At 45.4% G+C, this 144,179-nt stretch overlaps 1 protein-coding gene and 1 pseudogene across 1 annotated transcript; both read left to right on the forward strand.

The window, feature by feature from the left end:
* Positions 1 to 11,334: 11,334 nt before the first annotated feature.
* On the forward strand, positions 11,335 to 16,766 carry LOC139235477 (zinc finger protein 234-like). Its single transcript, XM_070866572.1, has 2 exons — positions 11,335 to 11,589; positions 16,401 to 16,766. Exons 1-2 carry the CDS (start codon positions 11,335 to 11,337, stop codon positions 16,764 to 16,766), a joined length of 621 nt encoding a protein of 206 aa, XP_070722673.1.
* A 7,341-nt stretch (positions 16,767 to 24,107) lies between these two features.
* LOC139235478 (zinc finger protein 229-like) lies at positions 24,108 to 100,084 on the forward strand (annotated as a pseudogene).
* Positions 100,085 to 144,179: the final 44,095 nt, after the last annotated feature.

Here is a 144,179-nt window from a genome sequence, read left to right on the forward strand (position 1 = left end):
AACGTTGGTGTTCAGAGGGACCTTGGGTGTCCTTGTACACGAATCACTGAAAGTTAATATGCAGGTACAGCAAGCAACGAAGAAAGCAAATGGTATTTTGGCCTTTATTACAAGAGGATTTGAGTACAGGAGTAAAGACGTCTTACTGCAATTATATAGGGCCCTGGTGAGACTGCAGCTGGAGTATTGTGTACAGTTTTGGCTGCTTACCAAAGGAAGGATGTACTTGCCATTGAGGATGGCAACGAAGGTTCACCAAACTGAATTCCTGTGGTGGGAGGATTGTCCTATGAGGAGAGATTGAGTAGACCTAGGCATGTATTCTCTAGAGTTTAGAAGAATGAGAGATGATCTCATTGAAACATACAAAATTCTTACAAGGCGTGACAGGATAGATGCAAGGAGGATGTTTCTGGCTGAGGAGTCTAGAACCAGGGGTCACAGTCTCAAAATAAGGGGTTGGCCATTTAGGACTGAGAAGAGCAGAAACTTATTTACTCATTAATCTTTGTAATTCTCTACCCCAGAGGGCTGTGGAGGCTCTGCCTTTGAGCATATTTAAGACAGAGATCGATAGATTTTTGTAAATTAAGGGAATCAAGGGATATGGAATAGTGCAGGAAAGTGGAGTTGAGGTAGAAGATCAGCCATGAGCTCATTGAATGGCAGAGCAGGCTCGAGGGGCCGAATGGCATACTCCTGCTCTGAAATCTTATGTTCTTATGTTGAAGTTAAATCAGTCTCAGAGCAGTGGGAGGCATTCAATGAGGAGATAATGAGGGTTCAGAGGAAGTATGTTACCTTCAAGTAAAAGGGTGGGACTAATAAATCTAGAGCCCCCTGGATATCAACATAAGAAATAGGGGCAGGAGGAGGCCATAAAGCCCCTCGAGCCTGCACCGCCATTCAATGAGATCATGGCTGATCATCGCCCTCAACTCCACTTTCCCGCCTGATCTCCTTATCCCTTGATTCGCTTAATATACAAAAATCTATCTATCTCAACCTTGAATAGACTGAGCATCCACAGCCCTCTGGGGGAGAGAATGCCAAAGATTCACAACCCTCTGAATGAAGAAAATCCTCCTCAATTCTGTCTTAAATGGCCTACCACTTATCCTGAGACTGTGCCCCCTCATTTGAGACAGTCCAGCCAGGGGAATCAACCACTCAGCATCTAACCTGTCAGTCACCTTCAGAACCTTGTATGTTTCAATGAGATCACCTCTCATTATTCTAAACTTGAGAGTGTATAGGCCCATTCTACACACTATCTCATCATAAGACAGCCCAGGAATCAATCTTGTGAACCTTTGTTGCACAGTGTCCAAGGCAAGTGGTTCCGTCCTTCGATAAGGAGACCAAAACTGTGCCCAGTACTCCAGGTGTGGTCTCACCAAGACCCTGTACAATTGTAGCAAGACCTCCTTACTCTTCTATTCTAACCCCTTGCAATAAAGGACAAACCATTTGCCTTCCTTATTGCTTGCATACCTGCATGCTCACTTTCTGTGTGTCTTGCACAAGGGCACCCCAAATCTCTCTAAACACCAAAGTTTAAAAGTTTCTCATAATTTAAAAGATATTCTGTTCTTCTGTTTTTCCTACCAAAGTGAATAACCTCACATTTCCCTACATTATACTTCATCTGCCACCTTACTGCCCACTCACATAATCTATCTATGTATATCTTGCAGACTCTTGTGTTCTCACAGCTTACTGTCCCACCTAGTTTTGTATCATCAGCAAATTTGGATACATTACACTCGGTCCCTTCATCTAGGTCATAAATCATAAAATCATCGAAATTTACAGCATGGCAGGAGACCATTTCAGCCCACTGTGTACGTGCCGGCCAAAAAACAGCTATCCAGCCTAATCCCACTCTCCAGCTCTCGGTCCGTAGCCCTGTCGGTGATGACAGTTGAAGTGCACATCCAAGTATTTTTCAAATGTGCTGAGTATTTCTGCCTCTACCACCCTTTCAGGCAGTGAGTTCCAGACCCCCACAAACCTCTGGGTGAAGAAATTTCCCTTCATATCTCCTCTGAACCAATTACTTTAAATCTGTGCCTCATTGTTATTGACCACTCTGCCACAGGAGACAGGTCCTTCCTATCCACTCTATCCAAGCCCCTTATAATTTAATACTTTCATCAGGTCTCCCCTCAGTGTCCTCTGATCCAAAGAAAATTGACTCTGCATCTCCAATCTTTCCTCATCGCCAAAATTCTCCAGTCCAGGCAACATTATTGTAAATCTCCTCTGTACCCTTTCCAGTACAATCACATCTTTCCTGTAATGTGATGACCAGAACTGCACACAGTATTCCAACTGCGGCCTAACCATTTCAAGCACAACCTCCTAGCTCTTGTATTCCATGCCTCGACTAATAAAGGCAAGTATTCCATATGCCTTCTTAACCACCTTATCGACCTAGCCTGCCACTTTCAGGGATCTGTGGACCTGCACTTCAAGGTCCCTTTGTTCCTCTACAATTTTCAGTGTTGTAGCATTTAATGTGTAATCCCTTGCCTTGTTAGACCTCCCCAAATGCATTACGTCACACTTATCTGGATTAAATTCCATTTGCCACTTTACTGCCCGCCTGACCAGTACATTTATAGTTTCCTGCAGTGTGCAGTTTTGTTCTTAATTCTCAACCACACAGCCTATTTTAGTTTCACCTGCAAACTTCTTAATCATACCAACAACATTGAAGTCCAAGTCATTGATATATACCACAAAAAAACAAGGGACCCAGCACTGAGCCCTGCAGAACCACACTGGAAACAGCCTTCCAGTCACAAAAACACCGAATGGCCCACTCCTGCAACTATTTTCTATGTTTGTATGACCCAACTTCCACAGCTCTCTGAGGCAGCTAATTCCACAGATTTACAACCCTTTGAGAGAAGACATTCCTCCTCATCTCAATTTTAAATGGGTGGCCCCTTATTCTAAGATTATGCCCTCCAGTTCGAGTCTCCCCCATCAGTGGAAACATTCTCTCTGCATCCACCTTGTCCCGCCCCCTCATAATCTTATACATTTCGAAAAGATCACCTCTCATTCTTCTGAATTCCAATGGGTAGAGGCCCAAACTACTCAACCTTTCCTCATAAGTCATCCCCCTCATCCTCGAAACCTTCTCTGAACTGCCTCTAAAGCAAGTATATCTTTTCAGAAACATGGATCAGGAAGGCCAAGATTCTATTCGCTTTCCTGATCACTTGCTGTACCTGCATACTATCCATTTGTGTTTCATGCACAAGTGTCTCCAGGTCCCGCTGTACTGCAGCACTTTGTAATCTTTCTCCATTTAAATAATAACTTGCTCTTTGATTTTTTTTCTGCCAAAGTGCATGACCTCACACTTTCTAATATAATACTCCATCTGCCAATTTTTTTCCCATTCTCTTAGCCTGTCTATGTCCTTTTGCAGATTTTATGTGTACTCACATATTGCTTTTCCTCCCATCCTTTGTATCGTCAGCAAACTCGGCAACATTACATTTAGTCCCTTCTTCCAAGTTCTTGAATATAGAATGTAAATAGTTGGGGTCCCAGCACTGATCCCTGCAGCAACCCACTAGTTACTGGTTGCCAACCAGAGAATGAACCATTTATCCAACTCTCTGTTTTCTGTTAGTTAGCCAATCCTCTATCCTTGCTGATATATTACCCCCAACCCTGTGAACTTTTACGTGGCACCTTGTCAAATGTCTTCTGGAAGTCCAAATACACAACACTCACTGGTTCCCATTTATCCACCCTGTTTGTTACATCCTCAAAGAATTCCAGCAAATTTGTCAAACATGCCTTCCCCTTCATAAATCCATGCTGACTCTGCCTGACCAAATTTTTTCTTTTCCAAATATCCTGCTACTACTTCTTTAATGATGGACTCCAACATTTTCCCAACCACAGATGTTAGGCTAACTGGTCTATAGTTTCCTGCTTTTTTTCTGCCTCCTTTTTTAAATAAGGACATTACATTTGCAGTTTTCCAATCGCTGGGATGTCCCCAGAATCCAGGGAATTTTGGTAAATTACAACCAATGCATCCACTGTCCCTGCTGCGACTTCTCTTAAGACCCTAGGATGCAAGCCATCAGCTCCAGGGGATTTATCCGCCTTTAGTCCCGTTAGCTTACTGTGTACCACCTTCTTAGTGATTGTGTTAAGTTCCTCCCCCCTGTAGCCCCTTGACTCTCCACTGTTGGGATATTGTTAGTGTCCTCGGCAGTAAAGACTGATAGAATATATTTGTTCAGTGTTTCTGCCATCTCCATGTTCCCCATTACTTATTCCCCGATCTCGTCCTCTCAGGGACCAACATTTACTTTAGCCACTCTTTTCCTTTTTATATACCTATAGAAACTCCAGCTATCTGTTTTTATATTTTGTGCTAGTTTACTTTCATAGTCTATCTTCCCTTTCTTAATCATTTTTTTAGTCATTCTTTGCTGGCTTTTAAAAGCTTCCCAGTCTTCTGTCCTCCCACGAGTTCTGGCCACTTTGTATGCCCTTGTTTTTAATTGGATACCTTATTTCTTGAGTTAGCCACGGATGGCTATCTTTTCTTTTACACCCTTTCCTCCTCACTGGAATATATTTTCCTTGAGAGTTGTGCAATCAATATCTCCTTAAATGTACACGACTGTTCATCAACCGTCCTACACTTAAATCTATTTTCCCAGTCCACTTAACCCAACTCTGCCCTCATACCTGCATAGTCTCCTTTATTTAAGATTAGTACGCTGGTTAGAGATCCAACTTTCTCAACCACCATCTGAATTTCAAATTCAGATCATGATATGATCACTCATTCAAAGAGATCCTTTACTAGGATATTGTTTATTAATCTTGTCTCATTACACAGGACCAGATCTAAGATAGCCTGCCCCCTGGTTGGTTCCGTTACATACTGCTGAAGGAACCCGTCCCTTATGCACTCTATGAACTCCTCCTCAAGGCTACCCTGACCAATTTGATTTGTCCATTCAATATGCAGGTTAAAATCATCCATGATTATTGCTGTTCCCTTTTTACAAGCCCCCACTATTTCCTGGTTTATGCGCTGACCAACAGAGTAGCTATTGTTACGGTGCCTATAGTCGACATCCACCAGTGACTTTTTCCACTTATTTTTCCTTATCTCCACCCAAACCGTTTCAACATCCTGATCATTTGAGCCAATATCGTTTCTTACTATTGCAGTGATTCCATCCTTTATCAATAGAGCTACTCCACCTCCTTTTCCTTTCTGTCTGTCCTTCCGGACTGTCCAGTAGCGCCAAATATTTAATTCCCAGACGTGGTCACCTTGCAACCACGCCTCTGTAATGGCTATCAGATCATACCCATTTGTATCTATTTGTGCCGTCAACTCATCTATTTTGTTTCAAATGCTATGTGCATTGAGACAAAGTGTTTTTTTACACTTTTTTCCTGCTTGTTTCCTCTCTCCTTCAAACTCACTTTCTTTATTTTTGCTTTCTAATTCCAGCTTTACTCCCCTCCCTACTGAATCTATTTTCAGGTTCCCATCCCCCTGCCAAGCTAGTTTAACCCCTCCCCAAAAGCACGAGCACACCCCACCGTGAGGATATTGGTCCCGGCTCTGTTGAGGTGCAACCCATCTGGTTTGTCCATGTCCCACCTCCCCCAGAAGCGGTCCCAGTGCCTCAGGAAAGTAAAGCCCTCCCGCCTGCACTATCTCTCCAGCCAGGCATTCATCTGCTCTATCCTCCTGTTTCTGTAGTCACTAGCTCGTGACATCGGGAGGAATTCGGAGATTACTACCCTTTGAGGTCCTGCTTTTTAAACTCTCTCCTAGCTCCCTAAACACTGCCTGCTGGAGAGAGGAGGGAGGGGAAACAGTGAGTGTGGAATTGAAAACAGCTGTAGTTGGTGCCTTCAGGGATGGGGCAGATGGGAGGGAGGGGAACCAGTGAGTATACAACTGGACCCAGGCAGAATCAGCACCTTCAGGGGAGGGGAACCAGTGAGTGTACAACTGAACCCAGCCAGAGTCAGTACCTTCAGGGGAGGGGAACCAGTGAGTGTGGAACTGAACCCACCCAGAGTCAGTACCTTCAGGGGAGGGAACCAGTGAGTGTAGAACTGAACCCAGCCAGAGTCAGCACCATCAGGGGAAGGGAACCAGTGTGTGCAGAACTGAAACCAGATAGATTCAGCATCTTCAGGGGAGGAAAGGAGAGGCAGTGGAGAGGACGTTGATTCCGGAGATGAGAGGGTTGACTTATAAGGAAATATTGAGTCGGGATAAATGGTTCATTCTCAGTTTGGCAATCAGTAACTAGCGGGTTGCCGCAGGGATCATTGCTGGGACCCCAACTATTTACAATCTATATTAACGACTTGGACGAAGGGAACGATTGTAGTGTAGCCACATTTGCTGATGATACAAAGATGGGAGGAAATGCAATGTGTGAGGAGGACACACAAAATATGCAAAACCACATTGACAGGCTAAGTGAGTTGGCAAAAACTTGGCAGATGGAGTATAATGTTGGAAAGTGTGAGGCCATGCACTTTAGCAGACAAAAAAATCACAGATCAAATTATTATTTAAAATGGAGAAAGATTGCCAAGTGCTACTGTACAGCAGGACCTGGGGGTACTTGTGCATGAAACACAAAAGATTAGTATGCAGGTACAGCAAGTGATCAGGAAGGCCAATGGAATCTTGGCCATTATTACAAAGGGGATGGAGTATAAAAGCTGGGAAGTCTTGCTACAGTTGTACAGGGTATTGTTGAGGCCACACTTGGAATATTGCGTGCAGTTTTGGTTTCCATATTTACGAAAGGATATACTTGCTTTGGAGGCAGTTCAGAGAAGGTTCACAAAGTTGATTCTGGAGATGAGGGGGTTGACTTCTGAGGAAAGGTTGAATATGTTCGGCCTACACTCATTGGAATTCAGAAGATAGAAAAGTGATCTTATCGAAACATATAAGATTATGAGGGGGCGTGACAAGGTGGATGCAGAGAGGATGTTTCACTGATGGGGGAGATTAGAAATAGAGGGCATAATCTTAGAATAAGGGGCCTCCATTTAAAACTGAGATGAGGAGAAATTTCTTCTGAGGGTTGTGGATGTGTGGAATTCACTGCCTCTGAGAGGTGTGGAAGCTGGGACATTGTATAAATTTCAGACAGAAATAGACACTTTCTTAAACAATAAGGGGTTATGGGGAGTGGGCAGGGAAGGGGACCTGAGTCCATGATCGGATCAGCCATGATGGTATTAAATGGCGGAGCAGGTTCGAGGGGCCGCATGGCTTACTGCTGCTCCTATATCGTATGTTACCCAGTGAGTGCAGAACTGAAACCAGACAGAGTCAGCATCTTCAGGGGAGGAGAGGGGAACCAGTGAGTGTAGAACTGAACCCAGCCAGAGTCAGCACCTTCAGGGGAAGGGAACCAGTGAGTGCAGAACTGAACCCAGCCAGAGTCAGTACCTTCAGGAGAGGGGAACCAGTGAGTGTAGAACTGAACCCAGTCAGAGTCAGTACCTTCAGGGGAGGGGAACCAGTGAGTGTAGAACTGAACCCAGCCAGAGTCAGTACCTTCAGGGGAGAGGAACCAGTGAGTGTGGAATTGAACCCAGCCAGAGTCAGTACCTTCAGGGGAGGGGAACCAGTGAGTGTAGAACTGAACACAGCCAGAGTCAGTACCTTCAGGAGAGAGGAACCAGTTAGTGTATAACTGAACCCAGCCAATGTCAGTACCTTCAGGGGAGAGGAACCAGTGAGTGTGGAATTGAACCCAGCCAGAGTCAGTACCTTCAGGGGAGGAGAGAGATGGGTGGGAGGGAAATGAGTGATTGTCGAACTGATCGCAGCCAGAGTCTACACCTTCAGGGAATGAGAGGGGAACCAGAGAATCTGTATCTGAACCCAGCAAGAGTCAGCACCCTAAGGGGAGTGGCAGATGGGAGGGAGGGGTACCAGTGAGTGCAAAATGGATCCCAGCCAGAGTTAGCACCTTCAGGGCAGGGGAACCAGTGAGTGCATAACTGACACCATATAGATTCAGCATCTTCAGTGGTGGAGAGGGGAGGCAGTTCAGAGATGGTTTACGAGGTTGATTCTGGAGATGAGGGGGTGGACTAATGAGGAAATGTTGAGGATGTTGGGGGCAATATTTTAGCATGGATTGAGGATTGGCTAACTGACAGAAAACAGAGAGTCTGGATAAATGGTTCATTCTCGGGTTGGCAACTAGTAACTCGTGGGGTGCCGCAGGGATCAGTGCTGGGACCCCAACTATTTACAATCTATATTAACGACGTGGAAGACGGGACTGAGTGTAACGTAGCCAGGTTTGCTGACGATACAAAGATGGGAGGAAAAGCAATGTGTGAGCACACAAAAAATCTGCAAAAGGACCTAAACAGGCTAAGTGAGTGGGGAAAAATTTGTCAGATGGAGTATAATGTTGGAAAGTGTGAGGTCATGTACTTTGGCAGAAAAAAAAAATCAAAGAACAAGTTATTATTTAAATGGAGAAAGATTGCGAAGTGCTGCAGTACAGCGGGACCTGGAGGTACTTCTGCATGAAACACAAAAGAATAGTATGCAGGTACAGCAAGTGATCAGGAACGCCAATGGTATCTTGGCTTTTATTGCAAAGGGGATGGAGTATAAAAGCAGGGAAGTCTTGCTACAGCTATATAAGGTATTGGTGAGGCCACAGCTGGACTACTGCGTGCAGTTTTGGTTTCCATATTTACGAAAGGATATACTTGCTTTGGAGGCAGTTCAGAGAAGGTTCACTAGGTTGATTCCGGGGATGAGGGGGTTGACTTATGAGGTTAAGTAGGTTGGGCCTCTACTCATTGGAATTCAGAAGAATGAGAGGTAATCTTATCGAAATGTATAAGATTATGAGGGGTTTTGACAAGGTGGATGCATAGAGGATGTTTCTACTGATAGGTGAGACTAGAACTAGAGGGCACAATCTTAGAATATGGGACCGCCCATTTAAAACAGAGATGAGGAGAAATTTCTTCTCTCAGACGGTTGTAAATCTGTGGAATTTGCTACCTCAGAGAGCTGTGGAAGCTGGGACATTGAATAAAATTAAGACAGAAATCGACAGTTTCTTAAACGATAAGAGATTATGGGGAGCAGGCCGGTAAGTGGAACTGAGTCCATGATCGGATCAGTCATGATCTTATTGAATGGCGGAGCAGGCTCGAGGGGCCCTATAGCCTACTCCTGCTCCTATTTCTTATGTTCTTCTGTTCCCTGCCCCCTCCCCATAACCACTTATCACCTTATTGTTTAGAAACTGAGCCATTGTGAGGAGGGTCCAGTGATCCAGCTGGAAAATGCATGTGTGAGGCCTCAGGTGAGAACAGTGGAATAGCCTGTCGACACTCACGGTCGAGGTTCACTCATGGAGATCGGGCACATGGGGCACATATTGGAGCGAAACTGGTAAGTGTAGAACTGAACCCAGCCAGAGTCAGCACCTTCAGGGGAGGAGAGGGAGGGGAACCAGTGAGTATGGAACTGAACCCAGCCAGAGTCAGCACCTTCAGGAGAGGGGAACCAGTGAGTGTAGAACTGAACCCAGCCAGAGTCAGTACCTTCAGGGGAAGAGAGGAAGGGGAACCAGTGAGTGTACAAGTGAACCCAGACAGAGTCCACTCCTATAGGAGAAGGAAGTGTACCAGTGAGTGTATTTCTGAACCCAGTCAGAATTGGTGGTGAAAAGTGGGAATGGAGGAGAAACAGTTTAGAATTGTGTGTTGATTTGGATTTCAGCACAGCAGGAGAGACAATGTGTGGGACAGGGATTTACAGCTTTGGAAGAACAAGAGAGGAAATAATGTTCCATGGAAACGAGGAGGCCAAGTTTCGACTGACCCATAGAACGGTGCACCTCCGAGAGGTCTGCCAACTTTCTAGAAGGAAAAGTGGGCCTTATACTTACCTCGGGATTCTCCAGGGTGATCTGGCCTGCTTTGGACTGAGCACAAGAGAAGCAGGGGGCGGAGCTACAGCTATGCGCCAAAAAGAGTGTCGGCAGATGCCTGTGTGTGCAGTGGGGTCTGCGTGTGTACACAGTAGCTCCTGGCCCTCCCAGCTTTTCGTGGCTCCGGGCGACCCTATCCCTGGCCGAAGGAACGACGCGATGTTCGCTGCCCCTAGCCCGGGCCGAGTGGCCTGCCTGCCTCGCCTCGTCGCCCCTCGCCTTGCCTCACCATCACTCACCTCGCCGCTGCCTGTTCTTGGGCGTCGCATCACTGCCACTGCTCTTACCTCGAGTCAACCCTGTCGGCCCGCCCAAACACCAGTTCCGTGACCATCTCTCCGGCGTGCCCCGCCCGACCACCTCCCCGGTGGCGCACCCCGCCCGAACTCTTCAACCTTGAAAGTGTAAGGAGGCAGGCAGGGCTGTGTGTGCTGCTGGAGGGCTCGCAGTGCTCCGGAACGGATAGGTGCTGCAGTAGGTGAGGTAGGAACTTTTAGTTATTTATTTATTGATTGATTTTTAATTTCTTTTTAAATTTTATTTATTGATTGAGTTATTGATCATTTATTATTGATGATGGTTCTTTATTTTTAAAAGTGAAGTGTTTAATGCCTTGGAAAATCCTCGAACTTCCCTTCCCTCCACAACCCCTCCCCCGCCCGCCATCTCTTGCTACCAGCGCCTGATTTCTGAAGTGTCCACAAGGTTTTTCTGAGCGTACAAAAGTGGGCACTGACTCAGGCCTAAGTTAGTTTGGAGTAACATTTCGCTGTCTGAACTTGCTTAACTGGCCAAAACGGGCGTAAGTGGCTGGAAAAAGAAACTGAACTAACTGACTGAAAGTGGAACAAACCAAATGTGGAGAATTGTGATTTATTGGATACTCCAAAACAATAGGAGCAACTCCTGTCGAAACTTGGCCCCTAGATCCTGAATTTGTGTCTTGTACTGACAGTGATGAGTTTTGTTATCTCCTTTTACAGCGTATTAGAAGGGGAGATTTTCAGACAGGAAACAGAATCCAAACATCGCGTCAATATCTGACGGAGTCAATCGATACATCCGGACCTGAATATCATCAGTCTTTGAAAGCGGAAGGAGAAATATTTGTCTGTCCTGCCTGTGGGAAAAGATTTCAAATATCAGTGTGACTGGAAATGCACCAAGACCCACACACCCGAGTGAGTGTTCCAGTGCACTGCCTGTGGAAAGAGTTTTAATCAGTTACACAGCCTGAAGAAACATCGCACCATTCACAGCGTGGAGAATCTGTAAACGTGTTGTGTGTGTGGGCGAGGCTTCAACTGATCATCCAACCATGGAGAGTCACAAGGATACCCGCACCATGGAGAAACCGCGGAAATGTGTGGACTGTGGGAAGGGATTCAGCTCTCCATCAGAACTGGAAATTCATCGACGCATTCACACTGGGGAGAGGCCATTCACCTGCTCCGTGTGTGGGAAGAGATTCACTCAGTCATCCCACCTGCTGACACACCTGCGAGTTCATACGAGGGAGAGGCCGTTCACCTGCTCTACGTATGGGAAGGGATTCACTCAGTCATCCCACCTTGTAGTTCACCAGCGAGTTCACACTTGGGAGAGGCCGTTCACCTGCTCCGTGTGTGGGAAGAGATTCACTCAGTCATCCCACCTGCTGACACACCTGCGAGTTCATACGAGGGAGAGGCCGTTCACCTGCTCTACGTATGGGAAGGGATTCACTCAGTCATCCCACCTTGTAGTTCACCAGCGAGTTCACACTTGGGAGAGGCCGTTCACCTGCTCCGTGTGTGGGAAGGGATTCACTCGGTCATCCACCCTGCTGGCACACCAGCGAGTTCACAACTGACTGCAGGGGTTGGAATCTGTTGTTAATCACATCCTGACTGAACCATGTTCATTTTGACAATTGGGGTTTGTTTCTCCTGATGATAACTCCTGTAACTGGACTGGAGTTTAATATTTGGGATATAGACAAATAAATACATAAATGGAGGGATGAAATCCCGCCTCTGGGGGGAGGCAGGAGAGGGGAGGCTGATGTCCAGGTCACCTGGTCGGAGGCACACCTGCTTGCCAGGCATCGTCGTGTGTAACCTGGTTTCAAATGACTGAAAATGATGCTAATAAAACACACCAAACTATTTTCTGGTTAGATTGGGGTACAGTATTCAATTCCTCAATAAAAAAAAATTTTAAAGAAAAGAATTCTTGAAAGTTCTTCCACGTTGGTTAAAAGTTTTTTCAGAAGTTTTAAATGTTTCTTCTGGAGTTTTAAAAAAGTTTTCCCAAGTTATTTATAAATTTCCCAAGTTGATTTAAAGTTTAAAATGAAAGTCACGACTAAGCTACCTCCCTTGATACTATTCCATGGGCACTGCCAGCCTTCTGCAGCTGCACAAAGCCCTAGCTAGACCACACCTGGAGCACTGCGGGGAAGTAGAGGCCTGGTCGTCTCCAAAGGGGGCCCGAACGCCTGGACACTATATACAGTTCCATGGTTAGAATCCCCGTGTACAGTACCAGGTTTAGAATCCCCATGTACAGTGCCAGGTTTAGAATCCCCATGTACAGTGCCAGGTTTAGAATCCCAATTTACTCTCCCAGGTTTAGAATACCCATGTACAGTCCCAGGGTTAGAATTCCCATGTACAGTCACAGGGTTAGAATCCCCATGTACAGTCCCAGGGTTAGAATCCCCATGTACAGTGCCAGGGTTAGAATCCCCATGTACTCTCCCCCAGGGTTAGAATGCCCACATACACTCCCAGGGTTAGCATCCCAATGTACAGTCCCAGGGTTGGAATTGCAATGTACAGTCGCAAATTTGGAATCCTGTACACAGTCGAAGCGAAAAATTGAGGCCTTGAACCTGAGTTGGGGCAAAAAAAACATAAAAACATAATTCAATTTCTATACTAAACTATTTGAAATCAAATCAAATGAATTGTTGCAAATAACACGTTCCTTTCATGCCAAATGGGAAACAAGTGATGTGGGGGGAGTGCAGGACTGTTTGCGCCCAGTTACACAGCATGTCCCTGGCACTCCACTCCAAATGTGCTTATTTCAGATCGCAGTCTCATTGACACATCCAACTGACTTGGATGGACGTCGCCCCATCAGAGAAATATCAGTATTTGATGTTTAGTTTTCCAAACCTTTATAAAAAACTGGTTCGGCCTCAGCAGGAGAATTGTATTCAAGTTTGGAATCCAAACTTTGGGAATGATGACAAGCTTTTCGAGAAGGTGCAGAAGGAGCGGTGCCAGGGATGTGGGACTTCCGTGATGTGGAGAGCCTGGTGAAGTTTTCTTCAGAGAGCAAAAAAGGGTAAAAGGAGATTTGACAGAGATGTACAAAATTATGAATGATAGAAACATAGAAACATAGAAACATAGAAAATAGGTGCAGGAGCAGGCCATTCAGCCCTTCTAGCCTGCACCGCCATTCAATGAGTTCATGGCTGAACATGAAACTTCAGTACCCCCTTCCTGCTTTCTCGCCATAACCCTTGATCCCCCGAGTAGTAAGGACTTCATCTAACTCCCTTTTGAATATATTTAGTGAATTGGCCTCAACTACTTTCTGTGGTAGAGAATTCCACAGGTTCACCACTCTCTGGGTGAAGAAGTTTCTCCTCATCTCGGTCCTAAATGGCTTACCCCTTATCCTCAGACTGTGACCCCTGGTTCTGGACTTCCCCAACATTGGGAACATTCTTTCTGCATCTAACCTGTCTAAACCCGTCAGAATTTTAAACGTTTCTATGAGGTCCCCTCTCATTCTTCTGAACTCCAGTGAATACAAGCCCAATTGATCCAATCTTTCTTGATAGGTCAGTCCCGCCATCCCGGGAATCAGTCTGGTGAACCTTCGCTGCACTCCCTCAATAGCAAGAATGTCCTTCCTCAAGTTAGGAGACCAAAACTGTACACAATACTCCAGGTGTGGCCTCACCAAGGCCCTGTACAACTGTAGCAACACCTCCCTGCCCCTGTATTCAAATCCCCTCGCTATGAAGGCCAACATGCCATTTGCTTTCTTAACCGCCTGCTGTACCTGCATGCCAACCTTCAATGACTGATGTACCATGACACCCAGGTCTCGTTGCACCTTCCCTTTTCCTAATCTGTCACCATTCAGATAATAGTCTGTCTCTCTGTTTTTACCACCAAAGTGGATGATTTAGAAGAAAGAGTAAATATGGAAATTCTTTCCAGCGGCATTAGGGAAGGTAACCAGAGGAGTCAGACTTTCGATGATTGGCAAAATAACGAGAGGTGAAATGTGGGATCATTTATTACCCAGTGAATTGTTATGATCCAGAATGCACTATCTGAAAGGGTGGTGGAAGCAGATTCAATAGTAACTTTTAAAAGGTAATTGGATAAATACTTGCCGGGAAAAATATACCGAGCTATCGGTAAAGAGCAGAGCAGTGAGACTCATTGAACAGCTCCACCAAAGAACTGGCACAGACACGATGGGTCGCATGGCCTTCTGTGCTGTACCACTCCCTGACAATGGCGAATGATTGTACCCAAAGTGCTCCACCCGGGGGAATACACCCTATCTCCATCAGCAGGGAGGCAACGCGTGAGAAGGGCTGGTTCCAGAGAGCACCACCCTGTGCGGAGAGGCTCCCAGGGACAGAGCGGAGCAAGCACAGCGCAGGGCAACACCGAGTGTGGCTCTCACGCCCCGGACAACACCGAGTGTGGCTCTTAGTCCCCGGACAACACCGAGTGTGGCTCTCAGGCCCCGGACAACACCGAGTGTGGCTCTCAGGCCCCAGGGAACACCGAGTGCGGCTCTCAGGCCCCAGGGAACACCGAGTGTGGCTCTCAAGCCCCGGACAACACCGAGTGTGGCTCTCAGGCTCCAGGGAACACCGAGTGCGGCTCTCAGGCCCCAGGGAACACCGAGTGTGGCTCTCAGGCCCCAGGGAACACCGAGTGTGGCTCTCAGGCCCCAGGGAACACCGAGTGTGGCTCTCAGGCCCCAGGGGACACCGAGTGCGGCTCTCAGGCCCCGGACAACACCGAGTGCGGCTCTCTGGCCCCGAACAACACCGAGTGTGGCTCTCAGGCCCCGGACAACAACGAGTGTGGCTCTCAGGCCCCAGGCAACACCGAGTGTGGCTCTCAGGCCCCAGGCAACACCGAGTGCGGCTCTCAGGCCCCGGACAACACCGAGTGTGGCTCTCAGGCCCCGGGCAACACCGAGTGTGGCCCCCTCCCCCGCCCCGAGTCAGAGAGCTGGGCTCAGCACCAGCAAACACCGGGGGCAACGCCTCCCCCAAACCATGAAAACAACTGGTTGCATTTATGCAGCAGGCCCAGCAAATCCCAGCCATTCTGTATCAGGGTGGGTGTTGGATGCGGAAGTCACTCCCTGGCCTCCTGTGCAGTATAGTATTAGACAGTCCCTTGAATCGAGGATGACCCACTTCCACACCAAAAAGGGATGAGTTCACAGATGTTTCAATATGAGATCTGATATTCCAGGTCCCAAACTACATATTGAAGGGTGGGAGATGCCTGTGCGTGGATTCTTTTAATGTGTGTGTCTGTTGTACACCACCATCACACGGGCTGGACAGAGTGAGGTCTTGGTCCAGTGGCAAGTTTTAAACAAGATGACTGGAGACCAAGCTCTGCTGCACAGACCTGGTGCACATACTTCTACTGCCCATAGATCACAGAGTGGTCTGGTCCATGCTGTCCCTGGGCCCTTGCCTCTTCTGGGCCCCGAATTCGTGCCTCTCGTAGGCCACAATCTCTCCACCCCAAACTCTCACCTCTTGTGGGCCCCAATCTCTCAGTCCTGATCCCTCGCCGCTACTCCACCCCGACCTCACCACTCCTCTGCTGCTTGCCGCATCGCCTGCTGTACCTGGGCCGTAACAATGGTCCTACCCATGCTCCAATCACTGACCTGGATTCCGGTACAAAGCAAAATCTAGACTCTCAAATCTCCAAATCTGCGGCAATTTAGAGTAGATCGCCTCTCAACTATGCTGCAAATGTTAGAAAGATGCTTTGGATACCTGGCCTCCTGTGTGGATCTGTTTGTTGTGTCAGTTTGAGCTGGAGTGGAGATGGAGGAAAAGCTGCTGGGTTTCGCCCCAGTATTTCTGGGCCCAGTGGGACCAACAATTCCCCATGTGGGGCTGTCAATGGAGGTGGGTTCCCTTCCCTGAAGGACATTAATGAACCAGTTGGGTTTTATCACAAACTGGCAGCTTTCATGGTTACTATTTCTAGTGCTGGCCCCACAAATTAACAAGTTCACTCAGCTCAATTTCTCAACATGCCTTTGTGTTTTTGATGATTCTCTCTCACCCACCCTTTTTCCTGTCTGAAATTAACTTTGCAGGGTAGTAAAAGAGGAGGATTTGTCGACTGGAGGCTCAAACCAACCATCACATTCAGATCTGATGGAGTCACTCGATTCATGGGAACAGAATATCATCGGTCTTTGACCATGGAAGCAAAAAGCACTGTTCACAGCGGGGAGAAACTGTACACGTGCTCTGTGTGTGGGCAATGCTTCAGCCTATTATCCAACCTGGAGATACACAAGTGCAGTCACACTGGGGAGAAATTGTGTAAATGTGGGTACTGTGGGAAACGTTTCAACTACCCATCGCAGCTGGAAACATTGCGGCGAGTTCACACCGGGGAGAGGTCGTTCAGCTGCTCTGAGTGTGGAAGGGATTCACTCGGTCATCCTATCTGTTGATGCACCAGCGAATACACACTGGGGAGAGGCCATTCACCTGTTCTGAATGTGGGAAGGGATTCACTCGATTATCCCATCTGTTGAGGCACCAGCGAATTCACATTGGGGAAAGGCCATTCACCTGCTCTGAGTGTGGGAAGGGATTCATTCAGTCATTGCACCTACTGAGACACCAGCAAGTTCACAAGTGACTGCAGGGGTTGGTATCTGCTGTTATTGCTGCTGTTAATCACATCCCGATTGAACCATGTTCATTCTGACAGTTGGGGTTTGTTTCCGCTGATTTTAATAACTCCTGTAACTGGACTGGAGTTTATATTTGGGATATAGACAAATAAATTCGTGTTGCTTTCAACACATTGCTGTAGATTTTTGTCTTTCCCACCCGTGTGTTTAGCATCACCTGACTGGAGCTCAGAGAGGACAATCTGTGGGAAGATCGTATGGGGGGAGAACTTCAGCCTGGACACAGTCCTTCAGGGTCACACTGAGAGGGTCAAACGGCACTTTGGTCTTTCTCATCTCTCTTCACTGTCAGCAAAGTCTCCGTGCGGGTTAATCTTGACGGTGTAAGGTGCGGATGACATCCACCCAAGGTTGTTTAAAGAGATGGGACGGGTGCTCTGTCAGTCATTTTCCCATATCTCCATCAGCTCAGTAGAGTCATGGGTTGTTCCCTGAGATTGGAAGGTAGCACATGTAGTTCCCATTTTCCAAATTGGCCACAAGTCAGAGCTCAGGAACTGAAGGCCCATCAACGTGACCTTGATCACCAGGAAGGTGCTTGAAGGGATCCTGAGCGCTGTTGTTCTCCATCATGGGGAAGGGAAGGGGCCATTACAGATATTGAACATGGAATCTGGTAAACATGGTCACATCTTACAAACTAGCTTGAGTGTAAAGAAGTTGTTCGGTTGGTAGATGGGGGAATCCGGTTGACATTGTCTACCTCAAGGTTTCAAACTCATTTTCTATGGTGGGCCTGATCCAATATACCGGCACGAGGCATGGGCCACATTCAGCAAAAGCTATTATAATAGGAATAAATAAATATAAACTACATCGGAATTTACATTTAGATTTTATTTACTGCCGCTGCTCCTGATCCCTGGCACCTTTTAGCTTGAGAATTCATGAACTGACCCTGCTCAAACCATAACCACAAGGATATCGGTGCATGGTTCTGCCTGTGACCACAAGGCTGTGTCACTGCCACACACAGATACCATTTCCTTGTTTCACACCTCCATACAAACACCATCACTTCACACATCCCCTTTCTACACAATTGCAGCAGACATGAGCAAGGACATGAGGCTTATTAAAAGACACATTTCATTACAGCAAAGGTTACACTGGGAGAAATGTTCAGTTATTTTCCATGACAGGCAAAATGATGGGCAAACCAGCAGCACACTGGCACCTGAACAGTGTCTCATCGGCCTGCAGGCTTTTCTCAAATAAATTTGTCCATGGATACTGTTGTAGAGAGTAGAAATATATATATAGACTTAGGCATTAGGCACCTGCTGGATATTTAAAACTCACATAAGCTTAAATGGACACACACATAAAATGGCTGCCCAGGCATGATGGGAAATCAGGTAGTCAAGCTGTGAACTGTTGAACGTTCACTGACCGAGCAATAACCCTGTGAGGCCCACTGTAGGAATGCCTGGGATGAGGGAAGACAGAGATAAGAAGGAAACCATCTCCTGTGAACAAGGCCATAAACCAATTAATTCCCCAGGAAGAAAGATAAGAGGGAAACCATTTGCTGTAAACAAGGCTACAAACCAATTATTTCTCCCAGATGAAAGAACTAGGGTGAGAACATATAAAGTCATCGATCAGCCCAAGTTGACAATGATTCCCTGGATACTATAGAATTCTATTGGGTTAAAAGAACCTATATGTAATCTATAATCGTTGTGATTGGCTTGTGTCCAGCCGTGATGGGCTGTGTAACTGTAGTAAACTGTTTTGTAACTGTTGTGAAACATATAAAGGTACATGTAACTCTTTGTTCTGTGGAGAGAAACCTGGATACGGTCCTGAGTTTTTCCTCCCCGCTGAGCATTATAAAGGCCGCCAGGCGTTGGAACCGACTCTGAGTGTTGAGTGATTCTTCAGAGAAAACACTAACGCTAACAATGGCGTAGTCGGCAGGATTCCCCGAAGTCGCTGAACACACTTGGAGTAAACCCGAGTGAGTATAAACACAAACGATTTTTAAATTATAAAAGTTCGGAAGGTGGATGCTGGTTGATCGACACGAGGGAACGGTCCAATATCTCAAACACCTAGCCTGAGCCTGAATTAAGAGGACAGTAGTCCCACGTAACGGCCAGGAATTAAGTATTGCCGGGAACACACTTGGACCATGGGATCGTGATACCGAAAGACACCTTCCGGACCCAGTAGTGTAATTGGAGATAAACCCCGGGGTAGAACCAAGCAGTGTGCAGCGGCTAACGGAATCCAAACCTGTGAACAGGGTCGGACCAACGGGCCGAGCGGTGGTAGGTAGTAGTTAAGGATATGTAGAGCACTGCGGGAATTGCTTAAACGCGTTTTTAAGAATTGTATAAGTGTGTGTAACAGCAGAACTTGTGACCTGACAGTAGCCAAGAGACAGTTTACTACAAGTCGCGCTAGAAAGAAAGCGGACCTCTGAGAGTAGATTCCTAACGGTACTAGTCCTACCCAGGAATGGCCATGGAAACGAATAAACTCGAGTGGGGACCAGAAGGGTCACTTACCCGCCACCTGGCGGAAAAACAAAAGAAGCTAATCGAAAAAATGATCAAAGCAGGGTGGAATCCTCAGGAACTACCAGCAAAGCAAAGGGAATGGTGGGAGAAGGAAAAGAAAGATAAAGAGGAAAAGGCAGTAATTTTGATATTGCGAGCACATGTAAAGTTAACAGAAAAGGTTAACCGGTATGTGCAAATAAAAAGGAAGCAAGTAGAGGTTGATAACGGACAGACAGTTTTGCCAGTTCTGGCAATAAATAGCCCAAGTGCACCACGTAGTGAGGAAGACTGGGAAAGACTAGAGAATGAAACGGATAGTTGCAACTCCATTAAAGGGGACGTCTTACCTCCCCCATATAATACTATTAACTCGGCTCCGGTTGCCCCGTTAAAGGTAGAATATATACCCAGGATCCCAGCCGGAACAAGACGTCATAACAGTCCCGCTATACCCGCGCAGACACGAGTAACATACTTATCGCTGACCCTAGGGGACACGATGCAGTTGTTAGAGAAACTGCCACCACTAGTGCCCCGCCATAACAACGCAACCTTCTGGCAGAAGCTCAAAGAAATGACAATTTGCCACCAGCTCCATAACCGAGATATCGCCGGTATAGTTAGGATTAAAAAGCCAGAGAGTTATTGGGACAGACTAGATAATGATCACCAAGACGGTACCTGGTGTGCCGACCTGTCCGCTACAAAAGAGGAGCAGGAGGATTCCATGATAGAATTTAAAGCGAACGTGATACGCGTTTTAGGCCAGGTCACCGTAAACTGGAACGCTATAGTGGGAGTAGTACAGAAGAAGGATGAACGGGCACCAGAATACGGGGCAAGGAAATTTGAGGCGTTCTTAGCACATGGCGGAATACCCGGAGCCGACCGGCAGAACCCGGCTTTCATACAATTATATAAGAATGGACTAAGCCCTGCACACCAAGCCATCTTAAAAACAGGCTTGGTGATGTACAATAATTTTGATGACCTGGAAAGATGGGCGACCTCGGTAGATAATCAACAAAGGTCCAAAGTAGCCGCAAGTACAGAGGAGGTCTGTGCAGCCACTGACAAAAAGGCAGCTGAGACATGCTATAATTGTAACAAGACGGGGCATCGCCGCGCTGAGTGTAGAGCCCCAAAACGCAACGGACGAAAAAAGTGTAGTAATTGTGACCGACTAGGCCATGAGGCAAAGGACTGTTGGGCCAAGGGAGGTGGCAAAGAAGGGAAGGGACCTAGATCGGGAAAAACGATCAATGAAAGAGCCCCGGACGTTAGTGCCCTCGGGAACCAGCAGCTGCTGGACATCATACAGCAGCTGACCCAGAAGCAGGCGAGTCCCCAATGAATCGCATCGGCCCCCGGCCAAGAACCCGATCCCCGTATGTGGATCAACGCATCGTTAGGGGGCCGGGCGATGCGATATGTTGATAGACATCGGGGCGTCGGTATCAATAACGAACCTCGACATACCCACTACCCGAAGATCCATCATGATCCAAGGGGTAGGGGGGGACAGGACCACGGCATATCAAAGTGAAACCCAAGTGCTGGAGGTGGACGGTATAATGATGCCGGTCCAGTTCTGAGTATGTAAAAACTCAGAGGGCACTATACTAGGGATGGACCTACTCCGCGAATTAGGAACGATAGTGGATGCGCAGCGAAGACGGGTAGCCTGGAAAGGTACGAAAGGGTATAAGGATAAAGTGGCCAGGAAATGGGCACTAGTAAAGAACATAGCCACATTGGGTAAAACGGATACTCTGACGAGAGACTGGTCTAAGGACGGGATGTTGGGATTACTGTGTCAGGCTATTCCGGGAGTTTGGGCAAAAAGCAAACAGGACTGCGGACTTGTTGACATGACACCGGAGAAGGTCACGGGACCGGTACACCCTCCCCACAAGCAGTACCCTATCAAACCAGAGGCCATGCGAGCCACTGAGGGAATAATAGAAGCCCTGGTAGAACAGGGCATACTACGACAGATCGTGTCAGTCACAAACTCCCCGATGTGGCCAGTTAAAAAGCCGGATGAAAGCTACCGACTAACGATAGATTACACAGCCCTGAATAAAGTTACACCCAGGGAACACCCGATTGTGGCCAGCCCAGCGACTATCTTCAACGGTCTGAATCCGGAACATAGGATTTTCACCGTCTTAGATATCGCTAACGGATTTTGGTCAATCCCGCTGGACCCGGAGTCTCAGGAGAGATTCGCATTTACATCCAGAGATAGACAATACACATGGACCCGACTCCCTCAGGGATTCCATAACAGCCCGAACATTTTCCACCGAGTCATGAGTAACGCTTTGGAATCATGCAACCTAACCCCGTATAATAGTACAATCCTTCAGTACGTGGACGACATCCTCATAGCCTCATCAAGTGACCGAGAGCATTTAGGGGCCGTAGCCATGGTTCTAAGGACTCTAGATAAGGCAGGGTTTAAAATAAATCCAAAAAAGGCGCAGATCGGACAAGCCACGGTTCGATATCTGGGACACGATATCAGTCAGGGAAAAAAGACTCTTCCGACAGACATAAAGACAGCCATCGCTGATATGCTCCGACCAACTACAGTCCGGGCAGTGCGGCGGGTGATGGGTTTGTTCAACTATTGCAGGAATTTCATTCCTCAATTTGCGAACATAGCCGAACCCATTCAACGACTAGTGAAGGGAGGAAAACCAGGAACAGAGCATGTAGACTGGGGATCGGAGCAAGAGGAAGCCTATGGGAAATTAAAAGCCGAATTGGTAGCAGCCCCAGCGCTGAAGCTACCGGATATGACAAAGCCGTTCCATGTATATTATGATCTCGATGGAGGTTTTTATAGCGCCGTCGTAACCCAGGAGAAAGGGGGGGTAATGAGACCAGTAGCGTATTACTCAACACAAGAGTCCCCGGTAGTGAAGGGACTCCATCGGTGTGTGGCTGCCCTCGATTGTGCCGCTTGGGCTGCCAGAATATGCGAACCAGTCACGATGTCGGGGCAGATAATCTTACACACAAAGCACACCATAGTGGAATTGCTAAATACCGGGAGGTTAAAAACAGTGTCAGATGCGCGACGAGCTACCTGGGAGGCAGTACTATTACCCAAAGACCAGTCCATACAAATAATCAGGGATATAGGCTTTAATCCCGCGGAGGGAATAGTGACCGAAGGTGAACCGCATAGCTGCAAGACTGAGATAGACGAAGGAACAGAAGGGGGAATAGCCGATGAACCTCTGAGGGACCCCGATTTAACCCTTTACGTTGATGGGTCCCGACGATATATCGACGGAAGATTCCGCACCGGGTGGGGCGTGGTAAATCAGGATGGTGTCACCCTCCTGCGAGGGGCACTGGAAGGAAGAGTGTCCGCCCAAGTGGCGGAGTTGGTAGCGCTGACCAAAGCCCTCAGATGGGCACAGGGGAAGCGTGTAAATGTTTATACTGACAGCCGGTATGCATTCGGCGTAGTACACGATTATATTATAGCGTGGAGTAGACGTGGATATATAACCTCGGGGGGGGGGGGACACATTAAACACGAGAATATAGTTCGGGAGCTGGGCGAAGCCGTTAAAAGGCCTACGACGGCAGAACTAATAAAGATCAAGGCACATCAAAGGGTAGAGACCAAGGAACAACGGGGAAACATGCTGGCAGATCAAGCAGCTAGGAGCGCGGCAGAAGAGGATGAGCCCCAGGTAAATAAAGTGGCCATGATAGGACCAGGAGAGCTAAGTATCCGTAAGATGCAGGAAGAAAGTAGCTCGGAGGAACGGTCACAATGGGAAAGTCAAGGGGCTAGCATTGGGGAGGACGGGGTATGGAGGAAGGGATTACAAGTAGTCGCCCCGTCCTCAATCCAGACCGAACTACTCCGGCTACACCATGAGGCGGACCACACTGGGCGAGACGGAATGCGCTGAGCCGTCTGCTCAAAGACTGGTGGTGGGCCGGGGTAGGACGAGACGTAGCCAAGCATTGCCAGCGCTGTATAGTATGTGCACAGCATAATCCAGGCAGACCCATAAAGGTCAGAATGGCACATCAGACACGTCCCAGGGGCCCGTGGGAGAATCTACAAATTGATTTCACAGGGCCCCTACCCACCAGTCGGGGAAAGAAATACTGCCTGGTTATTATAGATCAGTTTACCAGGTGGGTTGAGGTTTTTCCCACCCAGGATTGCGGAGCATCCACGGTAGCGCAGATTCTCGCATTCGACATAATCCCACGGTGGGGAGTGCCCCTTCAAATTGACTCGGACCAGGGGACGCACTTCACAGGACAGGTCATGAAGCGGGCATGCGGTCTGCTTGGAATCCGACAACGGTTCCACATCCCGTACCACCCCCAGAGCTCAGGAATGGTGGAGCGAATGAACCGTACCCTTAAGACAGCAATTGCCAAAGCTATAACGGAGACCGGGAAGGGATGGGTAGACGTTTTGCCCTGCATATTAATGAAACTTAGGGCTACCCCTAACTGAACCACAGGACTGACCCCCTTTGAATTAATGACAGGAAGGGCCATGAGACTTCCTGAAGGCATCATAACAGGGGGGGAGGAAATGGGGCCTCTACGAGATCGGATTAAACAATATGTAAAACAATTAGATTCACTGCTAAAGGAACTAAGGGAAGAGGTTGTAGAGCAACAGGCCCTACGGGACTTGGAGACCCAAAACAACGGGAAGGCCGACGCATCCCTTCCACAGGTAGGCGACAAAGTATTAGTACAGGTCACTCCAGGCAGGGCGGGGTTTGACCCGAGGTGGACCGGACCGTATGACATCATTTTGACAAGCGACACGTGTGCATGTGTCGATATGAAAGGAAAAGGCCGGTGGAAGCACTGGTCACAACTAAAAAGGTATAACCCAAAAGAATAATGGCCGAACCAAGGGTGATACGCCTAGACGAGACGGAATGGTATGCTGTAAATTACCAGGAGTGGTTAGACACTCTTTCGGAAGGGGTGTTCGGAGGAATAGCTTTAGCTTTAATGTTAATAGGAGTTTGGGTAATATTTAAGTGGGTAAAGACACGGGCGAACGCCCCACAGATTCAATTCGAAATGGTTCAATTGTAACCCTGTGCTTCTGATTTTACAGGGTGACCGGGACACTCGTAGAGCAAAAACTTTAACCCCTGGTGATGACCAGGCCATCTGTTTAAAATTACAGATAATACTCACCGAAATGGGAATACGGACGACGCTACTCGTAATATGGATAGCCCTGCGACATACACGAACCTGGGCAACACCGACGGACAGCAGAGCACGCTGGAAATAAACAAGTACATGAACTATGGAGTGTTGTTCAATTTGACGGACGGAATATGTGTTCCAGCGACTAAGGATTGGAGCAAGGACAGAACTTATTTTAATGCATGGTTACAAGTGAATCCTAATAAGGACCGGATATGTGTACAGTGCTCCACGGGTAAAAGGAGCAGCTGCATTAAACGGAGGGATGTCAAAGGGCCCGATGAATGCACTTTCGGCATAATTTGCGCGCCTCCGGGACAATCCCAGCAATCAGTCATCCGCAAAAAGGGCATTGGGCTGTGTGGGTACTATGAGGAGGTGGGGGCGGCTGCTATATCATTGTATGTATGTTTCTCACCCCCTCCAACACCGCGCCCCATAAGAAACACTACATTGCCCGAAGAACTGCCTTGTCCCACAACTACTAAGGGACCAGAAAATGGGATTGCAATGTACAACGAAGGGGAATTATTGTATAATAATGTTAAACATGAAATTGTGCCTTTTCTGATCAATATTTCAGGAATCCAGATGTCGGAATATTGTACCGAACAGTCAAGGAAGATGTACAATGTATTAAGCAAAGTCGTAATGCAGCAGGCTGCCGATGCCATGGGTGCCAGTAAGTTCCGGGGACAGGGGTTAGCACCCAGGGTGAAGAGGGAAATAGTAAATGATGTTGCTACCGTTTTCAATACAGGAACCTCCGTAGTGAACTCGATAGACATACAAGGGTTAAATGAGAGGGTAGAACAGCTTAAAGGGGTGATGAAGGGGTTATTGGAGAGGGTGGAGCAAAACCAGGAAGACCAAGCCAACCTAGGAAAGGAGGGTGCCGAAATCCAGTTGGATGGCATCTCAGTCCTGGAAGCTCACGCCAAAACCATCAATCACCTCATTGATAGAGAACAAGAAGATACAATAAAGCAAAGACAGGGGCAACTCTGTCATGCTTATGGTCTGTGGATGGTGGGACAGATCCGCCACAACCTCGACCAGATCCAACGCGGGGAAGTACCCGATTGGATAGACAGTTCACATTTAGCTCAGTTGGCGAACCAAAGGGGGACACTGGATAATTGTACTCTGAAGGGACTGACCCGAGTATACCCCGCAATTCCAGATTGCCAGATGGGTAGGACTACCGGGATAGGGATAGTATGTTGATCCCTATAGCAACGCCGGACTCAGGGCCGTTCCCCTTATACCAACGAGAGAATATTGGAGTAATACGGGAAAATGTCTCCATACGCTACTACCTAACCACCACCTCTGCCGTTCGTCGAAACAACATACTTACTGGGATTTCCCTAGCAGATTGCAAGCAAAGGGGGGAAATCACAGTATGCCCTCACCCGGTGGGCCGAGGTGAATTAGACGAGTGCGGGTTTAACCGAACCGACGGGTGTGTACTAGAAATAGTGCCCGCACACATGCACTTCGCGAGGGCAGGCTACGGAGCGAGGGGAAGATACTGTTTCTCTACCACAGAGCGTTCATACCAGTATAATGACCTGCAGTGCCCTATACCGCAGCCAAACATTTGCTTTACACCACTACGACCTGTCGCGATCGGGCAAGCACATATCACTCAGGTTAGGCGCCGGAAGTCCGAAATTATTGAAGTAACTGATCAGCTCCATGATCATTTGCAGGATTATGACGAGCCAGAGCAGGTCCCTATCCCACATCTAACCGAAGTATTACGGGAGTTAAGGCTCAGAGTGGGGCAATCCGTAAAACTCTATCACCAGCTACAAACTAAAATCAAAGAACTCGAAGAAGATACCGAGGTAGACTTACAAAGTCAGAGTTGGTGGAGAAAGGTCTGGGACTGGGGAATAAATGTGAACATCCACCCATGGATCCGAATTATTTCACACACACTGGTCGGAATACAATTAATCTTAGCAATAACATGGGGCGTGATGGCCTGCCAGGTATGCAGGCGCCACAAACGGCGGAAACGGACCCATCACCGTTCCCTGGAGATTAAACAAGCCTGTTTGATAAGGGGACGGGAGGAGCTAGCCTTTGTTAATTTGATCTAAGCAACCGGGACTCGTGAAACCGCGTGACTGACCAGCACGTTGAGGCAAGGAATACCGGGCCATGCACAAATATCTGATCAAGGCAGTACGGTCGGTTAAAAGGGGACTAGGACTAGTCCCTTTACCGAAAGGGGGAATTGTTGTAGAGAGTAGAAATATATATATACCTAGGCATTAGGCACCTGCTGGATATTTAAAACTCACATAAGCTTAAATGGACACACACATAAAATGGCTGCCCAGGCATGATAGGAAATCAGGTAGTCAAGCTGTGAACTGTTGAACGTTCACTGACCGAGCAATAACCCTGTGAGGCCCACTGTAGGAATGCCTGGGATGAGGGAAGACAGAGATAAGAAGGAAACCATCTCCTGTGAACAAGGTCATAAACCAATTAATTCCCCAGGAAGAAAGATAAGAGGGAAACCATCTGCTGCAAACAAGGCTATAAACCAATTATTTCTCCCAGATGAAAGAACTAGGGAGAGAACCTATAAAGTCATCGATCAGCCCAAGCTGACAATAACCGAACATATGGTTCCCTGGATACTAGGGGAATTCTATTGGGTTAAAAAAACATATATGTAATCTATAATCGTTGTGATTGGTTTGTGTCCAGCCGTGATGGGCTGTGTAACTGTAGTAAACTGTTTTGTAACTGTTGTGAAACATATAAAGGTGCATGTAAACCTTTGTTCTGCGGAGAGAAACCTGGATACGGTCCTGAGTGTTTCCTCCAAGCTGAGCGTTATTAAAGGCCGCCAGGCGTTGGAACCGACTCTGAGTGTTGAGTGATTCTTCAGAGAAAACACTAACGCTAACACTGTCTCTTCTTCCAAGTCATTAATATGGATTGTAAATAGTTGGAGTCTCAGCACTGATCCCTGCAACACCCCAGTAGTTACTGATTGTCAACCCGAGAAGCAACCATTTATTCTGACTCTCTGTTTTCTGTCAGTCAGCCAATCCTCCATCCATGCTAATATATTACGCCCAACCCCGTGAACTGTTATCCCCTCGCTTTCCCCCCCCCACCCCCTGAAGGTACTGACTCTGGCTGGGTTCAGTTCTACACTCACTGGTTCCCCTCCCCTGAAGGTACTGACTCTGGCTGGGTTCAGTTCTACACTCACTGGTTCCCCTCCCCTGAAGGTGCTGACTCTGGCTGGGTTCGGTTTGACACTCACTGGTTCCCCTCCCCTGAAGGTACTGACTCTGGCTGGGTTCAGTTCTACACTCACTGGTTCCCCTCCCCTGAAGGTGCTGACTCTGGCTGGGTTCGGTTTGACACTCACTGGTTCCCCTCCCCTGAAAGTACTGACTCTGGCTGGGTTCAGTTCTACACTCACTGGTTCCCCTCCACTGAAGGTACTGACTCTGGCTGGGTTCAGATCTACACTCACTGGTTCCCCTCCCCTGAAGGTGCTGACTCTGGCTGGGTTCGGTTTGACACTCACTGGTTCCCCTCCCCTGAAGGTACTGACTCTGGCTGGGTTCAGGTCTACACTCACTGGTTCCCCCCCCCACCCCCTGCCCCTGAAGGTGCTGACTCTGGCTGGGTTCAGGTCTACACTCACTGGTTTCCCCCCCCCCCCCACCCCCTGCCCCTGAAGGTGCTGACTCTGGCTGGGTTCAGTTCTACACTCACTGGTTCCCCTCCCCTGAAGGTACTGACTCTGGCTGGGTTCAGTTCTACACTCACTGCTTCCCCTCCCCTGAAGGTACTGACTCTGGCTGGGTTCAGTTCCTGACATTGACATCACTCACTTTGTTCCTGCACCAAGATGGCCACGCATGCGCTCTGCTACTCACTGAATCAAAATAGCGGAGCGCTGAACCTGCCTTCCTGCACGAAGATGGCCGCCGTTAGCCTGGGCCTGTGAGCGGGAGAAAGCCTCGAAGCTGCAACCACCGATATTCCGGTTATTATTCCGGGCTTGCAGCGGCACCGATGTTTATGAAGCCTCCCTGGCTCCCCGCTGGTCCATTACTCCGCTCTGTCCCGCTGAAAAGGAGACTTCTGAGGAGCATATCCAAAACGTGTCGATGCCGCCATTACACGCACCACGCATGCTCCAAACACAGCCTGGGCCCGTGCCTGCGCACTGAGCTCCTGTAGTCTGGGTGCGGCACATTCTCCCCCGCGGGGCATGCTGGGTACATACGACCATGAGAAATAGGAGCAGGAGTGGGCCACCCAGACCCCCGAGCCTGCTCCCCATTCAATAAGGTGATGGCTGGTCTGATCATCGACTCAGCTCCATTCCCTGCCCGCTCCCCAGAACCCTTCATTTCCTTACCACACCTGGAGTCCTGTGTACTGCTTTGGTCTCCTTCTCTCAGGAATGATAGGCTTGCCTTACTTAGATACAGAGTAAAGCTTCCTCAACACTATCCCACGAGACATTCTAAGGTAAGATATGGAGTATATCTCCCTCAACCTGTCCCATGCATTCCAGAGTGGATACTGCATTGGTTAGATAATGAATAAAGCTCACTCTACACTATCCTATCAAACACTCCCAGGATAGGTACAGCACGAATTAAATATACAGTAAATCTGTGCCAAAGGAACTGGAACCCAGTGAGAGTCAGTGCCAGAGGAAACTACAGCATGGGATAGATACAGAATAAATCCCAGGGCAGGTAAAGCACGGGTTAGATGATCATAGCCGGTCCCTCGAACGAGGATGATTTGCTTCCACATGAGTTCACAGATGTTTCAATGAAGGACCCAATGTTCCAGTCCTGACCTCCAATGGAGGAGGTGGAAAATGCCTATGGGTGGATTGTTTTTAACGTGTGGTGACCGTTGCACACCAGCCACCACACGGGCATGACAGAGCTAGGATTGGTCCAGTGGCAAGGGTTAATCAGGATTACTGGAGACCTGTTTTGCTGTACGGAGCTTGTGTGCACAAATATTGCAGTGTTAGCTGGTCCGTGCTGCCCCTGGGCTCTCGCCTCTTTTGCACCTGGTACCCTCATTCGCTGCACCTCCGCCACGATCTCTCGCCACTCCTCCACCACAAACATTCGCTTCACCTCCGCCACGATCCCTCTCCGCTCCCCCTTCAAGAAAACACTCGCCGCACCTCCGCCACAATCTCCTGCCCCATCTCTGCAACAAACATTCACTGAACCTCCATCACGATCACCCACCAAATCTCAGGCATGCTCCCTCATCACTCCTCTGCCCCGATCACTCGTCACAAGTCCAGCACAACCTTCCATGTTCCTCTGCTGTACCAGGGCCCTGCCGATGCTCCTGCTCACGCTCCAAATGGCAATCTGGGCCCTGATGATGTCACCCAGTCGTCTACCTCGAAGCCGTCACACATTTGTGTCAGCTCACACTGAAGCTGCAGTGGCTCGCTCCTGCTCTTTTTACAGCCCCAACCTGTGGAGATGTTCTCTCGCAGGTTGGGGTGGCCCATGATGTGATACATGGGTTAGATACAGTGTAGAGCTCCCGTTACTCTACTCTGCCACAATAACTACTCTCAGGTGAAGTACAGCACGGTTTAAACAGAGAGTAAATCTCTCCCTACATGGTCCCATTAAACAGTCCCAGGGCAGGTACAGCATGGGTTATATCCAGAATAAAGCTCCCTCAACATTGTCGCAACAAACAGCCGAGGGCCGGTAAAGCACATATGGAGTACATGTCCCACAAACACTCCAAGGCAGGAACAGCACGGGATAATTACAGAGTAATTTCTCCCTCTACACTGTTCCAATAAAAAAATCCCAAGGGAGATATAGCACAACTATTTTGTTGTTGATCTGTAAATCAAGTGCCCCCTGATTAAAGCTGGGGTGGGGGGCACTATAACCAACAAAATAAACCAATTAAACTTTGGACAGTAAACTTAAATCAAATTAAAATTTGGTTGCTGGGGGTGATGATGCACTTCAGTCACTCCGGCTGAGGAGCTCCTCCCGGAGTCACAGTGCGCATTTCGTCCTCCAAGGGGTATAACGGATATGAGTAGGTACACAGTAAGGATCCCAATGCACTGTCCCATCACACTCTCCCAGGGCAGGTACAACATGGATTAAATACAGACCAAAGCTTCCGCTATACAGTTCCCAGGGCAAGTACAGTACAGGTTAGACACAGAGTACATCTCCCTCTAACGCCCCAGGCATTCCAGGGCAGATACAGCATTTATTAGATATTGAGGAGATCTCCCTCTATAATGTTCAACCAGACATTCCCAGGGCAGGTACAACACGGGTTAGATATAGAGGAAAGTACCCTCTACACTGATCTATCAAACACTCCTATCACAGGTACAGCACGGGTTAGATACAGAGTAAAACTCCCTCTACACTGTCCATCAAACACTCCTAGGGCACGTACAGCACTGGGTACAAACAGACTAATGTTCCCTCTACACTGTCCCAGCAAACATTCCCAGGGCAAGTACACAAATGATAGATACAGAGTAAATTCCCTCTGCACTGTCCAATCAGCCACTCCACGGCAGGTACAGAAAGGGTTATAATGCAAAGTAAATATCCCTGTACATTGTCCCATTAACCATTACCAGGATAGGTAAAGCACGGGTTTAATACAGGGTAAATCTCCCTCTACACTGTCTCTTCAAACACACCCAGGGCAGGAACAACACGGGTTACATATTGAGTAAAAATCACTCTACACTGTCCCATCAAACACTCTGAGCGAAGATACAGCACAGAGTAGATACAGAGAAAAACGTGCTCTACACGATCCCATCAAAAACTGCCAGGGCGGGTACAGCAGGGGTTAGACAGAAATGTTTAGGCTGGATGTTCCAGAATTGAGGCCTGGGCAACAGAAGGCACAGCCACAAAAGCCACCAATGGTTGAACAATTATAATCAGGGATACTCAGAAAGACTGATATCTCATGGGCGGGAGCGGCGGGCGTGGGGGTGTTGTGGGGGCAGTGTGAGCGGAAATTTTGAAATCAAGGCATTGCTTCACTGTAGGTCAGCGAGCACAGGGGTGATGGGTGAGCTAGACTTGGTGCGAGTTAGGACATGGGCAGCCGAGTTTTGGATCAACACTAGTTTATGTAGGTCAGAATGTGGGAGGAGTGCATTGGAATAGTCAAATCCAGAAGTAAAAAAAGGCATGGATGAGGGCTTCAGCAGTGGATGAGCTGAGGCATGAGCGGAGATGGGCGATGTTACAGAGGTGGAAATAGGCATTCTTAGTAATTTTGTGGATATGTGGTCAAAATCTTATTTCAGGGTTAAGTATGTCACCAAGGTTGTGAACAGTCTGGTTCAGGCTCAGACAGAAGTTGGGGAGAGGGATGGAGTCGGTCACTAGGGAACGGAGCTTGTGGAATATTTCACAGGCTATCACGTGCAAAATATGTGGATGAGTTTTTAATATTAAATTGGTTTCAGAAACAGGTTAACTGATCGAGAAAGTAACGATTTCAAATCTTATGCAAGACAGTTCAATAAAGGGGTGGTTTAAAAGATTTCAGCTGAGTTTAAAGTGAGACACTGCAGTTAAGTCTACTACAAACACAACTCATGTATGCAAATGGAACAAGTTTGGAGTTTGATATGCTAGAAAGCGAACTAGGTGAGAAGTGATATAAGTTAGATTAAGAAAAAGCCCGAAAAGGGAACAGTCCGTAACAGAACATCAATTAATCTCCTCTGATCATGAAGGAATCAAATATTCAACAAATTTTGTTTGAAACGAAGATAATTTATTCAACATTTATAGAGGGTATTAATCTCCAGCTTTACAATCTATATTAACGACTTGGAAAAAGGGACTGAGTGTAACATAGCCAAGTTTGCTGATGATACAAAGATCGAAGGAAAAGCAATGTGTGAGGAGTACACAACAAATCTGCAAAAGGACATAGACAGGCTAAGTGAGTGAGCAAAAATTTGGCAGATGGACTATAATGTTGGAAAGTGTGAGGTCATGCACTTTGGCAGAAAAAATCAAAGAGCAACATATTGTTTAAATGGCGAAAGATTGCAAAGTACCGCAGTACAGCAGGACCTGGGGATACTTGTGCATGAAATGCAACAGGATAGTATGTAGGTACAGCAAGTGATCAGGAAGGCCAATGGTATCTTGGCCTTTATTGCAAAAGAGATAGGGTACAAAAGCAGGAAAATCTTGCTACAGCTATATGTGAGGCCACACCTGGAATACTGCGTGCAGTTTTGGTTTCCATATTTATGAAAGGATATACTTGCTTTGGAGGCAGCTCAGAGAAGGTTCACGAGGTTGATTCTGGGCATGAGTCGTTTGACTTATGAGGAACAATTAAGTAGGTTGGGCCTCTACTCACTGGAATTCAGAAAAATGAAAGGTGATCTTATCAAAACGTATAAGATTATGAGGGGGCTTGATAAGGTGGATGCAGAGAGGATGTTTCCACTGATAATGGGGAGTCTAGAATTAGAGTGCATGATCTTAGTATAAGGGGCCGCCCATTTAAAAGATTGATAAGGAGCAATTTCTTCTCTCCGAGGGTTGTAAATCTATGGAATTCACTGTCCTCAGAGAGCTGTGGAAGTTGGGCCATTGAATAAATTTAAGACAGAAATAGACAGTTTCTTAAAATATATGGAAAGATGGGGGCATGGGGAGCAGGCGGGGAAGTGGAACTGAGTCCATGATCAGATCAGCCATGATCTTATTGAATGGCGGAGCATGCTCGAGGGGCCATATGGCCTACTCCTGTTGCTATTTCTTATGTTTTATGTTCAGGTATAGAGGTTATTAAGATAACCAGAAACAAACAAGAGCTGCCAGAATGAACATGGTTCTGTGCCCAATGCAATCACAGTAAATCGTGTTCTAGTCACAAATGCAATCTTTCTCCTCAACCTATTTAAAACTGAGATGAAGAGGAATTTCTTCTCTGAGGGTTGTAAATCTGTGGAATTCTCTGCACCAGAGAGCAGTGGAGGCTCGGTCATTGTATTTATTTAAGGCGGAGATAGCCAGATTTTTGAGCGATAAGGGAGTAAAGGGTTCTGGGGAGTGGGCAGGGAAGTGGAACTGAGTCTGTGATAAGACCAGCCATGAACTTATTGAATGGGGAGCAGGCCCGGCGGTCTGGGTGGCCCACTCCTGCTCCTATTTCTCATGGTCATATGTACCCAGCATGCCCCGCAGGGGAGAATGAGCTGCACCCAGACGACAGGAGCTCAGTGCGCAGGCGCGGGTCCTGGCTGTGTTTGGAGCATGCACGGTGCATGTAATGGCGGAGGAGACACGTTTTGCACAGGCTCCTAAGAAGTGTCCTTTTCAGTGGGACGGAGCAGAGTAATAGAAACATAGAAACATAGAAAATAGGTGCAGGAGTAGGACATTCAGCCCTTCCAGCCTGCACCGCCATTCAATGAGTTCATGGCTGAACATGCACTTCAGTACCCCCTTCCTGCTTTCTCGCCATACCCCTTGATCCCCCGAGTAGCAAGGACTTCATCCAACTCCCTTTTGAATATATTTAGTAAATTGGCCTCAACTGCTTTCTGTGGTAGAGAATTCCACAAGTTCACCACTCTCTGGGTGAAGAAGTTTCTCCTCATCTCGGTCCTAAATGGCTTACCCCTTATCCTTAAACTGTGTCCCCTGGTTCTGGACTTCCCCAACACTGGGAACATTTTTCCTGCATCTAACCTGTCTAAACCCGTCAGAATTTTAAACGTTTCTATGAGGTCCCCTCTCATTCTTCTGAACTCCAGTGAATACAAGCCCAGTTGATCCAGTCTTTCTTGATAGGTCAGTCCCACCATCCCGGGAATCAGTCTGGTGAATCTTCGCTGCACTCCCTCAATAGTAAAAATGTCCTTCCTCAGGTTAGGAGACCAAAACTGTACACAATACTCCAGGTGTGGCCTCACCAAGGCCCTGTACAACTGTAGCAACACCTCCCTGCCCCTGTACTCGAATCCCCTCGCTATGAAGGCCAACATGCCATTTGCTTTCTTAACCGCCTGCTATACCTGCATGCCAACCTTCAATGACTGATGTACCATGACACCCAGGTCTCGTTGCACCTCCCCTTTTCCTAATCTGTCACCATTCAGCTAATAGTCTGTCTCTCTGTTTTTACCACCAAAGTGGATAACCTCACATTTATCCACATTATACTTCATCTGCCATGCATTTGCCCACTCACCTAACCTATCCAAGTCATTCTGCAGCCTCATAGCATCCTCCTCGCAGCTCACACTGCCACCCAACTTAGTGCCATCTGCAAATTTGGAGATACTACATTTAATCCCCTCGTCTAAATCATTAATGTACAATGTAAACAGCTGGGGCCCCAGCACAGAACCTTGCGGTACCCCACTAGTCACTGCCTGCCATTCTGAAAAGTACCCATTTACTCCTACTCTTTGCTTCCTGTCTGACAACCAGTTCTCAATCCACGTCAGCACACTACCCCCAATCCCATGTGCTTTAACTTTGCACATTAATCTCCTGTGTGGGACCTTGTCCAAAGCCTTCTGAAAGTCCAAATATACCACATCAACTGGTTCTCCTTTGTTCACTTTACTGGAAACACCAAAATTCCAGAAGATTTGTCAAGCATGATTTCCCTTTCACAAATCCATGCTGACTTGGACCAAATGCACTGCTATGACATCCTTAATAATTGATTCCATCATTTTACCCACTACTGAGGTCAGGCTGACCGGTCTATAATTCCCTGTTTTCTCTCTCCCTTTTTTAAAAAGTGGGGTTACATTGGCTACCCTCCACTCCATAGGAACTGATCCAGAGTCAATGGAATGTTGGAAAATGACTGTCAATGCATCCGCTATTTCCAAGGCCACCTCCTTAAGTATTCTGGGATGCAGTCCATCAGGCCCTGGGGATTTATCGGCCTTCAATCCCATCAATTTCCCCAACACAGTTTCCCGACCAATAAGGATTTTCCTCAGTTCCTCCTCCTTACTAGACCCTCTGACCCATTTTGTATCCGGAAGGTTGTTTGTGTCCTCCTCAGTGAATATGGAACCAAAGTACTCGTTCAATTGGTCTGCCATTTCTTTGTTCCCCGTTATGACTTCCCCTGATTCTGACTGCAGCGGACCTACGTTTGTCTTTACTAACCTTTTTCTCTTTACATACCTATAGAAACTAATGGACCAGCGGGGTGCTGGGGAGGCTTCATAAACAATCGGTGCTCACTGCAAGCGCGGAATAATAACCGGAATATCGGCGGTTGCAGCTTTGGGCTTTCTCCCGGTCACAGGCCCAGGCCAACACCGGCCATCTTGGTGCAGGAAGGCATGTTCACGTCGCCAATTTGATTCACTGAGCAGCACAGCGCAGGCATGGCCATCTTGGTGCAGGAACAAAGTGAATGATGTCAGTGTCTGGAACTGAACCCAGCCAGAGTCAGTACCTTCAGGGGAGGGGAACCAGTGAGTGCAGAACTGAACTCAGCCAGAGTCAGTACCTTGAGGGGAGGGGAACCAGTGAGTGTAGAACTGAACCCAGCCACAGTCAGTACCTTCAGGGGAGGGGAACCAGTGAGTGTAGAACTAAACCCATCCATAGTCAGTACCTTCAAGGGAGAGGAACCAGTGACAGTAGAAGTAAACCCAGCCAGAGTCAGCATCTTCAGTTGTGGGGAAATAGGGGAGGAACGGAGGGGACCCAGTGATTGCAGAAATGAACCCAGCCAGAGACCGCCCCATCAGGGGAGCAGAGGTAGGGAACCAGTGAGTCCGGAACTGAACACAACCAGACTCAGCAACTTCAGGGGAGGTGGGGAACCAGTGAGTGTCGACCTGAACCCAGCCACAGTCAGAACATTCAGGGGAGGAGAGGGACGGGAACCAGTGAGTGTAGAACTGAACCCAACCAGAATTTCCAGGACAGATGGTGATCTGAATCCCTTCCCACAGTCCCCACATTCATCAACACAGTCATACTGGGGAGAGGCCGTTCACCTGCTCTGAGTGTGGTGAAAACTGGGCGTAGAGGAGAAACAGGCTAGAAATGTGTGTTGATTTGGATTTCAGCGCTGCAGGAGGGACAATGTGTGAGATAGGGATTTACAGCTTTGGAAGAACAAGAGAGAAAAGAATGTTCCATGGAAACTAGATGTGTCTATCCTGAATTTGTGTCTTGTACTGACAGTGATGAGTTTTGTTATTTCCTTTTACAGCGTATTAGAAGGGGAGATTTTCAGACAGGAAACACAAACCAAACATCGTGTCAAGATCTGATGGAGTCAATCGATTCATCAGGACCTGAATATCATGGGCCTTTGAAAGTGGAAGGAGAAATGTTTGTCTGTTCTGTCTGTGCGAAAAGATTTCAAATATCTGTGGAAAGAGCTTTAACCAGTGACACAGCCTGAAGAAACATCGGACCATTGACAGCGGGGAGAAACTGAAAACGTGTTGTGTGTGTGGGTGAGGCTTCAACTGATCGTCCAACCTGGAGAGTCACAAGGATACCCGCACCATGGAGAAACCGTGGAAATGTGGGGACTGTGGGAAGGGATTCAGATCACCATCTGTCCTGGAAATTCATCAACACAGTCATACTGGTGAGAGGCCGTTCACCTGCTCTGAGTGTGGGATGCGATTCACTCAGTCATCCGACCTGCTGAAACACCAGCGAGTTCACACTGGGGAGAGGCCGTTCACCTGCTCGGAGTGTGGGAAGGGATTCACTGCATCATCCGACCTGCTGAAACACCAGCGAGTTCACACTGGGGAGAGGTCGTTCACCTGCTGTGAGTGTGGGAAGGGATTCACTTGTTCATCCAACCTGCTGAAACACCAGCGAGTTCACACTGGGGAGAGGCCGTTCACATGCTGTGAGTGTGGGAAGGGATTCACTTGTTCATCCAACCTGCTGACACACCAGCGAGTTCACACTGGGGTGAGGCCGTTCATCTGCTCTGAGTGTGGGAAAGGATTCACTCAGCCATCCATCCTGCTGACACACCAGCGGGTTCACACTGGGGAGAGGTCGTTCACTTGCTCTGAGTGTGGGAAGGGATTCACTCAGTCATCCCACCTGCAGTCACACCAGCGAGTACACACTGGGGAGAGGCCGTTCACCTGCTCGAAGTGTAGGAAGGGATTCACTTGTTCATCCAACCTGCTGGCACACCAGCGAGTTCACACTGGGGAGAGGCCATTCACTTGCTCTGAATGTGGGAAGGGATTTACTCAGTCATCCAACCTGCTGACACACCAGCGAGTACACACTGGGGAGAGGCCGTTCACCTGCTCGGAGTGTGGGAAGGCATTCACTCAGACATCCCACCTGCTGACACACCAGCGAGTTCACACTGGGGAGAGGCCATTCACCTGCTCGGAGTGCGGGAAGGGATTCACTCAGTCATCCACCCTGCTGAAACACCAGCGAGTTCACAAGTGACTACAGGAGTTGGATTCTGCTGTTATTGAGGCTGTTAATCACATCCCAACTGAACCATGTTCATTCTGACAGACGAGGTTTGTCTCTGTTGATGTTAATAAACTGATAACAGGGCTGGACTTTAATATTCTGGATATATTGCTGATTGTGTTCTCGGAGCTGCAGTGTCCATTTAAGAAACACTGGGTTATCTTTCCCCTTAATTCAGCAATTCTCAACAGAAATTTCGTTTGCAATAAAATTATGAACTTTTACTTTAATCCTTAATTGATCTTTGGTACAAAATCTACAATAGTGTGTGAAAGTTTCCACTGAATAAAATCTCCAATTGGAAAGAGCTTGCTGACAATTCTTAATGACTTGCTCATTACACACAGTGGCCCCTCCATATCCACCAGAAAGAAGGGGAATGGGAATTGCTGGGGAATCAGTGTACCCAAATGTTGTCCTTCCCATCTGGGTGTGTCAATCCTCTCGGCACGAGAATGGAGACAAGTCCAGACCAAAACTGTGCGCAGTAGCCCAGGTGTGGTCTTACAGTTGTCGCAGGACTTCCTTACTTTTAGACTCCATCCCCTTTGCAATAAAGGCCAGCTGTACCTGCATGCAAACATTTTGAGTTTCATGTACAAGAATCCCCAGATCTCTCTGTATAACAGCATTTTATAATCGTCCACATCTAAATAATAATTTGCTTTTTTTTTCCTACTAAAGGAAATCACCTGATATTTTACCACATTATAGTCCATCTGCCAGATTTTTGCCCACTCATTGAGCCTATCCATATCCCTTTGTAGATTCTTTGCGTCCTCCTCACAACTTGCTTTCTCACCTATCTTTGTACCATCGGCAAATTTGGCTATGTTACACTCGGTCCCTTCATCCAAGTCATTCATATAAATTGTAATTAGTTGAGCCCACAGTACTTATCACTGCGGCACCCCACTAGTTACTGTTTGCCAACCTGAAAATGATCCATTTATCCGGACTCTCTATTTTCTGTTAGTTTGACAATCCTCTATCCATGTTGATATATTATCCCCAACCCCATGAGCTCTTAGCATGTGCAGTAATATTTTGTGTGGCACCTTTTCGAATGCTTTCTGGAAATTAAAATATACAACATCAAGTGGTTCTCCCTTATCCACTCTGCTCGTTACATCCTCAAACAACTACAGCAAATTTGTCAAACATGATTTCCCTTTCATAAAACTATGCTAACTCTGCCTAACTGCAGTATGATTTTCTAAATGTCCTGCTAGTACTTCCTTAATGATGAATTCGATTATTTTCCCACTGACAGATGGTAAGCTAACTGATGTATAGTTTCCTGCTCCCTGTCTCCCTCCTTACTTGAATAGGCGTGTTACATTTGCAGTTTTCCAGTCTACTGGGACCTCTCCAGAATTCAGGGAATTTTGGTGGAGTACAACCAATGCATGCATTATTTCTGCAACTAATTATTTTAAGACCCGAGGATGCATGCCGTCAGGTCCAGAGGACTTGTCCACCTTTAGTCACATTAGTTTGATTAGCACTTTATCTGTAGTGATAGTGATTGTTTTAAGTCATCCCCCCCCACTCCCCCTCCGCAATAGCTCCTTGGTTATTAACAGTTGGTATGTTTTTAGTGTCCTCTACCGTGAAGCCTAATACAAAATATTCGTTCAAAATCTCTGCTATTTCCGTGTTTCCCATTAGTAATTCTCCAATGTCATCCTCTAAGCGAGCAATGTTTACTTTAGATACTCGTTTCCTTTTTATATCCAGCAGAAGCTCTTACTGTTTGTTTTTATATTTCTTGCTAGTTTGCTCTCATCTGCTATCTTCTCTATCTTTTTCATTTTTTAGTCATCCTTTGCAGGTTTCTGAAAATTCCCAATCCTCTGGCCTTCCACTGTCCTTCACAACATTATCTGCCATTTTTTCCAATTTGATACCATCCTTTACTTCCATGATGACACTTGCTGCACACGTGATTGACCAGGACACGAGAGGTGTGGTTGCTCCACAACGACAGGGTTTCATCTGTTTCAACAGAAACAACTACACTGTGTTATTTCCAGAAATAATCCCCGCTGTCTGGCCTGAATGAATCCATGTCACTACCAAATGCTGCAATGTTTCCTCCACCCCACAGAGTTCCATCTGTTTAAAGCCACGACAGAAATGTCCCCTTTCCTCCTGGAGTTTGAGGGACATCAGCTTTAACAATGGGGCAGAGTTTCAGCCAATGAGCGAGATCCAGACCCAGCCCCGCCCACTGCGGGGCTGCAAGCGTCACCTCTCACACACTGTGATTGGTTGGAGGATCAACCGCATGCCTGGTCCTCCAGCCCCACCCCCACTCTCCCTATTGGTCGGGAGCTGCCGTCAATCAGCCGGGTAGTGTGAGCTGAGCATGCACAGTGGGTGAGTCAGCAGGTGAGAGATGGGCGGAGGGAGGGAGCGGGTTAATAAAGAACTCGATTATTTGTACTGCCAAAATGGCCGCCACGCTGCACTATTTGTCTATGATTGGTCCCTTGGAGGATAAGCCACACCCTGAGATTTCACTGGAATGTGTAACTGGAACCGCCCATCGCAAGGTCTCACTGACTTTGCAAATTGTAACTTGATCCACTTTGAATTCCTGAAGTGACAGAGGACAGAGCTCCCCATAAGATAGCAAGGGCCAGCCAAAGTACCTTGCCCCCATCCCAGTGCATGCCTCCCCCAGCCGAAGTGCATTACCCCAGTCCCAATACATGCCTCCCCCAGCCGAAGTGCTTTATCCCAGTCCCAATACATGCCTCCCCCAGCCAAAGTGCTTTACCCCAGTCCCAATACATGCCTCCCCCAGCCAAAGGGCTTTACCCCAGTCCCAATACATGCCTCCCCCAGCCGAAGTGCTTTACCCCAGTCCCAATACATGCCTCCCCCAGCCGAAGGGCTTTACCCCAGTCCCAAGATATGCCTCCCCCAGACGAAGTGCCTTACCCCAGTCCCAGTGCATGCCTCACGCAGCAGAAGTGCCCGACACTAGTCCCATTGCATTTCTCCTCCCGCCGAAGTGTCTTACCACCGTCCAAGTATATGCCTCCCACAGCCAAAGTGCCTTATCCCAGTCCCAGTATATGCCTCCCCAGCCGAAGTGCCTTACCAAAGTTCAAGTGCATGCCTCTCCCAGCCGAAGTGCCTTACTCCAGTCAAAGTGCATGCCTCCCCCAGCCGAAGTGCCTTACCCCAGTCAGAGTGCATGCCTCCCCCAGCCGAAGTGCCTTACCCCAGTCCCAGTGCAACCCTCCCCCAGCTGAAGTGCCTTACCCCAGTCCCAGTACATGCCTCCCCCAGCTGAAGTGCCTTGTCACAGTGTGAGTGCATGCCTCCAACAGCCAAAGTATTTTACCCCAGTCGCAGTGCATGCCTTGCCCAGCCGAAGTGCCTTACCCTAGTCGCAGTGCATGCCAACCCCAGCCGAAGTGCCTTATCCCAGTCCCAGTACATGCCTCCACCAGTTGAAGTGCCTTAGCCCAGTCCCAGTGCATACCTCCACCAGTTGAAGTGCCTTAGCCCAGTCCCCGTGTTAGCGTCCCCCAGTTGAAGTGCCTTACCACAGTCCCAGTGTATCCCTCCACCCGTTGAAGTGCATTACCCTAGTCCCAGTGCATGCCTCCCCCAGCCGAAGTGCCTTAAATCAGTCCCAGTGAATGCCTCGCCAAGCCAAAGTGCCTTACCCCAGTCCCAGTGTATCCCTCCACCAGTTGAAGTGCCTTACTGCAGTCCAAGTGCATGCTTCCCCCAGTTGAAGTACCTTACACAAGTCCCAGGTATCCCTCCCCCTGTTGAAGTGCGTTACCCTAATCCCAGTGTATTCCTCCCCCAGCCGAAGTACGTTACCCCAGTCCCACTGTATCCCTCCCCAGATGAAGTGCCTTACCCCAGTCCCAGTGCATGCCTTTCCCAGTTGAAATGCCTAACCGCAGTACCAGTGTATGCCTCTACCAGTTGAAGTGCCTTACTCCAGTCCGAGTGCACACCTCTGCCAGCCGAAATCCATTGCATGCCTCTCCCAGCCAAAATGCGTTGTCCCAGTCCCAGTATATGCCTCCACCAACCAAAGTGCCGAAAACCAGTCGCAGTTTATGCCTATCCCAGCCAAAGGGCCTTACCCTAGTCCCAGTGCATGCCTCCACCAACCAAAGTGCCTTACCCCAATCCCAGTGTATCACTCCCCCAGTTGAAGTGCCTTAGCCCAGTCCCAATTTATGCCTCCCCCATTTGAAGTGTCTTATTCTAGTCCCAGTGTTCGCATCACCCAGTTGAAGTGCCTTACCCCAGTGCCAGTGTATCCCTCCCTCAGTTCAAGTGCCTTACCCCGGTCCAGTCTATCCCTGCCCCAGTTGAAGTGCCTCACCCCAGTCCCAGTATATGCATCCCCCAGCCGTAGTGCCTTACCCCAGTCCCAGGGTATCCCTCCCCAGCTGAAGTGCCTTAGACCGGTCCCGGTGTAAGCCTCCCGCAATTGAAGTGCCTTATTCCAGACCCAGTGTATCCCTCCCACAGTTGAAGTGCCTTTCCTCCAGTCACAGTGTATCGCTCCCCAGCCGAAGTTTCTTACTCCAGTCCCAGTGTACGCCTCCCCCAGTTGAAGTGCCTTACCCCAGTGCCAGTTTATCCCTCCCCCAGTTGAAGTGCCTCCCCCAGCCATTGTGCCTTACCCCAGTCCCAGTGCATGCCTCCTCAGCCAAAGTGCTCTAACCCAATCACAGTATATGCCTCCCCCAGCTGTAGTGCTTTACCTCAGTCCCAGTGTAACCCTCCCTCTGTTGAAGTGCCTTACCCCAGTCCCAGTGCATGCCTCCCGCAGTTGAAGTACGTTGTTCCTGTCCCAATGTATCCCTCCCACATTTGAAGTGCCTTACCCAGTCCCAGTGTATCCCTCCCCAGCCGAAGTGCCTTACCCCAGTCCAAGTATATACCTCCCCCAGTTGAAGAGCCTACCCCGAGTCCCAGTGCATGCCTCCCCGAGTTGAAGTGCATTGTTACAGTCCCAGTGTATCCCTCCCCAGCCGAAGTACCTTACCCCAGTCCCACTGTATCCCTACCCAGATGCAGTGCCTTACCCCAGTCCCAGTGCATGCCTCTCCCAGTTGAAGTGCCTGACTCCAGTCCGAGTGCACAGCTCTGCCAGCCGAAGTCGCTTACACCCGTGCCAGTGCATGCCTCTCCCAGCCAAAATGCCTTGTCCCAGTCCCAGTATATGCCTCCACCAACTAAAGTGCCTTAAACCAGTCGCAGTTTATGCCTATCTCAGCCAAAGTGCCTTACCCCAGACCCAGTGCACACCTCCCCCACAACTGAAGTCCCTTACCCCATCCCAGTGCATGCCTCCCCAAGTCGAAGTGCCTTGCCACAGTATGAGCGCATGCCACCCCCAGCCAAAGTATTTTACTCCAGTCGCAGTGCATGCCTTGCCCAGCCGAAATGCCTTACCCCAATGGCAGTGCATGCCTCCCCCAGCCGAAGTACCCTACCCCAGTCCCAGTATATTCTCCACCAGCCGAAGTGCCTTATCCTAGTCCCAGTGCATGCCTCCCCCAACCGTCGTGCCTTACCCCAATCACAGTGTATCCCTCCCCCAGTTCAAGTGCCCTTAACCCAGTCTCAGTTTATGCCTCCCCCATTTGAAGTGTCTTATTCCAGACCCAGTGTAGCCCTCCCACAGTTGAAGTGCCTTTCCTCCAGTCCCAGTGTATCCCTCCTCTAATTGAAGTGCCTTACTCCAGTCCCAGTGTTAGCATCCCCCAGTTGAAGTGCCTTACCCCAGTCCCAGGGTAACACTCCCAGCTGAAGTGCCTTTGCCCAGTCCTGCTGTGAGCCTCCCGCAGTTGAAGTGTCTTATCCAGACCCAGTGTATCCCTCCCACAGTTGAAGTGCCTTTCCTCCAGTCACATTGTATCGCTCCCCAGCCGAAGTGTCTTACTCCAGTCCCAGTGTATGCCTCCCCCAGTTGAAGTTTCTTACTCCAGTCCCAGTGTATGCCTCCCCCAGTTGAAGTGCCTTACCCCAGTCCCAGTATATGCCTCCCCTAGCCATAGTGCCTTACCCCAGTCCAAGCGCATGCCTCCTCAGCCAAAGTGCCCTCCCCCAATCCCAGTATATGTCTCACCCAGCTGTAGTGCCTTACCTCAGTCCCAGTGTAACCCTTCCTCTGTTGAAGTGCCTTACCCCAGTCCCAGTGTATGCCTCCCCCAGTTGAAGTACCTTGTTCCTGTCCCAATGTATCCCTCCCACATTTGAAGTGCCTTACCCCAGTCCCAGTGTATCCCTCCCCAGCCGAAGTACCTTACCCCAGTCCCAGTACATGCCTGCCCTAGTTGAAGTGCCTTAACCCAGTCCCAGTGCATGCCTGCTCTAGTTGAAGTGCCTTAACCCAGTCCCAGTGCATGCCTACCCTAGTTGAAGTGCCTTAACCCAGTCCCAGTGCAAGCCTGCCCTAGTTGAAGTGCCTTAACCCAGTCCCAGTGCATGCCTACCCTAGTTGAAGTGCCTTACCCCAGTCCCAATGTATCCCTCCCCCAGCCGATGTGTCTTACACCAGTCCCAATGTATCCCTCCCCCACCGATGTGCCTTACCCCCGTCCCAATGTATCCCTCCCCAGCTGAAGTGCCTTACCCCAGTCCCAATGTATCCCTCCCCCAGTTGAAGTGCCTTACCCCAGTCCCAGTGCATGTCTCCCCCAGCCGATGTGCCTTACCCCAGTCCAATGTATCCCTCCCCCAGCCGAAGTGCCTTCCCCAAGTCCTATTTCCCTGCACCACCTGCATGGAATGATTCGGGCCAGGAGGGGGCGGGGCTTGCCGCTTGTCAATCACAAAGTGCAGAACCAATAGTTTCCTGGGTTAATAAACCCGGGGAGTGAGAGGGGTCACACAGCCCGTGTGTGGGCCCAGGCCCGAGAGACAACACTCCGCACCATCCGCTTCACCCACACCCGGGCTCGTCCCCAGGCCCCGAATCACAGCCTGCAGACCCCGTGTTTACCCACCGGTTACAGTCACGGTCAATGAGCGTCCGGGGGAGTGGGCTCAGCGGCCATCATCTTGGTCAGGTTGGAGGGAGCGGGCTTAGTGGCTGCCATCTTGGTCTGGGCGGGTCTCGCGGCGCATGCGTGGCTTTTTCAGCAGGGACAATGGGTGGGCGGGGCTTCAGGTTGTCTGTCAGTTTGATTGGACCACATGTTTGTGACCAGGACAGTGGCCCCTGAAAGGGAGTCTTGTGCTGATTGTTGCCTGGTGACTCTGGGCCAGCCCGACTCACCTTATTGGGTCAGCCTGGGCTCAACCGATTGGGCCTGCCTGGGCTCAACCTATTGGGCCAGCCTGGGCTCACCATATTGGTTCAGCCCAGGATCTTACTATTGGGCCAGCATGGGCTCATCCAATTGGGCAAGCACGGGCTGACCCTATTGGGCCAGGACGGCCTCACCCTATTGGGCCACTCAATTGCATTCTTTTGGGCCAGCACAGGCTCAGCCGACTGGCCAGCCCGGGCTCACCTTATTGGGGCAGCATGCGTTCACCCAATTGGACCAGCACAAAAGACGCAGTGTCCAGCAGAGAGAATCAGCAGCTCATTGATTTTATTCTCACTCTGCGCACAGCGGGCGCAGAACTGAACCCAACCTTGTAAACTGGAAATGCATCATCACAGTCACATTGGGGAGAGGACGTTCACCTGCTCTGAGTGTGGGAAGTGATTCATTCAGTCATCCAACCTACTGACACACCACCGAGTTCACAAGTGACTGCAGGGGTTAGATTCTGCTGTTATTGCTGGTGTTAATGGCTTCCTGACTGAATCTTGTTTCTTGTGTTTGTTGGAATTTGTTTCTGCTGATGTAAATAACCCCTATAACTGGGCTGGAGTTTAATAATTTGATATTTTAAATAACAGAGTGTGTCGATATTTGATGTCTCCAAGATAAGAGGGGACTAAGTTATTTCCTGTTACCGACTGCACCATTTTGTGCATTTTCTACTTTCTAATTCTACATTATTTCAGTCTCATATCTTTGGTTAATCTCAGGGACAAGTCTCAGTTCCTCATACCTTCCAGAGTACCTCTCCTTGCCTTGGTATTGAGCAAAGGTGTCAGAAACACGCCCGGGATCACTAAACACAAAACCCAGTCTCTTAATCACTTTCAGATACTGGACTGAGTGTGTGCCCCTATTGGAGCGGATTTTTGGACATATACTTGACTAGTATACGGGACCAAACATTTGTTTTTATATTCCCCTTGAATAAATTTTGTAAGGGACAATACTGATGCATTATGCTTTATATAAAAAAAGCGCAGTTAGACTTCAAGGTATGCTGGCCTTGAGTTATGGAGATAGGAAAGTGAGATAATGAACGACTGGAGAGATAAGTGGGGGTATGTTTGTCTATACTGGTGCCAAAAAGCCTGCCACTTGTCTTTTTGTTGATAAAAGGGGAACTAGTCCTCTTGGATGTATATAATTCCTGTCACAATGCGAGGCTGGTTTATATCAAGAGCTCAGCCTTGGACAGTAATTGTATGAAAAGCTTTGTAAACCTTGTAATGCGATGATTGGACTTAAGGACTAGTGCTAAAGCACGTGATGTAAAGTGACATAATTTGTAAGATAAAAAACTTCACTGGAGATATCAAATTGAGAAGCTGGTTCAGAGACAGGGGTCTCTAACACTTCTCCCAAAGCTTTGTCTCCGATTTAATAAACCTCTCTCTATATATTATACAGTCTCGGAAATATTTTTCCACAACAAAATGGCGTCACAAACAGGATACTGTCCGATCAGACGTGATCACTTAAGACAGTATTTGGAATCTGGTGTTAGAGACTGAGAGAGAGGTGTATGAGCACGACGGGATAGTGTATAAGATACGAGTAAGTAGATAGCAGGAGGAGGCTGACTAACCAGTTTGAGTTGTCCCTTTAGTAACTAAGGTCGGTGCAGAAGGGAGATGATCACTCCAACCTAGAGCCGAAACTCCGGTGATAAGGAAACATGCTAGCTTTATTGTGAAGAAAAAGGTTCTCCACAGAGTAGTCATGGCCATGAGTATTACAGAAACAAAGGGAAACGTCCAAGACTGGCGAACATGGAAGGTAAGGAAGGGAATGTAAAACGTGGGCTGCCCGGGTCATTAATTAATTCCTATCATTAATTGTAACTTGCGTAATTACATAATGCCATAAGAAAGCTGATAGTGACTATCTTAAGTGACATATGGATCCAAAAATAGAACTGGCCAGACTTAAGCTTTGTTGAATGAAGAGAGACTTTTGTGAATATCTATTTTGAATGAGAATACTTGAGTGATCTTGACTGCGGAATGAATGAAAAGCCTGTTTGGGAAGGTATGGAGTGGCTGACTGTTTTAGCTCCACCCACCTTTTCCAAATAGGGTGAAAGTTTTTTTTAACCCTTCGCAGTGTTGTCCTGTATATGGGAAGTTTAAGAAAGTGTGAACCTTATGGTATTACATTTTAAGTTAGAAACGCAGGTGTGGATATATTCGGATGATAAGTTACAGAGCTAGGAAATGCACAAAGGATAGGTTTGTTGAATAAAAGATAAAAAATACATGGTCCTGGTAGTAAAAAAAAAAGAATTTATTTGACACGCTCACTTACTTGTTGAAAGTAAACATGCAATTGGGTTGAAAGACCTAAATTTAGTCGAGGAATGAGATAAAGAATGCATTTTAAAACGCTCCCATTTTCCTTTGTGTAAAACCTTGACACAAAAGCTTCTAGCTTAGTAAAAAAAAAGATTTAAATTGAGAAATACCTTCAGGGATCAGGTCAAACTCCTGGGCGAGTGGTGAGCTATCTGTGAATGTGTAAAAGAGACTTTTGAAAAAGGCTAAAACAGTAAGCTTTAGCAGTTTAGAAAAGAAAAAGATAAAGACGCAACTTTGAAAATAAACAAATTAAACGATTGGAAAGAAAAACTGTCTTCGATTGTCTGATGATTTTCAATACAAAACCTAATTTGAAGAAAGGTGATCTAAAAAAAAAAGACGTAATGCACTAATTAGGTGCTGGAAAAAATAAAGGGGTGTTTGCGATGGATAAAGACATAACTTACTAAATACCAGTTGATATCAGCTGTGAAAAAGATATTGGTTTAATTGGAAAAAAAAAATTTGAAGAGGTAAAAAACACTCTCCATTGATAATGACTTTAAATTATTAAAATTAAGTCAGTGCTGCTGGGCCCGAGACGAACAGATAAGTATTGAGAAACTACACCAGGACACTTCTGAGGAGGAAATAGGTATGTGGACAAAGCAGGGCGCAACGCAAGGGAAGGATAACGTTTGGAGACGAAACGACAAGGTAATGGCGCCTGAATGCATACAGAATACCTTATTGGAGTTGCATCATGGCCTGTCTCAATCAGGATGAGAGGCCATGACCGGGAGTCTTGGGAGAGATTGGTGGTGGAAAGGGATGGGGAGAGATATCACCAAACATTGCCATCGATGCATTACGTGCGCACAATATGATCCAGGCCGGCCCATTAAAATTAAAATGGGACACCAGCCCCGTCAACGGGGGCCATGGGAACATGTACAAATTGATTTCACAGGTACTTTGTCCCCATCCCATGGAAAAAAGATATTGCCTAGTGATTATAGATCAACTTACTCGGTGGGTGGAAGCTGTCCCCACACGTGATTGCACTGCCTCAACAGTGGTAAGGATATTCTGACCAAGGCACCCACTTCACCAGGAAGATTGTAAAAACAATATGCCAGCTGATGGGCATAAAACAAAAATTCCACATCCTCTACCACCCGCAGAGTTCTGCGATGGTAGAGTGCATGAACCATACACTTAAGAACGCCCTGGCAAAGGCCATGCAAACGTCAGGAAAAACGTGGACGGAAGTAGTACCCATAATATTGATGAAGTTAAGAGCCACGACAAACTGGACAACCGGATTAACCCCTTATGAACTAATGACAGGAAGGGCGATGCAATTACCAGAGAACATCATAACAGGGGGGGCCGATGTAGGCCCATTAAAAGACAAAATAAAACGGTATGTCTTGGAACTAAGTACTCAATTAAAAGGGATGTGTAAATTAGTTAGGGACAATCAGCAAGAAAGAGACGCGGAAGCAGAGCTTACAAAGCTCCCTGAAGTCCCGTTGGCGGGAAGTCACATTATGGTAAGGGTCCTCCCGGGAAAACTGGGGTTTGCCCCGGAAAACTGGTGTTTGCCCCAAAATGGATAGGACCATATGAGGTTATAATCAGCGGGGATACTTGTGCCTGCATCGATGTTAAAGGGAATGGACAATGGAAGCATTGGACCCAGCTAAAGGTTTTTGAACCAGCCGTTTAGCACACGTATTAGTTGTTGTTGTTTGTCTATTTACAGATTGACAGCGAGAGATTCTTCAAGCAAGCCATATGGCCATTTTGCCTTTGACTATTTGTTAATTATAGAGTAATAAGATGAAACTATATATTGTGATCGGTGCAATTATCATAGTTCGTGTTTGGTCCGGCCTGCTAGCTAGACCGAAACGAGAGTTACCTGTGAATACCTTTTTATACATGTCTTATGTTTACGTGCAAAATGGGAACTTTTCTGGTTACTGAGTATGTTCGCACATCCCCATACATAGCAAAGGAGGCATCCCTTTGAGGTCAATCTCCCTCAACATTTCGGAAGTAGTGGAGTGGGTAATAAAGAAACGTGGAGATGGGGGGGTTACCTTTTGGATGCATTGACGGATGGTACCAGCCGGAATACAATAGGTCGGTACGACCCCCATTCATGGTTTTGACCAACACCTCAGGAGTTGGAAGGCTCACCGCTGACATTTGTTTCACTAGAAACCTGACTGGTGAGGAAACAGGTTTTGAGCAGGATATAGCAATTGTACACAATACTTTAATCTCACCAGGTGGAACATAACATACAGCGAAACAATAAACCAGGGGTTCCTTGAAATGGAGGGTTTGAAGAATCAGACAAGTAGCCAGGACTGGGACCCTAAGATTAGGTGGCGACGGGGGCTGAGAGAGAGATTGGGATCGAATCTAAAAGCATACAATGGCACTTATTTTGTGTGCGGGCACAAGGCCAACCCCTGGTTGCCACAGGACTGGAGGTGATCCTGTTATTTGGGATATGTGGTCACCTTTGTCAGACGGGTACATACTTTAGCAGAAGTACAGACACCAGGTCGAATAAGACGAGCTGTTACCCTGGTAGAGAGGCTATTTGGGGTCATGATGCTCCCATTCGGGATAGGACGCACCATGGATGAATTACGTAACCTAGGGAAGGTACTGGAACAGATAGTTAACGACACTGCTGAAGCAATGGAGGGCATAACGGCTGAAATGGTAGCCATGCGCACAACGGTACTCCAGAAACGAATGGCCCTAGATACTAGCACAAAGTGGGGGCACATGTGCTTTAATTGGAGCTGAATGTTGCACTTACATTCCCGATAATTCAGAAAACATAACCAACCTCGCTGATCACATAAGAAGGGACGTAAAGAAGTTATCCACGACAGCAGGAGGATCTGGCTGGTTTGACTAGCTGTTAGGGGAATCCTGGGGGTCCTATCTTATGCATGGAGTAATTATTCTGGTTGTAATAATAATTACTTGCTATCTGATTGTCGGGTGTTTTAATATCTGGTGTAAAGTTATGATGGCCCGACTGATCCAGTAGCCAGTGTAATCGCCGAAGAAGCAGCAGCACACCTGATGGAAATACCTGAAGACACCAAGGATGAAGAAACAGACGACGTTGACACCGACCACTATCTTTGAAGGGTAGCCTGGAGCTACAGGCAAGGTGTACATACGGAACATCAGGGGAGTAACATACGCCAAAGGACGAATATATGACACCATGTGACCATTGTGGTCATCTAGATTTCGTGAACATCCTCCAGGACCAAAAGGGGGAATATTGTTGGAGCGGATTTTTGGACATATACTTGACTAGTATACGGGACCAAACATTTGTTTTTATTTTCCCCTTGAATGAATTTTGTAAGGGACAATACTGATGTAATATGCTTTATACAAAAAAACACAGTTAGACTTCAAGGTATGCTGACCTTGAGTTATGGAGATAGGAAAGTGAGATAATGAACGACTGGAGAGATAAGTGGGGGTATGTTTGTCTATACCAGTGCCAAAAAGCCTGCCACTTGTTTGTTTGTTGATATAAGGGGAACTAGCCCTCTTGGATGTATATAATTCCTGTCACAATGCGAGGCTGGTTTATATCAAGAGCTCAGCCTTGGACAGTAATTGTATGAAAAGCTTTGTAAACTTTGTAATGCGACTTAAGGACTAGTGCTAAAGCACGTGATGTAAAGTGACGTAATTTGTAAGATAAAAGAAGCTCACTGGAGATATCAAATTGAGAAGCTGGTTCAGAGACTGCGGTATCTAACACTTCTCCCAAAGCTTTGTCTCCGATTTAATAAACCTCTTTTTATATATTATACAATCTCGGAAATATTTTTCCACAATACCCCACCTCATCTCTCTCTGAACCAATCACATCAAATAATTGGCAAAGATTTAGAATCAACTAGATGAATAAGTAAACACATCACAGCCGAATAACCTAGCTCTATATTCACAGGAGAAAGTCTGTTATCTAACGCCTCGAATGTCAATTGGTGAGATGAGCGACTGAATGACTTTCCACGTGCAACAGCATCCATTCCCACTGTCCCTACATTTACAGTGTTGAGTCAGGTGGGCGCACGAGTCTCACAGGCTGAACGATTGGTTGAAGGTAAATTCACACACACAACATGTGTCCTGTTTCTCCCCGCTGTGATTGGTGTTTTTACAAAGGCTGATGATAAGGTGATCCAAATCAATCCAGGGAATCTCTCAAATCTTGACGTGATGTCCGGTTTGAGTTTCCCAGCTGCAGATCCTCCTCATCTAATACCCTGCAAATGGTGGTTACAAACGTTGTTACTTTAAGTAAAGGATTGAAATTCAGAACACACTATTCCAGATTCTACAGAACATCCTGTCCTCTCCTGTCCCCGCTAAGCTGTAAATTCTTTATTCAAGACTCTACCCTCCATCCTCACTCTCTAAAATTAACATTCCTTTCATCGCCTGAGATGTATTATCTCCAGAAAGTGCTGAATCTGGCTGTGTGCAATTCCACAGATATTAGAAAACCTCTCGTGCCTCACCGTCAGTCGACACAGTGAGTGCCAGCAGGATTCCCACTTTGGTAGGCATCACAGCCTCAAATCCTGTCCCCAAATGACATCCACACACTTCCCAGTTGACGTCACTTGATCGGTCTGAAGAGCAGGGGCAGTGTCTGATTTTTACTCTTATTTAGCCCAATGGTATTGAGCACAATTATAACCCCTGAACTGCTGCCTTGGCTGAAGTCAACCAACAGCCCAGATCAAGGATTGAACTTGGGACCTTCCCAGTCAGTATTGTAGTGTTCTAAAATTTGGGGGGTTGGGGAAGGATTAGAACAGAATATTTTGAAACAAATTTCACTCCACCTTTAAATGAAATCTTCCTCACACTGCACAATTCTGGACTCTTTCCAAATTATACAATTGGATCATCATAATCAGTGAGACATTTTAGAAATGTTCAAGTAACTGAAATGGACAGCTTTACAATCACTGCACAGTACAGAAGGGAGCGACTGTCAATGGGAGCTCTGTTAGTGAAGTCCTCCGACACCCCAAGATAAACTGGACTGTCCCTTTAACTATAAAGAAGCAGAGAAAGCGGAGTCCTTGTCCCTTTAAATATCTGTCCCATTCCCCCAGACAGTGGGAGGAGGAACAGCGCACGGTCTCTTTATATCCTGACCCGGCAAGCACCGCCGGATGGGCTGCCGCAGGGTCCTAAAATGCACATCGAAAAAACGGTCGGGTTGAGCAGAACAACTGAAAAGGGCAAACACAGAGTCTTTGCTATATATATAAATATTTATGTGTGTTTGCAAACAAAATACGACACTCTTAATGTTTGCTAGTCAATTCCACAAAGATAAATAATTATCTTCACCATTATTTTCCAACAATTTATTTCCATTTTGTTTACAATGCAATTGCGGGGTGTTTAATAACTTTACCATTAATTGATAACACATTGTCTTGTGTGCTCTTGTTCAAAAAGTGACGTCACATTGACCATTCTGTTACAAGGTGACCATGTCTGTCTGCAGTAATCAGTGGGAAAGCGGATTAAATCAAATCGAGGATAATGAGCAACCCCCACCCCCCCTCCCCGCCGTCTCTGCGCTTTATTGTCCAGTTATCATCGCACCGTCACACAGAAGCTCCTGAGATTTACCTCCAGTGGGAAAGAGGAGCTGGGGTGAGGAGTTGTATTTAGAGAGGGAGTTGAAGAGTCGGAGTGAAGGAGATGTATGAGTGAAAGGGATTTACTGAAATTAATCACCTCTGTTGTGCTATGATGCGGTTCATTTTTATTTTAAAATGTTTATAATTCACTGAAGTTAAATGCGGGGCAGCAGTTACTTGTGGGCACTGGGTTGTTTCTGTTGAATTAATGTGGACCGTGTTAATTGGGAATAGACTGAGTGGGATCATTCTGTGCTGAATGCAATGCTGGGCTGCGGGTTTGCACTCAGTCCCAGTGACGAGGTGCTTTCGACAACAAATCCAAAAACTACTCGCATTGTGACACCAAATCCAGGGACCACTTACACTGAGGCACCAAATCCAGGGACCACTTACACTGCGACACGAGATCCTTGGACCAGTTACACTGAGGTACCAAATCCAGGGACCACTTACACTGAGACTACAAAATTACACAGGATTTACGACACACAAATGGGCCATTCGGAATAATCAGTCCATGCTGGCGTTTGTGCACCATTCGGGAATTAGAGAGTCTTAGTGTGGGCAATGGTCATGATGCTGAAACCAGCTCTAGTGAGGGCAAAAGCTGAGTAATGGATGAAGATATGTCGGTGGAATCACACGGTGACTGGTGGGGCCTGGTACAGGAACATAAGAAGTAGCAACAGGAGTCGGTCACCTGGCCCCTCATGGCTGATCTGATCATGGACTCAGCTCCACTTTCCTGCCCGTTCCCCATAATCCTTTATTCCCTTATTGCTGAAAAATCTATGTATCTCCGCCTTAAATATATTCAATGACCTAGCCTCCACAGCTCTCTGGGGCAGAGAATTCCACAGATTTACAACCATCTGAGAGAAGAAATTCCTCCTCATCTCAGTTTTAAATGGGCGGTCCCTTATTCTGAGACTTTGCCCCCTAGTTTTAGTTTCCCCTGTGCGTGGAAATATCCTCGCTGCAAGCATATTGTCGAGCTTCCTCATGATCCTATATTTTTCAATAAGATCACCTCTCATTCTTCTGAACTCCAATGAGCATAGGTCCAACCTACTCAACCTATCTTCATAAGTCAATCACCTCATCACTGCAATCAACCCAGTGAACTTTCTCTGAACCACCTCCAATGCAATTATATTCCTCCTTAAATACGGAGATGAAAACTGTATGCAGTACTCTTGGTTTGGATTCACCAATAACTTGTGCAGTTGCAGCAGGAATTCTCAGCTTTTCTAATCCATCCCCCTTGCAATAAAGTCCAACATTCCATTTGCCTTCCTGATTCAGTGGGGATGTCGCACTTTATGAGGGAGGCTTTGAGGGTGTCCTTGTAACCTTTCTGCTCCCCACGTTTGGCTTGTTTGCCATGAAGGACCTCCACAAAGAGCATTTGCTTCGGGAGTCTCATGTCTGGCATGCAAACTGTGTGGCCTGCCCAGCGGAGCTGATCGAGTGTGGTCAGTGCTTCAATGCTGGGGATGTTAGCCTAGACGAGCACGCTGATGTTGGTGCGCCTGTCATTCCAGGGTATTTGTAGGATCTTGTGGAGACATCATTGGTGATATATCTCCAACGATATGAGGTGTCTGCTGTATATGGTCCGTGCCTCTGAGCCATTCAGGATGGTGGGTATTACTACAGCCCTGTAGACCATGAGCTTGATGGTAGCTTTGAGGGCCTGGTCTTTGAACACTCTTTTCCTCCGCCGGCTGAAGGCTGCACTGCCGCACTGGAGGTGGTGTTGAATCTCCTCATCAATGTCTGCTTTTGTTGGTAAGACGCTCCCGCGGTATGGGAAATGGTCCATGTTGTCGAGGGCTGCGCCGTGGATCTTGATGACTGGGTGACAGTGTTGTACGTTGAGTACTGGCTGGTGGAGGATCTTTGTCTTACGGATATTTAGCGTAAGGCCCATGCTTTCGTGTTCCTCAGTAAATACGTCGACTATATCCTGGAGTTCAGCCTCAGAATGTGCGCAGACACAGGCGTTGTCCACGTACTGTAGCTCAACGACAGAGGTTGGGGTTATCTTGGACTTTGTCCCGGAGGCAGCGAAGATTAAACAGGTTCCTGCTGGTTCTGTAGTTTGATTCCACTCCAGCAGGGAATTTGTTGACTGTGAGGTAGAGCATGGTAACGAGGAAGATTGAGAAGAGGGTGGGAGCAATGACGCAGCCCTGTTTGACACTGGTCCGGACGTGGATTGGATCTGTAATGGATCCGTTGGTAAGGATTATCACCTGCATGTCATCATGGAGCAGGTGAAGGATGTTGACACATTTTTGAGGGCATCCAAAATGGAGGAGGACGCTCCATAGAGCCTCATGGTTCACAGTGTCAAATCCCTTTGTACGGTTGAAAAAGCCCATGTATTACGGCTGGCGCTGGTCCCTGCATTTTTCCTGCAGCTGTCGCGCTGCAAAGATCATGTCCGAAGTGCCCCGTGGGGCACTGTGATTCCAGGAGGAGCTCCTCGGCCACAGGGAGAAGACGGTTGAAGAGGGCTCGAGCAAAAACTTTCCCAGTGCCTGATTAGCAGTGAGATCCCTCTGTAGTTGCTGCAGTTGGAATTGCCCCCCTTTTTTTAAAGATGGTCACGATCACTGCCTCTCTGTGATCTCCCGTCATGCTCTCCTCCCTCCAGATGAGAGCGATGAGGTCATGTATCCATGCCAACAGCACATCTCCGCCATGCCTTAGCGCCTCAGTAGGATTTCCATCCGCTCCCGTAGCCTTGTTGTTCTTGAGCTGTCTTATGGCTTTTCCTACCTCATGCAACGTTGGTGTTTCACTGAAGTGGGGGCGGGACGCATGCTGTGGGATTGAGACGAGAACACTCAAGTCAAAGTCAGAATGTCGATTGAGGAGATCTTTGAAGTGCTCCTTCCAGCGGGCCTTGACAACCTCGGTGTCCTTGATGAGTGTTTCCCCATTCTTGGCCAGCAGTCGGTTAGGGCCTTGGGAGTTTGGACCGAAGGTGGCCTTGACTGATATGAAGAATCCTCGCACATCATGGCTGTTGGCCAGTTATTGTATCTCCTGTGCTTTCTCCATCCACTACCTGTTCTTTAGGTGCCAGGTTATTTGTTGGACCTCAGCTTTGAGCCGCCTGTAGTGTTGCTTTGCTGCTCCTGAGTTGGGTTTTTGCTTGAGCCTCAGAAATATAAATTCTTGGATCTCTGATCATTCTCATCAAACCAGTCCTCGTGTGTTCTGGTTGAATGACCAAGTGTCTCTTCACAGGCACTTGTTATGAGGCCTGGAGGGCAGACCAAGAACTGTGGGTATTCAGCATCTCAGCGTCATCAAGTCACGTCAGGTTAGCTGTGAAGCGTTGGCTGTATAGGGCTATCTTAGCTGGGTCTTTAAGTGCCCCGGCATTGACTTTCTTGTGGCACTGCTTCTGCTGTCCCCTCCGCTTTGGCGTTAATGTCGATGATGAGTCAGGCGGTCGTCCGGCCAACAGTCGTCAGCTCCTGTCATTACGTGGGTGATGCGCACACCCTTGCGATCCCTGGCTCGGACGATGACATAGTCGAGCAGGTGCCAGCATTTGGAGCAAGGGTGTTGCCACGATGCCTTGTATTTTTCCTTCTGGCGAAACAAAGTGTTGGTGATGAGAAGTTCATGTTCTAGATATTTTGTCAGGAGTAGGATACTGCTGGAGTTGGCTTTCCCTACCCCCTCACTGCCAATCACGCCTCCCCAGAGGGCTGTATCTTTGCCGACCCTAGCATTGAAGTCACCGAGGAGGATCAGTTTGTCACCTGCAGGGACACAGGACAGGGATGTTTCGAGGTTGGAATAAAAACCCTCTTTGGTCTCATCCATTGCATCCAGTGTTGGGGCATACGCACCGATGACTGTGGCGCATTGGTTCCGGGATAGGGTGAATTGAAGCATCAAGAGGCGTTTGTTAACCCCACAGGGGTGTCTTTGCGGCTGTCGACCAGCTCATTTTGATGGCGAAGCCGACTTTATGAAGGTGGCGTTCTTACTCTGGTTTTCTTTTCCAGAAAAAGGTGTAACCTCCATCTTGTTCCTTGAGCTAGCCTTCCCCTGCCTGCCGGATCTCGCTTAGGGTGGCGATGTCGATGTCAAAGCTTCTAAGTTCCCGGGCAACTATGGTGGTGCGGCATTCTGGCCTGTCCAATGCGAGTCCTGTCGTTTCAGGTCCCGAACTTCATGTTAACGGAGTAGAAGATGCCTGTGTGTGAGTTCTTTTAATGTGGAGCGGCATAGCTGAGCAAGGTCTTGGTCCAGTGGCAATGGATCCAAGACGACTGGAGACCAGGCACTTCTGTATGAGCCGAATTGCCTAAGGCGAAATGTTGGCTGCAATCTCGGCGTTGAGGAGCACCCTTGTTGGTAAGTGGTCCGAGGCTTAGTTGGGGGCAGGCATTAGGAAGTCAGTTATCTGCTGGAGTTCCAAGTGGGAGGTCAGCAAGGAGTAGGAGGGTGAAAGAATCATAGCCAGGCCACCAGTGGGGAAGGGGAGGTCCAGCCATCGACGAGGAGAGACATATAGGCCCGCTGCTGGAGGGACGAAAACCCGCCGCTCGAGGGATGTAGGCCCACCGCAGGAGGGGCCGGGTGATGTCGCGGTCGCCGGGTAGGAGGCACACCTGCTTGCTGGGCGTCGTCGTGAGTAACCTGCTTTCAAACGGCTGAAAATGATGCTAATAAAACACATCAAACTATTTTCTATTTAGATTGGGGTACAGTATTCAATTGCTTAATAAAACATTTTTAAAAGAAAATTATTCTTAAAAGTTCCTCCACGTTGTTTAAAAGTTTCTTCAGAAGTTTTAAAAGTTTCTCCAGGAGTTTTAAAAAAGGTTTCCCAAATTATTTAAAATTTTCTCCAGAGTTTTTAAAAGTTTCGCCAAGTTGTTTAAAAGTTTCTCTTGAAGTTTTAAAAGTTTTCCCAAGTTGATTAAAAGTTTAAAATGAAAGTCAGTAGTAACCTACCTGCCTTCATACTGTTCCATGGGTGCTGCCATCCCACTGCAGCTGCACAAAGCCCTGGCTAGACCACACCTGGAGCACTGCGGGGAAGTAGAGGCTCAGTCATCTCTGAAGGGGGCCCGAATGCCTGGACGCCATGTACATTCCCAGGGTCAGAATCCCCATGTACAATCCAAGGGTTAGAATCCCTCTCTACATTCGCAGTGTCAGAATCTGCATGTACAATGCCAGCGTTAGAATCCCCATGTACAGTCCCAGGTTTAGATTCCCCATGTACTCTCCCAGGGTTAGAATGCCCACATACGCACCCAGGGATAAAATCCCCATGTACAGTCCCAGGGTTAGAATCCCCATTTACAGTGCCTAGGTTAGAACCCCCATGTATGGTCCCGGGGTTAGAATCCCCATGTACTCTCCCAGTGTTAGAATGCCCAAGTACTCTCCCAGGGTTAGAATCCCCATGCACAGTCCCAGGATTGGAATCCCAATGTACAGTCTCAGGTTTTGAGATTGAGGCCTTGAATCTGAGTTGGGGAAAAATCATAGACACATGATTCAATTTCTATCCTAAACTATTTGAAATCAAATTAAATGAATTGTTGCAATTAACACATTACTTTTATGCCAAATGGGAAACATGTGATCTGCGGGCTGTGCAGGAGTGTTTGCACCCGGTAACACAGCATGTCCTGGCTCTCCACTCTAAATGCACTTCTTTAGGTTCACAGTCTCATTGACACATCCAAGTGACGAGATGGACCTCGCCCTTTAAACCCCATCAGAGAAATATCAGCATTTGATGTTTAATTTGCTAAACCTTTACAAAACACTGGTTAAGCCTCAGCTGGAGAATTGTGTTCAAGTTTGGGCTCCAAACTTTCGTAATGATGGCAAGCTTTTAGACAAGGTGCAGAAGGAATGGTGCCAGGGAGATGAGACTTCCGTGATGTGGAGAGCCTGGTGACGTTTTCTCCAGATAGCAGGAAATGGTAAAAGGAGATTTGATGGAGATGTACAAAATTATGAACGACTTAGATAGAGTAAATATGGAGAAGGTGTTTCCAGTGGCATTAGGGTAGGAAACCAAAGGAGTCAGACTTCCGATGATTGGCAAAATAACGAGAGGTGAGATGTGGGATCATTTGTTACTCAGCGAATTGTTATGATCCAGATTGCACTGTCTGAAACGGTGGTGGAAGCAGATTGAATTGTAACTTTTAAAAGGGAATTGTATAAATACTTGCTGGGAAAAATATATCTAGCAATGGGTAAAGAGCAGAGGAGTGAGACTCATTGAACAGCCCACCAAAGAGCCGGTACAACAGGATGGGCTGCATGGCCTCCTGTGCCGTCCTCTCGGGGACAATGGCGGATGATCTTACCCAGAGTGCTCCGCCCGTCGGAATACGCCGTATCTCCATCAGCAGGGGGGCAACTTGGGTCGAGCTGGTCCCTGGAGAGCACGCCCCTGTGCGGAGAGGCTCCCGGGAACTGATTGTAGCGAGCACGGCATTAGCATCACCAAGTGTGGCTCTTAGGCGCCAGGCAACACCGAGTGTGACTCTCAGTCCAGGGCAGCACCGAGTGTGGCTCCCAGGCCCCATGCACCAGGCCCCATGCATCACTGAGTGCGGCTCTCAGGCCCCGGTCAACACCGAGAGTGGCTCTCAGGCCCCGGGCAACACCGAGTGTGGCTCCCAGGCCCCATGCACCAGGCCCCATGCATCACTGAGTGCGGCTCTCAGGCCCCGGTCAACACCGAGAGTGGCTCTCAGGCCCCGGGGAACGCCGAGTGCGGCTCTCAGGCCCCGGGCAACACCGAGTGTGGCTCTCAGGTCCCGGGCAACACCGAATGCGGCTCTCAGCCTCCGGGCCTGGCACCAGCAAACCCCGGGGGCAGTGGCTCCCCCACACCACGAAAACAAATACTTGCGTTTATACAGCATGTCCAGCAATTCCCAGCTGCTCCGTATCAGGGTGGGCACTGAATGCGGAAGTCACTCCCTGGCCTCCTGTACAGTATAGAATTAGGCAGTCCCTTGAATCGATGATGACCCACTTCCACACCAAAACGGATGAGTTCACAGATGTTTCACGATGAGACCTGATATTCCAGGTCCAGAACTACATATTAAAGTGTGGAAGAAGCTTGTGTGTGGATTCTTTTAACGTGGGTAACCGTTGCACACCAGCCACCACACGGGCTGAACAGAGTGAGGTCTTGGTCCAGTGGCAAAGGTTAACCAAGTCGACTGGTGACCAAGCTCTGCTGCACAGACCTGGTGCACATATTTGCAATGCCCATAGATCGCAGTGCGGTCTGGCCCATGCTGTCCCTGGACCCTTGCCGATTCCGGGCCCCGAATTCACACCTCTTGTGGCCCCAATCTCTCCACCCCAAACTCTCATCTCTCGTGGGGCCCAATCTCTCCGCCCCGAACTCTCGCCTTTCGTGGGCTCCAATCTCTCCGCCCGAAGTCTCGCCTCTCATGGGGCCCAATGTCGCCACCCAGAACTCTCGCCGCTTTTGGGCCCCAATCTCTATGCCCTGAACTCTAGCCTCTCCTTGGCCCCAATCTCTCCTCCCCGAACTGTCGTCTCGCCTTGGCTCCAATCTCTCCCCGCCAAATTCTCGCCTCTCCTTGGCCCCAATCTCTCCATTCCGAACTCTTGCCTCTCCTTGGCCCCAAACTCTCAGCCCCGAACTCTCGCCTCTTGTAGGCCGCAATCTCTCAGGCCCGATCTCCCGGCGCTACTCCACCCCGCCTTCACCACTCCTCTGCTGCTTGCCGCATCGCCTGCTGTACCTGGGCCGTTCCGATGTTCCTGCCCATGCTCCAGTCGCTGACCTGGATTCCAGTACAAAGCAAAATCATTGAGGAAGAAATAAGCGGGATATCTAGACAGGAATAGTGCAATCAAGCAGACGCAGCATGGATTCATGAAGGGGAAATCATGTTTAACTAATTTACGTGAATTCTTTGAGGATATAACGAGCATGGTTGATAGAGGTGTACCGATGGATGTGGTGTATTTAGATTTCCAAATGGCATTCGATAAGGTGCCACACAAAAGGTTACTGCACAAGATAGAGGTATGTGGCGTCAAAGGAAATGTATTAGCATGAATAGAGAATTGGCTGGCGAACAGAACGCAGAGAGTCGGGATAAATGGGTCCTTTTCGAGTTGGTTAGTGGTGTGCCACAGGGATCGGTGCTGGGACCACAACTGTTTACAATATACATAGATGACCTGGAAGAGGGGACAGAGTGTAGTGTAACAAAATTTGCAGATGACACTAAGATTAGTGGGAAAGCGGGTATTGTAGAGGACTCAGAGAGGCTGCAAAGAAATTTGGATAGGTTAAGCAAATGGGCTAAGGTTTGGCAGATGGAATACAATGCCGGAAAGTGTGAGGTCATCCACCTTGGGAAAAAAAAACAGCAAAGGGGAATATTACTTGAATGGGGAGAAATAACAACATGCTGAGGTGCAGAGGGTCCTGGGGGTCCTTGTGCATGAATCCCAAAAAGTTAGTTTGCAGGTGCAGCAGGTAATCAGGAAGGCGAATGGAATGTTGGCCTTCATTGCGAGAGGGATGGAGTACAAAAGCTGGGAGGTCCTGCTGCAACTGTATAGGGTATTGGTAAGGCTGCACCTGGAGTACTGCTTGCAGTTTTGGTCACCTTACTTAAGGAAGGATATACTGGCTTTGAAGGGGGTACAGAGACGATTCACTCAGCTGATTCCGGAGAAGAGGAGGTTACCTTGTGATGATAGATTGAGTAGACTGGGTCTTTACTCGTTGGAGTTCAGAATGATGAGGGGTGATCTTATAGAAACATTTAAAATCAAGGAAGGGATAGACAACATAGAGGCAGAGGGGTTGTTTCCACTGGTAGGGGAGACTAGAACTCGGGGGCAAGGCCTCAAAATACGTGGGAGCCAATTTAAAACCGAGTTGAGAAGGAATTTCTTCTCCCAGAGGGTTGTGAATCTATGGAATTCTCTGCTCAAGGAAGCAGTTGAGGCTAGCTCATTGAATGTATTCAAGTCACAGATAGATAGATTTTTAACCAATAAGGGAATTAAGGGTTACGGTGAGAGGGTGGGTAAGTGGAGCTGAGTCCACGGCCGGATCAGCCATGATCTTATTGAATGGCGGAGCTGGCTCGAGGGGCTAGATAGCCTACTCCTGTTCCTAATTCTTCTGTTCTTATGTTCTTTTGTAAAATCTAGAATCTGAAGTCTACAAATCTCGGACAAATTAGAATAAATCGCCTCTCAACTATGCTGCAATGTTAGAAAGACGCTTTGGATACCTGGCCTCCTGTGTGGGTCTGTTTGTTGCATCTGTTTGAGCTGGAGTGGAGATGGAGGAGAAGCTGCTGGGTTTCACCCCCAGTATTTCCGGGCCCAGTGGGACCAACAATTCCCCATGTGGGGCTGTCAATGAAGGTGGGTTCCATTTCCTGAAGGACAATGATAAACCAGTTGGGTTTTACCACAAACTGGCAATTTTCATAGTTACTATTTCGAGTGCTGGTCCCACAAATTACCAAATTCATTAAGCTGGATTTCTCAAAGTGCCTTTGTGTTTTTGTGGATTCTCTCTCATCCACCCTTTTTCTTGACTGAAATTCACTTTTCAGGGTATTAAAATGGGAGGATTTATCGACCAGAGGCTCAAACCAAACATCAGATTAACATCTGACGAAATCACTCGATTCATCGGGAATGAATTATCATCCAGCAACTATGGATACAAAAAGCACTGTTCATAGCGGGGAGAAAGTGTACACGTGCTCTGTGTGTGGACAAGGCTTCAGCCGATCATCCAAACTGGAGAGACAAAAGCGCAGTCACACTGGGGAGAAACTGTGTAAATGTAGGGACTGTGGGAAACGTTTCAACTACCCGTCCCAGCTGGAAACACACCAGCGAGTTCACAGTGGGGAGAGGCCGTTCACCAGCTCCGAGTGTCAGGAGGGATTCACTCAGTCATCCAACCCGCTGATACATCAGCAAATTCACACTGGGGAGAGGCCGTTCACCTGTTCCATGTGTGGGAAGCGATTCAGTCAGTCATCCACCCTGCTGACACACCAGCGAATTCACACCGGGGAGAGGCCGTTCACCTGCTCTGATTGCGGGAAGTGATTCATTCAGTCATCCCACCTGTTGAGGCATGAGCGAGCTCACACTGGGGAAAGGCCATTCACATGCTCTGAGTGTGGGAAGGGATTCATTCGGTCATCCCACCTGTTGAGGCACCAGCGAGTTCACAAATGATTGTCGGGGTTGGATTATGCTGTTATTGCTGCTGTTAATCACAACCCGACTGAACCATGTTCATTCTGACAGTTGGGGTTTGTTTCTGCTGATGAAAACTCCTGTAACTGGATTGCAGTTTAATATTTGGGATGGAGACAAATAAATTCGTGTTGCTTTCAACACATTGCTGTAGATTTTTCTCTTTCCTACCCGAGTATTTAGCATCACCTGGCTGGAGCTCAGAGAGGACAAGCTGGGGGGAGGATCATATGGGGGAAGAACTTCAGCATGGACACAGCTCTTCAGGGTCATACTGAGAGGGGCAAATGGCACTTTGGTCTTTCTCATCTCTCTTCACTGACAGCAACCCGTGCGGGTTAATCTTGACAGTGTAAGGTGTGGATGATATCCACGCAAGGGTGCTAAAAGAGATGGGATGGGTGCTCTGCCAGCCACTTGCCCATATCGCCAACAGCTCAGTAGATTCATGGGTTGTTCCCTGAGATTGGAAGGCAGCCGATGTAGATCCCATTTTTCAATTGTGCACAAGTCAGAGCTCGGGAACTGAAGGCCCATCAACGTGACCTCCATCACTGGGAAGGTGCATGAAGGGATCCTGAGAGATGCTGTTTTCCATCATGGGGAAAGTGAAGGGGCCATTAGAGATACTGAACATGGATTCCGGAAAACAAGGTCATGTCTTACAAACTAGCTTGAGTTTGTAAAGAAGTTGTCAGGATGTGGATGGGGGAATCCGGTTGAATCAGGATGTCAAACTCATTTTCTCGGGTGGGCCTGATCCAATATCCTGGCACTTGGCATGTGACACATTCAGCAAAAGCCATTAAAATAGGAATAAATGAAGATAAACTACATCGGAATTTGCATTTAGATTTTATTTACTGCCGCTGCTCCCAATGCCTGGCACCTCTTAGCTTGAGCATTCATGAACTGACCGATGCTCAAACCATAAGCACAAGGCTATCGGTGCATGGTTCTGCCTCTGACCACAAGGCTGTGTCACTGCCACACACAGATATCGTTTCCTTGTTTCACATCTCAATACAAACACCATCTCTTCACACATCCCCTTTCTGCACAATTGCAGCAGACATGAGCAAGGACGTGAGGCTGATTAAAAGACACATTTCATTACAGCAATGGTTACACTGGGAGAAATGTTCAGTTATTTTCCATTGCAGGCAAAATGCCGGACAAACCAGCAGCACACTGGCACCTGAACAGTGTCTCATCGGCCGACAGGCTTTTCATAAATAGATTTGCTGCGTGGAAATAAACTTAAACCAGCTTTGCGGGCGTGATGCTCGATTCACACATTGAAGGTGAGAGAGATGCTGTGGGGCACACAATAAGTCAAGTAGCTGAAAGTGATTAACAGACTGGGATTTGTGTTTAGTGATCCCGGGCGTGTTACCAATACCGGCAAAGATGAAGCCCATTTAATAAAAGGGACAGCGGATACTCTCTCACTAGTGAGTCAGAATGAGAAGCTTTAACAGCAACCCATGTTTCACAAAGGGAGACCTCACCAGACCAAAGGACATTGGGCGTTTAATGGGCTGTTTGTGTCACTGGGCTACAGGAGGCTATTTGTGACAGAAGGAAAGCTGGTCACAGCAAACAAACAGTTTACCGGCCTGTCCAGGGCCCACTCTGACCCCCACCTTCTCTCTCACTATTGATGGACACTGCTGCAGTAATTGCTCCTCTGACCTTTCCTCTCTTGTCCCTCCCACACCCCTAATACACGGCCCGACACAATCTCTCTCGCCCTGCATCCTCATTGTGCTGGAATCCACACCAGTCTCCCCATCTGCTCATTGTTCTCTCCCTGGATCCTGAAACTACAGAACTCGCTGATCCCTCCTGAAGTCTACAGGCTCTAAAACTGAAGCTTGGTGGGCCTCAGTCCCCACTCCTTGATTTACGTCCCCTTCTCTCCACCTCTTTCCCCCTTGGTTGTATTCCACACTCTGGGCCTTGGGCTTTCCCCGGGGATTCTCAGTATGAACAGGGGGATGTGTGTTGAGACAGGATATCCCAGCTCTCCTCCTCTTTCCCCCTTGGTTGTGTTCCACACTATGGGCCTTGGGCCTTTCCCTGGGATTCTCAGTATGAACAGAGGGATGTGTGTTGAGACAGGATGTCCCAGTTCTCCTCATTTAAAGGGACATGGAGAGGACTAGCTGGGCAGATGGCCTGCTTTATGACATCACTAAAGTGCCTAACAACCAACCTCCCTGAGCCCTGATCATTTTGGTCTGTGTTGAGCTCAGTGTTGTTACAAGAAGGGAAGCAGGAGCAGTATTTGACCCGTGTGAAGCTCAGGATTAATGGGGAGAGGTACAGGATCAATTTATACCTTATTGAGTGCGAAATGTCATTGTCCCAGACACTCCCTGTCCCTCAGTATCTGTGTCGGGGAGCGACCGATGGGTTCAATCTGTATCTAACCCGCGCTGTGCCCGACTGGAGAGTGTTTGATGCTAGCACGAGGTGCTCAGCTCAATGATCACAATAGTTAATCCAAAGATGATCAGATAAACCCATCAGCTTCACCCCTGGACACAGGTCCTGAAGGACAGGGAGTGTCTCTAATAATTTGGCTGGTATCCTTGATCAAATTTAAACACCTCACATCTCTTTTTAAAAATTTGTTCATGGGATGTGGGCCTCGCCTCTCATCTCTCATTCTTCTGTACGAGAGCGAATATAGGCCTAGTCTACTCAATCTCTCATAGGACAATCCCGCCATCCCAGAAATCAGTCTGGCGAACCTTCATTCCACTCCCTCTATGGCAAGTTTATCTTTCCTTACGTCAGGAGACCAAAACTGCACACAATACTCCAGGTGTGGTCTCACCAGAGCCCTTTATAATTGCAGTAAGATGTCTTTACTCTTATACTTAAATCTTTTTGTAATAAAGGCCAATATACCATTTGCTTTCTTAATTGCTTGCATATAATCTTTTTGCGATTTGTATACAAGAACACCCAGGTCCCTCTGAACACCAACATTCCCCAATCACTCACCATTTAAAATAAATACTCTGCCTTTCTATTTTTACTGTCAGTATCTAACTTAAAATTTGTTCACATTATATTCCATTTACCATGTTCTTGCCCACTCACTGAGCCTGTTTCTATCCCTTTGAAACCTCTCTTCATCAGTCATTGAAGGTTGGCATGCAACATCAGTCATTGAAGGTTGGCATGCAGGTACAGCAGGCGATTAACAAAGCAAATGTCATGTTGGCCTTCATAGCGAGGGGATTTGTGTACAAGGGCAGGGAGGTGTTGCTACAATTGTACAGGGCTTTGGTGAGGCCACACCTGGAGTATTGTGTACAGTTTTGTTCTCCTAACCTGAGGAAGGACATTCTTGCTATTGAGGGAGTGCAGCGAAGGTTCACCAGACTGATTCCCGGGATGGCGGGACTGACCTATCAAGAAAGGTTGGATCAACTGGGCTTGTATTCACTGGAGTTCAGAAGAATGAGAGGGGACCTCATTGAAACGTTTAAAATTCTGACGGGGTTAGACAGGTTAGATGCAGGAAGAATTTTCCCAATGTTGGGGAAGTCCAGAACCAGGGGACACAGTCTAAGGATGAGGGGGAAGCCATTTAGGACCGAGATGAGGAGGAATTTCTTCACCCAGAGAGTGGTGAACCTGTGGAATTCTCTACCACAGAAAGTTGTTGAGGCCAATTCACTAAATATATTCAAAAAGGAGTTAGATGAAGTCCTTACTACTAGGGGAATCAAGGGGTATGGTGACAAAGCAGGAATGGGGTACTGAAGTTGCATGTTCAGCCATGAACTCATTGAATGGCGGTGCAGGCTAGAAGGGCCGAATGGCCTGCTCCTGCACCTATTTTCTATGTTTCTATGTTTCTATGTTTCTATGTTTCTATGTTTCTCCTCACACTTACATTCCCAACTAGCTTTGTAGCCTCAGCAAACATCGATATATTACATTTGGTCCCCTCATCCAAATTATTGATATAGATTGTGAATAGCTGGGGCCCAAGCACCGATCCTTGCAGCACCCCACCAGTTACTGCCTGCCAACCCGAAAATCACTCGTTTATTTCTACTCTCTGTTTTCTGACCGTTAACCAATCCTTGTTCATATATTACCCCTAATCTCACGAGCGATAATTTTGTTTAATAATCCCTTTTGTGGCACCTCATTGAATTTCTTTTGTAAATCTAAATAAACTACATCAAGTGGTTCGCCCTTGTCTATCCTGCGAGTGACAAACTCAAGAAATGCTAACAGATTTGTCAAGTACAATTTCACTCTCATAAATCCGTGTTCATTCTGCCCAACCGTGTTATTACTTACTACGTGCTTAATAATAGATTTTAGCATTTTCACTACTAATGATATCAGAACTACCAGTATTGCACGGGATAGATACAGAGTAAATCTCACTCCATCCTGTCCCAAACACTATCAGGGTTGATACAGAGTAAATCTCAGACTACAATATCCCAAATACTCCCAAGGCACGTACAACATGGTTTAGATACAGCGTAAAGCTCCCTCTACACTTTGCCATTAACCAGTCCCAGGGCAGGTGCAGTACAGGTTAGACATGGAGTATATCTTCCTCAACCCTGCCACAAAACATTCTCAGGGCAGGTACAGCACGGGTTAGATACAGAGTAATACTCCCTCTGCCCTGTCCCATCAAATACTCCCAGGGCAGGTACAGCACGTGGTTAGATGCAGAGTAAAGCTCCCTCAACACTGTCCCATCAAACTCTCCGAGTGCAGGTACAGCACGTGTTTAGATACAGAGTAAAGCTCCCTCTACACTGTCCCATCAAACACTCGCAGGGCAGGTACAGCAGCGTCAGATACGGAGTAGAACTCACTCTACACTGCCCCATCAAACACTCCCAGGACAGGTACAGCACAGGTTACACGGAGTACATCTCCTTCTACCCTGACCCAGCCATTCCGTTGCAGATACAGCATTTGTTACATATAAAGTAAATCTCCCTCTACACTGTTCGATCAAACACTCCCAGAGCAGGTACTGCATTGCTTATACACTAAGTAAAGCTCCCTCTACACTGTCGAAATAAACGCTCCAAGGACAGCTACAGCACAATGTAGATACATTGTAATTCTCTCTCTAATCTCTCTAGAATTGTGCACAGTTTTGGTCGCCTTATCTAAGGAAGGATATATTTGCCTTGCTTAGAAACAGAGTAAAGCTCCCTCAACACTCTCCCACCAGACATTGCAAGGGCAGGTACAAAGCAGGTTAGATACAGAGTATATCTTCCTCAACCTTGCCCCAAGCATTCCAGAGCAGATACTGCATTGGGTAGCTACAGATTCGAGCTTCTTCGACACTGTCCCATCAAACACTCCCAGGGCAGGTACAGCACGGGTTAGATACAGAGTAAAGCTCCCTCGATACTGTCGCGTCAAATACTCCCACAGCAAGTACAGCACAGGTTAGATATGGAGTAAAGCCCCCCCTAGACTGTCCCGTCCAATGTTATTGAATCGGGAGCAGGCTCCGGGGGCCGGGTGGCCCCCTCCTGCTCTTATTTCTCATGGTCTTATGTATCCAGCATGCCCTGCGGGGGAGAATGTGCCGCACGCAGAGTCCAGGAGCTCAGTGCGCCGGTGCTGGTCATGGCTGTGTTTGGAGTATGAGCGGTTCGTGTAACAGTGGAGGAGACACATTTCGGGCAGGCTCCACAGAAGTAACCTTTTCAGTGGGACGAAGGGGAATAATGGACCACCAGGGAGTAAGGGAGGCTTCATTAACAACCTGTACCCTCCGCAAGCCCGGAATAGTAACCAGAATATCGGCGATTGCAGCTTCGGGTCTTTTTCCCAATCACAGGCCCAGGCTAACAGCGGGCATCTTGGTGCAGGAAGGCAGGTTCAGGGCTCCGCCATCTTGATTCAGTTAGTCGCACAGTGCAATGTGCGGCCATCTTGGTGCAGGTACAAAGTGAATGATATCAGTGTCTGGAACTGAACCCAGCTAGAGTCAGCAACTTCAGGTGAGGGGAACCAGTGAATGTAGAACTGAACCCAGCCACATTCAACACATTCAGGGGAGGGGAACCAGTGAGTGTAGAACTGAAACCAGCCAGAGTCAGCACCTTTAGGAGAAGGAAGTGTACCTGTGAGTGTAGAACTGAACCCAGCCAGTGACAGCACATTCTGGGAAGGAGAAGGAGGGGAACCAGTGAGTGTAAACCTGAACCCAACCAAAATTAGTAGTGAAAACTGGGAGCGGAGGAGAAACTGTCTCGAAACTTGTGTTGATTTGGATTTCAGCACAGCAGGTGGGCCAACGTGTGGGAGAGGGATTTATAGCTTTGGAAGGACAAGGGAGATAGGCATGTTCCATGGAAACTAGATGAGTACATCCTGAATTTCTGTCCTGTACTGACAGCGATGAGTTTTGTAATCCCATTTTACAGCGTATTAGAAGGGGAGATTTTCAGACAGGAAACACAAACCAAACATCATGTCAAGATCTGACAGAGTCACTCGATGCATCAGGACCTGAATATCATCGGCCTTTGAAAGTGAAAGGAGAAATGTTTGTCTGTCTTGCCTGTGGGAAAAGATTTCAAACATCAGTTTGACTGGAAAGGCACCGAGACACACACTCCCGAGTGAGTGTTCCAGTGCACGGACTGTGGAAAGAGCTTTAACCAGTTACACAGCCTGAAGAAAACATCGCAGCATACAAAGCACCGAGAAACTGTAAACGTTTTCTGCACATGGGTTAGGCTTCAACTGATCGACCAACCGTGGAGATTCACAAGGACACCCACACCACGGAGAAACCGTGGAAATGTGGTGACTGTGGGAATGGACTCAGATCGCAGTCAGAACTGGAAATTCATCGAGGTAGTCACATTGGGGAGAGGCCATTCATTTGATCACTGTGTGGAAAGGGATTGACTGCATTATCCCACCAGCTGAAATACCAGCGAGTTCACACATGGGAGAAAAAGTTCACCTGCTCTGAGTGTGGGAAGCGATTCACTCGGTCATCCCACCTGATGACACACCAGTGCGTTCACACTTGGGAGAGGTTGTTCACCTGCTCTGAGTGTGGGAAGGGATTCACTCAGTCATCCGACTTGCTGCCACACCAGCGAGTTCACAAGTAACACAAAGGGTTAGAATCTGCTGTTATTGCTGCTGTTGATCACATCCCGACTGAACCATGTTCATTCTCACAGTTGGGGTTTGTTTCTGCTGATAATAACCCTGAAACTGGGCTGGACCTTAATATTCTGGATATATTGCTGTGTTCTCGGGGCTGCAGTGTCCATTTAAAAACTCTGTGTGTTATCTTTCCCCTTAATTCAGCAACTCTCAAAAATAAAATTATGAACTTTTACTTTAATGCTACCTTGATCTTTGGTACACAATCTACAATAATGTAAACGTTTGTACTGAATATAATCTCCAATTAGATAGAGCTTGCTGACAATTCTTACTGACTTGCACATTACACACAGCGGCCCCTCCATTATCCACCAGAAAGAAGGGGAATGGGAATTGGTGGGGAATCAGTATCCCCAAATGGTGTACCCCATCTGGTGTAGCAAAACCCCTGGCACGGCAATGGAGTCAAGTCCAAACCAAAACAGTGTGCAGTGCTCCAGGTGTGGTCTTACCAACGCCCTGTACATTTATAGCAGGACTTCCCTACTTTTATACTCCATCTCCCTTGCAATAAAGGCCAGCATACCATTTGCTTTCCTGATTATTGCTGTACCTGCATGCTAAGTATTTGCATTTCATTTACAAGAACCGCCAGATCCCTCCGTGCTGCAGCATTTTGTAATCGTCCCCATTTAAAGAATAATTAGCTTTTTGATTTGTACTACCAAAGGGGATAAGCTTACATTTTAACACATTACAGTCCATCTGCCAGATTTTGCCCACTCACTGAGCCTTGCTATATCCTTTCGTAGATTATTTGCGTCCTCCTCACAGCTTGTTTTCCCAACTATCTTTGTATCATCAGCAAATTTGATTATTTTACACTCGGTCCCTTCATCCAAGTCATTGATATAAATTGTAAATAGTTGAGGCCCCAGCACTGATCCCTGTGGCACTCCACTAGTTACAGTTTGCCAACCTGAAAATGATCCATTTATCCCGACTCTCTGTTTTCTGTTAGTTTGCCAATCCTCCATCCACGGTGATACATTAACCCCAACCCCATGAGCTCTTAGCTTGTGCATTAGCCTTTTGTGTAGCACCATATGGAATGCTTTATGGAAATCCAAATATACAGCATCAACTGGATCTCCTGTATCCACTTCGCTCGTTACATCCTCGAACAACTCCAGGAAATTTGTCAACATGATTTCTTTTTCATAAAATAATGCTGACTCTGCTTGACTGCAATATGATTTTCTAAATGTCTTGCTACTTTTCCTTAATGATGGACTCCAGTATTTTTCCACTATCAGATGGTAGGCTAACTGGTCTATAGGTTCCTGCTCTCTGTCTCACTCCTATTTTAATTAGGGATGTTACATTTGCGGTATTCCTGTCCATTGGGACCTCGCCAGAATTTAGGGAATTTTGTTAGATTATAACAGATGCACCCTCTATCTCTGCAGCCACTTTTTTCAGACCCTAGAATGCATGTCATCAAGTCCAGAGGACTTGTCCGTCTTTAGTCCAATTAGTTTGATTAGTACTTGATCTCTACTGATAGTGATTGCTCCCCCGCTCCCCCGCCCCCCGCAATAGCTCCTTGGTTATCAACTATTGGGAAGTTTTTAGGTGCCCTCTACCATGAAGACCGATTCAAAATTATTTTTTAAAGTCTCTGCCATTTCCGTGTTTCCCATTATTAATTCTCCAGTTTCACCTTCTAAGGGACCTCAGCTGCTCGTTTCCGTTTTATATCCCTGTAGAAGCTCTTATTTTCTGTTTCCATATTCCTTGCTAATTTTCTTTCATCTGCTATCTTCACTGTCTTTATCATTTTTTTCGTCGTCCTTTGCTGGTTTCTAAGAATTTCCCAATCCTCAGGCCTTCCACTGTCGTTCGCAACATTATATGCCTTTTTTCAATTTGATACCATCCTTTACTTCCTTAGTTAGGCAGGGATGGTTCATCCTTCTCTTAGCATCTTTATTTCTCACTTGAATAAATCTTTGCTGAGAGTTATGAAATATCTCCTTAAATGTTTGCCATTGCATTTCTACAGTCTTATCCTCTAACATATTTTCCCAGTCCACTTGTTGTCAGTGACAAGGGTTGGTTTATATCACATGGGAGGAACTTGGTGTCAGTGACTGAGGCTTTGGTTCAACATTCTTTGACATGACGAAGGCCTTTGACAAGGTCAACCATGAGGCGTTATGGAGTGTACTCTACAATTTCTGCTGTCCATATTCCCAATACAAGCCTCCTAAAGCAAGTGCTCCATTCGGAGTTTCGACACGGCAGGGACATTGGGTGGGCGGGGCTTCAGGGTGTCTGTCAGTTTTATTGGTCATCATGTTTGTGCCCAGATCAGTGGCCCCTGAAAGGGAACCTTGTTGTTCTGGTGATTGTTGTCTGGTGACTCTGTGCCAAACTGGTTCACTCTATTGGGCCAGCCTGTGATCACCCTATTGGGCCAGCCCAGGCTCACCTGGCCCAGGCCATCCCAGGCTCACCTCATTGGGCCAGCCCGGGCTCACCTATTGGGTCAGCCTGGCCACGCCCTAATAGGCCAGCCGGGCTCACACTATTGGGCCCGCCCGGCTCACACTATTGGGCAAGCCTGGACTCACCTATTGGGCCAGCCTGGGCTCACCCTATTCGGCCAGCCCGTCTCACCCTATTGGGCCAGCACAAAAGACCCATTGTCCAGCGGAGAGAATCGGTAGCTCATTGATTTTATTCTTACTCTGTGCACAGCGGTTGCAGAACTGAACCCAACCTTGTAAGCTGAAAATGCATAGTCACAGTCACACTGGGGAGAGCCCGTTCAGCTGCTCTGAGTGTGGGAATGGATTCACTCAGTCATCCCACCTGCTGACACACCAGCGAATTCACACTGTGGAGAGGCCGTTCTCCTGTTCTGAGTGTGGGAAGGGATTCACTCAGTCATCCCACCTGCTGAGACACCAGCGAGTTCACAAGTGACTGCAGGGGTTGGATTCTATTGTTTTTGCTGCTGTTAATCGCATCCTGATTGAATCATGTTTGTTGTATCACTTGGGGTTTGTTTCTGTTGATGTGAATAACCTATAACTGGGCTAGAGCTTAATATTTTCATGTTTCAAATAACACAGTGTGTCGATATTTGATATCTCCAAGATCAGAGGGGACTAACAGATGTCATGTTACTGACTGCACCAATTTGGGCATTTTCTCCTTTCTAATTCTGGATTATTACAGTTCTCATACCATCAGTTACTCTCCGCGACAAGTTCCCAGTCTGGTAATCACTTTCAGATACTGGACTTAGCATGTGCCCCACAGCATCTCTCTCACCTTCGATGTGTGAATGGAGCACCCCGCCTGCAAACCTGGGTTCAATTTAAATTTGAATCCACTCAGCAAATGCATTTTTAAAAATATGTACATGTAAACTGATTACATGAAATAATTGGCAAAGGTTTAGATTCACCAAGATGAATAAGTGAACACATCACGGACTAATAACCAAGCTCTATATTCACAGGAGAAAGTTTGTTATCTATCTGCTCGAATGTCAGTTGGTGAGATGAGCGACGGAATCTCTTTTCACGCACAACAGCATCCATTCCCGCTGTCCCCACATTTACAGTGTTGAGTCAGGTGGGTGCACGAGTCTCACAGGCTGAACGATTGGTTGGAGGAGCACCAACACACAGAATATGTGTCCTATTTCTCCCCGCTGTGATTGGTGTTTTTACAAAGGCTGATGATAAGATGATCCTGATCAATCTGGGGAATCTGTCAAATCTTGACGCGATGTATGGATTGCGTTTCCCAGTTGCAGATCCTCCCCTTTTAATACCCTGCAAATAAATGGTGGTTACAAACGTTGTTACTTTAAGTACAGGATATAAATTAAGAATAGACAATTCTAGATTCTATGGAACATTCTGTCCCCTCCTGTCCCTCCTAAATTCCTTATTCTAGACATTTACTGTCTAAAATCAACATTCATTTCATCGCCTGAGCTTTATTATCTCCAGAAAGTGCTGAATCTGGCTCGGTGCAATTCCACAGACATTAGCTAACCTCTAGTGCCTCACGGTCAGTCGATTCAGTGAGTGCCAGCAGGATTTCCACTGTGGTAGGCATCACAGCCTCAAATCCTGTCCTCAAATGACATCCACACACTTCCCAATTGTACAGAGGACGATTATAACCTGTGAACTGCTGCCTTGGCTGAGCTCAACTAACAGCCCAGATCAAGGATCGAACTTGTGACCGTCCCAGTCAGTACTGCAGTGTTCTAAAAATTGGGGGTTGGAGGTGCGGGGGTGGGGGGGGAGGGAGTTGGGGAAGGGTGGGAACAGAATATTATGAAACAAATTTGACTCCACCTGTAAAGAAAAACTTCGTCACAATGCACAATTCTGAACTCTTTCCAAATTAGACAAGCAAGTGAAATGTATCATCAAAAACAGTGAGACATTTTAGAATGGCTCAAGTCACTGAATTAGCTTTACAATCATTGCACAGTACAGAAGGGAGCGACTGGTAATGGTAGCTCGGTTCGTAAAGTCTCCCAACACAAGATAAACTGGACTGTCCCATTAATTATAAAGAGGCAGAGAAAGTGGAGTCCCTGACTCTTTATTATATATATATATATATATGTATGTATGTGTGTGTCTATGTATATATGCGTGTATGTATATGTGTGTGTGTGTGTATATAAAGCACATCATTCTTAATATTTGCTAATCAATTGCACAGAGATAAATTATTACGCACACAGGCATCTTCCACCCTTCAACATGTAGTTCAGGATCCGGAATATTAGGTCCTTCATTGAAACACCTGTGAACTCATCCCTTTTTGGCTTGGAACCAAGTCATCCTCGTTTCGAGGGACTGCCTATGAAGATGATGATGATTGTGCAAGATTACCAAGAGGGTTGTTTAAAATGGAAATAACTTAAAGGTGTTACCGACCTTGAACTTTGCTGGAACAAAAGAGAAGAACTCCAGTAATGTTCAACTTCTTATATGCAGTAATGAATCTTGAATGCCACAGCATGGTAACAAAATTGAACTTAAGACTTTAAAAACAAATGCTTGGAATGAATGATTTGGAATCATGTGTTATCTTCCACGACAGACTGCTCGAGGGGGAAGATAACGGACTTGCTGTAAACGCATTGCAGATAACTTTTGTATTGTTAAACAACAAAGGCTGGACACAAGTTTTTGTGAAAATAAAATTGATGAGCTAAACAGATAGGAGTTCCTGCTCAAGCATTCGGGACGGGGAATCTAATTCAGATAAGCTAAGTTTTACCTATGGAGGGAAGACCTCTCACAGAGGGGTGATGTTTTTCCTTTTGTTTTTTTTCTTGCAGAAGCAAGTGGAAGCGAGGGCGCAGGATGCAATATCGCAACCAGCAAGGGCCAGGTGAACGAGGGAAGGTGTGTGTGTGCCTAGAATGCTGGGGAAGCATCGCTGACCTACATAGTTCCCAGTTAAGCAATGCCTCAATTTCAACATTTTCATGCTTGTTATCAGATCCCTGCATGGCCTCGCTCCTCCCTATCTCTGTAATCTACTCGACAGCCCCACAACCCCTGAGATAATTGCTCTCCTCTAATCCTGCCTTCTTGAGCATCCCTGATAATCATCGCCCAACCTTCTGTTGCCTTAGCCCCAAGTTATAAAACTTGTTCCCTAAACATCTCCGCCTCACATTCCTCCTTTAAGATGCTCCTTAAAACCTATGTATTTGATGAAGCTTTTGGTCACCTGTCCTAATATCTGTTTATGTTGCTTGGTGTCAAGCTTTTGTCTCATAATACTCTGTGAAATTCCTTGGGACGTTTTACACATTAAAGGCGTTTTATAAATAAAAGTTTTGTTTTTATTGTTGCAGATACCCTTGATTTGAACTTTCACGGTATTTTGTAGAACGTGCAGCTCAGAAACAAGCCATTTGGCCCAACTGGTCCACGTCGGGGTGTAAATGCCACACGACCCTCCTCCCACCCTATCAAAATACCGACCTATTCCTCTACAGTGAGGAGTTCCACAGTCACTGGTTGCCTTCCAGTACCCATCCAAAGGGCCAATGTGTGAGGGTATGCAGTGATTGTTGGCAGCCTATTCAACCTCGGGGGCATCATAGACCCTTTGCAGACTTGGCCTTTGCTGCTGTGGTGAGTGTACAGTGACCAGTGGAAGGAGCCCAGGGTGGTGAGGTTAACTGCAGTCTGCCCACCAGCAGCCCAGCCTGGGTCAGCTGACAACCCCCACATTGAGCACCTGGAATGTGCAACCTCTCCTGGTCTGCACTGGGGAGCAAGGGAGGTCAAGGGTCAGCACAGAATGTCATCAACCTTGACCTCCAGCCTCTCTCCCTCAGGAGAATCAAGTTGCATTAACGTCATGATGTCAGCACGTTCCAGCGCGCATCACACTCGGTCCCCACTGTTCCGGCGATCTCGGTCCCCATTGGCTGGAAGCTCCTCTCAATCAGGCCGTGGGCCCTGGTCAAATGCCCCTGGACCGTGGGCTGCCCAACGGCTGGAGGCGGAGAGAATATTCTGGAATGTGGATGCGGCAGGCGGTTCAGGGGAGCCCTGGCCCTGGCGGGGGGGCTTTCTAAACACCCGGGTTAGGCCTCAGGCCCCAAGCAAGAACCTGCAGCTCCGGCGATTGCTCCGAGCTCGAGTGTGTCAGGTGCTTCACGGAGGCGGTCGGAGATTGTGGGGGCAGGGTAGGATGTGGCTCCGCGGCTCACACACATCCGTTGTAGGCCTCAGGCCCCAATCAGGGCCCACAGGCCCTGGGTGTGCCCAGCGGTGACAAGCCCAGGTCAGCGGGGTCATTGGCCACCATCTTGCACAGGGTGGGGTCACGGCGCATGCGCGACCACCTTGCCCAGGAACAATAAGTTGGCGGGGCTTCAAGGTCCTAGTGCCCGCGAGATAGATAACTGGGCAACAGGCTCTTCAACACCTCACAACAGTAACCTGGGCAACAGGCTCTTCATCACCTCAGAACAGTAACCTAGGCAACAGGCTCTTCATCACCGCACAACAGTAACCTAGGCAACAGGCTCTTCATCACCTCAGAACAGTAACCTAGGCAACAGGCTCTTCATCACCGCACAACAGTAACCTGGGCAACAGGCTCTTCAGCCCCTCACAACTCCATCCTGGGCAACAGTTACAACATTAGCCTCTATTTATATAGTGCCTTCAACGTAGTAAATCGTCCAAAGGCACTTCATAGGAACGTTATTAGAAAATCATTTGACACCAAAGCGTAGAAACATAGAAAGTAGGTGCAGGAGTGTGCCATTCGCCTCTTCAAGCCTGCAACTCAATTCAATATGATCATGGCTGATCATGCAACTTCAGTACCCCATTCCTGCATTCTCTCCATATCTCTTGATCCCTTTAGCCATAAGGGCCACATCTAACTCCATTTTCAATATGTCCAACGAATCGCACTCAAAACTTTCTGTGTTGGATAATTCCACAGGTTCACAACTCTTTGGGGGAAAAGGTTCTCCTCATCTCGGTCCTATACGGCTTACCACTTATCCTTAGACTGTGCCCCCTGGTTCTGGACTGCCCCAACATCGGGAACATTCTTCCTGCATCTAAGCTGTCCAGTCCGGTCAGATTTTTATATGTTTCTATGCGATCCCCTCTCATTCTTCTAAATTCCAGTGAGTATAAGCCTAGCCGATCCAGTCTTTCCTCTTATGTCAATCCTGCCATCCCGGCAATCAGTCTGCTGAACCTTCGCTGCACTCCGTCAATAGCAACAACGTTTTTCCTCAGATTAGGAGACCAGAACTGCACACAATAGTCAAGATATGGTCTCACCAAGTCCCTGTACAACTGCAGTAAGACGTCCCTGCTCCTATACTCAAATCCCCTCGCTATGAAGGCCAGCATGCCATTTGCTTTCTTTATTGCCTGCTGTACCTGCATGCCTTTTTTCAATGACTGATGAACCATGACAACCAGGCCTTTTTACACCTCCCCTTTTACTGATCTGTCACCATTCAGATAATAATCTGCCTTCCTGTTTTTGCTACCAAAGTGGATAATCTTAAATTTATCCCCATTATACTTCATCTGACATGCATTTTCCCATTCACCTAACCTGTCCCTGTCCCCCTCCAGCCTCTTAGCTTCCTTCTCGCAGCTCGCACTGACACCCGGCTTAGTGTCATCTGCAAACTTGGAGATATTACATTCAATTCCTTCGTCTAAATCATTTATGTATATTGTAAGTAGCTGGAGTAGCAGCACTGAACCCTGTGACACCCCACTAGTCACTGCTTGCCATTTTGAAAATGACCCGTTTATTCCTACTCTTTGCTTCCTGTCTGCCAACTAGTTTTCTATCCACGTCAATGCATTACCCCCAATACCGTGTGCCTTAATTTTGGACACTAATCTCTTGTGTGGGACCTTGTCAAACGCCTTTTGTAAGTCCAAATACATCACATCTACTGGTTCTCCCTTACCCACTCTACGAGTTACATCTTCAAAAAACTCTAGAGGATTTGTCAAGCATGATTTCCCTTTTATAAATCCATGCTGACTTGGATTCATCCTGTCACTGCTTTCCAAATGCGCTGCTATTCGATCTTTAATAATTGATTCCAGCATTTTCCCCACCAACGATGTCAGGCTAACCGATCTATAATTCCCTGTTTTCTCGCTCCTTCCTTTTTTAAAAAGTGAGGTTACATTAGCTACCCTCCAATCCATAGGAACTGAACCAGAGTCAATGGAATCTTGGAAAATGACCACCAATGCATCAACATTTTCTAGGGCCACTTCCTTAAGTACTCTGGGATGCAGACTATCAGGCCGTGGGGATTTATCGGCCTTCAGTCCCTTCAATTTCGCTAACACCATTTCCTGATATTAAGGATTTCCCTCAGTTCCCCCTCCTCGCTAGACCCTCGTTTCCCTAGTATTTTCATGAGGTTTTTCGTGTCTTCCTTCGTACAGACAGAACCAAAGTATTTGTTCAGTTCGTCTGCCATTTCCTTGTTCCACATTATGAAGTCACCTGATTCTGACTGCAAGGGACCTACATTAGTCTTCACTAATCTTTTTCTCTTCACAAATCTATAGAAGCTTTTGCAGTCAGTTTTTATGTTCTCTGCAAGCTTACTCTCACACTCTATTTCTCCCCTCCTAATTAATCCTTTGGTCCTCCTCTGCGGAATTCTAAATTTCTCCCAGTCATCAGGTTTGCTGTTTTTTCTGGCCAAGTTATATGCATCTTCCTTGGATTTAACATTATCCTTAATTTCCCTGGCTAGCCACGGTAGAGCCACCTTTCCTGTTTTATTTTTACTCCAGACAGGGATGTACAATTGTTGAAGTTAATCTATGTGATAGTTAAATGTCTGCCATTGCCGATCCACCGTCAACTCTTTAAGTATCATTTTCCAGTCTATCCTAGCAAGTTCACGTCTCATACCGTCGAAGTTTCCTTTCATTAAGTTCAGGACCCTCGTCTCTGAATTAACTGTGTCATTCTCCATCTTAATAAAGAATTCTACTGTATTATGGTCACTCTTCCCCAAGGGGCCCGGCACGACCATATTGCTAATTAATCCTCTCTCGCTACACATCACCCAGTCTAGGATTGCCTGCTCTCCAGTTGGTTCCTCGACATGTTGGTCTCGAAAACTATCCCTTATACACTCTAGAGGATTTACTGTGATTGAAAGGCTGCATTAGAGGGAGCAGGGTGCGGCGGCGCGGTCCCGGCCTGCAATACTATCAGCAGGCCGGGGCCATCAGAGGTAACTGCGTGCGGCAGTGGCATACCACTGCAGGAGGTCGACAGCTGTGAAGCCAGGTCGCTCATTGCAGTGCGAGCAGGCACAGCACGAGGGGCCAAGGAGCTGCAAGAGATTGTAGAGGGAAGTGACCCGGGCCCAGGAGAGGCGTGAGTCTGGGGCCCAGAAGAGGCGAGAGCCCAGAGGCAGCATGGACCTGCCCACACTGCTATATGCGTGCATGCTAGGTCCGTGCAGCAGAGTTGGTCTCCAGTCGTCTGAGGTAATCATTGCCACTGGACCAAGACCTAGCTCAATCAAGCCTGTGTGGTGGCTGGGGTGTAACGGCCATCACACGTTAAAAACATCCAAGCACAGGCATCGTCCACCCTCCAAAGTGTAGTTCGGGATCTGGAATATTAGGTCCTTCATTGAAACACCTGTGAACTCAACCCTTTTTGGCGCATAAGCAAGTCATCCTCGCTTCGAGGGATTGCCTATGGTGATGATACACTCAAGGAAATCCTCCTCCACAGTATTGCTACCAGTTTGGTTAGCCCAATCAAATTATAGCTTAATGTCACCCATGATAACTTCTGTACCCTTATTGCACGTGTCCCTAATTTCCTGTTTGGTGCCATCCCCAAACTACCTACTACTGTTTGATTGTCTGCACACAACTCCCACTAATGTTTTCTGCCCTTTGGTGTTTCGTAGCTATACCAATATAGATAACACATCATCCACGCTAATGTCCTTCCTTACTATTGCATTAATCTCCTCTTTAACGAGTAACGCTATCCCACCTCCTTTTACTTCCTGTCTTTCCTTCCTGAATATTGATTACCGCTGGATGTTGAGTTCCCAGCCTTGGTTACCCTGGAGCCATGTCTCCGTAATCCCAATTACATCATATCCGTTAACAGCTATCTGCGCAGTCAATTTATTCACCTTATTATGAATGCTTCTCGCACTGAGAATCCGAGCATTCAGGGTTGTTTTTTTAACAGTCTTTGTCCTTTTAGAATTATGTTGTAGTGTGCCCTTTTGTAGGCCATTTTTGATTTTTGCCCTTAATTTGTCTGCCCTCCACTCTTGCTTTTCTCCTTCCTACCATTTGCTTCTGCCCCCTTTTTACTTCACTCTGCCTCCCTGCACAGATTCCCATTCCCCTGCCATTTTAGTTTAAACCCTGCCCAATTAGAATCATAGATTAGAATCATAGAATCATCGAAATTTATAGCACGGAAGGAAGCCATTTCAGCCCACTGTGTCCGTGCCGGCCGACACAGAGCTATGCAGCCTAATTCCACTCTCCAGCACTTGGTCCCTTGCCGTGTAGCTTGCGGCACTTCAAGTGCACATCCAAGTACTTTTTAAATGTGCTGAGTGTTTCTGCTTCTACCATCCTTTCAGGCAGTGAGTTCCAGACCCCCAGCCATTGGGTGAAGAACTTTCTCCTCAAATCCCCTCTAAACCTCCTACCTACAGGGGGAAGGAGTTATAGAGCTTTGGTCCTAGGCAGCAGAAGTCAGGACCACCCATAGTTACACGATTATAATTACGGATCCTCAAGAGGGCAGAATTTGAGAAGCACCGATATATGGGGAGGGGGATGGGCTTGTGAATCTGAAGGATATTACTGAGATAGGGAGGGACGAGGGCACAGAGGGATTTGTAAATAAGATGAGAATTTTGAAATTGATATGTTGCATACCAGGGAGCCAATGTAGGTCACATGGATGATGGGTGAACAGGATTTGGTGCGAGTTAGAACACGGGCTGCAGAATTTTGGATGAGCTCGGGTTTACTTCGTGTAGAACATGGGAGGCCAGCCAGGAGTGTGTTGGAATAGTCAAGTCGAGAGGAAACAAAGGCATGGTTGAGGGCTTCTGCAGCAGATGAGCTGTGGCAGGGGCGGAGACGGGCAATGTTATGGGGGTGGAAATATGCGATTTTGGTTAAGGTGCGGATACGTGCTCGGAAGCTCATTTCAGGGTGAAAGTTTGCGAACAGTCTCGTTCAGCCTCGGTCAGATGCTCGAGAGAGGGATGTAGTCGGTCACTATGGAACGGAGTTTGTGATGGGGACAAAAGACAATGGCTTCAGTCTTCCCAATATTTAATTGGGGAAAATTTCTGCTCACCTGGTACTGGATGCTGTACAAGCAGTCTGACAATTTAGAGACTGTTGAGCGATCGAGAGAAGTTGTAGTGAGATGGAGCTGGGCCTCGTTGGAATCATAGAATGGTTACAGCACAGAAGGAGGCCATTCTGCCTGTCGAACCCATGCCGGCTCTCTGCAAGAGCTCTTCAGCTAGTCCCACTCACCTACCTTTTCCCTGTAGCCCGAAAAATGTCTCTCCTTCAGATACATATCCAACTCCCTTTTGAAACCAGTGACTGAGTCAGCCTCCACCATCCTTTTAGGCAGTGCAGTCCAGTTCCTAACCACTCGCTGTGTAAAAATATTCTTTCTCATGTTGCCTGTGGTTGTTTTGCTAATCACCTTAAATCTGTGTCCTCTGGTTCTCTAACCTTCCACCAATGGGAACAGTTTCCCTCTAACTACTCTGTCCAGACCCCTCATGATTTTGAACACCTCTATCAAATCTTCTCTGCTCTGAGGAGAAAGCCCCAGCTTCTCCAGTTTATCCACGTTACTGAAGGCCCTCATCCCTGGAATATTATCGTACATCTTTTCTACACCCTCTCTCAGCCCTTCACATCCTTCCTGAAGTGCGGTGCCCAGAATTGGACACACTACTCCAGTTGAGGCCGAATGAATGTTTATACATGTTCATCTTAATTTCCACACTTTTGTACTCTATACCTCTATTCATGAAGCCCAAGATCCCGTAAGTTTTTTTTAACTGCTTTCATAACCTGTCCTGCCACCTTCAACGATCTGTGCACATAAACCGTTCGACCTCTCAGATGTATTCTCGACCTGACATCTGTCATACGCGCTCTTTTTCGGCTTCACCTTACTGCCTGGCCACCTGTGATGTTCGCGGCCTAGAGAAGTCCATGGGCCATGTATCTATTCAGTGTGAGAGGTTGCAGACCCTGAATAGTTACCTGAAGGGGCTGCTCCTCAACTTTTGGTTATATTTTAGCCCCGTGCTCCTAATCTTTGGCCGCCTGGTACAGAGGGGGGTGGGTAAGACGGAGGATCTTCTCCTGGACCTGCTCTTGGGCCTGGCTCAAACAGCAACTTGTAGGTCCGGGGTGGGCGGGGCCCAGAGGTGGGTCACTCTAGCTGCCTGCCTCTCTTTCACGGTCAAGAAAGGAGGGAGAGAGAAAACGGGAAACTACAGGCCAGTTAACCTGACATCAGTCCTTGGGAAAATGCTGGAATCCATTACTACAGAAGTGGTAACAGAGCTTTTAGAAAATCATGGTATGATTAGGCAGAGTCACCATGAATTTATGAAAGGTAATCGTGTTTAATACAGTTATTAATTTTTTTGAGGCTGTAAATAGCAGGGTGGATGAAGGGGAACCAGTGGATGTAATATTTTAGAATTTCCAAAAAGCATTTGGTGTGCCACATAAAATGCTAGTTAAGAGCTGATGGAGTTGTGGGTAATATATTAATATGGTTAGAGGATTGGTTAACGGATGGAAAACAGAGAGTAGGGATAAACGGGTCATTTTCCGTTTGGCAGACTGTGACTAGTGGAGTGCTAACGCTTTACTTGAACTATTTACAGTCTATATTAATGACCAAGTGCATTGTATACAGGATTGCTGACGATTCAAAGCCAGATGGGAAAGTACGTTGTGAGGAGGATGCAAAGAGCTGCAGAGGGATATGGACAGGTTAAGTGTGTGGGCAGTAAGGTGGCAGTTGGAGTAAAATGTGGGGAAATGTGAGGTTATTCACTTTGTTAGCAAGAATAGAAAAACATAATATTTTGTTAATGGTGAAAAACTGATAAATCTCAGTGTTCAGAGAAATTAAGGTGTCCTCGCACAGGAAAATCAGAGAGCTGGCAGGCAGGCCCAGCAAGCAATTAGGAAGACCGATTGGCCTTTATTGCCAGGTAGTTGGAGTACAAGAATTACAAAGTCTTGCTGCAATTGTAAAAGGTCTTGGTAAGACGACACCTACAGTACTATGCACAGTTTTGGTCTCCTTAATCTGAGGGAGTGCAACGAAGGTTTGTCAGACTGATTAACGGGATGGGGGATTCTCTTATGAGGAGAGATTGAGCAGAATGGGCCTATACTCTCTGGTGTTTATATGAACGGGAGGTGATTTCATTGAAACATATACAATTCCGAGAGGGATTGAAAAGGTGGATGCTGAGAGGTTGTTCCCTCCGGCTAGAAACGCGAGAACTAGGAAGCATTGTCTCATGATAAGGCTGCGATGAGGAGGAATGACCTCACTCAGAGGGTTGAAAATATTTGGAATTCTCTACCCCAAAGGACTGTGGGCGCTGAGGTGTTGAATATAGTCAAGAATGAGACAGGTAGAATTTTGGAATCTCGGGAAATCAAAAGATATAGAGAGAGGGCAAGAAAGTGGAGTTATGGTCAATGATCAGCCATGATCTTATTAATGGCGGAGCAGGCTCGAGGGACCGTATGGCCTATTCCTGTGCCAAAACATTAGTGGGAGTTGTGTACAGACCTCCAAACAGTAGCAGTGATGTTGGGGAGGGCATCAAACAGGAAATTAGGGGTGCATGCAATAAAGGTGCAGCAGTTATAATGGGTGACTTTAATATGCATATAGATTGGGTTAACCAAACTGGAAGCAATACCGTGGAGGAGGGTTTCCTGGAGTGCATAAGGGATAGTTTTCTAGACCAATGTATCGAGGAACCAACTAGGGGGGAGGCCATCTTAGACTGGGTGTTGTGTAACGAGAGAGGATTAATTAGCAATTTCAATGTGCGAGGCCCTTTGGGGAAGAGTGACCATAATATGGTGGAGTTCTACATTAGGATGAAGAATGAAACAGTTAATTCAGAGACCATGGTCCAGAACTTAAAGAAGGGTAACTTTGAAGGTATGAGGCGTGAATTGTCTAGGATAGATTGGCGAATGATACTTAAGGGGTTGACTGTGGATGGGCGATGGCAGACATTTAGAGACTGCATGGATGAACTACAACAATTGTACATTCCTGTCTGACGTTAAAATAAAAAAGGAAAGGTGGCACAACCGTGGCTATCAAGGGAAATCAGGGATAGTATTAAAGCCAAGGAAGTGGCATACAGATTGGCCAGAAATAGCAGCGAACCCTGGGACTGGGAGAAATTTAGAATGCAGCAGAAGAGGACAAAGGGTTTGGTTAGGGCAGGGAAAGTAGAGTACGAGAGGAAGCTTGCAGGGAGAATTAAGATGGACTGCAAAAGCTTCTGTCGATAAGTAAATAGAAAAGGTTTAGTAAAGACAAATGTAGGTCCCCTGCAGTCAGAATCAGGGAAGTCATAATGGGGAACAAAGAAATGGCAGACCAATTGAACAAGTACTTTGGTTCGGTATTCACTAAGGAGGACACAAACAACTTTCCGGATATAAAAGGCGTCAGAGGGTCTAGTAAGAAGGAGGAACTGAGGGAAATCCTTATTAGTCGGGAAATTGTGTTGGGGAAATTGATGGGATTGAAGGCTGATAAATCCCCAGGGCCTGATGGACTGCATCCCAGAATACTTAAGGAGGTGGCCTTAGAAATAGCGGGTGCATTGAGAGTCATTTTCCAACATTCCATAGACTCTCTATGGAGTGGAGGGTAGCCAATGTAACCCCACTTTTTAAAAACGGAGGGAGAGAGAAAAGAAGGGAATTATAGACCGGTTAGCCTGACATCGGTAGTGGGTAAAATGATGGAATCAATTATTAAGGATGCCATAGCAGCGCAATTGGAAAGAGGTGACATCATCGGTGCAAGTCAGCATGGATTTGTGAAAGGGAAATCATGCTTGACAAATCTTCTGGACTTTTTTGAGGATGTTTCCAGTAGAGTGGACAAAGGAGAACTAGTTGATTTTGTGTATTTGGACTTTCAGAAGGCTTTCGACAAGGTCCCACACAAGAGATCAATGTGCAAAATTAAAGCACATGGGATTGGGGGCAGTGTGCTGACGTGGTTTGAGAACTGGTTGGCAGACAGGAAGCAAAGAGTAGGAGTAAATGGGTACTTTTCAGAATGGCAGGCAGTGACTAATGGGGTACCGCAAGGTTCTGTGCTGGTGCCCCATCTGTTTACATTGTATAGTAATGATTTAGACGAGGGTAGTAAATGTAGTATCTCCAAATTTGCGGATGACACTAAGTTGGGTGGAAGCGTGAGCTGCGAGGAGGATGCTATGAGGCTGCAGAGCGACTTGGATAGGTTAGGTGAGTGGGCAAATGCATGGCAGATGAAGTATAATGTGGATAAATGTGATGTTATCCACTTTGGTGGTAAACACAGAGAGACAGACTATTATCTGAATGGTGACAGATTAGGAAAAGGGGAGGTGCAACGAGTCTTGGGTATCATGGTACATCAGTCATTGAAGGTTGGCATGCAGGTACAGCAGGCGGTTAAGAAAGCAAATGGGACGTTGGCCTTCATAGCGAGGGGATTTGAGTACAGGGGCAGGGAGGTGTTGCTACAGTTGTACAGGGCTTTGGTGAGGCCACACCTGGAGTATTGTGTACAGTTTTGGTCTCCGAACTTGAGGAAGGGCATTCTTGCTATTGAGGAAGTGCAGCAAAGGTTCACCAGACTGATTACCGGGATGGCAGGACTGACATATCAAGAAAATTTGGATCAACTGGGCTTGTATTCACTGGAGTTCAGAAGAATGAGAGGGGATCTCATAGAAACGTTTAAAATTGTGACGGGTTTCGACAGGTTAGATGCAGGAAGAATGTTCCCAATGTTGGGGAAGTCCAGAACCAGGGGTCACAGTCTAAGGATAAGGGGTAAGCCATTTAGGACTGAGATGAGGAAAAACTTCTTCACCCAGAGAGTGGTGACCCTGTTAAATTCTCTACCACAGAAAGTTGTTGAGGCCAATTCTCTAACTTTTTCAAAAAGGAGTTAGACGTAATCCTTACTACTAAGGGGATCAAAGGGTATTGCGAGAAAGCAGGAATCGGGTACTTAAGTTGCATGTTCAGCCATGAACTCAATAAATGGCAGTGCAGGCTCGAAGGGGCGAATGGCCTGCTCCTGCACCTATTTTCTATGATTCTATGTTTCTATTCCCGTGCCGAGGAGATTGCTGCACCAGACGGAGTGGCAACATTTGTGACATTGATTCTCCATCAATTCCCATTTCCCTTCTTTCTGGTGGATAATGGAGGGGCCGCTGTGTGTAATGTACAAGTCAGTAAGCATTGTCAGCAAGGATTAATCAGCACTTTCTAATTGGAGATATGCATCAGTGAAACCTTTCAGACACTGAATTTTAGATTTTGTACCAAAGATCAATTTAGGATTGAAGGAAAAGTTTATAAATTTTATTGTAAACACATTTCTGAAGAGAGTTCTGAAGAACGGTCATCAAACTGAAGCGTTCACTCTGTTTTTCTCCAAAGAGGCTGCCTGACCCGCTGAGATTATCAGCATTTTCTGTTTTTATTTCAGATTCCAGAACAGAATAGTTCAGGACGTGACATTCCAGGATTCTCACAGACAGAACACACAAATATTTAATCCTTCCACATTCACAGGCCGATTATATTCAGGTCCTGATTAATCGAGTGACTCTGTCAGATTTTGACGCGATGTTTGGTTCGAGTTCCCTATCTCCAAATCCTCGCCTTCTAATATCCTGTAAAAGGAGTTTACAAAGTACATCAGTGTAAGGACAGGATAGAAATTCAGAACAAATAATTCTCGTTTCTATGGAACATTCTTTCCTCTCTTGTTCCCCCAAACCTGAAAATCCCCACCCCACACACTCTCCCTCCTCCCTGAGCAGAAACCCAAACCCATTGCACCATCTCCGACATTTCTTTCCTGCACTCCCAGTTTTCTCCCACCCTCGGTTCTGGATGGGTTCAGTTCTTCAGCCGCTGTGTGCAGAGTGAGAATTCAATCAATGAGTCAATGATTTTATCTCCTGGTCACTGGGACACTAAATCCCCGCCCACTCTTCGTTCCAGTACCAAGATGGCCGCACTGCAAGAAAAACCGTTCGCTTTTTCCTGCACGAAGATGGCTGTCCGTAACGGGCCTGTCACCAATAAAAAGCCTCACGGGCGCCGTCGGATGGAACATAGACCGGGCCACTGGTTCACTTTCAGGCCTTGAGGCTGTTCTCCAACATTATAAATCGTGCGATGCGGCCTACCCGCAGTTTATTAATCACACGCTCCCGCCCGCCCACACTATTTTGCTTGTGTTTTATTGCCCGCGTTGCTCAAGATCCAAATCTGGAAACAAAGAATGAGCAATTCAGATCTCATTGAAAGCTAAATGATTCTGAGGGGGGTTGACATGTTGGATGCCGAGAGGATCTTTCCCCTGGCTGGAGAGTCTACATCTAGATGGCATACTTCCAGGATAAGGGGCGGGCCATTTAAGACAGAGAAGAGGATGAATTTCCTCACTCAGAGCGTTGTGAATCTTTGAAATTCTCAATCCAAAGGCCTGTGGATGTTGAGTTGTTGAGTATATTCAAGGCTGAGATAGATAGATGTTTGGGCTGTCGGATAATCAAGGGATATGGGGATAATGCAGCAAAGTGGAGTTGAGGTAGATAATCAACCATGATCTTATTGAATGGCCGAGCAGGCTCGAGGGGCCGTATGGCCTACTCCTATTCCTAATTCTTATGTTCTTATATAACTTCACACCTTCCCATTAAAACCTCCTCAGTATTGAGAACACTAATTGTGTCCTTTGTCGCTTAACTCCCCCTGATCTTTGGCCATCTTGTGGTTTGCTCTGAGAAACTCCTCTGGGTGACCGTCACTGTGAAAATGCAAGTTGTTGTGTGTGGAGTTATATAATCATGTTTAAAAAACTCTGGCGCCTGCAGTAGATGTTTTCATCAGCAGAAGGCGACAGTCAGCTTATTAAACAGGAATCATGCAGAGACTGCTGTTGCTGAGTAGATACGTCACTGTCTGCATGGTCAGAACAAGTTATGTAATTGTTATCGATCAATAATTACAAATACTCAGAATTCTGCTCAGTCCAATTTTAAGAGAGCATGCATCCTTTTAATTAATCTGACAGAACAATAGAGATTGAATTAATTTCAAACCAGACTTTGGGAAGTATGTCAAGGCCTTAAGATGGTGCAGAAGAGATTAACTAGAATTCTGACATGAATGAGGTATTTTCAGTTATGCAGAGACTAGGGAAACTGGGATTGAGCAGAGAAGGTTAAAGGATGATAAAATAGAGGTAATTAAAATGATGAAAGGTTGTGTCAGAATCATAGATGTTTACAACACAGAGGGTGGCAATTGCGCCCATCGTGTCTCTGGCTCCCGAGAAACAGCCATCCGCCCTAATCGCACTTTCCAGCTCTTGGTCCATAGCCCTGTAGGTTACAGCACCTCAAGTGTTTTTCAGATGTTCTCCAATGAGACGAGGATTTCTGCCTGTACCTCCCTTCAGGCAGTGAGTTCCAGACTCCTACCACCTTCTGGATGAAAAGTATTTCTCCTCGATCCCCTCTAATCCTCTACTAATTACTTTACATCTATTCTCTCTGGTTATTGACCATTCTGTTGAGCGAAATAGCTCCTTCCTATCCACTTTATCTAGGCCTTCTATAATCTTGTACACGTCAATTAAATCTCCCCTCAGCCTGCTCTGTTCCAAAGAAAACAACTCCAGCCTATCCAATCTTTCCCCATAGGTAACATTCTCCAGTCCAGGCGACATCCTCATTCATCTCCTCTATACCCTCTATAGTGCAATCACATCTTTCCTGTAATTTAGTGACCAGAACTGAATGCAGTACTCGCACTGTGGCCTTTCTAGTGTTTGATGGATTTAATGCATAACCTCTCTGCTCTTATATTCTATGCCACGACTAATAAAGGCACGTTTTCCATCTACCTTTTTACCACCTTATCTACCTGTCCTGATATCTTCAGGGATCTTTGGACCTGCACTCCAGAGTCCTGGAGCAATGGGCCGTTTGTGTCTCATGATCTAAGGAAATATATACTTGCCTTGCTGGTCGTGCAACGGCGGTTTACTAGATTGAATCCTGGGATGAGAGATACGTTTTATAATGAGAGATTGTATAGAATGGGCCTATGCTGTCTGCAGTGTAGAAGAATGAGAGATGCTCTCATTGAAAGATACAATATTCTGAAGAGTATTGACAGCGTAGATGCGGAGAGGTTGTTTCCCCTGGCCGGAGAGTCTAGAACGAGAAGGCATTGTTTCAGGATAAGGGGTCGGCCATTTAAGACAGAGAAGAGGATGAATTTCTTCACTCAGAGCGTTGTGAGTCTTTGAAATTCTCAATCCAAAGGACTGTGGATGCTGAGTCGTTGAGTATATTCACGGCTGAGATAGATAAATTTTTGCTCTGTAGGAGAATCAAGGGATATGGGGATAAAGTGGAGTTGCGGTCGATGATAAACCATGATCTTATTGAATGGCGGAGCAGGCTCGAGGGGCCGTATGGCCGACTCCTGCTCCTAATTCTTATGTTCTTATATAAATTCACACCTTCCTATGAAAACCTCCTCAGAATTGATAACACGAATTGTGTCCTTTCTCCCGTAAATCCTCCTAATCTCTTGGCCCTCTTGTGGTTTGCTCTGAGACACTCCTCTGGGCGAACGTCACTGGGAAAATACAATTTGTTGTATGTGGAATTAAATAAACATGTTTAAAAACTCTGGTGCCTGCAGTGTTTGTACATGATCAGCAGATGGCGCGAGTGAGCTTATTGGAACAGGAATCATGCAGAGGCTGCTGTTGCTGAGCAGACAAGTCACCATCTGCATTGTCAGAACAAATTGTATCGTCTTTATCAATTAATAATTACTAACACTCAGATTACTGCTCCGTCCAATTTTAAGAGAGCAACAATCCTTATAATTAATCTAATGGAACAATAGAGATTGAATTAATTTCAGTCCAGACATTGGGGAATATGTCATCGCCTTGAAGACGGTGCAGAACAGATTAAACATAGAAACATAGTAAATAGGTGCAGGAGTAGGCCTTTCGGCCATTCGAGCCTGCACCACCATTCAATAAGATCATGGCTGATCATTCACCTCAGTACCCCTTTCCTGCTTTCTCTTCATACCACTTGATCCCCTTAGCCGTAAGGGCCATATCTAACCGCCTCTTGAATATATCGAATGAACTGGATCAACAACTCTCTGTGGCAGGGAATTCCACAGGTTAACAACTCTCTGAGTGAAGAAATTTCTCCTCATCTCAGTCCTAAATGGCCTACCCCTTATCCTAAGACTGCGTCCCCTGGTTCTGGACTTCCCCAACATCAGGAACATTATACCCGCATCTAACCTGTCCCATCCCTTCAGAATTGGGGCAACTTCATGCCCTAAAATTGCTTCACAGGAGCGTTATCAAACAAATTGTGACACCGAGCCACAGAATGAGATATTGGGACAGGTGATCAAAAGCTTGGTCAAAGAGATAGGTTTTAGGGAGCGTCTTAAAGAAGGGAAGACAGATGGAGAGTGTTATGGAGGGAATTCCAGAGGTTAGACACTTGGCAGCTGAAGGCACGGCGATGGTGGGGTGATTAAAATCAGGGATGCTCAAGAGTCAACTATTGGAGGAGCACGGAGCTCTCGGGAGGGTTGTGGGACATAACACAGCGGTTCCTACGTGAAGCTTCAACACGGCAAGCGAGCAGAGGAAACGTTTCAAGGACACCCTCAAGGCCTCCTTGATAAAATGCATAATCCCCACCAGCACCTGCAACTCTCTGGCCAAAGACCACCCTAAGTAGAGGAAGAACATTCGGGAGGGCGCTGAGCACCTCGAGTCTCATCGCCGAGAGCATGTAGAAACCAAGCGTGGACAGCGGAATGAGCATACGGTAAACCAGACTCCCCACCCACCCTTTCCTTCAATCACTGTCTGACCACCAGCGACAGAGACTGTAGGTCCCTCACCGGACTCTCCAGTCACCCGAGAACTCACTTTTAGAGTGGAAGCAAGTCATCCTCGACTAGAATTCTTCCAGGAATGAGGTATTTCAGTTATGCAGAGACTCGAGAAATTGGGATTGAGCAGGGAAGGTTAAAGGTTGATTTAATAGAGGTGAGTAAAACGCTGAAAGGTGGTGATAGAATCATAGACTTTTACATCACACTAGACCGTGTCTCTGTTTATATTCCACTCGACCTTGTCTCTGGTTTAATACACTAGACCTTGACTCTGTTTATATTCCACTAGTCCCTGTCTCTGTTTATAATACACTCGACCCTGTCTCTGTTTATTTTACACTAGGCCCTGACACTGGTTATATTACACTAGACCCTGTCTCTGTTTATATGATACTAGACCCTATCGCTGTTTATATTACACGACACCTTGTCTCTGTTTATATTACACTAGACTCTGTCTCTGTTTAAATTACACTCGACCTTGTCCTAGTTATTACTGCTCTAGACCATGCATCTATTTATATTATGCAAGGCTGTGTCTTAGTTACATTTACTGAGGTGATTAAAATGGTGAGAGGTGGTGATAGTATCATAGACATTTACATTACACTAGACCCTGTCTCTGTTTACATTACACTAAACACTCTCTCTGTTTATCTTACAAGAAAACCTGTTTCAGTTATTACTGCACTACAACATGACTCTGTTTATACAGTGTGCGGTAGCATAGTGGTTATGTTACTGGACTAATCCACAGATGTGGAAGAATAATCCAGAGACGTGATTTCAAATCCAGCCATGACAGCTGGGCGAATTTAACTTCAGTTAACTGAATATAAAATTGGAATCATAAGCTAGTATGAGTAATGCTGACCATGAAACTACCGGATTGTCCTTCAGGGAATGAAATCTGCCATCCTTACCCGGTCTGGCCTATATGTGACCCACAGTAAGGGTCTCTCAACTGCCCTGTGGAATGACCCAGCAAGCCACTCAGTTGTATCAAACCGCTAGAACAAAGTCAGCACTGAGTACTTTCACCACACGCACTGCAGTGGTTCAAGAAGGCGGCTCACCACCACCTTCTCAAGGGCAAGTAGGGATGGGCAATAAATGCTAGCCTTGCCAGTGAAATCCAGACCCCATGATGAAGAAACAAAAAAGATTATATTAGGCAGTACCTCAGTGATTACAGAAAAATGATATTTATAATACAGCAGTACCTGTCTCAGTTATTACTACACTATACCGTATCTCTGTTTATATTACAAAAGGCCCTGTCTTTGTTTATATTAAACTAGGCCCTGTCTCTTTATATTATTCTAGACCCTGTCTCTTTATATTATTCTAGACACTGTCTCTGTTTATATTACACTAGACCCTGTCTCTGTTTATACTACTCTTCATCCTGTCTCGGTTTATATTACACTCGACCTCGTCTCTGTTTATATTACACGAGACTCTGTCTCAGTTATTACTGCACGAGAACGTATCTCTGCTTATATTACATTATAACGTGCCCCTGTTTATATTACACTAGACCCTGTCTCAGTTATTACTGCACTAGAACGTGTCTCTCTTTATATTACACTAGAACCTGTCTCCGTTATTACTGCACGTAAAACATGTCTCTGTTTATATTACATTTCTGTTCCAGTTATTACTGCACTAGAGCGTGTCTCTGTTTATATTACACTAGACTCTGTCTCAGTTATTACTGCACTAGAACATGTCTCTGTTTATATTACATTAGACCCTGTCTCTGTAAAATAGAGAGACAGATGATCGATAGATATTGACAATCGTCAAGATATATATTTGCGTGTCTGAGAGGATGCAATTATTTGTTTTTACTTAGGAGCATATCTGCAGCAGTGGGCAATGTCCTATTGATCTGGTATTGTGACAGTAATATTTGTGTTGAGAGAATGGGGTGAATCTTGTGACAATCTCCCAGAGATGGACTGGGATTGAGGGACAGGACTGAAGGTGAGCAATTCACTGCACTTTGCACTACTTAGTGGCACTCTGTGTGTTAAATGTTCCTAATTCACACTTGTGTGGCCCTCTGCCAATTGCTCACAGTTTTTAATGTTAAGGATTGTTTTTCCGGCAGTATTTCCCATTCAGCTTTCACATGGCCCACTGATTGTGTCAGCCAGAGCCTGGAACCGTGACCTCACAGCACCGCCGGATGGGCAGCCGCAGGGTCCTAATGTCCACTCAGTTCAACAGCTCTCAGTTTGTTGAGAGGAACATAAAGAACACACACAAAGTGTTTGCTATATAAGAACATAAGAACTAGGAGCAGGAGTTATCCATTCGGCCCCTCAAGCCTGCGCCGCCATTCAATCAGCTTATGGCTGATCTGATATTGGCCTCAACTCTACTTTCCTGCCTGTACCCCTAACCCTTGACTCCTCTGTAGTTCAAGAATCTGTCTGTCTCAGCCTTGAATCTATTCAATGACCCAGCTTCTACAGCTTTCTGAGGTAGAGAATTCCTCAGATCCACGACCCTCTGATAGAAGAAATTCCTCCTCATCTCCGTGATAAATGGGTGATCCCTTATTCTGAAACTGTGCCCCCTAGTTCTTGGTTCCCCAACGAGGGGAAATATCCTCTCAGCATCTGCCCTGTCAAGCCCCCTCAGAATCGTATATCCACCAATAAGATCACCTCATATTCTTCTAAACACCAATGAGTACAGGCCCAACCTGCTCAGAATTTCCTCAAAAGGCAACACTTTCATTTCAGGAATTAACCTCATGAACATTCTCTGAACTGCCTCCAATGCAAGTATGTACTTTCTTAAATTAGGAGACGACAACTGTACGCAGTACTCCAGGTGTGGTCTCACCAACACCCTGTACAGGACTTCTCAACTTTTATACTCCATCCCCCTTGCAATAAATCTCAACATTCCATTTGCCTTCCTGATTACTTGCTGTACCTACATACTAACTGTTTGTATTTCATGCACAAGGACACCAAAATCCCTCTGTCGCGCAGCATTCTGTAGTCTCTCTCCACTTAAACAATATTTTCCTTTTCTATTCTTCCGACCTAAGTTGGTATCCTCACATTTTTCCACATTATACGCCAGCTGCCAATTTTTTTGTCCACTCACTGAGCTTGTCTATATCCCTTTGCAGAGTCTTTGCGTCCTCTTCACAACTTGCATTCCCACCCATCTTTGTATAATCAGCAAATTTGGCAGCATTACATTGTCATTTACTCCAAATCATTAATATAGATTGTAAATAGTTGCGGCCCCAGCATTGATCCCTGTGGGACCTCACTTGTTACAGTTGCCAACATGAAAATGACCATTTTATCCCAACCCTATTTTCTGTTAGTTAGCAAATCCTCCATCCTTATTACCCCCAAAACCATGACTTCTTATCTTGCATAGTAACATTTATGTGGCACCTTATCGAATGCCTTTTGGAAATCCAAATACACTCCATCTACCGGTTCCCCTTCATCCACCCTGCTCGTTAAATCTCAAATAACTCGAATTAATTGATCAAACACGATTTCCCTTTCATAAAACCATGCTTATGCTGTTTGATTGCAATTATAATTTTCTAAATATCCTGCTACGACTTAATATATTTAAGGTGGAGATAGACAGATTTTTGAATGATAAGGGTGTGAAGGGTTATGGGGAACGGACAGGGAAGTGGAGCTGAGCCCAGCAGCAGTTCAGGCATGATCTTATTAAATGGCGGAGCGGGCTCGAGGGGCCAAATAGACTTCTCCTGCTTCTATTTATTATGTTCTTAAGGCCCCTCGAGCCTGCTCCGCCATTCAATAAGATAATGGCTGATCCGATCATGGATTGAGATCTACTTCCCTGTCCGTTCCCCATAACCCCTTATTCCTTTATCGTTTCAGAAACTGTGTATTTCAGTCTTAAATTTATTTAATGTCCCGGCTTCCACAGCTCTCTGAGGCAGCGAATTCCACAGATTTACAGCAATCTGAGGGCAGAAATTCCTCCTCATCTCAGTTTTAAATGGGCTGCCCCTTATTCTAAGATTTTGCCCTTTAGTTATATTTTGGCGGAAAAAAATCAAAGTTAAAGTTATTATTTAAATGAAGAAAAATTGCGAAGTGCAGTACAGCGGGACCTGGGGGCACTTGTGCAATAAACACAGAACATTAGTATGCAGGTAGAGCAAGTGATCAGGAAGTCAATCAAATCTTGGTCTTGGTCGCAAAGGGAATGGAGTATAAAAGCAGGGAAGTCTTGCTGCAGTTGTACAGGGTATTGGTGAGGTCACACCTCGAATACTGTGTGCAGTTTTGGTTTCCATATTTACGACCGGATGAACTTGATTTGGAGGCAGTTCAGAGAAGGTTCACAAGGTTCATTCCGGAGATGAGGTTTTGATTATCAGGAAAGGTTGAGTAGGTTGGGCCTCTACTCATTGGAGTTCAGAAGAATGAGAGGTGATCTTATCGAAACGTAGCGATTATGGGGAACTTGACATAGTGGATGCAGAGAGGATGTTTCCACTGATAGGGGAGACTAGAATTAGAACTCGGGGTTTTCAGTCAGAACTGAAAACTGACTGCAAAAGCTTCTATCGATCGGTGAAGAGAAAAAATTAGTTAAGACAAACGTAGATCCCTTGCAGTCAGATTCAGGTAAATGTATAATGGGGAACAAAGAAATGGCAGACCAGTTGAACAAACGCTTTGGTTCTGTCTTCAAGAAGGAAGACACAAATAACCTTCATGAAATACTGGGGGAACGAGGGTCTAGTGAGAAGGTTATTAGGCGGGAAATTGTGTTGGGGAAATTGATGGTGTTGAAGGCCGATAAGTCCCCGGGGCCTGGCAGTCTGCATCCAGGAGTACTTAAGGAAGTGGCCCTCGAAATAGTGGGTGCATCGGTGATCATTTTCCAACAGTCTATCGACTTTGGATCAATTCTTATGGACTGTCGGGTAGCTAATGTAATAACACTTTTTAACAAAGGAGGGGAGAGAAAACGGTTAATTATGGACCGGTTAGCATGACATCAGTAATGGAGAAAATGTTGGAATGAATCATTAAAGATGAAATAGCAACGCATTTGGAAAGCAGTGTCAGGATCGGTACAAGTCAGCATGGATTTAGGAAAGGGAAATCATGCTTGACAAATTTTCTAGAATGTTTGGAGGATGTAACAATAGAGTAGACAAGGAAGAACCAGTGTATGTGGTGTATTTGGAATTTCAAAAGGCTTTTGACAAGGTCCCACACAAGAGATTGGGGCGCAAAATTAAAGTGCATGGTATTGGGGGTAATGTACTGAAGTGGATAGAGAACTGGTTGGCAGACAGGAAACAGAGAGTCGGAATAAATGGTCTTTTTCAGAATAGCAGGCAGTGACTAGTGGGGTGCTGCAGGGCTCAGTGTGGGATCCCAACAATTTACAATATACATCAATGATTTAGATGAAGGAATTGAGTGTAATATCTCCAAGTTTGCAGATGACACTAAGGTGGGTGGCGGTTTGAACTGTGAGGAGGATGCTAAAAGATGACAGGGTGACTCGGACAGGTTAGGTAAGTGAGCAAGTGCATGGCAGATGCAGTATAATGTGGATAAATGTGAGGTTATCCACTTTGGTGTCAAAAACACGCAGGCAGAATTTCATCTGAATGGCGGGGGATTAGGAAAAGGGGAGTTGCAACGAGACCTGGCTGTCATGGTACGTCTGTCATTGAAAGTTTGCATGCAGGTGCAGCAGGTGGTGAAGAAGGTAAATGGTACGTTGGCCTTCATAACAAGGGGATTTGTGAATAGGCGCAGGGAGGTCTTACCGCAATTGTACAGGTCCTTGGTGAGGCCTCACCTGAAATATTGTGTTCAGCTTTGTTCTCCTAATCTGAGGAAGGACGTTTTTGCTATTGAGGGAGTGCAGCGAATCTTCACCAGACTGATTCCCGGGTTGACAGGACTGACATATGAGGAATGACTGTGTCGACTGAGCCTGTATTCACTGGAGTTTAGAAGGATGAGAGGGGATCTCATAGAAACATGTAAAATTCTGACGGGAATGCACAGGTTGGATGCAGGAAGAATGTTCCCGATGTTGGCGAAGTCGAGAACCAGGCGACAAAGTTTACGGATAAGGGGTAAGCCATTTAGGACTGAGATGAGGAGAAGCTTCTTCACTCAGAGAGTTGTTAATATGTGGAATTCTCGACCATAGAGAGTTGCTGATGCCAGTTCATTGGATATATTCAAGGGCAAGTTAGATATGTCCCTTACGGCTAAAGGGATCAAGGCGTATGGAGAAAAAGTAGGAACGGGATACTGAGGAGAATGATTAGCCATGATCTTATTGAATGGTAGTGCAGGCTCAAAGGGCCGAAATGCCTACTCCTGCACCTATTGTCTATGTTTCTATGTTTCTATACTTTTATAATAAGGGGCCACCCATTTAAAACTGAGATGAGGAGGAATTGTTTCTCTCAGAGGGTTGTAAATCTGTGGAATTCGCTATCTCAGAGAGCTGTGGAAGCTGGGTCACTGTATAAATTTAAGACCGAGATAGACAGTTTCTTAACTGATAAGGTAATAAGGGGTTATGGAGAGCGGGGAGGGAAGTGGAGCTGAGTCCCTGATCGGATCAGCTATGATTGCATTAAATGGCGGAGCAGGCTTGAGGGGCCGCATGCCCCACTCCTGCTACGTTTTCTTACGTTCTTATGTAATTGGTTATAGATACAGGATCGAGGGGCAGACCATCCTCCTCGTGTTCCTATGTTCCTGCCTAATAGAGGCGGGAGTGTGGTGTTACAAGAGAAGAAATGGGATCTGGTTTAAGAATAACATCGGGAAGAGATCACAACAGAAGCGAGGTCTGGTGTAAAAATAAAGGGGTGGAAGAGGACTGAAAGCTGAAAGTTGATGTGAGCCCCTTTGAGGCCTTGAGAAAACCTGCGGACCCTTGGTATTAAATGTTATTAAATGGTGCAGCAGGCTCGAGGGGCCTTTTGACCTACAACTGCTCCTATTTCTTATGTTGTTATGTTTTTATTACAGGTGATGGATCCTGCGACAGGGTTTCCGCCCGAGCGTGACGATGAAAATGACTCCCAGGGCTCTTAGTGTAACCGCAACAAAGGGAGTTTCTTGTGTTAAAGGAGTCGGTTCAGTACCTTCTCCAGAAGGGACAGAAACTCCACTGGGAGAACATACCAGATTATTTTGCCCCCTATTTCCATTCTAAAGCAAGGACGTTATTGCTAAAGGTTTATAAATCACAGGTTCGGCCCCAGCTGCAGTATTCGGCCCACTTCTCTAGTCTAAACTTTAACGTCTGAAGCCCAGAAAAACTGATAAAGAGAGAAAGATACTTAAAAAGAGGAGACACGAGATGGTGTTGGATAAAAGCTGAGAAATAGAATCACAGAATGATAAAGAACAGAAAGAGGACGTTCAGCCCATCGTGCCTGTGCCGGCTGTTTGAAAGAGCGATCCAATTAGTCCCCCACCCCTGCTCTTTCCCCATAGCCCTGTGATGTTCTCCCTTCATGTATCTGTCCAATTTCCATTCGAGAGTTATTACTGAATCTGCTTCCACCACCCTGTCAGGCAGTGCGTTCCATTTCACAACAACTCGCCGCGTAAAGAAAAACATCACCATATAAAATGAAAGGGAGCGAGTGACTATCTCCCGGCTTCAGAGAGCAGAGGGAGCTCAGTGACCGATCCACACACACCGCCAGTCATTTCCAGAATGGACACTCTGAACAACAGGCTCATTTGCAAATGTCACCGCAATGTGTGGCTCTGCACCGACTCCCTGGCCAGATATAGGTCTCTTGTCAGATGTTTCCACCAGATTGCGGCCCTGGGTTTATTTACTGCTCAGAAGTGAGATGTGCGGTTTGGAGCCGGCAGCACAGAAACAGGAAGTTGTGTTGACTGAGACTGAAATAGCGTCAGTTTGATGTTATTACCATGAACAGGCTTCCGGTCTGTGAGGGCGGCCTCACCCTGACAGCACCAAGACCCACAGCACGGATTGCCCTTCATCTCAACATTGCATTCACCTCCATTCTCATTTTAAATATTAAAACCCAAGCACTTATTTGGGGTTTAACACGTTCACTAACGAGCGAGATGGACTGAATGTGATCACTGGGATAAAAGAGGGGAGATAAAAATGAATTTACCCTAAACAGTGCGATTGGAAAATAGAAGGTTTTAGGTCATTTAGATGCTCTCTGAGAGATAGAGAGGGAGAGATAGGCGAGAGGAAGAGTGCGTTAGGTGTTCTCTGAGGCAAAGGCCGCTACTTCTTTTAAGGGACAAAATAAAAACAGAAAACACTTTAAATCTCAGCTGGTCAGGCAGCATTTGTTGACAGAGAAACAGAGTTAACGGTTCAGAGAGAGGACAGAGGTTGTGTGAGTTAGGTGATGTCTGAGAGAGAAAGACAGAGAGGAAATTTGTTAAGTCTGAGGCAGAGAGGAGAGAGGTTATGCGCGTGAGGCACTCTTTGAGACAAAGGCCGCTACATGTTTTAAGGATTAAAACAAAACCAGAAAATACTGATAATCTCAGTGGGTCTGGCAGGAGAGAGAAACAGAGTTAACGTTTCAGGTCGATGACCCATCATCAGAACATCTTTCAAGGGGACAGTGGAACAATTGTCTGAAGCAAGTATGATAACAAGCGATGCAGAAAGAGCGGACCAGCATAATTAGATTTGGGTTATTCCAGTACAGGTCCATTTCGGATGCGGTGGGCCAAATGGCCTTTTTCTGCGCAGTGAGCTGCTAAGATTCTATGGTACAATATGAGGAAGGGAAGGGACTTATTTGGACATCCCGATTAAGACCTCTCGCTCACCCAGCTCAAAATAATTTATTTCACTGCCCCGTGAATAACTGGACTTTCGCTTTTGTTAATTACAAACATTTTAACACCATTTTTTGTGTTGGAGCACATTGATGTGTTTGTGGAGCACACTGATGCTTGTGTGTGGAACACGTTGATGTGTGTGTGGAGCACATTGATATGTGTGTGGAGCACATTGGTATGTGTATGTGGGGCACATTGATGTGTGTGTGTGGAGTACATTGATGTGTGTGTGTGGAAAATATTGATGTGTGTGTGTGAAACAGATTGATGTGTGGGTGGAGCACATTGATGCGTGTGTGGAGCACATTGATATGTGTGTGTGGAGCACATTGATGTTTGTGTATGGAACACATTGATGTGTGTGTGGAACACATTGATGTGTGCAGGGAACATTGATGTGTGTGTGGATCATGCTGATGTGTGTGGAACACGTTGATGTGTGTGTTGCTGTCCATGTGCTGATACTTCTCCTTCTTCAGCGTGGAAATGCATCATCTGAACATTATTCAAAAGAAAATGCATCAATAGGAAGGAAAGACTTACATTTACACAGCTCCTTTCACCACTTGAGCACGTCCCAAAGCTCTTTACCGCCAATGACATTCCTTGAAGTGTAGTCACTGTTCTAATGTAGGAAACATGGCAGCCAAATTGAGTGCAGCAAGCTCCCACAAACTGCAAGTGATCAATGAGCAGTTAATCGATATTCTCTGTGTAGTTCGTTGAGTGGAAGTTATTGAACCGGACACTGGGGAGAAATCACCTGCTCTTCTGCACAATCATGTCATGGGACCTTTTAAGTAGATCTGAGGGGGCAGATGGGTACTTGGGTTAACTTCTCAACCCAAAGACGGCAACTCCGACAGTGCTGCACTCCCTCAATACTGGCACCAGGAATGATGTGCCTGGACTTTGCGCTCAAGTCTCTGGATTGTGAGTTTATCCCAAAACTATCTTAGACCGAGGGGAAAGTGAGATACACTGAGCCTCGGCTGACACAAACAGACGTTGTCTTTTGCAGTGCAATGAATACATGCCCCCGGGTAATATAAACAGAGACAGCGTCTAGTGTATTATAAACAGGGACAATGTCTAGTGTAATATAAACAGAGACAGGGTCTAGTGTAACATAAACAGTGACAGGGTCCAATATAATATAAACAGAGACAGCTTGTAGTGTAAAATAAACAGTGACAGGGTCTAGCGTAAGATAAACAGAGACATAGTCTAGTGTAATATAAACAGAGACAGGGTCCAGTATAATATAAACTGAGACAGGTTGTAGTGTAATATAAACATTGACAGGATCTAGTGTAATATAAACAGAGACAGGGTCTAGAGTAATATAAACAGAGACAGGGTCTTGTGGAATATACACAGAGCCAGAGTCGAGTGTAATATAAACAGAGACAAAGTCTAGTGTAATATAAACAGAGACGGGATTTCGTGTAATATTATCAGAGACAGTGTCAAGTGTAATTTAAACAGAGACAGAATCCAGTGTAATATAAACAGAGACAGGGTCTAGTGTAATATAAACAGAGACAGGGCCCCGTCTAATATAAACAGAGAGAGGGTTTAGTGTGATTTAAACATTGACAGGGCTTAATACAATATAAACAGAGACAGTGCCTAGAATAGCAGAAACTGAGACATGGTCTTGCGCAGTAATGGCTGTGCCCTCTGTTTAATGGCCCTGTTGCACGTGGAAACATTTTCACAAAATCACAGGGCCCGAATTTGTTGGACTTATTGCCAGCTGCCACCGCGTATTCTCCACGCTCTCCCTGTATTTTGGGTGCTCTCTTCTCCGAGTGATTTTGGTGAGGTCGCAACACGGACAAAAGACTTCCTGCCCGCTCCCTTCCGAGATTGGTCCAGCCAGTCCTCTGCTCCGGCAGCAGAAGAGACTGCCGCATGTAGGCAGTTCTTACCTGAACGGTAAGTATGGAGACTTGCAAGAAAAGGTTAGTGCACTTGTTTTCTTAATTTCTTTTGTAGCCATTTTGTTGGTCCTCTTAAGAATTTGTAATAGTTTCCACTTCATTTGTTGAAATGCTTTTATCCCGTAACCCCCTCCGTGGGCTGGACTCTATCCTCGGCGTTGCTTTGCCAAGGATCGCATTTACCAGCCAGGATCCGAACTACGGCCTGCAGCTGCCTAGAATCGGCGTGTAAGGCAATTTTTTATCCACTTTGCATTATTTTGCATATTTTTCCACCAAACTTTCACCCTGCACAGTGAGGGCCGTAGCAGTCCATTCAACGGTATATGGGCGGAATTTAGGTTTGACCAAACTCGGACCCATAGATTAGTACAGCACGGACAGTGACAATTCAGCCCATAGAGTCTGAGCCGGCTCTTCCCAAGAGCAATCAAATTAGTTTCACTCCCCCGCTCTTTCCCTATATCCCTGCATTTTTCTCCTTCAGGTATTTATAAAATTTCATTTTGAAAGTTAGTCTTGAATCTGTATCTACCACCCTCTCAGGCAGTACACTCCAAATCCTAATCAGTGGTTGCATAAATAAGTTTGTCCACATATCGCCTCTGGTTCTGTTGTCAATCACCTTACATCAGAAACAGTTTCTATTTATTTACTCAATCTAAACCCTTGATGATTTTAAACACGTCTATCAAATCTCCTCTTACTTCTCTCCTCTAAGGAGTAGAATCCCATCTTCTCCTGTCTCTCCACAATGACTGAACTCCTTCATGCCTGGTACTCAACTCGTGAATCACCTCTTAACCGTCTCTGCTCCAAGGAGAACAACCACAGCTTATCCAGTTTCAGAATATATGAACGCCCGGTGAAGGAATTGGGTGCAGAAAATTCCAGCTGAGGAATCCTCATCGATGGAAGCAAAAAAACTGCAAAGGGAAAAATAGGAATCACTTGGGCTGAGAGAATGATGGAGAGAGGGAAGAATGGAGCAAGGGAGGGGTAGTGTGATGGAGAGAGGGAGGGATGGGTGCAGGTAAGGAGCGATTGATGGAGGGAGTGATGGAGGTATGGAGGGTCGGAGCGATGAAGGGAGGGAGGGATGTAAAGTTGGGTGGAGGGTGGGAGGGAGTGATGGACTATCTCCCAATTTACCTGATCAAAACGCTCCATGATTTTGAACACTTCTATTAAGTGGCCCAAGCCTGCTCGACTCTAAAGAGAACAGTCCCAGCTTCCAGCTCCTCGGATGGTGTAGCTCACAGAGGGTAAAACTCAGGTTCCGTGAGTCCTTCTGCCTGGGACACTTCGAGATGTTCCTTGCGAAATTGCCAACATTTTATATAGACCCGGTGTAAATCCCAGTGTGGGAATGACATCCCAGGCAAGAAAAGAGAACTGGCCCCTGATAATAAATGGATCAGTGTAATTCTGGTCTCAGGTCCTCAACTTCAGACACGATGAGCTGAATGGAAATTTTTTTAAATACAAGCTGTGATATGTTCAAGCCTCGGCACAGTGTGATCGCTCTTGGCTTTGACTCAGAAGGTCACAGATACTAAACCCACTCCAGAGACCTGAGCACAAAATCTATGCCGACATCCGCAGTGCCAATACTGAGTTCGTGCTGCACGGTCATATGTGCCATCTTTCGGGGCAGACATTAAACTGAGGCCCATATTCCAACTCAGTTGGATTTAAAGGAGTCATGGCACTCTGTTGAAGAGCAGAGGAGTTCTCTATGGTTTCAAGGTCAAATATGTAACCCTCAACCAACATCTGAAAAATTGATTATCTTATCATTATTTCATTGCTTTTTCTGGTCTCTTGCTGTGCACAAATTGGCTGCCCCATTTCCTACATTGCAACAGTTACCACACTTCCAAAGTAATTAATTGGCTGTAAAGCACTTATTGACAACATGAAGTCATGATAAGCTGTTGCTACATTTCATCATTTGAAAATACAATTTGCATTATGTGAAAAGTTCAGATATTAAAGTGATTGTAGGACACTCCTCTGGTCACTGGTTTACAAAGGTTAAATCTTCCACTAAATGGAGCTCTACTGGAATAGCAGCCTGTTCATAGATGATCCCAGCAGCAGAATGTGCAGAACTGAATTATTCATTTTAATATTTATTCCCTTTGATAAAAATCACATCTGTTCTAATTGAACAAAACTGAAGCCAACAACACTGTTCGACATATTTCTATTAATGTTGTATCAACTGTCAATATTCATAAAATAATTGCTTGTTGTGAGTTGAAACTAATCAATAACTGACTCTGTTGATCTGATTCTGCTGCCATGAACACTTCATGGGAACCAGTGAGTCGTTTATGTAAATAATCACAGAAATAGAAGTCCCAGATTAGAGTATTAAGCGACGGAAACACAATAAATGTGTCCCCACCAACACAGCACAGAAATAAAGATAGAGAGAAATGCAAATCTCTCAACAGATTCCAGCAACAATTGTTTTTTGGTACATTTCACTAAATTACAGGAGAATAAAGTAAAGATGATACCCACGGACAAAATGGGGAAAGATTCTAATCACCGTACAAAGCAACATCACAAGTGTGACAGTGGAGATTTCCTGTATCCTCTCCCTCTCCTATTACCACTTTCCATCTTGTCTCTCAAGAAGAGATAATTGGCCTTCCCGCACAACTAGATGTCAACATCTAACAAAGGTTTTCCTTGAGTCCCAATGATATGCCTTGGAACAAATTGATTGGGTTGCACAGAGGGAGCATTAATCCAAAATATGACACGTGTATTAAATTATCTGGGATTGTTTGATGGATCAGTGTAGATGGATCTTTACACTGTATCTAACCCGTGCTATACCTGCTCTGGTTGTCTTTGATGGGACCGTTTAGAGGGAGCTTTACTCTGTTTCTAACCCCGTGCTGTACCTGCCCTTGGTGTGTTTGATGGGACCATGTGGAGGAAGCTTCACTCTGTTTCCAATCTGTGCTGCACCGGCGCTGGGAATGTTTGATGGGACGGTGTAGAGGGATAATTACTCTGAATCTGACATATGCTGTACTGCGCTGGGAGTTACTGGGTTGAGTGCAGTAATAGGTGAGACAGGGTGCAGTGTCATATAAACACTGACATGGTGAATTATAATAAAAGCAGATACAGGGTCTAGTTTAATAGAAACAGAGGCATGGTGTAGTTTAAATGTGAAAGGATGGGGCCAGTGTAATATAAACAGTGTCCTTGTCTAGTTTAATATAAACAAATTCAGGGTATTGTGTAATAGAAACAAAGGCATGGCACATTCCAGCAATATCTGAGACAGAGCCTAGAATAATATTAGTAGCTCTACTGCAATAATAACTGAGGTAAAGCCTTGTTTAGTAATTACTGATACAGTGACATTTTAATTGGTTCCTGGCATGTGGGTGTGGGTGCCGCTGACTAGGCTAACATTGATTGTCTATCCCTAATTGGCCTTGAGAAGCAGGTCATGTGCTGCCACCTTGAACCGCTGCTGTCCGTGTGGTGAAGGGACCCCCACAGTGTGAGGGAGTGGGTTCCATGGATTATACCCAGCGACTATGAAGGGACGGTCATAAATTTCCTAGTCAGAATGTTGTGTGATTTGGAGGGGAACTTTGAGGTGGTAGTGTTCCCACAAGGCTGCTGCCCTTGTCCTTGTAGGTTTAAGAAATCGTAGGTTTGGAAAATGCTGTCGAAGATGTCTTGGCGAGTTGTTGCAATATATCGTGTAGATAGTAATCCCTGCAGACATGGTGTGCCAGTGGTGGAGGGAATGAATATTTAACGTGGTGGATGGGGTAATATAAACTGGAGCAGGGTCTAGGGTAGTAACAACTGAGACAGGGTCTGATATATTACAGAATCATAGAATAGTTAAAGCACAGAAGAGGGCCATTAGGCCCATGTAGCCCGTGCCGCTCTCTGCGAGAGTATTTCAGCTAATCCACATCCCACCCTTTCCCGTAGCCCTGTGAATTTTCTTCCTGCAGGTACTTATCCAATTCTCTTTGCAATGCCATGATTGACTCTGCCTCCACCACCCTTTCAGGCAGTGCATGCCAGATCCTAACCGCTCGCTGTTTAAAAACGTTTTCCTCATGTCGCCTTTGGCTCTGCTGCCAATCACCTTAAATCTGTGGTCCTCTGTTCTCGACCCTTCCGCCAATGGGAACAGTTTCTCTCTAGCTATTCTGTCTCGACACTTTATTTTTCTGAACACCTTTATCAAATCGCATCTCAATCTTTTCTATTCTACAGAGAACAACCCCAGCTTCCCAAGGCTACCACGTAACCAAAGTTTTTTCACCCTGGACCCACACGTGTAAATCTTTTATGAACCCTCTCTAAGGCCTTCACATCTTTCCTAAAATGGGGTGCCCAGAATTGGACCCAATACTCTAGTTGAGGCTGAACCAGTGTTTTATAAATGTTCATCATAATTTCCTTTAGTTTGTATTCTGTGCCTCTAATTATGAAGCCCAGGGTCCCGAATGCTTTTTAGCCACTTTCTCAGCCGCCTCTGCCACATTCAATGAGTTGTGCACGTAAACCCCCAGTTCACTGCGTTTATGCACCCTTTAGAATCGTATCCTTTAGTTTATTTTGCCTCTCCTCGTTCTTCTTACCAAAATTTATCACTTCACAATTTTCTGCGTTTCATTTGCCACGTGGCCACCCATTCCACCAGCATGTCAATGCCCTCTTGCAGTCATTATTCTCCTCCTCACTGTTCACTATGCTTTCAAGTTTGATGCCATCAGTAAATTTTGAAATTGTGCCCGTACACCCAAGTCTAAGTAATGAATATGAATCATGAAAAACAGTGTTCCTAATGACAACCGCTGCGGAAACCCACTGTATACCTTCCTCCAATCCAAAAAAAACACTACTCTCTGATTCCTGTCACTCAGTCAATTTCATACCCATGCTGTCACTGTCCCTTTTATTCTATGGGCTTCAACTTTGCTGCAAAGGATATTTTCAAGACACTTTATCAAACGCCTTTTGGAAGTCCACCACATCAACCATATAAACTAAGACTGGGACTCGTGCAGTAAAAACGGCGACAGGGTCTGGTGTAATGAGAGAAATAATAATTGCAGTTTTATTAAACGCATGCCAGGTGCAGGTGCAGTTTCATGTTTGCCATCAATTGCACCAATAATCATACACTCGAGGTGTATAACAGGGCATTCTGTCTGGCGCTGAGGTGATCACTGGACAAAAAAGCGCTGAGACTGTTAGTGGGCTGCTCATTATCCTCGGTGTGAATTAATCCCCTTTCCCACTGAACACTGCAAACAGACATGGTCACCTTGGTAACGGAATGGTCAGTGTGACATCTCTTTCTAAAGCAGAGCACGCAAGACAATGTGTTATCAATAAATATTAAAGGCATTAAACGACATGCAATTAGATATAGAATAACATTTAAAGGAGAAAAAGTAATGGTTGAATCTAATCTTTTGGATAGCACTTGCACATATTATAAATGATGTGTTTTATACACACAAACTTGTACACACACACACATACATAGACACACATACACACACACACACAAATGCACACATGCACACATACACACACACACATCATAGGCAGTCCCTCGGAATCGAGGAAGACTTGCATTCACTTTAAAAATGAGACCTTAGGTGGCTGAACAGACCAACACGAGAACCACAGTCACTGTCACTGGTGGGACAGAGAGCCGTTGAGGGAAAGGGGCGAGGTGGTGTGGGACAGCACGTTCTTTCCACTGCCTGCGCTTGCTTTCTGCATGCTCTCAGCGATAAGACTCGAGGTGCTCGGCACATTCCCGCATGCACTTCCTCCACATAGGGCAGTCTTTTGTCTTTGGCCCTGCTGTATGCCTCAGAGACATGGACCATGTCGAGTAGAACCCTCAAGTCGCTGGAGAAATACCACCAACGATGTCTTCGCAAGAACCTGCAAATCTCTTGGGAGGACAGACGCAACAACGTTAGCGTCCTCGACCAGGCCAACATCCCTAGCATTGCAGCACTGACCACACTTGATCAGCTCCGTTGGGCAGGCCACATTGTTCGCATGCCAGACATTAGACTCCTAAAGCAAGCACTCTACTCGGAACTCACGGCAAACGAGCGAAAGGTGGGCACTGGAAACGTTACAAGGACACCCTCAACACCTCTCTGATAAAGTACACACGCACAGACACATATAGCGAACACTTTGTGTGTGCTATTTTCAGTTGTTCGTCTGAACCAAATGAGCGATACAATGTTTGTGGACATTAGCACCCTGAAGCCGCCCATCCGGTGGTGCTGTGAGGTCACGGTTCCAGGCTCCATCTGACACAACCAGTGGGTCACGTGACAGCTCCAGAGAAAATGTTGCAGGAAAAACAATTCTTATCATTAATTAACTGAGAGAAATTGGCACAGCACACCACAAGTGTGAATTGGTAACCTTTAACACACAGTGTGTCTCTAAGTAGTGCAAACTGCAGTGCACTATTGCACATATTCAGTCTTGTCCCTCAATACCAGTCCATCTCTGGGAGATTGTTACAAGATTCACTCCATCCTTTCGGCACAAATATTAACGACATGACACCAGATCAATTAGACATTGCACAAAACCTTAGATAGCTTTTAAGGAATCGAAACATATGTTCCAACCAAAAAAGTATTGCATCCTCCTACCCACAAACATGTATATCTTTATTTACATTAATATCACTCCAGCCTTTATATATCTTCTTTCTTGCTTTGGCATTCTCGTGTCCTGGCATGCGAACTATGTGGCTTGCCCAGCGGAGCTGATCAAGTGTGGTCAGTTCTTCACTGTTGGGGATGTTGGCCTGGTCGTGGTCGTTACAAGGACACGCTCAAAGCCTCCCTGATAAAGTGCAACATCCCCACTGACACCTGGGAGTCCCAGGCCAAAAACCGTCCTGAGTGGAGAAAATGCATCCGGGAGGGTGCTGAGCAATTCGAGTCTCATCTAGGAGAGCATGCAGAAATCAAGCGCAGGCAGTGGAAAGAGCGCATGGCAAAAAAGTCCCATCCATCCCTTCCTTCAACGACTATCTGTCCCACCTATGACAGAGACAGTAATTCCTCTATTGGACTGTTCAGCCACCTAAGAACTAATTTTCACAGTGGAATCAAGTCTTCCTTGATTCCGAACAACTGCCTATAATGATGATCTTCTATCTAGCTAACAGACGCATAGTCAAGTGCCGAAATAATTGAGACAGGGTCTGTTGTGCAATAAATTGAGATATAGAGCCTGGAGTGGGTGGTTATCCCAATAATATCTGAGACCGAGACGAAAGTGAGACAGACTGAGCATCGTCTCACACAAACAGACATTGTGATGTGAAGCGCAATGGATATATGGACCAGTGTAACATAAAGGGACACAGGGCTGAGTGTTACATAAAAGGATACAGGGCTACGTGAATTATAAACAGAGACAGGTTATAGTGCCTTTTAAACAGAGACAGAGCCCAGTGTAATTTAAGCAGACAAGGAGTAGTGTAATATAAACTGGGACAGGATGCAGTGTAATTTAAACAGAGACTGGGTCTATTGTAATATAAACAGAGACCGGGCCGAGTGTAATATAAACAAAGGCAGGATGTAGTGTAATTTAAACAAAGACAGGGTCTAGTGTAATATAAACATGGACAAGGCGTAGTGTATTAAAAACAGAGACATTGCCTAGTGTAGTATAAACTTAAGAACACAAGAACATAAGAAATAGCAGCAGCAGTAGGCCACCTGACCCCTCGAGCCTGCTCCGCCATTCAATAAGATCATGGCTGATCAGATCATTGACTCAGCTCCACTTCCTGCCCCCCATAACCCTTTATTCCCTTATCGCACAAAGTTCTGTCTATCACCGCCTTAAATATATTCAATAACCTAGCCTCCACAGCTCACTGTGACAGAAAATTTTATCGATTTGAAACCCACTGAGAGAAGAAATTCCTCCTCATCTCTGTTTTAAATAGGCGGCCTCTTGTTCTGAGTCTATGTCCCCTTGTTTTATGTTGCCCTGTGAGTAGAAATATCCTCTCTGCATCCACCCTGCCAAGCCCCCTCATTATCTTATACGTTTCGATAAGATCACCTCTCATTCTTCTGATTTGCAATGAATAGAGGACCAACCTACTCAACCTTTCCTCATAAGTCAAACCCCTCATCCCCGATATCAACCTAGTGAACATTCTCTGAACAGCCTCCAAAGCAAGTATATCGTTTCGTAAATATGGAAATCAAAACTGCACGCAGTATTCCAGGTGTGGCATCACCAATACCTTAAAAAGCTGTAGAAATATGTCCCTGCTTTTATACTCCATCCCCTTTGCAATAAAGGCCAAGATACTACTGGCCTTCTTGATCACTTGCTGTACCTGCATAGTATACTTTTGCCTTTCATGCACAAGTACTTCCCGCTCCCGTAGTCCTGCGACAATTTGCAATTTTTCTCCATTTAAATAATAACTTGCTCTTTGTTTTTTTCTGCCAAAGTGCATGACCTCACACAAGTTCCAACATTATACACCATCTGCCAAATTTTGGCCACTAACTTAGCCTGTCTATGACCATTTGCAGATTTCTCGAGTCCTCCTCACACATTGCTTTTCCTCCCATCTTTGTATCATCAACAAACTTGACATCGTTACACTCAGTCCCTTCTTCCAAGTCGTTTATTTAGATTGTATACTGATCCCTGCGGCACCACACTAGAACCATTTATCCCGACTCTCTGTTTTCTGTTAGTTAGCCAATCCGCTATCCATGCTAATATATTACCCCCAACACCGTGAACTTTTATCTTGTGCAGTAACCTTTTACGTGGCACCTTGTCAAATGCCTTCTGTAAGTCCAAATGCACTGCATCCACTCGTTGCGCTTTATCCTCCCTGTTCGTTACATCCTCAAAGAACTCCAGCAAATTTATCAATCATAAATCCATGCTGACTCTGCCTGACCGAATTTTGCTTTTCCAAATGTCCTGCTACTGCTTCTTTAATAATGAGCTCCAACATTCTCCCAACCACAGATGTTGGGCTAACTGGTCTATAGTTTCCTGCATTTTGTCTGCTTCCTTTTTTATATAGCGGCGTTACATTTGCAGTTTTGCAATCTGCTGGGACCTCCTCAGACTCCGGGAAATTTTGGTAAATTACAAGCAATGCATCCACAATCCCTGCCGCCACTTTTCTTGAGACTCTAGGCTGCAAATCATCAGGTCCAGAGGAATGATTTGCCTTTAGTCCCAATTTCCTACTGAGTACCAACTCCTTAGTGATTGTGATGGTCACTCACAGATTAGTACAGCACAGAAGGTGGCAATTCAGCCCATAGAGCCTGTGCCGGCTCTTTCGAAGAACAATCCAGTTAGTATCACTCCACCGCTCTTTCGCTATATCACTGCATTTTTTTCTCCTTCAAGTATTTACACAATTTACTTTTGAAGGCTACTATTCAATCTATATCTACCATCCTTTCAGGCAATACACTCGAAATCCTAACCAGTGGTCTCATTAAGAAGTCTGTCCACACATCGCCTTTGGTTCTTTTGTCAATCAACTATCACCTGCAACTTCTTCTATTTATGTATTATATCTCAACTCTTGATGATTTTAAACAGGTCTTTCAAATCTGCTCTTAGACTTCTCTCCTCTAAGGAGGAGAATCGCATGTTTTCCTATCTCTCCACATTAACTGACGTCCCTCATCCCTGGTAACATTCTATTACAGATGCCCTTAACCTTGTCCACTCCAAGGAGAACAATCCCATCTGCTCCTGTCGCTCCATATTATCTGAAGTCCTTCATTCCCGCTGCTATTCTACTAAAATATAGAAACATAGAAAATAGGTGCAGGAGTATGCCATTCGGTCCTTCTAGCCTGCACCGCCATTCAATGCGTTCGTGGCTGAACATGCAACTTCAGTACCCCATTCCTGCTTTCTCGCCATACCCCTTGATCCCCCTAGTAGTAAGGACTTCATCTAACTCCTTTTTGAATATATTTAGTGAATTGGCCTCAACAACTTTCTGTGGTAGAGAATTCCACAGGTTCACCACTCTCTGGATGAAGAAGTTTCTCCTCATCTCGGTCCTAAATGGCTTACCCCTTATCCTTAGACTGTGACCCCTTGTTCTGGACTTCCCCAACATTGGGAACATTCTTCCTGCATTTAACCTGTCTCAACCCATCAGAATTTTAAACGTTTCTATGAGGTCCCCTCTCATTCTTCTGAACTCCAGTGAACACAAGCCCCGTTGATCCAGTCTTTCTTGATAGGTCAGTCCCACCATCCCGGGAATCAGTCTGGTGAACCTTCGCTGCACTCCCTCAATGGCAAGAATGTCCTTCCTCAAGGTAGGAGACCAAAACTGTACACAATACTCCAGGTGTGGCCTCACCAAGGCCCTCTACAACTGTAGCAACACCTCCCTGCCCCTGTACTCAAATCCCCTCGCTATAAAGGCCAACATGCCATTTGCTTTCTTAATCGCTTGCTGTACCTGCATGCCAACCTTCAATGACTGATGTATCATGACACCCAGGTCTCGTTGCACCTCCGCTTTTCCTAATCTGTCACCATTCAGATAATAGTCTGTCTCTCTGTTTTTACCACCAAAGTGGATAACCTCACATTTACCCACATTATACTTCATCTGCTAAGCATTTGCCCACTCACCTAACCTACCTATTTCACTCTGCAGCCTCATAGCATCCTCCCCGCAGCTCGCACTGCCAACTAACATAGTGTCATCCGCAAATTTGGATATACTACCTTTAATCCCCTCGTCTAAATCATTAATGTACAGAGTAAACAGCTGGGGCCCCAGCACAGAACCTTGCGGTACCCTACTAGTCACTGCCTGCCATTCTGAAAAGTACCCATTTACGCCGACTCTTTGCTTCCTGTCTAACAACCAGTTCTCAATCCACGTCAGCACACTACCCCCAATCCCATGTGCTTTAACTTTGCACATTAATCTCTTGTGTGGGACCTTGTCGAAAGCCTTCTGAAAGTCCAATTATACCACATCAACTGGTTATCCCTTGACCACTCGACTGGAAACATCCTCAAAAAATTCCAGATGATTTGTCAAGCATGATTTCCCATTCACAAATCCATGCTGACGTGGACCTGTCATGTCACCTCTTTCCAAATACGCTGCTATGACATCCTTAATAATTGATTTCATCATTTTACCCAGTACTGAGGTCAGGCTGACCGGTCTATAATTCCCTGTTTTCTCTCTCCCTCCTTTTTTAAAAAGTGGGGTTACATTGGCTACCCTCCACTCGATAGGAACTGATCCAGAGTCAATGGAATGTTGGAAAATGACTGTCAATGCCTCCGCTGTTTCCAAGGCCACCTCCTTAAGAACTCTGGGATGTAGTCCATCAGGCCTTGGGAATTATCGGCCTTCAATCCCATCAATTCCCCCAACACAATTTCCCGACTAATAAGGATTTCCCTCAGTTCCTCCTCCTTACTAGATCGTCTGACCCCTTTTATATCCGGAAGGTTGTTTGTGTCCTCCTTAGTAAATACCGAACCAAAGTACTTGTTCAATTGGTCTGCCATTTCTTTGTTCACCGTTATGACTTCCCCTGATTCTGACTGCAGGGGACCTACGTTTGTCTTTACTAACCTTTTTATCTTTACATATCTATAGAAACTTTTGCAATCCGTCTTAATGTTCCCTGCAAGCTTATTCTCGTACTCCGTTTTCCCTGCCCTAATGAAACCCTTTGTCCTCCTCTGCTGAGTTCTAAATTTCTCCCCGTCCCCGGGTTCTCTTCTATTCCTGGCCAATCTGTATGCCACTTCCTTGGCTTTAATACTATCCACGATTTCCCTTGATAGCCACGGTTGAGCCAGCTTCCCTTTTTTATTTTTACGCCAGACAGGAATGTACCATTGTTGTAGTTAATCCATGCGGTCTCTAAAAGTCTGCCATTGCCCATCCACAGTCAACCCCTTAAGTATCATTCGCCAATCTATCCTAGCCAATTCACGCCTCATACCTTCAAAGTTACCCTTCTTTAAGTTCTGGAGCATGGTCTCTGAATTAACTGTTTCATTCTCCATCCTAATGCAGAATTCCACCACATTATGGTCCCTCTTCCCCAAGGGGCCTCGCACAAAGAGATTGCTAATTAATCCTCTCTCATTACACAACACCCAGTCTAAGATAGCCTCCTCCCTAGTTGGTTCCTCGACATATTGGTCTAGAAAACCATCCCTTATGCACTCCAGGTATTGCTCCTCCACCGTATTGCGTCCAGTTTCGTTAGCCCAAACTATGTGCATATTAAAGTCACCCATTTCCTCTTAACCTTCTCTACTCCAAGGAAAACAACCCCAGCTTCTCCAGTCTCTCCACATAATTTTAATCCCCCATCCCTGATGCGTTTCCAGTAAATCTCTTCTGTACCTTCTCGAAAGTCATCACGTCCTTCCTAAAGTGTGGTGCCCAGAATTGGACACAATCCTCCAGCTGGGGCCGAACTCGTGGTTCCAGCCTTTCATCCTTGGTACCAATCTGGTAAATCTCCCCTTACCCTTCTCTGCAGTAAGAAGAACAGCCCCAGAATCTTCAAGATGTCCGTGTAACGAGCGTTTGCATCCTACCTTCCAGTACACACAATGGCATCGAGCTCCAGGCAGGAACTGGCCCGTCCTCAATTGCGAAAATGGCCAGGAAACAAGAACAGCTAAAAGTCGACGGTGACTTAAAGCAATTTTTCAAAAACTGTGATCCTTATTTATTTAATTTAAATGCAGAAAAAATATCCTCACTTCCCCAGCTAGAAATTCAACCCAGTGCCAATTCGCAGCGAATTCCCTCTCCGTAAAGGTCACCATTTTATTTCTTGTCAGTTTTTTTAGATGGAGGTGGGAGGGTTAAATGTATATATTTGCCATCGCTCTCTCTCTTATTTGTTAATATATATGAAAGCCCGGTGAAGGAATTGGGTGCAGAAAATTCCAGCTGAGGAATCCTCATCGATGGAACCAGAAACACTGCAATAGGATAAATAAGAATCAGTTGTGCTGAGGGAGGGATGGAGGGAGGAAGGAGTGGAGCAAAGGAGGGGTGGAGTGATGGAGGAGTGGAGGGGTGGACGGAGGAAGAGATGGGTGCAGGGAGGGAATGATTGATGGAGGGAGGGATTGAGGGAGGGAGGAATGGAGCAAGGTAGCGGTGGAGTGAAGGATGGGTGGAATGTGGACGGAGGGAGGGAGCTGTGGGTCCAGGGAGGGAGCGATTGATGGAGGGAGGGAGGGGGGATGGTGGGATGAAAGGAAGGAGGGATGAAGGGAGGGAGCGAAGCAGAGGCGGGTAGAGGGAGGAAGGGATGGTGGGAGGGACTGATGTAATATCTCCCAATTTACCCGATCAAAACTCTTCATATTCTTGAGCACCGATAATAAATGACCCATAAACTGCTCAGCTCTAAGGAGAACAATCCCAGCTTTCAGCTGCTCTGATGGTGCAGCTCACGCAGTGTAAATCTCAAGTTACGTGAGTCCTTCTGCCTCAGGCACTTCCAGATATTCCCTGCGGAATCACTGACACTTTTTTATGGAGCCAGTGCAAATCCCTGTGTGTGAATTACATCACAGGCAAGATAAGAGAACTCTCCCTGATAATAAACGGATCAGTGTAAGACTGGGTTCAGGCTCTGAAATTCAAAGACGATGAGCTGAATGGCAACATTTTAAAATACAAGCTGTGGTATGTTTAAGCCTCGCCTCAGTGGAATCGCTCTCGCCTCTGACTCAGAAGGTGACAGATACTAAACTCCACTCCAGCGACCAGAGCCCATAAGCTGTGCCGACATGCCCGATGCTAGTACTGAGTGAATGCTGCATGGTCAGATGTGCCGTCTTTCGGGTCAGACATTAAAGTGAGGCCCCATCTTCCCGACCAGTTGGATATAAAGGACTCTTGGCACCATCGTAAAGAGCAGAGGAGTTCTCCACGGTTTCCAGCGCAACAAATTATCACTCAACCAACATCTGAAAAATAGATTATCTGATCATTATTTCATTGCTGCTTGTGGGATCTTGCTGTGCAGAAATTGGTTGCCACATTTCCTACATTACAATAACGACCACACTTCCAAAAAAATATCATTGGCTGTAAAGCAGTTTGGGACAACATGAGTTCATGAAAGTCGCTGTATAAACGCAAGGTGTTTCTAAATGTCAACATTTGAAAATACAAGTTGCGATATGTGAAAAGCTCTGATATTACTACAATTGTAGAACACTCCTCTGGGCACTGGTTAACTTATTTAGTTTCAATTGGTTAAATCTTCCAATAAATGGAGATCCAGTGGAATAGCAGCCTGTTCAGAGATGTTCAACTGATTTCGGCAGCAGAACTTTCAGAACTGAAGTATACATTTTAAAATGTATTCCCTTGATATAAATCATATCTGTTCTATTGAACAAAACTGAAGCCAACGTCACAGTTCGAGATATGTATATATCTGTGTGCCAAATGTCAATATTATTTTAAATAGCCCTTGTTGTGAGATGAAATGAATCAATAATTGACTCTGTTTATCTGATTTTTCTGCCATGAACACTTCAGTGATGCGTTTATGTAAATAAACACAGAAATAGAAGTCCCAGATTAGAGCATTGAGCGACAGAAACACAATAAATGTGTCCCCACCAACATGGCACAGAAATAAAGATAGAGAGAAATGAAAATATCTCAACAGATTCCAGCAACAATTGTTTTTTGTTACATTTCTCTAAATTGTAGGAAAATAAAGTAACGTTGATACCCACGGTCAGAATTGGGAAAGATTCTAGTCACCGTATAAAGTGACATCACAAATTTCCTGTATCCTCTCCCTCTCCTGTTTCCACTTTCCACCTTCTCTCTGGAGAATGGATAATTGGCCTTCCCCCCACAACGAGATGTCAACGTCTAACAAACGTTTTCCTTAAGCCCTACTGAAATGCTTCGAACCAAGTTGATTAGAGTGCGCAGAGGGAGCTTTAATCCAAAATGTGACATCTGTATGGAATGATCTGGGAGTTTTTGATGGGACAATGTAGAGGGATCTATACACTGTATCCAACCCGTGCTGGACCAGCCCTTGGCGTGTTAGATGGGACTGTGTAGATAGAGCTTTACTCTGTACCTAACCCGTGCTGTACCTGCCCTGGGAATGTTTGATGGGATAGTCTAGAGAGACTTTAATCTGTATCTCATCCAAGCAATACCTGCCCTAGGAGTGATTGATGGAACGGTGCAGAGGGAGCATTACTCTGTATCTGAAACATGCTGTACCTGCCCTGTGAGTTACAGAGTTCAGTGCAGTAATAAATGAGACAAGGTCTAGTTTAATATAAACAGAGGCATGGGCTAGTTTTTTAAAATGCAAGATTGGGGCTAGTTTAAAAAAACAGTGTCTTTGTCTCGTTTACTATAAGCAGAGACATGGTCCTGAGTAATAGGAACAAAGGCGTGGCATATTCCAGTAATATCTGAGACACGGCATAGTACAATATTAGTAGTTCTAGTGCAGTAAGGTTTTATTTATGCCTGGCATGTGGGTGTCGCTGGCAAGGCCAAGGTTGAAAGCGTAACCATAATTGGATTTGAAAACCAGGTGTTGAGCTGCGACCTTGAACCGTTTGCAGTCCGTGTGGTGAAGGTACTCCCGCAGTGTTAGGGAGGGGTTTCCACGAATTTGACCCAGCAATTATGAAGGGACCATAATAAATTTCCAATTCAGGATTGTGAGTGATTTGGAGGGGTACGTGGAGGTGATGGTGTTCCCACGAGCCCGCTGCCCTTATACTTCTAGGTTTGGAAAGTGCTGTCGAAGATGTCTTGGGAAGTTGCTGCAATGCATCTTGTAGATAATACTCACTGCAGACAAGGTCCGCCGATAGTTGAGGTAGTGAATTTTTAATGGATGGCGTGATATAAACAGGAACAGGGTCTAGTATAGTAATAACTGAGGCAGGCTCTGGTGTATTATACAATCGTAGAATGGTCACAGCACATAAAAGTGGCATTCGGCCCATATAGTCCGTGCCGCTCTCTGCAAGAGTATTTCAGCTCGTCCACTCCCCCGTCCTTTCCCGTAGCCCTGTGAATTTTCTTCCTTTACGTATTTATCCAATTCCCTTTGCAATGCCATGATTGACTCTACCTCCACCACCCTGTCAGGCAGTGCATTCCAGATCCTAACCGCTCGCTGCTTAAAACAAATTTCCTCACGTCGCCTTTGGTGCTCCTGACAATCACCTTAAATCTGTGTCCTCTGTTCTCGACTCTTATGTCAATGGGAACAGTTTCTAGGCAGCTACTCTGTCTCGAGCCCTTATGATTCTGAACACCTCTCACAAATCTCATCTCAACCTTCTCTGCTCTAGGGAGAACAACCCCATCTTCTCTTGTCTAGCCACATAACTGAAGTACCTTATCCCTGGAACAACACGTAAATCTTTTCTGCACCCTTTCTAAGGCCTTCACATACTTCCTAAAGTGCGGTGTGCAGAATTGGAAACAATACTCAGTTGAGGACTAACCAGTGTTTTATACAGGTTGGTCATTGCTTTTGTATTCTATGCCTCTATTAATGAAGCCCAGGATTCCGTATGCTTTTTAAACCACTTTCTCAACCTGCCCTGCCACCTTCGATAATTTTTGTACACATACCCCAACGTCTCTCTGTTCATCACGCCCTTTAGAATTCTACCCTTTCGTTTATTTTGCCTCTCCTTCCTCCCAACAAAATATATCACTTTAAAATGTTCTCCGTTTAGTTTGACACATGTCCACCCATTCCACCATCACCTCTATGTCCTCTTGCAGTCATCAGTACCCTCTTCACTGTTCACTATGCTTCCAAGCTTTGAGTCATCTGAAAAGTTTGGAATTGTGCCCCGTACACCAATATCCATGTCATGAATATAAATCAAAAGAAGCAGAGTTCCTAGTATGAACCACTGCAGAATACCTCTGTATACCTTCCGCTGGTCAAAAAAAAACACGACTGTCTGATTCCTGATATTCAACCAATTTCATATCCATGCTGCCACTGTCCTTTTTATTCTATTGGTTTCAACTTTGCTGGCAAATATATTATCAAGGCAATTTATGGAAGTGGACCACATCAACCATATGAACTGAGACTGGGTATTGTGCATTAAAAACTGGGACGGGGTCTGGTGTAATGAGAGAAGCAATAAGTTAGATAATTACAGATTTTCTAACCTCTTGCCAGGTACAGGTGCATTTTCATTTTTACCATCACTTACACACTAGAGTTAAATCTCAGGAGCATCTGTGTGATGGTGTGGTGATCACTGGCCAGTAAAGCGCAGAGACAGGTGGGTGGCTGCTCATTATCCTCGGTGTGATTTAATCCCCTTTCCCACTGAATATTGCGGATAGACTTGGTCACCTTGGTAAAGAAATGGTCAGTGTGACAAAACTTTCTAAACAAGAACACACAAAACAATGGGTTATCAATAAATGGTAAAGGTATTAACGACCTGCAATTGCATTTTGAATACAATAAAATGCTGAAAAATAATGGTTGAAGCTTATCATTTATCTTTGTGGAATGCACACATTATGAATGATGTGTTTTGTACCCACATACACACACACACATGCAGATACACATACTCTTTTCAGTTGTTCTTCTCAACCAGATGAGACATTTTTTCCGGTGGATATTAGCACCACACGGCCGACCATTCGACAGTGCTGTGACGTCACTGTTCCAGGCCCTGTCTGACGCAATCAGTGGGTCACGGGACAGCTAAATATGAAATACTGGAGGAAAAACATTCCTTAATATTAAAGAACAGGGAGGAATTGGCACAGGACAAAACAAGTGACAATTAGTAACTTTTAACACACAGAGTGCCAATAAGTAGTGCAAATTGCAGTGAATTGCTCACCTTCAGTCCTGTCCCTCAACCCCGGTCCATCTCCAGGAAATTGTTACAAAATTCACCCCATCCTATCAACACGAATATAACCGACACAATACCAGATCAATTAGTAATTGCACACAGATGTTGATAGTTGTTAACAAAACTAAACAAATACTTCAAACCAAAAAAGTATTGTATCCTCAAACCCACAAACACATACATCTTTATTTATATTAATATCTATCGATCCCTCTTTAAATCTTCTGCTTATGTAACAGACGCATGGACAAGCACAGAAATAACTGAGGCAGGGTCTGTTGTACAATAAATAGTGACAGCGTCCGGTGCACGAATATTTTAGACAAGGTCTTGTATAATATGAAGACAGACGGGGTATATTATAATATATTTCAGACATGGTCTATGTCAGGAATGACGGATAAAGGGTGTAATGTAATATAAACAGAGATAGTGGCATTGGAGGCTGTTCAGCGAAGGCTCACCCGGTTGATTCTGAAGGTGAGGTGGTTGTCTTATGAATAAAGGTTGAGTAGGTTGGGCCTATACTTGTTGGAATTCATAAGAATGAGAGGTGTTTTTATCGAAACATATAAGGGGGCTCGACAAGATGGATGCAGAGAGGATATTTCCACTCATAGGGGAAACTAAACCTAGGGGGCTTATTCTCAGAATAAGGGGCTGCCCAGTTTAAATAGAGATGAGGAGGAATTTCTTCTCTTAGAGGGTTGTAAAGCTATGGAATTCTCTGCCAGAAAGAGCTGTGGAGGCTGGGTCATTGAATATATGTGAGACAGAGATGGACAGATCTTAGAGCGATAATGGAATAAAGGGTTATGCGGAACGGGCAGGGAATTGGAGCTGGGTCCATGATCAGATCAGCCATGATTAAATGGCAGAGCAGGCTCGAGGAGCCAATTGGCCTACTCCTGCTCCTATTTATTTTGTTCTTATATTCTTAGATCCTAGCGTGATTCAAAAATATTCCTTGTCCATTGCAATAATAACTGCGGCAGGATTTAGTGTTTTATAAACAGAGAAGGGTCTCAGTGTAATATGAACCTAGACATGATGTAGTTACAGAAACACAAAATGGAAGAATGATACAGCAGATAATGTGTACATTCAGCCCACTTGTGCCTGTGCTGACACGAAGCTAAAATAGCTAAGCAATTGGTCCCACTCCACCTACTATTTCCCAATATCCCTGCATTTTTTCAAATATAATTATTTACCCAATTCCCTTTTGAAACTTATTACCTGAACTGCTTCCAGCACCCTATCAGGTAGTGTATTCCAGATCATAACAGCTCGTTGTGTACTTCTTTTTCCTCATTTCGCCTCTGGCTCTTTTGCCACGTTCCTTAAATCTGTATCCTCTGGTTACAGACCCGTCAGCCAATGAAAAATGATCTTCTTATTTAAAGTGTCAGAACCATTCACGAATTTGAACTTGTTTATAAAAGCTCCTTTTACCCTTCTCTGCGCTAATGACAACAATCCAAATGCCCTGATTGTCTGAAGTTAACTGAAGTATTTCATCCAAGGTACTATTCTAGTAAATTCCCGCTGCACCCTTTCCAAGGCCGTGCAATCGTTCCTAAAATGTGACGCTTACAATAAACAATGTTTTACAAATACTTAGCAATAAGTTCCTTTCATTTGCATCCTACGTCTCCATTTATAAAAACGGAAGATAGTGTATACCTTCTGCATTCCAAATCAGAGCCATTGCTATATTAAACCATCTCCTCATCTCCCTTCTGTTTTTCTTTGCAAATGATCTTAAATCTGTGTCCTCTGGTTACCGACACTCCTGTCAGTGAAAACACTGTCTCACTTTTAACCCTATCAAATCCCTTCGTAAAGGGAAGTCTATAACAGGCAGAGGTATTATTTTCTGATTGCTGCCAGAGATTGATTGGTAGATTTTGGTTCGGTTAGGATATTACAGATGACGGAACCAATGCTGGTCGATGGAGTTAAGATGCCGATCATCCATCATCTAATTGAATAGAGGAATGGTATAGTTCAGTACTAATTGAGAAAATGTATCGTGTAACTTAAACAGAAGAATGGTCTAATCCATTAATAAGAGAGACAAGACCTAGAGCAATAAAAAGAGGAAACATCGTCTAGTGTAGTAATAAGTGCGACAGTGCCTAGTGTAATATAAATAGAGAAACGGTATAGATTGTAATAACTGAGAGTGTCCAGTGTACTATAAACATAGGCATTTCCTCGTGCATTATAACTGAGGCAAGGTTTCGTGCAATATGAAAGATACATAGCCGAGTGCAGCAATAAATGAGACAGTATTTAATCTAAGGCTATATGAACAGAGGTACGGTCCAGTGCAATAATAACTTAGCAGGGCATCGTGTAATGTAAAATGAGACAAGTCTGAGTGAAATTTAATCACATGCATGGTCAAATGCAGTGATAACTGAGACAGAGCCTAGTGTAATATAAAGAGACACGTGTTCTCATGCAATACTAAGAGAGAGAGCCTTGTGTAATATAAACAGAGACATGGCTTAGTGCAGTAATAATTGACACATAGCCCAGTGTAATATGAACAGATGCAGAACATAGTGTAAAATAACTAGTGACCAGGTCTAGTGCAATGATGAATGAGGCAGGACATTGTGCAATATTATCAGAAAAAGAGTCTAGTACAGTACTGATGGAGACAGGAGCTAGTCTAATATACCTGCGATATGGTCTGGTGCAGTAATAACTGAGACATCATCTTGTGTAATATAAACAGGGACATTGTCTTGTGTAATATAAACAGAAACATTATCTCGGGCAATGTAAACATGCACATTGTCTCGTGTAATATAAACAGAGAGATTGTATACTGTAATATAAACGGAGACATTATCTAGTGTAAATATACTGAGACAGTGTCTAGTGTAATATAACCAGAGACATTTTCTAGTGCAATATTAACAGAGATATTGTCCAGTGTAATAGAAACTGAGACAATGTCTACTGTAATATAAACAGAGACTGGACCTACTGTAATATAAACAGAGACAAGTTCTATTACAGCAAAAACTAAAACATGTCCTGCTGTACTTTTAACAGAGGCATTCTCCAGATCAGTTTAACTGAGGCTGGACATAACTGTCTAAGTTATTAATGTACTTTACCTGGTCTCAGTTTATATTATACAGGTCCATGTCCCTGTTTATATTACACATGACCCAGTCCCAGTTATTCCTGCACCAGAACATATTTTAGTTAAATTATATCTGACCATTTCTCTGTTTATATTACATAAGTCCCAATATCAATTATTACTGAAACAGATATTTCTCTGTTTATATAATTCATGACCTGGTTTATATTACACTAGGTTCTGTCTGAGTTATACTGCAGTACACACAGCCTCTGTTTAAGAAAATAAGGACATGACAATGAGGTGCAAGAGTCGGCCATTCGGCCCCTCAAGCCTGCTCCGCCATTCAGGAAGAGCATGGCTGGTCTTCGACCGCAACTCAACATTAACTGAAGTCTCTCATGCCTGATGATAATCTACTACATCTCCTCTTAACCATTTCTGCTCTAAGGATAACAATCCCATCTTCTGCGGTCTCTCCTCATTAAATGAAATACCTCATGCAGGTACCAATCTACTGTCAATATGCTTAAAATAAGCCATTGTTCTGAGTTGAGTCTAATCAATAAGCAACTCTGTTGTTCTGATTTTGCTGCCATGAACACTTCATGGCAACCAGTGAGGCGTTTCTGTAAATAAACACAGAAATAGAAGCCCCAGATTAGAGTATTGAGCGACAGAGACACAACGAATGTTTCCCCACCAACACAGCATCGAAATAAAGATGGACAGAAATGGAAATGTCTCAACAGATTCCAGTAACAATTGTTTTTTGGTACATTTCACTAAATTATATTCGAATCAAGTAAAAGTGATACCCACGGAGAGAATGGGGAAATATTCCTTCTCGTTAGCATGAACAGCAACATCACATGTCTCGTCTCATTCTCCTATTTCCATTTTCGGTTCCGTCTCTCAAGAATTGTTCATTGACATTTCCCCACAAATAAATGTCAAATGCTAACAAAAGATTACCCTCAGCCATAAGGATATGCCTCAGAACAAATTGATCGGAGTGCACAGAGGGAGTTTTAATCCAAATGTAAACTGTGCATTAAATGACATGGGAGTATTTGATGGGATAGTGTAGATCTTTACGCTATATCTAACCCGTGCTGTATCTGCCCTGCGATTGTTTGATGGGACTTTGTAGAGAGAGCATCAGTCTGTGCCTAAACTGTGCTGTACCTGCCCTGGCAGTGTGTGACACGTGGCAAATAAAAAACAGAAAATTGTGAAGTGATACTTTTTGATAGGAAGAATGAGGAGAGGCAAAATATACTAAAGGATACAATTCTAAAAGGTGTGATGAAAACAGAGACCTGGGGATATATGTGCACAAATCATTGAATGTGGCAGGACAGGTTGAGAAAGTGTTTTGAAAAGCATACTTCATCCTGGGCTTCATAAATAGAGCCATAGAATACAAAAGCAAGGAAATTATGACGAACCTGTTTAAAACACTGATTCGGCCTCAAATGAAGTTTTGTGTCCAATTCTGGGCACCGCGCTTTAGTAAGGATATGAAGGCCTTAGCGAGGGTGCAAAAAGATTTACGTGTGCTTCCAGGGATAAGGTACTTCGGTTATGTGGAGAGACAGGAGAAGCTGGGGTTCATATCCTTAGAACAGAGAAGGGTGAGATAACACACAGAGTGCCACTAAGTAGTTCAAAGTGCAGTGGATTGCTCACCTTCAGTGCTGTCCCTCAATCCCAGTCCATCTCTGGGAGATTGTTACAAGAATCAGCCCATCCTCGCAACACAAATATTACCGATGCAATAACAGATCTAAATTACTTTGCACACAACTCTTGCTAGCTAGTAACGAAATTAAACGTATGTTCCAACGAAAAAAGTATTGCATCCTCCCATCCTCACGCATATATATCTTTATTTATATTAATATCTATCCACCGTCTATATATCTTCTGTCTATCTTACAGACGCATGGTCGAATGCAGAAATAACTGACAACCATGTCTGTTGTACAATAAATAGAGATATAATCCTTGGAGTTGGAGTTTATCCCAAAACTATCTGAGACTAAGGCAAAAGTGAGAAACACTGAGCCCCGGTTGACACAAACAGACATTGTGTTGTGAAGTCAAAAGATACATGGCCCAGTTTAACATAAAGGCAGACAGGGCCTAGTGTAACATAGAGGGAGACAGGGTCTAGTGTAACCTAAACAGAGACAGGGCCTAGTGGAATATAAATGGAGACAGGGTCCAGCATAACATAAACAGAGACAGGGCCTCGTGTAATATAAAGACAGACTGGGCCTAGTAAATATAAACAGAGACAGGGCCTAGTGTATTATAAACAGAGACAAGATCTAGTGTAATATAAACCAAGACAGGGCCAAGTGTAATATAAACAGAGAGAGGGCCTAATGTAATTAAACAACGACAAGGTTTAGTGTAATTTCAACAAAGATAGTGCCAAGTGTAATAAAAACAAAATAACATAAGCAATTGGAGCAGGAGTAGGCCACCTGGTCCCTCGATCCTGCTCTGCAATTTACTATCGTGGCTGATCTGATTATGGACTCAGCTGCACCTCTTTACGATCCGAAATGCCAGCCGAAATATCACAGTTGGAAGAGCGTTAGACTGAAAATCTAAATGTCCCTTGTTCAATCCTGGGTTTCGGCAGATATTTTTTGGCATGCAGGTACAGCAGGCAGTTAAGAAAGCAAATGGCATGTTGGCCTTAATCGCGAGGGGATTTGAGTACAGGGGCAGGGATGTGTTGCTACATTTGTGCAGGGCCTTGGTGAGGCCACACCTGGAGTATTGTGTACAGTTTTGATCTCCTAACTTGAGGAAGGACATTTTTGCTATTGAGGGAGTGCAGTGAAGGTTCACCAGACTGATTCTCGGGATGGCGGGACTGACCTATCAAGAAAGACTGGATTAACTGGGCTTGTATTCACTGGAGTTCAGAAGAATGAGAGGGGACCTCATAGAAACGTTTCAAATTCTGATGGGTTCAGACCTGTTAGATGCAGGAAGAATGTTCCCAATGTTGGGTAAGTCCAGAACCAGGGGTCACAGTCTAAGGATAAGGGGTAAGCCATTTAGGACCGAGATGAGGAGAAACTCTTCACCCAGAGAGTGGTGAACCTGTGGAATTCTCTACCACAGAAAGATGTTGAGGCCAATTCACTAAATATATTCAAAAAGGAGTTAGATGAAGTCCTTACTACTCGGGGGATCAAGGGGTATGGCGAGAAAGCAGGAATGGGGTACTGAAGTTGCATGTTCAGCCATGAACTCATTGAATGGCGGTGCAGGCTAGAAGGGCCGAATGGCCTACTCCTGCACCTATTTTCTATGTTTCTATGTTTCTATCCACATAACCGTTTGTTCTCTTATTGTTCAAAGATATTTCTATCTCCACCTTAAATATATTCAATGACTTAGCCTCCACAACTCTCTGGGGCTGAGAATTCCACATATTACAACACTCTAAGCGAAGAAATTCCCCTCATCTCAGTTTTAAAAGGGCGGCTCCTTATTCTGAGACTATGTCCCCTAGTTTTATTTTCCCCTGAGTGGAAATATCCTTTCTGCATTCATCTTGTCGAACACCCTTATTATCTTATAAGTTTCAATAAGATCACCTCTCATCTTCTGAATTCCAATGTGTATAGGCCCAACCTACTCAAACTATCTTCATAAGTCAACCCCCTCAGCTCTGGAATCAATGTTCACTGAAATGCCTCCAATGCAGATATATCCTTTCTTAAATACAGAGACCAAAACTGGACGCAGTATTCTCGGTGTGGCATCATCAATATCCTGCACAGTTTTGCCCATGAACTTAGTCTGTCCATATTCCTTTGGAGATTTTTTGTATCCTCCTCACAATTTTCTTTCCCACTTATCCCTATCTTTGTAACATTTGCAAACTGGCTATATTACACTGCAGGCCTTCATCCAATTTATTATGAGCGATTGTAATTGTTGAGGTTCCAACCCTGATCCCTGCGACACACCACGAGTTACTGTTTGCAAATGGAAATTGACCAATATATCCCGACTCTCCGATCTGTTAGTTAGCCAATCCTCTATCCATATATTAACCCCAACGCCGTGAACGTTTATCGTGCAGTAACCTTTTATGTGGCATCTTATCGAATGCCTTCTGGAAATCCAAATAAACTACATCCAATGGAGCCCCTTTATCCAACTTGCTCGTTACATCCTCAAAGATCTCCACCAAATTTGTCAAACTTGATTTCCCGTTCACGAAACCATGCTGACTGTACTTGATTGAATTATGCTCTTCCAAATGTCCCGCTACTGCTTTCTGAATGGACTCCAGCATTTTCCCAATGACAGATGTTCGGCTCACTAGTCTATAGTTGCTTGCCTTCTGTCTGCCTATTTTTTTAAATAGGAGCACTAAATTTGCAGTTTTCTAATCCGCTGGGACCGCCCCAGAAGCAAAGGAATGTTGGTAGATTACAACCAATGCATCACCATCTCTGCAGCCACTTTTTTCAGGACCTTTGGATGTAAGCCACCAAGTCCTGGGGAATTGTCTGCCTTAAATCCCATTATTCTACCGAGTATTACTTCATTAGTGATAATAATTGTAATAATTTCCTCCCTCCATATAGTACATTGATTTTCCACTATTTGGATGTTTTTAGTGTCTGCTTCCGTGATGACCGATACAAAATATTTGTTCAATGCGTCTGCCATTTCCCTGCTCTCCATTATTAATTCCCCAGTCAGATCCTCTTGTTTACCAACATTTAGTTTAGCATCTCTTTTGCGTTATGTACATGTAGAAAGTCTTACCATCTGTTTTTATATTTCGTGCTGGTTTATTTTCCTAATCTGTCTTCTCTCTCTTTATAATTTGTTTAGTTGTTCTTTGCTGGCTTTATAAAGTTTCCCAATCCTCTCGGCTCCCACTAGTCTTGGCCACATTGTATGCCTTTGTTTCCAATTTGACACCATCTCTTATTTCGTTAGTTAGCCACGGATGGTTATCCCTACTCTTTCAGTCTTGCCTGCTCATTAGTATATATTTTTGTTGCGAGTTATGAAATATCTCGTTAAATGTCTGCCACTGCTCATCAACCGTCCCATACTTTTATCTATTTTCCCAGTACGCTTTAGCAAGCACTGCACTCAGACCTTTGTAGTCTCCTTTATATAAGCTTTGGATACTGCTTTGAGAACCAACTCTCTCACCCTCCAACTGAGTTTGAAATTCAACCATGTTATGGTCATTCATAGATTAGTATGGCACAGAAGGTGGCCATTCAGCCCAAAGAATCTCTGCTGTCTCTCTTGAAGAGCAATCCAGTTAGTCCCACTCCAGCGCACTTTCCCTATATCTCTGGATTTTTTCCTCATTCAAGTATTTGTACAATTTTATATTGAGGGCAACTATTGATTATATATCTGCCACCCTATCAGGCAGTACAACCCAAATCCTAACCAGTGGTTGCATAAAAAATTTCGTCCAAATATCGCCTCTGGTTCTTTAGTCAATCACCTTACATCTGAATCAATCACCTTACATCTGAACCAGTGGTTCTCAAACTTCTTGTATTCGCGGCACAATTTCGTATACTAGAACTTTTGGTGCACACATGAAGGGATTAAAAGGTTAAAAAATCAAGTTTCAGAAAATTTAAAAAACATTTTATTAGTCACAGTATATGAGATATTCAACATTGGATACATGTATGTTATTAATTATTTTTTATTCTGAATGAAACAATACAATAATAAACTATAATAATAATTCCTCACATTAATTACAGATTAATTAGTATTTTAATGTGCTACTTGAGCCTGACGTTTTTTAGTTCTGTCACTGATATTAGGGCCTATAACCGATAAGGCCTCTCTCATTTCGTGTTCAAGTTCGCTAAATTTTTCCCTTTTTTTGCATTTGATGTTCGTAAGAGTTAAGAATCCTAATTCACAGAGATATGATGTTGAAAACTGCATCAGAATTATCAAAGCTTTTTTTTGATATTGCAGGATATTCTTCTTTAATAGAAATCCAGAATGCATCAAGAAACATATTTGAATGTTTCATTTTAAGACCGTGGTCTATAGAAATAGTAATTAATTCTTCGTCTTCTTGCAATGTCAAATCAAAATCTGACGTACTAGTTGGAGAAAATGGATTTCTTACCCAATCATACTTCTCTACATCCAAAGATAGAAAATATTTTTTCAAGTTGTCTTCCAGTGATGCCAAATGCTCCATCAGGATAGGAGCAAACTTTTAATACTGTGATTTGTTATCAAAGGGGACATTTCAAGATTTTGTTCTGTTGCTCTCTTTTTCCAGCTATAATTATTTTTCTGAAAAGCTAATAGCTTGTCTGTAGAGGTGAGAATGTTTTCATTTCGCCCTTGCATACTGGTATTAACGCTGCAAAGACAATTATATATAGCTGCCAAATATGCTAACTTAGCACACCACATTTCACTCTTAAGGTATTTGCAAAAGGTATCGTTTCCTTCTCTTTCAAAAAATACTGACAATTCTTCTTTAAGTTCAAATACACGACATAAGACTTTCCTCCTTGAAAGCCATCTTAGATCTGTATGCAAAAGTAAACATTCGTGCTGTGCATCCATAGCTTTGCAGAGCTGTTTAAACAAGCAAGTTTTTAAAGATTTTGAATTTATATAATTTACAATATTAACAACTTGATCTAACACAGATTTTAATTCTAGCAGTAATGTCTTTGCAGCAAGTGCTTCTCTATGCAAAAAGCAATGGGTGAATAATATATTTGGATTATGTTTTTTTGTGAGCATATTGAATCTTTTGACACATCTCACGATAGATTGAGCACTGTCCGTGCAGGTCCAAGCACATGAGTCCCATAACATTTTCAAGTCTTCTAATTATGAATTCACAGAATCAAATATGCCTTGACCTCTAGTATTTTCTGGAAGTTCTCTACAGCACAGAAATTGGTTAAATATCTCGTTTTCATGAATGAAGCGAGCAGATGCTAATAATTGTGCTTTACCACTAATGTCGGTGGACTCGGCGATTTGCAGAGCTAAATTCGAGTTTGTCAGCTTCTTGGCTACATTTTCTTCAATGTAAGGTGACATTTCATTTATGCTTCTCCGAATTGTATCATCAGACAGCGGAATCTTTGCAATGTCTTGTTCTGCTGCATCACCAAACAATATTTTGGCAATTTTACGACTTGCAGACAAAATAAGTGACTCAGCTAAAGTATGAGACTTCATTTTCTGCGCTATTAATTCAGCAACTTCATAAGAAGCAATTTGAACCTTATCTGACACTCTTAACATTTTTTTCAAAATATTTCACTTCTTTTGATTGCGTCAACATTAATTTCCTAAAATAACTCTGATCTTTTGTTGAAAGATGTGCATGCTTCGGAGTAAAATGACGTTTCAATTTACTGCGAACCATTGCACTGTTCTACAGTTGTTTTCTGCACAAACACACAATGGAATGGGACATTCTTCTTATCCTGTCCATGAAAAACTGAACCTCAAACAATCCTCCATATATTGACGATAAATTTTGGATTTTTTAGGATTTGGTTCGGCGCCACTTGTACTGGCTTTGGTTGTCGGCCTATTAGCGCCACTTTTAGTGGCACTGTCATTGACATCTCCTTGCTCATTTTTACGTTTTCTTAAAATGAATTTGTCCATTGCGGGGACAAACTTTATTCGGCTGAATGATCCAAACTCCAGGCAGACACGAACTGAGACTTCCAATTTCCAAACTCCAGAGAGTCCAGACAGAAACGAACCTTGAGTTGAACAGGAAGTTTTGATTTTGACTATGATCAAAATATGCTAAAAGCCAACTCTCAGAAATCAAAGTAACCGCTAGGGTTGCGAGGCCAGTTCAAATTGGATGTCGCCTACATCAAAGGAGCCACTGATTGGCGCTGTATCAGGTCAAAGCATCAAAGATGTCGCCAGTCCCGGCCACACATCAAGCTGCAGATCAATAAACAACAATAACAAAATAGAAATTAGAATGTGGTTAAATGTAATTAAATAGTTTTTAACATTTTATTATAAAAACTACACGTTTTACTGCATATGTGTTAGACTCGTCTGTCATTTCTTTCATCCTATATAATAATGACATTGTAAGCTTTTCACATGAACAATTTAATACAATTATTTTGGATTGGGTGTGGCCATGACCCAACTGCCCCCTGGCTACGCCCTTGGAACAGACCCACTTACACACACAAACATAAATATACATGCTTATACACACACACACACACACACACACAGTCTCATTCGATGGGAGGCACTCACACTTCTCTATTATCAATGGGAGGGAGTAAGGGAATGAGAGAGGGAGGGTGGTGGATGGCGGTGTTCAGTACTAAAGGGAAACACATTTTCCAAAGGATTTTGTTCTGAGTATGGTCATATAAGTTGTTTGTGTGTGTTGTCTCTTGTCATTATTACTTGTACAACTCTAGAACATAGTGTCTTGACAATAGTATAGATAAATAGATAGTTATTTGTCAATATTGGCAATGTTTATTACAGCAGTGGCGTCATACATATAGGTAGATGACATATGTGCATGTGTGTCTGTCTATCTCTCTCTCTCCCCCTATCCTTCTGTTTCAGAGTTAAGTGGTTTATGTTTCATTGTAAAATTAGCTAAAGTCCACCATACTTTTACACAATTTGGTGGCACACCTGTGAAGCGTTCACGGCACACCAATGTGCCGCGGAACACTGGTTGAGAACCACTGATCTAAACCCTTGATGAGTTTAAACACGTCTATCAAATCTCCACTTTAACTTCTCTCCTCCTAAGTAGAACAATGCCATCTTCTCCAGTTTCTCCACATTAATTGAAGCCCCTAATGCCTAGAAGTAATCTTGCTTGTAAAAATGTTGGAGTCCATTATTAACGAAGCAGTAGCAGGACATTTGGAAAAGCAAAATTCGGTCTGGCAGAGGCAGCATGGATTTATGAAGGTGAAGTAATGTTTGAATAATTTGCTGGATTTATTTGAGTATGTAGTGAACAGGGTTGATAAAAGGGAACCAGTGGGTCTGGTGTATTTGGTCTTCCAGAAGGCATTTAACAAGGTGCCACGTAAAAGGTTACTGCACAAGATAAAAGTTCACGGGGTTGCGGGTAATATATTAGCATGGATAGAGGATTGGTTAATTAACAGAGAACAGAGATTCGGTATAAATGGGTCATTCTCTGGTTGGCAACCGGAAATTATGGGGTGTGCAGGGATCAGTGCCGGGACCCCAACTATTTACTATCTACATTAACGACTTGGAAGATGGGACTGAGTGTAACGTGGCAAAGTTTGCTGACAATCCAAAGATGAGAGGAAAAGCAATGTGTGAGGAGGACACACACGATCTGCAAAAGGACATAGACAGGTTATGTGAGTGGGGAAAAAATTGGCAGATGGAGCACAATGTTGGAATGTGTGAAGTCATGCACTTTGCAGAAAAAAAATCAAACAGCAATTTATTATTTAAATGGAGAAATATTGCAACATGCCACCACGTAGTGGGACGTGGGGGTACTTATGCATGAAACACAAAAGGATAGTATGCAGGTACAGCAAGTGATCAGGAAGGCCAATGGTAACTTGGCCTTTATTGCAAAGAGATGGAGTATAAAAGCAGGGAAGTCTTGCTACAGCTATATAAGGTATTGTTGTGATCACACCTGGAATACTGCGTGCAGTTTTGGTTTCCATATTTACGAAAGGATCAACTTGCTTTGGAGGCAATTCAGAGAATGTTCACTCAGATGATTCCGCGGATGAGGGGGTTGACTTTTGAGGAAAAGTTGAGTCGGTTGGCCCTCTACTCATTGGAATTCAGAAGAATGAGAGGTGATCTTGTCGAAAGGTATATGTTTATGAAGGGGCTTGAAAAAGTGGATGCAGAGAGGATGTTTCGACTGATGCGGGAGACTAGAACTAGAGGGTACAAACTTAGAGCAGGGGCCGCCCATTAAAAGCAGTGATGAGGAGAAATTTCTTCTCTCAGAGGGTTGTAAATCTGTGGAATTCGCTGCCTCAGAGAGCTGTGGAAGCTTGGACATTGAATACATTTAAGACAGAAATAGACAGTTCCTTAAACGATAAGGGGATATGGGTTTAGCGGGAACGGGCGGGTAAGTGGACCTGCGTCCATGATCAGATCAGCCATGATCGTATTGAATGTTGCAGCAGGCTCGAGGGGCCGTATGGCCCACTCCTGCTCCTCTTTTTTATGTTCTTGTGTTCTTATAATCTACTAAATCTCCTCTTAGTCTTCTCTGCTCTAAGGAGAGCAGCCCGAGAATTCTCCAGTCTCTCCAAATAATTTTAATCGCCCATACTGGATGCATTTCCATTAAATCTCTTCTGCATCCTCTCGAAAGTCTTCACGTCCTTCCTAAAGTGTGCTGCGCAGAATTGGACACAGTACTCCAGCTAGGGCTGAACTAGTATTTCTAGTCATTTATCCCTGGTATCAATCTGGAAAATCTCCCCTGAACCCTTCTGTGTTGTAAGGAAAACAGCCCCAGCTTCTCCAAATCTGTCCGCGTAGAGAGAGTTTGAATCCTACCATCCCGTACACAGAATGGCAGCGTTCTCCAGGCGGGCAATGGCCCGTCCTCAACAGCGAGAAGGGGGAGGAAAAATGAGCTTCTGAAGTCGACGATGTCTTAAAATAATTTCTTTAATTCTTACCTTTATCTTTTTTATTTAAATAACGGAAAATATCCTGACTGCCCCAACTAGAATTTCTACCCAGTGCCAGTTCCCCAGCCAACTCCCTCTCCAGAAAGGTCGCCATTTTATTACGTGTCAGTGTTTTTAGGCAGGGGGATTAAATATATATATATATTAGCCATCGCTCTCTCTCTTATTTGATAATATATATTAAAGCTCGCTGAAGGAATTGGGTGCAGAAAATTCGATCTGATGAATCCTCATCGATGGGAGCAGATAAACTGCAAAGGGAAATAATAATAATCGGTTGGCCTGAGGGAGGGATGGCGGGAGGGAGGAGTGGAGCAAGGGAGCGGTGGAGTGATGGAGTGGTGAGGAATGGACGGAGACAGGGAGGGAAGTGTGCAGGGAGGGAGAGATTGACGGAGCGACATATGGAGGTATGGAGGGCGGGAGGGATGGACGGAGGGAGGAAAGGAGAGACGGGTGGAGGGTGTAAGAGATGGTGGGAGGGAGCGATGAAGGGAGGGAGTGAAGTGGAGACGGGTGGAGCGTGATGGGGATGGAGGAACGGAGTGATGGAGTATATGTCAATTTACCCGAACAAAATTCTGACTGATTTTGAACACCTCTATTAAGTGGCCCATAACCTGCTCGGCTCTAAGCAGAACAGTCCCAGCTTCCAGCTGCACTGATAGTGCATCTGACACAGTGTAACATTCAGGTTCCGTGAGTCCTTGTGCTTCGGGCACTTCCAGATGTTCCTTGCGGAATCGCTGACACTTTTACATGGACCCAGTGGAAATACCAGTGAGGGAATGACATCCCAAGCAAGATAAGCGAACTCGCTCCTGATAATAAACCAATCGGAGTCAGACTGAACTCAGTCCTTGAACTTCAGACACGATGAGCTGAATGGCAACATTTTAAAATACAAGCTGTGACATGTTCAAGCCTTGGCTCAGTGGGATCACTCTCGCCTCTGATTCAGAAGGTCACAGATACTAAACCCCACTCCAGAGACCTGAGCACATAATCTATGCCGACACGCCCGGTGCCAGTACTGAGGGAATGCTGCACGGTCAGAGGTGCCGTCTTTCGGGGCAGACATTAAATTGAGCCCCATCTTTCCGCTCAGGTGGATTTAAAGGACTCATGGCACTATATTGAAGTGCAGAGGAGTTCTCCAGGGTTTACAGCGCAAATATTTATCCCTTAACGAACTTCTGAAAAATAGATGACCTGATTATTATTTCATTGCTGTTTGCGTGATCTTGATGTGCACCAATTGGCTGCCACGTTGCCTACATTACAACAGTGACCACACTTCCAAAGTAATTCATTGTCTGTAAATCATTTTGGGACATCATGAGATCATGAAATGCGCTATATAAATGCAAAGTGTTTCTAAATGTCAACATTTCAAAATACAAGTTGCGATATGTGAAATGCTCAGATAATGCTGTGATTGCCGGTGCTCCTCTGGTCACTGGTTTAAATTGCTTAGTTTCAGTTAGTTAAATATTCCATTAATTGGAGATCCAGTGGAATAACAGTCTGTTCAGAGATGTTCCACTGATTTCAGCAGCAGAATTTTCAGAACTGAATTATTCATTTTAATATTTATTCCCTTTGATATAAATCACATCTGTTGCAATTGAACAAAACTGCAGCTAACGTCGCTGTTCGACATATTTCTACTTCTGTATACCCACTGTCAATATTCTTAAAATAAGCCATTGTTGTGAGTTGAGGCTGATCAATAAGTGATTCTGTTGATCTGATTTTCCTGCCATGAACACTTCATGGCCAGCAGTGAGGCGTTTATGTAAATAAACACAGAAATAGAAGTCCCAGATTAGATCATTGAGCGACAGAGACACAATAACCGTTTCCCCACCAGCAAAGCATAGAAATAAAGACAGAGAGAAATGCAAATCTCTCAACAGATTCCAGGAACAATTGTTTTTCGTACATTCCTCTACATTATAGGAGAATAAAGTATAGATGATACCCACGGACAGAAAGGGGAAAGATTGCTTCTCGTCAGCATTTACAGCAACATCACAAAGGTGATAGTGGAGATTTGTGTATCCTCTGCCTCTCAATTTTCCATTTTCCTCCTATATCTCAAGAATGGATCATTGACATTCCCCCACAACTAGATGTCAACATCTAACAGAATATTTCCCTCAGCCATAAGGATATGCCTCGGACCAAATTGATTGGAGTGCACAGAGGGAGCTTTATTCAAAAATGTGACCTGTGCATTAAATGGCATGGGAGTTTTTGATGGGAAAGTTTGGAGGGATCTTTACTCTGTATCTAACACGTGCTTTACCTGTCCTGGGAATTATTTGATGGGATGTTATAGAGGGCGCATTGTTCTGTACCTAAACCGTGCTGTACCTGTCCTGGCAGTGTGTGATGGGACAGTATAGAGGGAGCATCACTCTGTATCTAAATCGTGCTGTTACTGTTCTGTGAATGTGTGATGGGAGAGTATAGTGGGAGCTCCACTCTGTATCTGACACATGCTGTACCTGCCCTGGGAGTTATAGGATCTAGTGAAGTAAGAACTGACATCGCGTGTAGTGTAATATAAAGAGAGACATGGTCTAGTGCAGTAATAACGGTGACAGGGTCTAGTCTAATATAAAAAAGAGACATGGTATAAGGCAGTAATGTGAGAGGATGGGGCTACTGTAATATAAGCAATGCCATTGTCTAGCTTAATATAAACAGAGACAGGGTCTTTTGTAATAGGAACAAAAGCATGGCATATTCCATTAATATCTGAGACAGGGCCTAGTACAATATTAGTAGTTCAAGTGCAGTACGAACAGAGGTAGTGGCTAGTACTGTAACGATTGATACAGGGACATTGTTTTATTGGTTCCTGACATGTGGGTGTGCGTGTGGCTGGCAAGGCCAACATTGATTGTCTTTTCCTAATTGGCCTTGAGAAGCAATTGGTGAGCTGCCACCTTGAACCGCTGCAGACCGTGTGGGGAAGGTACTCACAAAGTGTTAGGGAGAGAGTTGAAGAATTTGGCCCAGTGTTTATGAAGGAAAGACAATAAATTTCAACGCCAGATTGGTGTGTGATTTGGAGGGGTACGTGGAGATGATGGTGTTTGCATGAGCCTGCTGCCCTTGTCCTTCTAGTTGGAAAAGGTCGTAGATTTGGAATGTTCTGTTGAAGATGTCTTGGCGAGTTACTGCAATGCATCTTGTAGATAGTAATCACTGCAGACATAGTACGCCAGTGGTGGAGGGAGTGAATATTTAACGTGGTGTGTGGGGTTATATAAACTGGAATAGTATCTTGTGTAGTTATAACTGAGACAGGTTCTGGTGTATTATAGAATCATAGAATGGTTACAGCACAGAAGAGGGCCATTCGGCCCATATAGCCCGTGCCGCTCTCTGCAAGAGTATTTCAACTAGTCCAGTCCTCCGCCCTTCCCCGTAGCCCTGTGAATTTTCTTCCTTCAAGTACTTATCCAATTCCCTTTAGAATGCAATGATTGAATCTTCGCCCACGTCCCTTTCAGGCAATGCATTTCAGATCATAACCACTCGCTGCATAAAAAAGTTTTTCTCATGTAGCCTTGGTTGTGTCAATCACTTTTATTCCTTGTCCTCTGTTCTCGACCCTTCTGCCAATGGGAAAAGTTTCTCTCCAGCTACTCTGTTTAGACCACTTATGTTTCTGAACGCCTCGATAAAATCTCATCTCAAACTTCTTTGCTCTAAGGAGAACAACCCCAGCTTCTCCAGACTAGACCACATAACCGAAGTCCCTTATCCCTGGAAACACACGTAAATCTTTTCTGCACCTCTCTAAGGCCTTCAGATCCTTCCTAAAGTGCGGTGCCCAGAATTGGACACAATACTCCAGTTGAGGCCTAATCAGTGTTTTATACAAGTTCATCATAAGTTCCTTGCTTTTATTCTATACACTATTTATGAAGCCCATGATCCATTATGCTTTTTAAACCACTTTCTCAATCTGCCCTGCCTCATTCAATGATGTATGTACAGATAGCCTGAGGTCTCTGTGTTCATCATACCCTTTAGAATTGTACCCTTTGGTTCACTTTGACTCTCCTCGTTCTTCCTACCAAAATGTATCACTTCAAAGTTTTCTGTGTTTCATTTTCCATGTGTCCGTCTATTCTACCAGCAAGCCTATATGCTTTTGAAGTCTATAACAACCCTCCTCACTGTTCACTATACTTCCAAATTTTGAGTCGTCTGTATATATTGAAATTGTGCCCTTAAACCCAATGTAAGTCATAAATATAAATCAAGAAAAGCAGTGTTCCTGGCACCAACTGCTGCAGAACACCACTGTATACCTTCCTCCAGTACAAAAAAAACACTACTCTCTGATTCCTGTCATTCAGTCAATTTCACATCCAGGCTGCCACTGTCCGTTTTATTCTATGGGTTTCAACTTTGCTGGCACGGATATTATCAAACCACTTTATCAAACACATTTTGTAAGTCCACCACATCAACGATTTAAACTGAGCCTGAGTCTAGTGCAGTAATGAGAGAAACAATAAGTCAGGTAATTACATATTTATTAACTACATGCCAGGTACATGTGCAGTTTCATGTTTACCATCACTTGCACAAATCATCATACACTTGAGGTGTATATCAGGAGACTCTGTGTGATGGTGAGGTGAATGCTGGAAAATAAAGTGGCTGGCTGCTCATTATCCTCGGTGTAATTTAATCCCCTTTCTAACTGAATACTGCGGACAGACATGGTCACCTTGGTAATGGAATCGTCAGCGTGACATCACTTTTTAAAGTAGAGCGTGCAAGACAATGTGTTATCAATAAATGTTAAAAGTATTAAACGATCTGCAATTAGCTGTTGAATAAAATAAAATGCTGAAAAATGATGGTTGAAGCTAATCATTTATCTTTGTTGAATGTACTTGCACACATTATAATTTGTACACACACACACATACAAACATGAACATAAACACATACACACACACACGTACACACACATACACACACACACACGTACACACATACACACATAAACACACACAAACTCACACAAGCACACACACACACACACAAATACACACAAATACAAACACACACACACATATACACACACACACACACAGATATATATATATACACACATAGAAAACACTGTGTGTGTTCTCTTTTCAGTTGATCGTCGTAAGGGAATGAACTCCAGTGGATATTGGGACCCTGTGGCCGCCCATCCGGCGGTGCTTTGAGATCACGATTCCAGGCTCTGTCTGACGCAATCAGTGGGTCAAGTGAATGCTCAACAGAAAATACTGCAGGAAAAACAATCCTTAACATTAAAGAACTGGGAGCAATTGACACAGGACAACACAAGTGTGAATTATTGAAATTTAAAACACAGGGTGCCATTAAGTAGTGCAAAGTGCAGTGAATTGCTCACCTTCAGTCCTGTCCCTCACTCCCAGTGCATCTCTGGAAGATTGTTACAAGATTCACCCCATCGTCTCAACACAAGTATTACAGACACAATACCAGATCAATTCGACATTGCCCACAACATTTGATAGCTAGTAACGAAATTAAACGTATGTTCCAACCAAAAAAAACTATTGCATCTTCCTACCCACACGCATAAATATCTTTATTTATATTAATATCTATCCACCGTCTATATATCTTCTGTCTCCCTAACAGACGCATGGCAGAAATAACTGACAACAGTGTCTGTTGTACAATAAATAGAGATATAGTCCCTGGAGAGGGAGTTCATCCAAAACTATCTCAGACCGAGGAGAAAGTGAGACACCCTGAGCCTCGGTTGACACAAACAGGCATTGTCTTGTGAAGTCAATGGATACATGGCCCAGTCTAACATAAAGGCAGACAGGGCCCAGTGTTCCAGGATGAGGGACAAGGTCTAGTGTAATATAAACAGAGACATGGTCTAGTGTAATATAAACAGAGACAGGGTCTAGTGTAATATAAACAGAGACCGGGTCTAGTGTAATATAAACAGAAACAAGGTCCAGTGTAATACAAACAGAGACCGGAGCTAGTGTAATATAAACAGAGACATGGTCTAGTGTAATACAAACATAAACCCAGTCTAGTGTAATATAAACAGAGACATGTTCTAGTGTAATATAAACAGAGACAGGGTCTAGTGTAATACAAACATAGACCGGGTCTAGTGTAATCTAAACAGAGACAGGGTCGAGTGTAATATAAACACAGACATGGTCTAGTGTAATACAAAGAGAGACAGGGTCTTGTGTAGTATAAACAGAGACATGGTCTAGTGTAATATAAATAGAGACAAGGTCTAGTGTAATATAAACAGAGACATGGGTCTAGTGTAATATAAACAGAGACAGGGTCTAGTGTAATATCAACAGAGACAGTGTCTTGTGGAATATAAACAGAGACAGGGTCTCGTGTAATATAAACAGAGACAGGGTCTAGTGTAATATAAACAGAGACAAGGTCTCGTGTAATATAAACAGAGACATGGTCTGGTGTAATATAAACAGAGACAGGGTCTAGTTTAATGTAAAGAGAGACCGGGCCTAGTGTAAAATAAACATAGACAAGGTCTAGTGTAATACAAACGGAGACAGGGTCTAGTGTAATATAAGAGAGACAGTGCCTAGTGTAATGTAAACAAAAGAACATAAGAAATAGGAACAGTAGTAGGCCACCTGGCCCCTCGAGCCTGCTCGCCATTTAATAAGATCATGGCTGATCTGATCATGGACTCAGCTCCACTTCTCTTCCCGATCCCCATAACCCTTTATTCTCTTATCACTCAAACATCTTTCTATCTCCGCCTTAAATATATTCCATGACCAAGACTGCACAACTCTCTTGGGCTGAGAATTCCATAGATTTACATCTCTCTGAGCGAAGAAATTCCCCGTTAGCTCAGTTTTAACTGTGCAGCTTGTTTTTCTGAGACTATGTCCCCTAGTTTTAATTTTCCCTATGAGTGGAAGTATCCTCTCTGCATCCACATTGTCAAGTGCCCTCATTATCTTATAATTTGCAATAAGTTCACCTCTCATTCTTCCGAACTCCAATGTGTATAGGCCCAACCTACTCACAATATCTTCATAATTCAACACCCTCATCTCCGGAATCAACCTTCGCTGGAAAGCCTCCAATGCAGGTATATCCTTCCTTAAATACAGGGGCCAATACTGGACGCAGTACTCTAGATGTGGCTTCACCAATATCCTCTAGCGTTTTGCCCATTCACTTAGTCTGTCCATATCCCTTTACAGATTATTGGTGTCCTCCTCACAATTTTCTTTCCCACTCTTCTTTTTATCATCTGAAAACTTGGCTACATTACACTGGGTCCCTTCATCCAAGTCATTACTATCGATTGTAAATAGTTCAGGTTCCCCCACCGATCCCTGCGGCACACCACGAGATACTGTTTGCCAACCGGAAATTGACCCATTTATCCCGACCCTCCGATCTGTTAGTTAGCCAATTCTCTATCCATGCCAATATATTGCCCTCAACCCGGAGAACTTTTATCTTGTGCAGTAACCTTTATGCGGCACCATATCGAATGCCTTCTGGAAATTCAAATACACCACATCCACTGGATCCCCCTAATCCACCCTGTTCGTTTCATCCTCAAAGATCTTCAGCAAATTTGTCAATCTTGTCGTCCCGTTCATGAAATCATGCTGATTCTGCTTGATTGAATTTTGCTTTTCCAAATCTCCCGCTACTGCTTCCTTAATGGACTCCAGCATTGTCCCAATGACAGATGTTCAGCTCACTGGTCTATAGTTTCTTGCTTTTTGTCTGCTTATTTTTTTAAATAGGGGCACTACATTTGCAGTTTTCCAATCCGCTGGGCCAGCCCCAGAATTCAAGGAATTTTGTTAGATTACAAGCAATGCATCAACTTTCTCTGCAGCCACTTCTTTAATACCATAGGATGTAACCCATCAGGCCCTGGGGACTTGTCCGCCTTTAGTCCCATCATTTTACCGAGTACGACTTCATTAGTGATAGTGATTGTAATAAATTCCTCCCTCCCTATAGCCCCTTGATTTTCCACAATTTGGATGTTTTTAGTGTCTGCTACCATGAAGACTGATACAAAATATTTGTTCAACGTCTCTGTCATTTCCCTGTTCTCCATTATTCATTCCCCAGTCTCATCCGCTTGATGACCAACATTTACTTTAACCTCTCTTTTGCTTGTTATGTACCTGTAGAAACTCTTACTATCTGTTTTTATATTTCGCGCTAGTTTACTTTCATAATATATCTTCCCTCTCTTTATCATTTGTTTAGTTGTTCTTTGCTGGCTTTTAAAAGTTTCCCAATCCTCTGGCCTCCCACTAGTCTTGGCCACATTGTATGCCTTTGTTTCCAATTTGATACCATCCCTATTTCCTGAGTTAACCACGGATGGTTATCCCCTCTCTTACAGTCTTGCCTTCTAATTGGGATATGTTTTTGTTGCGAGTTATGAATTATCTACTTTAATGTCTGCCACTGGTCATCAACCG

This window comes from Pristiophorus japonicus, chromosome 23, assembly GCF_044704955.1.
Source record: "Pristiophorus japonicus isolate sPriJap1 chromosome 23, sPriJap1.hap1, whole genome shotgun sequence".
NCBI lineage: Eukaryota > Metazoa > Chordata > Chondrichthyes > Pristiophoridae > Pristiophorus > Pristiophorus japonicus.

Bases quoted from the DNA above. Each gene is read 5' to 3' on its own strand.
- LOC139235477 (XM_070866572.1), top strand. From the start codon at position 11,335: ATGGAGAGTCACAAGGATACCCGCACCATGGAGAAACCGCGGAAATGT. The intron at 11,590-16,400 runs GTAGTTCACCAG...TTAACTTTGCAG, and splicing joins TCACTCAGTCATCCCACCTT to GGTAGTAAAAGAGGAGGATT.